The 144,179-nt window shown below is 45.0% G+C and overlaps 1 protein-coding gene across 2 annotated transcripts; it reads right to left on the bottom strand.

The window, feature by feature from the left end:
• Positions 1-76,436: 76,436 nt before the first annotated feature.
• INPP1 (inositol polyphosphate-1-phosphatase) lies at positions 76,437-131,681 on the bottom strand. Of its 2 annotated transcripts, XM_082260052.1 has the most exons (7): positions 131,281-131,680; positions 119,964-120,040; positions 97,553-97,786; positions 94,227-94,287; positions 83,775-83,975; positions 83,161-83,335; positions 76,437-77,111 (listed from the first exon to the last, which is right to left on the bottom strand). In XM_082260052.1, exons 3-7 carry the CDS (start codon positions 97,754-97,756, stop codon positions 76,544-76,546), a joined length of 1,209 nt encoding a protein of 402 aa, XP_082116178.1. In that variant the 5' UTR covers positions 97,757-97,786; positions 119,964-120,040; positions 131,281-131,680; the 3' UTR covers positions 76,437-76,543. The 2 variants fall into 2 exon arrangements, with proteins under 2 accessions (XP_082116178.1, XP_082116179.1); XM_082260053.1 differs by lacking the exon at positions 119,964-120,040 and having other exon boundaries at positions 131,281-131,681.
• Between the last annotated feature and the right edge of the window lie 12,498 nt (positions 131,682-144,179).

Raw genomic sequence — 144,179 nt, 5'->3', positions numbered from 1 at the left:
AGTGGCAGTGGTGGTGGGGATAGGGATGACATCAGTAGCAGTGGGAATAGGAATGACATCAGTGGCAGTGGTAGTGGGAATTGGGATGACATCAGTGGCAGTGGTAGTGGGGATTGGGATGACATCAGTGGCAGTGGTAGTGCGGACTGGGATGACATCCGCGGCAGTGGTGGTGGGGATAGGGGTGACATCAGTGGTGGTGGGGGATAGGGGTGACATCAGTGGCAGTGGTGGTGGAGATAGGGGTTACATCAGTGGTAGTGGGGATTGGGATGACATCAGTGGCAGTGGTGGTGGGGATAGGGGTGACATCAGTGGTGGTGGGGGATAGGGGTGACATCAGTGGCAGTGGTGGTGGAGATAGGGGTTACATCAGTGGCAGTGGTAGTGGGGATTGGGATGACATCAGTGGCAGTGGTGGGGATAGGGATGACATCAGTGGCGGTGGTGGTGGTGGAGATAGCGATAACATCAGTGGTGGTTGGGATAGGGATAACATCAGTGGCGGTGTTGAGGATAGGGATGACATCAGTGGGAATGATGAGGATAGGGGTGACCTCAGTGGGAGTGGTGGTAAGGATAGGAATAACATCAGTGGCAGTGGTGGTGGGGATAAAGATGACATCAGTAGCAGTGGTGGTGGGGATAGGAATGACAATGTCCACTGCCACTGATGTCATCCCTATCCTCATCACCACTGCCACTAATGTCATCCCTATCCCCACCACCACCGCTACTGATGTCATCTCTTTCCCCCCCATCACCACTGCCTCATGTGAGGGGGAGGGTAGATCAGACAGAGCAGGATGGTGGTGGGAGGGATGGGATCAGGCAGAAGGATGGCAGTGGGAGGGATGGGATCAGGCAGAGGTATGGCAGTGGTAGGGATGCGATCAGGCAGAGGTATGGCAGTGGGAGAGATGGGATACGGCAGAGGTATGGCAGTGGGAGAGATGGGATCAGGCAGAGGGATGGCGGTGGGAGAGATGGGATCAGGCAGAGGGATGGAGGTGAGAGAGATGGGATCAGGCAGAGGGATGGAGGTGAGAGAGATGGGATCAGGCAGAGGGATGGAGGTGGGAGAGATGGGATAAGGCAGAGGGATGGCGGTGGGAGAGATGGGATCAGGCAGAGGGATGGAGGTGGAAGAGATAGGATCAGGCAGAGGGATGGCGTGGGAGGGATGGGAACAGGCAGAGGGATGACGGTGGGAGAGATGGGATCAGGCAGAGGGATGGTGGTGGGAGAGATGGGATCAGGCAGAGGGATGGAGGTGGGAGAGATGGGATCAGGCAGAGGGATATCGGTGGGAGAGATGGGATCCGGCAGAGGTATGGCAGTTGGAGAGATGGGATCAGGCAGAGGGATGGCGGTGGGAGACATGGGATCAGGCAGAGGGATGGAGGTGAGAGAGATGGAATCAGGCAGAGGGATGGCGGTGGGAGAGATGGGATCCGGCAGAGGGATGGAGGTGGAAGAGATGGGATCAGGCAGAGGGATGGCGGTGGGAGAGATGGGATCCAGCAGAGGTATGGCAGTGGGAGAGATGGGATCAGGCAGAGGGATGGCCGTGGGAGAGATGGGATAAGGCAGAGGGATGGCGGTGGGAGAAATGGGATCAGGCAGAGGGATGGCCTTGGAAGAGATGGGATCAGGCAGAGGGATAGTGGTGGGAGGGATGGGATCAGGCAGAGGGATGGCGGTGGGAGAGATGGGATCAGGCAGAGGCATGGCAGTGGGAGGGATTGGATCAGGCAGAGGGATGGCCGTGGGAGGGATGGGATCAGGCAGAGGGATGGCCGTGGGAGGGATGGGATCAGGCAGAGGGATGGCCGTGGGAGAGATGGGATCAGGCAGAGGGATGGCCGTGGGAGGGATGGGATCAGGCAGAGGGATGGCCATGGGATGGATGGGATCCGACAGAGCGGGATGGCGGTGAGAGGGATGGGATCAGGCAGAGGGATGGCCGTGGGAGGGATGGGATCAGGCAGAGGGATGGCCGTGGGAGAGATGGGATCAGGCAGAAGGATGGCCGTGGGAGGGATGGGATCAGGCAGAGGGATGGCCGTGGGAGGGATGGGATCAGGCAGAGGTATGGCAGTGGAAGGGATGGGATCAGGCAGAGGGATGGCCGTGGGAGGGATGGGATCAGGCAGAGGTATGGCAGTGGGAGGGATGGGATCAGGCAGAGGGATGGCCGTGGGATGGATGGGATCAGGCAGAGGGATGACTGTGGGAGGGATGGGATCAGGCAGAGGGATGGCCGTGAGAGGGATGGGATCAGGCAGAGGGATGGCCGTGGGAGAGATGGGATCAGGCAGAGGGATGGCGGTGGGAGAGATGGGATCAGGACAGTGGCACTTACTTTGTCAGCAGCCCAGGCCCTGGTGTCTGCAGGTGCAGAGAAACTTTTCCCGACATGAGGCTGAAGGGATCTCCTCCAGCCCCTCCCCCCTTCACGGCTGCTGACACCTAATATCCTGCCCCCTGGCTCTGATAGCCTAGCCTGGCCCTGAACAGAATAGACACACCGGCCACGGTAAAGCCGGTTGAGTGGCGCCAGACCAGGGAGCAGCCCAGCTGGTGTGGGGAGTGAGACTGCCAGAAGGACATGCAGCCCTCTCCGCAGAGGCTGCCGCAGAGAGGATGGGAGAGCTACATCGACCCAAGCCGCTGTCTAGGGAGTCGGGAGCCAGAATGACAGACGGCCCCCGACAGCCTCAGCCCTCCGGGCACATGCCCGGTTTGCCCTATGGCCAGTCCGGGCCTGCACACATATATATATATATATATACATATATATATATATATATACAGTATATATATATATATATATATATATACACAGATAGATAGATAGATAGATAGATAGATAGATAGATAGATAGATAGATAGATAGATAGATAGATAGATAGATAGATAGCCTAACTGCATGAATGCTTGTCCCCTCCAGCTGTTTTAATAAAGTGGCCGGATGGGAAGTAGTTAAACGGTTCAGTATCTGGCAGGGGAGGAAACCTGATTGTTCTATGCTGCAGTTTAACGACTTCAGCCCCGGAAGGTTTTACCCCCTTAATGACAGGCCATTTTTTGCGATTCGGCACTGCGTTGCTTTAACTTACAATTGTGCGGTCATGCAACGCTGTACCCAAATACAATTGATGTCCTCTTTTTCCCACAAATGGAGCTTTCTTTTGGTGGTATTTGATCACCTCTGCAGTTTTTAGATTTTGCACTATAAACAAAAAAAAGCGTGGATCTACATGATTATGCGCAGCAGAGCCGCCCTGCCACAGTAAATGTGCTTGGGGCGGTCGGCAAGTGGTTAACAAGCAACCAGTAGAGACAGCGCTATCCGGATATAGGTGATATTAATAAAGCCTCCAAATGGTAAAGAGCCAGTGAAAAGCCTGAAAGTATTTATTGATCAAGCAGTTATTGGTATAAGGTAAAGGTAAAATATGATACCAGGCCGGCCTGGCCAGATGGAGCTGGGCCAATATCTGCTAAGTCCGGTGGACGAGATGGAAAAGGCCTCTGTGGCGTGGTGTCATACCATTGATTAAAGTGTCAGACATTCGGGAGCCAGGCCAAGCCTGTCAGCGCTCCTTTGTGACATCAACGTGACCAGAGACTGGAAAGTGGAAGTGCCAATACCCGGATGCAGGAAGCCGATTTGACCAGCTTGGTACGCAAAGGGGAGCGTTGCCTTGACGACGTGTTTTGCGCGCATACGCTATATCAAGTCACGGATGTTATTTAAAGACCATGAATGAGGTGGGCGGGGAGTAGACAGAGCCAATTAGCATCCCAAGCTTGACATTAACCCATCAACATCTATTCAAGGCTTAAGGCTCTGTGTAACAATATTACCATATGTTCTAAAAACCTCATATAAATTAAAAGAATAAAACCGTGCGTGTGTGTGTGTATATATATATATATATATATATATATATATATACAGTATATATGTGTGTCTAGAAGTAAAAATATGCAAATGTTGATGTAAACGTCGATGTTACTATTGAAATAATATACAAACCACTACATTTTTTTTTTAGAATTTTTTTTTTAAAAGATATTAAGACACTCTGTCATATCAATAAGCTGACGTCAAAAATGACGCTGTGTTCACACAATGGTATGCACTTCGAGGTCCTCATTGAGGCCACAAGGAGTAAAAGACCCAAATTTAAAGATACAGAAAGTCTCCCTCTTGCCCAAGAGGGAGAAACTTTCGTGGGCGGTCAAAGTGCCCTTGGACCGCTGTCAATGAAGTGGCATGTAAGAATCATTAGTGACTCTGACTCTGTTTGTCCTGACCAGCAGTCAGTCGTGAATGAGAGTGATTTGCCAGCATTCCCTGGTTGCAGCATAGCCTTTACTTTGTCAACAACCTTTTGGTGAAGCTTTCCCAGCATTTCAGTTCGATAATACTTCTCACTCTTCAGTGTGTAGCTTGGCTCAAGTATGGACATCAACCGCTTAAATCCTGAGTCAGACACCATTGTAAATGGCTGATTATCAGTGACCATCATCTCTGTGATTACTCTGTCCAGCAGTTGGGATCTTCCATCGGAATCTAGACAGTGACAGGGCCCAAAGGTTTCAAGTATTTTTTATTTTTTGCAGTTACTGATCCCATGCCTATGTTGTTTGTACATGTGTTGCACACTGCTGCTTTTCCTGGAGAAGGTTAAGACAAGAAATAGTCCCAGACCACACTTTTACTTTTTCTCTCCTCATCCATCTCCATTTCAATTTGAAAGACACAAAAAAGATTTAAAAAATGGCTTGCTGAAGTTGCTGGCACCCTGTTGTGGGTTGGTGGCTGGCGCCTGGCAGTGTTGGTGGCTTGCTTGCTGGCACCCTGTTGTGGGGTGGCTGGCTGCTGGCACCCTGTTGTGGGTTGGTGGCTGATACCTGGCAGTGTGGGTGGCTTGCTTGCTGGCACCCTGTTGTGGGGTGGCTGGCTGCTGTCCCCCTGTTGTGGGTCGGTGGCTGACACCTGGCAGTGTGGGTGGCTTGCTGAGTTGCTGGCACCCTTGTGGGTCAGTGGCTGACGCCTGGTAGGGTGGCTGGCTTGGTGTCACCCTGTTGTGGGTGGCTGGCTTGCAGGAACACTGTGGTGGGTAGCTGGCTTGGTGTCACCCTGTTGTGGGTGGCTGGCTTGCAGGAACACTGTGGTGGGTTGCTGGCTTGCTGGAACACTGTGGTGGGTGGCTAGCTTGGGGTCACCCTGTTGTTTGGGTGGCTGGCTTGGTGTCACTCACTCACCCTGGCCTGTTGTGGGTGGCTGGCTTGTTGTAACACTGTGTGGTCACTGGTCACGGTGGCGGGTGGCTGGCTTGGTGTCATCTGGGAGGCTGGTTTGCTCACTGGAACCCTGTTGTGGGGTGGGTGGCTGGATGCTGGCCTGGCACCCTGTTCTGGGTTGGATGGCTGGCACCCTGTGGTGGGTGGCTGAGGCGTCTCTCCAAGCCTCACCCACCAAGGGTTTGAGTTCTTATTGAAATATAGGGGGAGATCAGATGCCAGTGATGTATATGTATTCGAATCACTTAAAAGTCGATGGCCCTCTCGAATATAGTCCTCCTGTTTTGGACTACCAGGCTATCACCCTTTTCTGCCTGTTTAACTATAATGTCTTTATTGGCCATCAGGTCCTTAAGGGCCAGATGTTCCGATCTGGTTAAATTGCCGTGCACCTTGGCCCGTGGAGCTTCACACAATTTTACAATATCTCTATATACAGCTTGGTAATAGGTCTCTATATATGCTGCAGTTTAGTAACCTGTAACTGAACAGTAAAACAAGAGGCAGATAACGGATGAGCTCAACCCCTTGTCACTCTTCTCTCTCCTCCTAATAACATGCTACAATTTTAAATTATTTTAAAATTATTTTGCTATTTTCGATAGAATCAGGTACAAATAGATTGATTTTCCACATGCAAATATCCATGGATAGTATATTGCTTTATTTAAAGTGAATTTTTTTATTTTGGTGATGAAGGTTTAGATCCTATTTCAGTTTATTGTTGCTGTATTCCTGTTGTGGGGATTTCCCCTCACTTCCTGTATGGTCACCAGAACCGGAAGAAAACGGAATCACCTAATTGGGAACACAAGCAGCAAACACAGCTGGCAGAGGGTCTAATGGTGACCTTATGCCCTCGTTCACTCTGAACATGGCTTTGAAATAGTGCAAATTGCACGATTTCAAATCCACGACTTTGGGTGCAACTTGAAAGACATCTGTGCGGCTTTATGCACAGATGTCTATTGAAGTGGAACCTAAAATTAGCAATAGTGCAGGAACTACTTTTTCAAATTCGTGTGGTGACGCAAAGTCAGCATCGCACCAAATTGAACGGTGCCATTGCCGGCGATATGTGAACGAGAGCTACATGCTTAGATAAATTATTCACTTCTTTGCCAATCTATCTATTTCAATAGGAATTTGATCTATAGTCGACAATCCAATTGATCGATATACCACATGCAGGGATGTGGATCTCCATCAATACTAGAGATACGATTGTAACTTACAATCATAAATTATTGATTGCATCCCTGTTTCCACCATGTAATCTCATAATTGAATCGATCAAAATATGATTGTATTTATATAAAAATATCTTAATGCTGTCAAGTGATGCAAAAGAATCGATAATGTCTATCCTGGCGAATTTGACTGTTGATTGAATCTTATCTATACTGATTCTAAAACAATCAGAAGAGGAGTTATGGCTATTCGATCAGATTCAAATTTTATTGTTTTAACCAATTGCATGCCAGATAATGAAATCGAAACATGTCTGTTTACCATAGCTCTCTCTCACCCTGTCCTGAAAATATTTAAGCTCCATTCACACCTGATCATATCGATTTTCTGGCATTTTCAGGTGTTTCTTTAAGCTTTTTTTTTTTTTTTTTTTAGCTTTTTAAAGTATCTTAGAAGTGTATTACAAGCGTTTTATAGCTTCAGATGTTTTTTGTTTAGCCAATAGAAAGCACTAGGGGAAGGAGAGGGAGAGGAAATAAGGGGGAGAACTGCTATTTGAGCATTTTTACAAGTGTTTTATGAGCATTTTTCTGCTCAAGTCAGGCCTTTCTGTTGAAGTCTATAGGGCCAATAAAGCTTGTAATCTGTCAAAAAGAAGATGTACTTTTTTGAGCTTCAGGCCTTTTGCTTCAGGTGACAGAACGCTCAGATGTGAACAGGGGCATTGAAATGAATGGGATTTGGCTTGTTGGGCGTTTTGGAGCTTTAAAGCTGAGCGTTTTACAAGCTGAAAATTGCTCAGGTGTGAACAGGGCCCTAGAGTTTCACCTTAAATTCCACGGTTATAATTAATGACAACAACAATAATAATGACATTCTGAAAGATCCTGTCAGTATTTATTTTTAACAATGGAATTTTTCTAACTTACAGATCAGAAGCAGAGATGACATTCTTTCAGAGAACAAAGCTCTTTGGAAAAGTTTTCAAAATATTTAACTATTCTTCTTCCATTGAGGCTGAGGAGTGTCTATGTATTTGTTATGAAGGCTATTCAAGCTGCTCATGGTTGAATTCCATTCATACATAGTTACATACATAGTATTTGAGGTTGAATAAAGACGATAGACCATCCAGTTCAACCTGTGTAGGTGTGTATGGCCGTAATCATTTCACATACCCCTGAATGTTTTGATCCTTGAGATGTACTTCCAAGAGTCTTTTAAAAGTAGCCATACTCCCCGCAGTTACTACCATTAGTGGTAGAGAATTCCACAGTCTTGTAGCCCTTACTGTAAAGAACCGCCTGCGTAGCCTGAGGTTAAAACACTTCTCCTCTAATCGCATTGTATGGCCTCATGTCCTCATGCATTCCTTGCGACTTAATCGTTTTTTTTTTCTATGCTGATATTACTGTTGAGGTATTTGTAAATCACTATCATGTCCCCTCTTAGGCGTCTCCGCTCCAGGGAGAATAAATGAAGCGCTTGTAAGCGCTCTTCATAATTAAGGTCCTCCAATCCCTTAATTCGTTTAGTTGCCCTTCTCTGGACTCTCTCCAGCTCCAAAACATCCCTTCTGTGGACTGGCGACCAGAACTGGACAGAATACTCCAGATGCGGTCGAACCAGTGTTTTATAAAGTGGTAGGATTACAGTTTTATCTCTGGAATACATCCCCTTCCTTATGCATGCTAATATCCTGCCGGCTTTGGCAGCTGCAGCTTGACATTGCATGCTATTCTAAGTCTATCTTCTACTAAGACTCCCAGATCTTTCTCCATTTTTGATTACCCCCCTAAAGTGTATTGTGCTTTTATGTTTTTAGCCTCCAAGTGCAATACCTTACACTTCTCCACATTAAACCTCATTTTCCATGTAGTTGCCCACTCTTTTATTTTGTTCAGGTCATGTAAGATTTCTGCCTCACGATGTTATTGCCCTGCTTAATTTTGTGTCATCTGCAAAAACTGAGATCAAGCTACTGATCCCGTCCTCAATGCTATTTATGAATAAATTGAACAAAATTGGTCCAAGGACTGAGCCTTGGGGGACCCCACTTACCACCCCAGACCAGTCTGAGTATGTGTTATTTACTGTATTCCCACCCTTTGGACACGCTCCTTTAACCAGTTCCGTATCCAAGAGCAAACCTTGTGGTCGATGCCTGTAGACCTTTTTTTATAAATTAAGTATTTGTGGGGAACTGTATCAAACGCCTTAGCAAAATCCAGGTACACCACATCCACTGGTTTCCCCCTATCTAGCTCACAGCTCCCCTCCTCGCAGAATGTTAACAGATTGGTTTGACAAGAACGCCCTTTTGTAAAACTGATTACTGTTGGAGATACAACAACTTTAAAGCTTAGCCTATTAATTGCAGTTCACAAATAGGACACTAGATGTCGCTAATGCTCAGTGATATGCTATGCATTTTCTATGATGTGTTGTAATTTCCTGTACATTGTACTGTACTTGTTGATTACCTTTTCCTGTCTGTGTTTTTATTACCATGAGAAGGTGACATCTTTTGCTATCTGTGGTTATGTTCCAATAAAGAAGCCAGTTCCTGTTACTCCACAATGTTTGATCTGAATAGACTCCGCTGCACCCAGCGATCGCACTCTGCAACAATTACTGCTGATGATGTTGTTCTCTTTAGCAAGCTTGGATATAGTCCCTTATCATCACTTCCAGAAGTTTACATACTATTGACGTCAGGCTGACCGCCCTATAATTTCCCGGGATATGCCTCTGCCCTTTTTTGAATATCGGTATCACGTTAGCTTTCCTCTTGTCACCTGGTACAGTTCCTGTCAAAATACTATCAGCAAAGATCAGGAACAGTGGTCTAGATGTAACCTTACTTAGTTCTTTGAGTACTCTCGAATGTATGCCATCCGGGCCTGGTGATTTACTGGTGTTAATTTTATCCAGTCTTTCCCTGATTTTACCCTCTGCTAGCCATATCGGCAAGTCCAGTGAAGTCCAAACCAAAGGAGCAAGCAAAAGACCAAAGTCAATACCTATCCACTCAGCGCTTATGGTAAGAGGTAGTGCTGTGTATATTGACAATACTTACTAATATTAGGTTAACAGCTGCTGCTATATAAGTTATTAAACATAAAATCAGGTGTATAAATAAAAAAAAGTCCCACATATACACTAGCAGCGCTTCAGGGCTACTCTCCTTGAGCCCTATAATATACCAAAAAGGTCAAACTACAAGTTGATTTTGCAAGTGAATGTGCAAGTCAAAGTAGTCCTTTCACATATGTATATCTAAATCAAATAAAGTCCTAATAGTGTACAGTGGAATCCTCCTTAAAGACCTTGAAGAGTAGATGGCAAAGGACTACTTTGTTTGACTTGTGCATTCACGTGCAAAATCAACTTGTAGTTTGACCTTTTTGGTATATTATAGCGCTCAATGAGAGTAGCCCTGAAGCGCTGCTAGTGTATATGTGGGACTTTTTGTTTTATTTATACACCTGATTTTAAGTCCAGTGAAGTACTGCTAACCACACAGTCATGGTCAGTGTACCCCTCCTTTTCTTGTGTAAAGACTGGGGAGAAGAAAGCATTAAGCACGGTTGCCTTCTCAATGTCCTCTGTAACCATCCTCCCATCATCATTAATTATGTGTGCAACATACTTTGACCTCGTTTTTTTGCTGTTGATATATTTAAAGAATTTCTTAGGGTTCTTTTTACTATCCTCTGCTATATGTCTCTCGAAGTTGATTTTAGCCATTTTGATTTTGTATTTACATTTCTTATTTGATTCCTTGTATTGCTGGAAAGCCGATAATGTGCCCTCCGATTTATATTTCTTGGAGGCAATTTTTTTTTCCCTAATAAGTTTTGTTACATTACGGTTTAGCCAGCTAGGTTTGGCTTTGGCTCTTCTAAATTTGGAATGCACTGTGAGATGCTTTTGTTTAATATGTTCCTAAAGCATTCCCATTTTTCCTCCGTGGTCAGTGTTCCTAGGGTTTGGTCCCAGTTTATTTTCTCTATCATTGAGCACAGTTTGGGAAAGTTTGCCCTTCATAATTTAGGGTTTTTATGTTCTCTTCTTGCCTTGCTATATTGTGATTTACGCTAAATATGATCATCCTGTGATCGCTTGAACCCAAGTTGTCCCGGACTCCTACATCTGAGATTAGATCTGGGTCATTAGTAATTAATAGATCCAGCACTGCATTATTTTTAGTAGGGGAATCCACTAACAGACATGTGGTTATCCCGTAAGGTTTCCATGAAGAGATGGGCCTTTAGTGAGTGTGCAGTCCCCTCTTCCCAGTCAATGTTGGGATAATTGAAGTCCCCTAATATGATGACTGATCCAAGCTTTGCCGCATTACCTAACAGTGATATAAATTCCAACCGATCTCCTCCATTTGGTTGGGTGGTCTATAACAAACCCCCACAATTATTTTCCCCTTTACTTCTTCCCTATGGAGTTCTACCCACACGGATTCTAACTCCGTACTCATCCCTTCCATAATGTCACTCCTCTCTACCACTCCTTGTAATGATTACCTGTACTAGACACAGAACGAGGCGGCCATGTTGTTCGATTTGCTTATAGGACGCCATGAAAGTTTACAAAAGACCCTCACTCACACAGCCCCCTCCCTGAGCTAAATAATTCCTGGAATGCAGAGAGTTTCGACTTCAAACAAGCCGTTATCTGAAAAGATGTCTGGACGGATATCCTTTCTGATACTCAGGCTGGTCGTAAAGCCATAACCGGGCAAAGAAGGATAAAGGTTAATGGGTCGTAAAACAGACCCATTCAAGAGCTCTGTTAATTGAACACATTCACACACAAATTCATAACTTTAAACACAAACAAGATATGTCTCTAGAAAGTATATAGTTAAATGCAAAATAAAATACTGAACAGAACGAGATCATACATGACCACTTTAGCTCCTATGGAAGACAAGCTAGCTGTCAGATGCCTTACAGGTCAGAGGTTACTTTGAGATAGCCTGTGTTTGGTATCTATGGATATAAAATTCAATGCTGCACAATAATCTATCAGTTTCAAGAAGGCAACTGGTAGATATTGGAAGATATGAATTATGTTATAAGTCTGTCTATACGGGAGGTTCCATGGTATTGTCGTAAACCTTAGGGCACCCCACTGTGTTTATTGGTCAGGGACATCTGTAACACCCCCTGCGGTCTCAGAGAAAAGAGGAGAGAAGCAGATGGGGTTAGAGTTCTCATGGTAACATCAAGAAGGAACATCTATCAAGTTTGAGAACCGATCACAACTGGCTCAGCTTCTGAACTCTGGTAACACCAAGGACATTGAATGCAAGTATTCTTATTTCCCAATCCTATCTTATTTCTCTAAATTGCTGAATTGTGTTTCTATTTCTTTGAAACACTTTTTTCTGTAAATATTTTATTTGCACCAATTTTAACCTTTTTATTATTAAACCTTATTTTGAAAAGTGTTAATCTTGTCCCTAAGCTCTTAATGCAAACTAACAAAGAACCTGTCTCTTGAAGAGTGCTACTGTATAGAATAAATCCTCTGAACATTCCTGTCTGTGGTGACAGTGCGTGTTACAGATGATTATTCTAAAGTCATAATTGGTATTTCTAAAATTACGAGCGTCCGCTGGGCTCATAACGTAGCGGTGGTGGCAGTGAAAGGGTTAATTGCTTAATTAGCCCAGTGGCAGTCGCTCTCAGCCTGCTGGCATCTAGATTGTGGTCCCGCAAGCTGGAAAATCTTTGTGTTGGGTGCAGCTGAGAGTGGCATTGTTACGCAAGTGACGGCAGGGTGAGATTGCCTGGTCCTTGGTCACGAGTTAGTGAGAAGGGCAGGGATCTGATACCTGCCACTGTCACACTCCTCTCTACCACCCTTACATTATTCTTGGCATAGAGACATACCCCTCCCCCTCTTTTTCCTTCCGTGTCCTTCCAATACTCAGAATACCCTTGGATATTAGCCAGTCGTGTGAGGGGTTGATCCAAGTTTTTGCTATTCCTACAAGGTCTATCTCCTACTACTAACAGTCCCAACTCATCTATTTTATTAGCTAGGCTCTTGTAGTTTTTGTTGTAGTTTTGTGGAAGTTGATAGTAAATAGTGCTTAATTTTATTCTGTTTGGTCTGAAGTTTGTCCGCACAGACCCCCCAATGGTTGACGTTATGGACCTACTATCACTGCTGACCCCAATAATACCTTCTGTCCTTTGCTCCCTCCTAACTGACTCTACCTCTGAGCCCTCCCTTCCAACTCCTAGTTTAAAAGCCCCTCCAACTTTGTGGCCATCTTTCTCCCCAATAAAGCTGTACCGTCCCCATTAAGGTGCAGCTGGTAGCCGACTGAGAAGTCAGCCCTGTTCTCCAGGAACCCGAACCCCTCCTTCCTACATCAGTTCCTCAGCCACTTATTCAGTTCCCTAATCTCCTTCTGCCTCTCTGGTGTGGCTCGAGGTACAGGCAGTATTTCAGAGAAAACCACCTTGGAGGTCCTATTCCTCAATCTATTCCCTAAGTCCCTGAAATAATTTTTTAGGATCCTCCACCTTCCCCTTACTTGGTCATTGGTGCCTACATGCACCATGACTGCTGGGTCCTCCCCAGCCCCACCCAATAATCTGTCCACCCGATCCTCGATGTGCTGAACTCGAGCGCCTGGTAAACAACATACTGTTCGGCTACCACAATTGTTTTGACAAATTGCCCTCTCCGTCCTCTTGATAATTGAGTCGCCCACTACCACAAAATGTCTAACCTTTTCTGAGTCTCGGCCCCCCTCCTTCCTGGAGTTGCTGCTCCCCTGGCAGCTGGGGGAGGGCGCCTGCTCCAGCACTGCCACCCCTGAGCTGATATCCCCATCATCATACAACTTGGCATATTTGTTGGGGTATACCAACTACCAACTCAGGACTGGCCTCCCTAGCACTCTTCCCTCTTCCCCTCCTTCTAACTGTCACCCAACTGCCTACCTCTGGTGCCTGCATCTCCACTTCTCCTCCCTTCTCTATTCTGGCCCCTGCCAACACCTGCTGGGTAATGTCCAGGCTCCTTTCCAGGTTGTTGATCAGTTGCGGCTGGTGCTCAATATAGCAGAGGGGTGTATATAGCAGAGGGTGTATATAGCAGAGGGGTGTTGTATATAGAGGAGGGGTGTATATAGCAGAGGGGTGTATACAGAAGAGGGAGTATAAAGCAGAGGGGTGTATACAGAAGAAGGGTGTATATAGCAGAGGGGTGAATATAGCAGAGAAGTGTATATAGCAGAGGGTGTATATAGCAGAGGAGTGTATAAAGCAGAGGAGTGTATACAGCAGAGGGGTGTATATAGCACAGGGGCGTATATAGCAGAGGGTGTATATAGCAGAGGAGTGTATATAGAAGAGGGTGTATATAGCAGAGGGGTGTATATAGAGGAGTGTGTATATAGCAGAGGAGTGTATATAGCAGAGGGTGTATATAGCAGAGGAGTGTATACAGCAGAGGAGTGTATACAGCAGAGAAGTGTATACAGCAGAGGAGTGTATATAGCAGAGGAGTGTATATAGCAGAGGGTGTATATAGCAGAGGAGCGTATATAGCAAAAGAGTGTATACAGCAGAGGAGTGTATATAGCAGAGGGGTGTATATACGAGAGTCATGCAGTGTCTGCTCCCTCCTTCTCCTGCTCTCAGTGCTCCCAGTACCTCTGTGTAGAGTAGTTGTATGAGGCAGTCAGTGGGTCAGAAGGTGTCAGTGTGAGTTGCTCTCCTCCAGTGTTGGAAATGGCAGAGGTAGGTTTGCAGAGATTGGTGTGGCAGGCAGCAACGGCTATTTCACCCGACGGCGGGGGCTTCCCCTGCTTCTCCTCCTCTTTGGCCAATAGGATGGCTTCTCCTTTCGGCCAATCAGGAAAATGGTCTCCGGACCTGCTTCCTGATTGGCTTGGAGGAGAATCAGTGTGATAATAGCGAATATTCATTCGCTATTGTCACACAACTGGGTGGGCTCATGGCGCAGTGCTCTGCGCCCCGAGCCCACCCTTTATTGAAGCCTATTAGAGCCTCTGGCTCTAATCACGTGCTTCAAAAAAAAAAAAAAAAAAACCCCATTGGAATCCATGCGTCCAGGGGGCCGGACGCATGGATAGGGCGCCCCCAATGGATGGGCCACCCCTGTTAATGATGCTACGCAGTGTTGCCACCTTGTTTTCTAGATCAAGGATCTGAGCTTCCAGAGAAACAAGTCGCTCACATCTTGCACAGCAGTATTCGCCCTCGATTGGTTCATCAAGGAGCGCATACATGCAGCAAGAAGTGCACTGAGTGGCATCCCCAATCCTGTCAGACATTATTACCCTGTAATCAATGGGGATAGTTAGGATAATGACCTGCTATTCGTTACCTACACTATCTCTATCTCCCCTGGTACTAACCCTAGGGTACTCACCGGTTGCTAAGGTACTATCCATTCGCTAAGGTACTAACCAGTCACAATGTCACAAGGTATTCCCGGTCGCTAGGTCCTCCTGGTCACTAGGGTTACCCACCAATCGTTAAGGTACTCCCAGTCACAAGGTATTCCCAGTCCCAGTCGCTACAGTTGCTCCCAGTCGCTAAGGTTGCTCCCAGATGCTAACATTGCTCCTAATTACTAAGGTTCCACCCAGTCGCTAAGGTTACACCCGGTCGCTGAGGTTCCACCAGGTCGCAGGTACACCAAGTCATGCAGTTACTCCCAGTCGCAAGGTACTCCCAGACACACGGTTACTCCTAGTCGCACGGTACTCTCAGTCGTAAGTAACACCCGGTCGCAAGGTACTCCCAGTCGCAAGTACTCTTAGTAGGGATGCACCGAAATGAAATTCTTGGCCGAAGCCGAAGCCGAATAATAATGAAATGCTTGGCCGAAGGCCGAATACCGAACGCGGTGTTTCGCATTTTTTCCATTTATTTTGCCAATTTTTTGTCCTCTCTCTTGTCCTCTCGTGTCTCTCTCTCTCTCTCTCTTGTCCTCTCACTCTCTCTCTCTTGTCCTCTCATGTCTCTCTCTCTCTCTCTCTTGTCCTCTCATGTCTCTCTCTCTCCCTAAATGTTACTGTAGGGAATGGGATTCAGTGCACACTGCAGCCTTGTAGCATAGGGTTAATGTTAGTGACACTGTAGGGATTGGGAAGGATGCTGGGAATGGAAATCAGGAAGCATGCAGGCAGCCTTGTAAATTTTAATTGCAGATACAGGGCACTGGGCAGGTCAGGGTTAATATGGTAACATCAATTACTCAGTGACAGTCAGTCAGTGTCAGTGTGGACTCGATCAGATTATACAGTGACAGACAGTCTCTCATAGTGGTGGTAGTAGGAGGCTGGAGGTGGACTAGTAGGAGCCTGGAAAGGAGCACAGCCGCATACATACATTACTCACTCGTGCACTGCAGCCCGCCCCACACATTCAGTGAGTCTTACTCTCCTCCCTAGTTTTTTCAATGGCACATTCAGGAAGCCAATCACGCCGTGAGTAGCGGCACAGCGGAACCAATCAGGTGTGCAGGCACGCGTGATTGGTTCGCTGTGCAGCTAATCACGGCGTGATTGGCTCCCTGAATGTGCCATTGAAAAAACTAGGGAGGAGATTAAGACTCACTGAATGGGCGGGCTGCAGTGCACGAGTGAGTAATGTATGTATGCTCACCGCTGAAGTGTCCCGGCTTCACGGAAGTCTGTGAGTCCTCCTGTCCTCCTCCGAGTCCCTTCCCCCTGCCTATGTAAATATCGTGACCTCGGCGATATGAATATCGCCTACGGCCACAGAAAGATAGTCGATAGTGCTATTTTTTCTATTTTCGACCGAATAATGTTCGGCCGCCGAACATTCGGTGCATCCCTAACTCTTAGGTATTAAGGTATGAACGTATTCCCTGTCCAACTGTTTGAGTCTGATGTCAGTTTGTGTGCCCTTCTCCTGCCGACCCTTCAGTTATGCCTGTCCCCCCCCTGGATCATCCCACACAGCCTCCCTGTTTAGAGTGAGCATAGCAGATCAGCCCACTGCAGATCTATTAACAGCTCACCACTCTTTCTTCTAGTTCCCTGCCCCGCCGTCCCCCCGATCAGCCGTCCCCTATTCACGTCCCCCGCTGCCTCTGTCCTCCTGTCCCGTGAGGTCCTGTGAGGTCTGTCCTCCGCCTCCTCTGCCACCGCCGCCGCTACTTGCTGCTTTGTCACCGGTCCCAGTCACCCTCAGGCAGTGGCGTAGCGTGGGTTGTCAGCGCCCGAGGCAAGGTAAGTAATTTGCGCCCCCTACACAAATCTACTAGACCACTACACAGACCACTACACTGACATCTACACTAACCTAGCTGACCACTACAGAGACCTACCTTATTCCTACACTGACCTACCTGATTACTATACTGACACCTACACAGACCTACCTGACCACTACACAGACCTACCTGACCACTACACAGAAACCTACACTGACCTACCTTATTCCTGCACTAACCAACCTGATCACTACACTGACCTACCAAATTTCTATACTGACACCTGCACTGACCTACCTGACCACTACACAGACCTACCTGACCACTACACAAACCTACCTGACCACTACACCGACAACTTCACTGACTTCTACACTGACCCCTAGACTGGCCCCCCTACACTGATTCCCCCTACACTGACACTTACCCCTCTACACTGACCCCCCACATTGACCCCCCTACACTGACCCCCCTACACTGACACCTAAACTGACCCCCCTTTACTGACACCTTCACTGACCCCCCTACACTGACCCCCCTACATTGACCCCCCTACACTAACACCCCCCTTTACTGAACCCTTACACTGACACCCCTACATTGACCCCTTCACTGACACTTACACTGACCCCCTCCACTGACCTCCCTACACTGACCCCCCCCCCCACATTGACACCTACACTGACCCCTTCACTGACCCCCCCACATTGACACCTACACTGCCCCCCCCCCTTTATTGACACCTACACTGACACCTACACTGACCCCCCTACACTGACCCCCTCCTACACTGACAACTACAATGACCCCCCCTACACTGACCCCCCCCCCCCTGTGGGCATGGTACAGGAGAATGCAGGTCTGCGGGCATAGTACCAGAGAATGCAGGGCTGCGGACATGGTACAGGAGAATGCAGGGCTGCGGGCATGGTACAGGAGAATGCAGGGCTGCTGGCATGGTACAGGAGAATGCAGGGCTGCGGGCATTGTACAGGGGAATGCAGGGCTGCGGGCATTTTACAGGAGAATGCAGGGCTTCGGGCATTGTAAAGGAGAATGCAGGGCTGCGGGCATTTTACAGGAGAATGCAGGGCTGCAAGCATTGTGCAGGGGAATTCAGGGGTGCGGGCATTGTACAGGAGAATGCAGGGCTGCGGGCATACTACAGGAAATGCAGTGCTGCGGGGATGGTACAGGTGTACTATCCCCGCAGCACTTCATCTCTTGTAGTAGTAGTATGCCCGCAGCCCTGCATAATGGCAGGTAGTGCGGCTGTGGAGGAGTCTCACACTTGCCTGTTCCTGAGGCGCCATAGATGTTAAAATTGCGCCGCCCGTCGGCAACACGTCATTGCACATGCGCTGCCGCCACTCGGGAAAGCTCGTATACCTTTGGCTATTCCCAGGAATAGCCGAACGTGTACGGCCTTTCAGGAGCAGCGGTGGCGCATGCGCGGTGACATGTTGGCACCGGGCGGCGATATTTTTAAATTTAAATTGTCTCAGGAGCATGGTCGGCCTGGTGTTTCGTTAAAAAGCAACCTAAATCGGCCGCGTAGTGACACTGGTGGGGCCACAGTATGCGCCCCCCCCCCCGGATTTTGCGCCCGATGCGGCTGGCCGCCCCAGCACCCCTACGCTACGCCACTGGGACCTGGCTTCCTTGTTCGGCTTTCCCGCACGTGTCACCCATCACCTGCTGTAGCTCCTCCTTCACACACAGCTCCCTCGCTGCACACGCTGCTCCTGCTCCTCCTCCACACACCTTCGGGCTTCACACAGGCTTCACAGGCTTCACACAGACATTCAGAAGAGTTGAGCTAGCATTTTCATCTGCATGCATTGCTATGGTAAGTAATGGTGGCTAATTGTAGTAGCTGAGCACTGGATGGTTTTGTTGAATATGATCTTCATCATAGGTGTGCACCACAGCCTATTGCATTAAGCTGTGCACCCCAAAGCTCAAAAATACATGCGTGTGTGTCTATACTGTATATATATATATATATATATATATATATATATATATATATATATATATATATATATATATGGCCCTGGCACATTGATTTCCCTTCGGCACAGTGAAAGTGGCAGGGCCAGTAAGAGGGAAATCTTTGTCATCTCCACGCTGCTACTCAGAGCAATAATGCTAATGAACACTAGGTAAATAGGGTGTGCCCAGGCACAACTGGCACACCCTGTGCGCACACCTATGATCTTCACTTTTCAGCCACACTGGGTTCCTCACATCCTCTATACCTCTCATGCATGGACACATACTGCAGGCTATTCATGGCAGAAATCTCTACAAGGGACTCATTCACATAACTGCACCACAAAAAAACTGCATGTTTTCAGGTGTTAAGGCATGTTGCAATATGCAGCTTATTCTAAATGAGTATTAAATAAAGGTATTTAAGTCACAAAAAGCAATTACTGCATTTTTTACAGTGCAACACATCACAATGTCAGAAGCAGTCAGTAGGTGCTATCCAGACTGGGAGGGCTGGAGTTAATACTTTGCTTTGTCTTTTGGGTTTTTGTTGGGGCCCTGTCTAGGTCCAGCCCACTGACCCTGTGGGATTTAAAAGTGGGACAGTGGTCCAGTTAAGGGGAGCCGTTGTTAGCCCTGTAGGAGAGAGCCACAAGAGTAAGAGAAGCCAAGGAGTTCCAGTACAACCTTGGGTTGCGAAACCTGTAAGGGATGAAGACACACCAAGAGACCCATAGGAGTATGAGAATGGCGCCTGATGAGGCCTATAATAGAAACGTTTGACTTGGAGTTTGCCCTCAAGATACCAGTGCTGGAGATAAGCCTCTAAAGGACTATGATTGCTGGACTACACTTTTGCAGGTATGCCAGGACAGAACAAAAGCCTATAGTTATAGTCAGGGGAAATAGGAAAGTATCATGTCTTGTCTGTCATTCTATAAAATGTCTATTTCTGCATTTTGCCAAGTAAAGTACTGAAACATATTCCTTGCCTGGTTTGAAGTTATTAAAGAGGTGTAGTGCAAGTAACCAGCACACATACAGTTAACAAGTGGGTCTTAACACACTGGAGTACAAAGATGTCAGCATGGAATGAAGTAATGAAAAGACACATGTGGTTACCCAGAGTAATGGAAGTTTTACATCAGCCTGTCGATAATGTGTACCTGGGTACCTGTACTAGGTACCACGACCTCTAGCAGTGAGGGAGATGTTGTTGGCACTCCTTACACCAGAGGCCAGTCTCTCTTAGCTACGGGAGCGTATTGCCCCACAGAGGTTCAAATCCTGTACAGAGGTATGAAAGGTTCAAGAGTTAAATGCACATGTGGCGCCTGTGCACAGTGCAGGGTGGGGCCCAAACTGCTATTTGGGAGTAGTGCTGGAAAATGCTGGACAGGTGGATGTGGACATTGGCTCACCGTGTCCCTCCAAAATGCAAGTTACTGCGAAGATGTGTATTGTCACGGGGAACTGAGAATTAACTGGAGAACAGTTATGGAGCCAGGGTGCATGGTGTACGTTTATCTCTAGTGTAGAGATTTGCCTTAAGGTTGACTATTCCCCACAGCAAACTCAGCCTTGTCCCCAGGTACCCCATGTGTGCATGTAAAGTGCCCCAGTAATAAAGTGCCTAACGTAGCCCAGAAGAACCCACGCAGGGTAGGCATCACATGTGACCCAGTACTTGGCGCCCAACGAGTTAATGGGAAACAATGGAAATTGGAAGAGAGGGGGCTATGGGGACTTTAAGGGGTACCGTCTCAGACCAATAGTTAATAGAGTTAATGGGAAACATGGAGGATGTGACTAACAATAAACAGCTACTCCTACAGGTAAGTCAACCACAACGCATCTCAAAATAAACATTTTACCTCACATTACTGCCACTTGCATATGTAAATAAACACTAAACAATCAAAATGATAAAAAAAAAAAAAAACTTTTTGCATATAGCAAATACAAATGTGGTCAGGACTCTCCTGCTACCCTGGCCTGTAGCTTTCAGACATCCAGATGTGAAGCCTCGTTGGCAGTTTGGTGGGGAAACAATCGTAAAAAAGTCAGTTATAGAAAAAGTTATTAAAAAAAAACAGTTGGTGGGAAACTACAGTTGACATGAAAAAATTATTTATGGTAAAAGAGAATTTGCTGGGTAAAAAAACAACTGGTATACAAAACCGGCAAAAAAAAGTGATGGGATAAAAGCAGTTGGTGACAAAAAAAAGTTGATAATTTAAAAAAGCTGGTGGAAATAATAGAAAGGCGCTGTCTGGTGTCTGAGAGTCCCTGGCACCACATACTCAAAAAACAAATATATATACCAAGTTGGGAGGGGATTTTAAAGGTGTCAACACAAGTAGAGATGGGCCAAACACCCCCCGATTCGGTTTGTGCCAGAACTCTCGAACATCGCAAAATTTAGGAGCTGAATAACCAACCCCTTTGAAGTCTATGGGATCGGAACTGGAAAAATCAAAAGTGCCCATTTAAAGGGCTTAGATGCAAGTTATTGGGCATACAAAGGGTATGGGGGTCCGGGTACTGCTCTGGGGCACATGTATCAATGAGGAAAAAAATGTGTTAAAAACATAATTTTCAAATGAGTAGTGATATGCTGATGCTTAAAGTGAAACAATAAAAATTAAAAATTCCTTTAAATATAGTGCCTGAGGGGTCCCCTTAGTCCGCTTTTAAAGTGATGCTTCTGTACCGTGTATAGAACCTGCTGCACGAAAAATGACATTAATAAAGGCAATGACATATTGACATTTTCCCTGCAAATTTAGAGATTTTTTTGGATAAATTCTAGTGTCTGTTTCACAGATTTTGGATAGAAGTAACAGATGTAGAAAAATTGGGCTTTGGGTGTTGGTGGCGCCTTCACTTCGTAACCCTATAGAGGTGCTCTTGGTGAAAGCAAGAATTTGACTTGCTGTCATAAATGCAATTAAGCCCAGCAGCTCAATTGCATAGTGGGCAAGTTCTGGCCAGTGGTCTATTCTCATAACCCAGTAACACAGTGAATCGTCAACTGGACGACTCTCAATGCCTATTTTCACCCCTAGATAAACTTCCACCATATGATACAGATGCTGCCAATGAGATGTGGAAGCTGACAGCCCTGGGCGCCGAGGACCAAAAACATTCTTGAAATGCATCTCTGAGGCAGCCCCCTTCTCCACCGCTCCTCTCTTGACCAACAGAAGCCTCAAAACTAGCCTTTCCATGAGACTGTAACCTAGCAGAGTGTAGAAAGGCATTACATAAACTCCTCTTTAAGGTGTCCTCAAGATATTTCATCCACTGCTTTCTCTGTGAGGACGGGATGAGTTTTGAGACTTTCCCCCAGTAACGGTGGTCAAAGAGGGTTGCCAACCAGCAGTGATCCTTTTCTTTGATGCCACAAATTCTCGGGTCCTTTTACAGACTTTGAAGAATGAGGGAGCCCATGGACCACAAGTTTGCGAAGGCATGAGAAGCAGAGTCCTTGGGGTCACTGAGGATCACAGTATCTGGAACGGCCTCCTCCCAGCCACATACCACTCCTAAGGGTTCTGGGGACAGAAAACCATATCTTAAGGTTTGACATATGTCTTCCTCTGCTGCAATGCCTCCAAAACTGGCAGAAGCCTTCTCCTCTTGTGTGTTCTGTGGCATCACAAGAATGGTGTCTGCATAAAGTGGGTCTTTAGAGGAAAGGAAGTCCTCGTCTTCCTCCGGCTGCTCTGCCGCAAGTGCCCTGTTTATAATGCTATTGAGAGTCTGCTCCAACAGGAACACAACAGACATTGTGTCACTGATGCATGCATTGTCAAGGCTCACCATCCTTGTCACCTCCTGAAATGGTGACAGTACAGTGCATGCATCCTTTATCAGCAGCCATTGGTGTGGGGAAAAAAAGCAGAGCCAGCCTGAGCCAGTCATTGTGCCATACTCACAAAGATACACGTTGATGGCCCTCTGCTGCATGTGCAGCCACTGTAGCATTGCCAAAGTTGAGTTCCACCTGGTAGGCATGGTACAAATCAGGTGGGTTATAGGCAATTCCTGCTGAATTTCAGCCAACCAAGCACTAGCTGTGTATGACTGCCTGAAATGGCTACAGACTATTCTGGCCTGCTTTAGCAGATCTTACAACCCTGGGTACCTGTTCAAGAAACGCTGCACCACCAAATTGAGGACATGTGCCAGGCATGGCACGTGTCAACTTTCCCTGTCAAAGGGCGGAGAGGTTAGTGCCATTATCGCACACCACCATTCCTGGCTCCAGCTGGCGTGGCGTGAATCACCTCTGGGCCTGCCGCTGCAGAGCTGGAAGAATCTCTAGTCCAGTGTGGCTCATGTTCTGGAGATAGGCCAGCTAAAGCACTGCATGGCATCGTTTAGCCTGACTCATTGAATAGCCCCTTGAACGCTTAGGGGATACTGGTGGTTCATAGGACAATTCAGCAGAGGAGGGCATGGAGAAGGAGGCGGAGGGGGTGGACCTGACAAATCTTGCATCATCACCACTAGCTTTATGGAGACTCCTTCAGAGTTGTAAGCAGAGTTACCCAATTTGCTGTGAACAAAATATATCGTCCCTGATCATGCTTGCTGGACCATGTGTCAGCAGTAACGCCCAATGATGCTACAACATTGCATTCCACGTGATGGTACAGAGTTGGAATGGCCTTACCTGAAAAGAAATAGTGACTGGGAACCTGCCATTGTGGTACAGCGCATTCTACAAATTCACGGAAGGGGGCAGAATCCACCAGATGGAAAGGCAAGAGTTGAAAAGCCAAAAGTTTTGACAAGCTTGAGGCTTGTGGGTGGTATTGACTGTATTTTGTTTTTCCTGCAGCAGCTGGGTCAGAGAAGTTTGTCTACTATAGTCTACAGCTGGTGGTGTGCTGCTGGCAGACATGCTTCAAGGACCTGTGACATCCCTGTCAGTGGAGGCTGCTGAGAGGTCATGAGATATAGTGGTGGTAGACCTGAAAAGTGAGGAGTGAGGAGAAGCAGAATTGCGTCCCTTTTGTGTGGCTTTCAGGTGCTTTTGCTAACAGACTGAGTGGTGGGAGGTTTAATGCCTTGTCAAGCATGTGGTACCCAAATGGCCGGTGTTTTTGCCATGCTTGATCTGCTTCAGGCAGAGTTTGAAAACTGCAACAGTGCAATCAGCTTCACATGCTAAAAAAGGCCCAGACAGCTGAGCTGTAGGAAGTGGGCCAGGAGATAATAGCTCCACAATTTGATGGAATAGGGTGGCTGCTCTTTACTCTTCTATGATGGCTGCCTCGTTGGGGTTGTACTTTATCCTCACTTTCCTTTTCTATCCGGCACCCAAGTCATTTCAGTGACTTAATCATCATCATTCCCTCCATCCTCACTGGAGCCAACTTGGCAATACACTGTGGCTGGGGGAACATAACTGCCAATTTGTTGTTTACCAGTGCTCTCCCCTCTCTTTAGGCTCATGTTCCTATCTTCCTCAAACTCAGAACCAACATCACAATCAAATAATGGCTGTGCATCGTCATGGAGCATGTCAGGACCTGGGCTCAAACCTGGGACCTCTTCTGTGTCTGACATTGATTCTTCTCGCTGAGCTATCTGGGATGCTGGACAGCTCTCTGCCTGATCTATTGGACAATTCTGCCTGATCTAATGGCCAACCCTGCCTTGTGTCTTAAATTGCTATTAAACCATAAACTCCTTGCTCCTCCCATGAATTTCCTACATACGGGTTTAAGAACAGCTGGCAAGAAAAAGCAGTAAAATATTTGGTGGGAAAAATTAGTTGGTGGAAGAAAATTGGTTTAAGAAAAAACAGTTGGCTGAAAAGTTGATAAAGAAGAAAAAATATTTAAAGGAGAGAACAGTTTGTAAAAAAAAAAAACAGTTGATTTAAGAAACAGTTGGCAAAAAAACAGCTTTGTTTGTGGAATAAACAAATGTTGGTAAAAATACAGTTGATGTTAAAAAAAATGATCAACAGAAAGAACATTTAGCAGTGTCTGGGAAGGCTTGCCCATAGTGCAGATGGGGATTCCAGGCACATACGTCTGCCTCCCGATCTTGCCTGATCTGCTTCTCTGTTGCCGACCCTGGTCTGTGACCTGATTACTCTTCTCCCTGCCACTTATGCCTGATCTGACTGTCTGTTTCCGGCCCAGCTTGTCTGTCACTGCAGTTGCTTTACTCAGCCTGTTACAGCTCCTCAGTCCGGTATGTGCTCATCTGACTTCTGCTTCCTGCCAAGCATTTGCAGCATGTCATCAGCCAGCTCTTCACCTGCTTATGTCTCCTATTGATTCAACTTGGGAAAAACTTAGATTTCCATCAACAGGTTCTTCTTCCTCTGGAGAAGGGGAATCAACATAAATATCTCCATTAACTGGCTGACTTTCAGAAATCACTACTGTATCTTCTTCTGAAGGTTTCAATCCCACTTCAATTACAGGTACACTGAGCCCCTGACTGAATTTCCGTTCAGGAAGAGGGGCAGCAGGCCAATCAGCGACCAATGGAGACAGCTCACAAGAAGAATCTTTCTCCAAGTATGGCCACCACCAATTAAAGATAACTCCTTCATCCTCACTATCTTCCTCTCAGTGGCGGCTGGTCAATAACTGGCGCAGGGGCATAAAAAAAACTACTACTCATCCGGGGCACAGGAAGCTGGTAATGCTCATCTGGGTCATTACAGGGCTGGTGGTATATAATCCAGGTCATGGAGGAGCCAGTAGTACTTAGGTCATAATAAACAGGCAAAAAATTTGGGGGAGCATACCCATGTATTTCCAAAGCTGCTGCAGCTATGAACCAAAAGACATGTATATTAAAAAAGAATAGCGCGCAAATGCAAAGGAAATTACTACCAAATCTGAAAAGAGTCCATAAATAAAAATGGGGGTTTGGTCCCACCATATGGCCATATCATGCTCAAGCCCACTACTGCGTCAAAGTACCCCATTATCAGTGGGTCCTACACTATCCATGAAAAAGAGATGAATCCAGCCTTTCTAACCCATGGAGATAATACTCCTTGCTGGGAAAAATGTGCAAATGCACTACAGGGGACTCCTCCTATATCCACTTGATGGTGGACACTGATTGAGTACAGGTGTGTGTGGGGGGTGGGGAGGGCTGCTCAACCTCGATAGTCTGGTCAGACCGAATACATAATAAACAGGCAAAAAATTTGGGGGAGCATACCCATGTATTTCCAAAGCTGCTGCAGCTATGAACCAAAAGACATGTATATTAAAAAAGAATAGCGCGCAAATGCAAAGGAAATTACTACCAAATCTGAAAAGAGTCCATAAATAAAAATGGGGGTTTGGTCCCACCATATGGCCATATCGTGCTCAAGCCCACTACTGCGTCAAAGTACCCCATTATCAGTGGGTCCTACACTATCCATGAAAAAGAGATGAATCCAGCCTTTCTAACCCATGGAGATAATACTCCTTGCTGGGAAAAATGTGCAAATGCACTACAGGGGACTCCTCCTATATCCACTTGATGGTGGACACTGATTGAGTACAGGTGTGTGTGGGGTATGCTCCCCCAAATTTTTTGCCTGTTTATTATGTATTCGGTCTGACCAGACTATCGAGGTTGAGCAGCCCTCCCCACCCCCCACACACACCTGTACTCAATCAGTGTCCACCATCAAGTGGATATAGGAGGAGTCCCCTGTAGTGCATTTGCACATTTTTCCCAGCAAGGAGTATTATCTCCATGGGTTAGAAAGGCTGGATTCATCTCTTTTTCATGGATAGTGTAGGACCCACTGATAATGGGGTACTTTGACGCAGTAGTGGGCTTGAGCACGATATGGCCATATGGTGGGACCAAACCCCCATTTTTATTTATGGACTCTTTTCAGATTTGGTAGTAATTTCCTTTGCATTTGCGCGCTATTCTTTTTTAATATACATGTCTTTTGGTTCATAGCTGCAGCAGCTTTGGAAATACATGGGTATGCTCCCCCAAATTTTTTGCCTGTTTATTATGTATTCGGTCTGACCAGACTATCGAGGTTGAGCAGCCCTCCCCACCCCCCACACACACCTGTACTCAATCAGTGTCCACCATCAAGTGGATATAGGAGGAGTCCCCTGTAGTGCATTTGCACATTTTTCCCAGCAAGGAGTATTATCTCCATGGGTTAGAAAGGCTGGATTCATCTCTTTTTCATGGATAGTGTAGGACCCACTGATAATGGGGTACTTTGACGCAGTAGTGGGCTTGAGCACGATATGGCCATATGGTGGGACCAAACCCCCATTTTTATTTATGGACTCTTTTCAGATTTGGTAGTAATTTCCTTTGCATTTGCGTGCTATTCTTTTTTAATATACATGTCTTTTGGTTCATAGCTGCAGCAGCTTTGGAAATACATGGGTATGCTCCCCCAAATTTTTTGCCTGTTTATTATGTATTCGGTCTGACCAGACTATCGAGGTTGAGCAGCCCTCCCCACCCCCCACACACACCTGTACTCAATCAGTGTCCACCATCAAGTGGATATAGGAGGAGTCCCCTGTAGTGCATTTGCACATTTTTCCCAGCAAGGAGTATTATCTCCATGGGTTAGAAAGGCTGGATTCATCTCTTTTTCATGGATAGTGTAGGACCCACTGATAATGGGGTACTTTGACGCAGTAGTGGGCTTGAGCACGATATGGCCATATGGTGGGACCAAACCCCCATTTTTATTTATGGACTCTTTTCAGATTTGGTAGTAATTTTCCTTTGCATTTGCGCGCTATTCTTTTTTAATATACATGTCTTTTGGTTCATAGTTGCAGCAGCTTTGGAAATACATGGGTATGCTCCCCCAAATTTTTTGCCTGTTTATTATGTATTCGGTCTGACCAGACTATCGAGGTTGAGCAGCCCTCCCCACCCCCCACACACACCTGTACTCAATCAGTGTCCACCATCAAGTGGATATAGGAGGAGTCCCCTGTAGTGCATTTGCACATTTTTCCCAGCAAGGAGTATTATCTCCATGGGTTAGAAAGGCTGGATTCATCTCTTTTTCATGGATAGTGTAGGACCCACTGATAATGGGGTACTTTGACGCAGTAGTGGGCTTGAGCACGATATGGCCATATGGTGGGACCAAACCCCCATTTTTATTTATGGACTCTTTTCAGATTTGGTAGTAATTTCCTTTGCATTTGCGCGCTATTCTTTTTTAATATACATGTCTTTTGGTTCATAGCTGCAACAGCTTTGGAAATACATGGGTATGCTCCCCCAAATTTTTTGCCTGTTTATTATGTATTCGGTCTGACCAGACTATCGAGGTTGAGCAGCCCTCCCCACCCCCCACACACACCTGTACTCAATCAGTGTCCACCATCAAGTGGATATAGGAGGAGTCCCCTGTAGTGCATTTGCACATTTTTCCCAGCAAGGAGTATTATCTCCATGGGTTAGAAAGGCTGGATTCATCTCTTTTTCATGGATAGTGTAGGACCCACTGATAATGGGGTACTTTGACGCAGTAGTGGGCTTGAGCACGATATGGCCATATGGTGGGACCAAACCCCCATTTTTATTTATGGACTCTTTTCAAATTTGGTAGTAATTTCCTTTGCATTTGCGCGCTATTCTTTTTTAATATACATGTCTTTTGGTTCATAGCTGCAGCAGCTTTGGAAATACATGGGTATGCTCCCCCAAATTTTTTGCCTGTTTATTATGTATTCGGTCTGACCAGACTATCGAGGTTGAGCAGCCCTCCCCACCCCCCACACACACCTGTACTCAATCAGTGTCCACCATCAAGTGGATATAGGAGGAGTCCCCTGTAGTGCATTTGCACATTTTTCCCAGCAAGGAGTATTATCTCCATGGGTTAGAAAGGCTGGATTCATCTCTTTTTCATGGATAGTGTAGGACCCACTGATAATGGGGTACTTTGACGCAGTAGTGGGCTGGAGCACGATATGGCCATATGGTGGGACCAAACCCCCATTTTTATTTATGGACTCTTTTCAGATTTGGTAGTAATTTCCTTTGCATTTGCGCGCTATTCTTTTTTAATATACATGTTTTTTGGTTCATAGCTGCAGCAGCTTTGGAAATACATGGGTATGCTCCCCCAAATTTTTTGCCTGTTTATTATGTATTCGGTCTGACCAGACTATCGAGGTTGAGCAGCCCTCCCCACCCCCCACACACACCTGTACTCAATCAGTGTCCACCATCAAGTGGATATAGGAGGAGTCCCCTGTAGTGCATTTGCACATTTTTCCCAGCAAGGAGTATTATCTCCATGGGTTAGAAAGGCTGGATTCATCTCTTTTTCATGGATAGTGTAGGACCCACTGATAATGGGGTACTTTGACGCAGTAGTGGGCTTGAGCACGATATGGCCATATGGTGGGACCAAACCCCCATTTTTATTTATGGACTCTTTTCAGATTTGGTAGTAATTTCCTTTGCATTTGCGCGCTATTCTTTTTTAATATACAGTACTTAGGTCATAGCAGAGGTGGTAGTATATAATCAATCCATCGTAGAGCTGGTAGTACTAATCTGGGTCATGTCGGGGTTCATATTTACTGATCCAGGTCCTGGTAGAGCTGGTAATCAGTGGCGGCTGGTCAATAAGTGGCCTCCTACACCCCCCAGTGCTCTCCTACACCCACCCCAGGGCTCTCCCACACCCCCCAGTACTCTCCTACACCCCCAGGGCCCTCATACACCCCCCCAGGGCTCTCCTACACCCCCCAGGGCTCTCCTACACCCCCAGTGCTCTCCTACACCCCCCAGTGCTCTCCTACACCCACAGGGCTCTCCTACACCCCCCAGTGCTCTCCTACACCCCCCGGGCTCTCCTACACCCCCCGGGCTCTCCTACACCCCCGGGGCTCTGCTGTAGGGTCTATTGATGCTGGCTACTGGGAGATCTTTTATTGTTGTTTGGGTGGTGCTATTGTTGCTGGAGGGGGAGATATTTTGTGGCAAGTAGTCTATCTTTGCTGTGGGATCTATTTTTGCTCGGGTCTATTGTTCTGGGGGATCTATTGTTGCTTTAGGGGATCTATTATTGCTTCAAGGCACTGTACCTTCATTACGGAAGGCCCCTTTCACACTTGTGTGACCTCAAAGCAATTTTTTGCCGTGTTTTTTGCTGCAAAGCAATGCCTAATACATTTTTTTGTTTGCGCCACCCCCCCCCCCCCCTCCAAAATTTGGAGCACCAGCCACTACTGCTTCCTCTTCTTCCAACAACTAGAAGTCCGAGGATCCTGTGAAGGCCAAGGCCGCAACCTAGGGGCTCTGGGAGTATCTTCTTCTTCCGTCCACTCCGTAGATGTTCTAACTGCTTCAGTGATGGGCAAAAAATGGTTTCTATGCCATGCTTTAAGAGGTCCCACTTTACCCTCGGGATGAATTTGATAGACAGGCAATCCAGGCATCTTCTTGTGAACAATAAAGGGTGTGAGCGCCAGCGATCACCTAGTTTATGCTTCCCAGGCACCCCTAGGTTCCTCAAGAGTACTTTATCTCCTGGCTGTAGATCTTGCACTCTCACCTTCAAGTCAAAACTTTTCTTATTCTGTGTTCTCGGCTAGCAGAGGCCTCCATGGCTTTCTCGTGAGCTAACTTCAAATTCCGCCCAAGTCTATCAACATAGCTCTTGTAAGAAGCTTGTGAGGTATGATCTATTGAAGTCCCAAAAGATAAGTCTATGGGTAGACAGGCATCTCTTCCAAACATTAATAAGTAAGGTGAAAATCCTGTAGAGTCGTTAACGGTACTGTTGTAGGCATGTACCAACACTGGAACATATTCTCTCCACTTTTGCTTCTTGTCATGAGGCAACGTCCCCAACATGTTCAGTAAGGTCCGATTGAACCTCTCCGGCTGAGGGTCTCCCTGAGGATGATAGGGAGTGGTTCTAGACTTTTGTATATTCAGCAATCTACACAGTCTCTTAATCAGTTTGCTCTCAAAATTTAGACCTTGGTCGGAATGTAGCCGTTGGGGTAAGCCATAGTGAACAAAGAATTTTCTCGACTAAAACTTTGGCTACGGTGCTAGCTTTCTGGTCCCGAGTAGGAAAAGCCTGAGCATATCTGGTAAATGGTTGGTCATAACTAGAATGTTACTATGCCCACCCAAATCAGGTTCGAGACACAGGAAGTCAATACACACCAGCTCCATGGGACCGTGACTCTGTAGGTGACCCATGGCAGCAGCTCTGTGAGGCAATGTCTTCCTTTGGATGCATCGATAAGCCTCCACTTCTTTCCTCATAAATGGCCAATAGAATCTGTCTCTTACTTGCTGAAAAGTCCGGTCAGGTTCCAAATGACCATGGGAATCCTGTAGAGCTGCCAGACCAGTCAACCGGTATTTCTCTGGTAACAACAACTGACACACTCCATCCAAATCTTCCACAAAGTTCACTCGATAGACAACCCCATCCTTCAGCTTCATCCTCTCCCAGTCCCGATGGACTACTTTGGCTCCCACCACAGAACTCTCCATCAGGATTTTGGGGTTATTTTTCTTCAAGGCCCTATGTACTATTGCTCCCAGAGGATCATCTCCTTGAGCCCTTCTCACATTCTCTTTAGACAGCTGAGGAAGTTCTTCGCTCCTTATTAGAGTTAGATCACAATAACATCAGGGCACCCCTGAAGGAGAAACCCCTGATACCTCAGCTCCCATGGCTCCTTTCAGACGATAATCTATCCCTTGGCAGGTGGCCTGCACTCCTTCCGAGGCTAGCTGTAACCATTCTCGTTCTCTTCTGTCAGCAGGATGTGGGCGTCTAGACAATGCATCAGCATCCAAATTTCCTTTCCCAGGCCGGTACTTCAAACTGAACTGAAATTCTGAAAGTGCAGCTAACCACCTATGTCCGGTAGCATTCAACTTGGCTGTGGTTAGTAAGTAAGTCAATGGGTTATTGTCAGTCTTGACCACGAAGTATGCTCCGTAGAGATAATCCCTCAACTTATCTAACACAGCCCACTTGAGAGCCAGAAATTCCAGTTTGTGAATAAGGTAATTTTTCTCCGATGGGGACAAGCTTCGACTAATGTAAGCAATGGGGTGCAGTCTCCCTTCAGCTTCTTCATACAACACTCCCCCCAGTCCATCTCTACTTGCATCCACATGTAACTCATACGGCTTAGCATAGGCCAAGACAGGAGCTTCGGTGAGATTCTCCTTCAGCTTCCAGAAGGCCTGTTCACCTTTGGCATTCCACTGAGCTTGAATAGATTCTTTGGACCCCCTGGGTCCTTTCTTTAACATCTCAACCTTCTGGGGGGACAAACCCTCTTCCTCAGTTTCTTTCTTCAGCAACTCGTTCAAGGGTCTGGCTATCTGTGAAAAATTCTTCACAAAACTTCTGTAATAGGAGCAGAATCCCAAAAAGGATCTCAATTCAGTCACATTAGTAGGCCTTGGCCAAGTGGTGACAGCTTCCAATTTCTTCTGGTCAGTGGACACTCTGGCTGCAGACACCACATGACCGAAGTAAGTAACAGACGTCTGGTAAAACTGGCATTTTTTGAGGGATAACTTCAACCCTTCCTCATAGAGCCTTTGGAATACCTTCTCCAGACGGGCCTCATGTTCTTCTAAAGACTTTCCAAATACAATAATGTCGTCTAAGTACACAAGAACTTCAAGCAGATGCATGTCCCCCACAGTGTTCTCCATGAGCCGCTGAAAGGTGGCATGAGCTCTGGCCAGCCCTTGTGGCATGCGGTTGAACTCAAAGAACCCCAACAGGCTGATGAAGGCAGTCTTTTATCTATCATCTGGGTGCATTGGTATTTGATAGTACCCACTCTTCAGGTCTAGTACACTAAACCATTTAGCCCCAGACAGGTACTGCAAAGCATCTTCTATCCGAGGGGTGGTGTACTGATCAGGAATGGTTCTGCGATTCAGGGTGCAAAAGTCAATGCACATCCTGAGAGTCACCCGTATGACACCTGATCTCTTCAGCTCAGCTAATTGTTTGCGGAAATCCTCCAGATTGCTCAGCGGTATCCTCCAAGCTCTTTCTCTAAAAGGTTTGTCTTCACTGAGGCAAATTCGATGATGGGCACTCTTAGCACAAGCCACATCATAATAATTCTTAGAGAACAGCTTTTCCTATTGGGACAACTGTGTCTTCACCCGCTCCTCCCACTTGAAAGGGACAGCCGGGCGGCAAGGGGAGGTGTCTTCTGACCCTATTATCTTGTCCCCCTCTTCCTTTAATTCTGACGTAGTTAAAGCGCAGTTCCGGCCACAAAACGACATAGTCGATTTTGGGCCATCCGCTTGCTATACCTCACCTGAAAAAGAAATGAGTAGTTACGATTTTTTTTTTTTTTATTTACCTTGTAATTGCAGAAAAATATACTCACCTTTCTTCCACTTCCTCCCTCGGCAGCCGCGGCCCGCGCCGTCACTTCCGCTTTGCAATGATTCCAGGGAGCTGAACGTCATCGCTCCCAGGAATCAATGCGCCTGCACCGGCCCCGACGTCAGTTCTGGTGTAGGCGCGTCATACCTTGCTAAACAGCTTCTGGGCATGCCTCCCCTGGCCTGACTCCCGCTGTGAATGAAAACAGCGGGAGCGCGAGCGCCGCCTACAGGGGGAGGAGTCCAGTGACGCAGTAGAGGCACAGTGAGCGGAGTTAAAGTGGTTAAATTGAATCTCTCTCACCCAGTGTGATGAGCTCTGTATCCCACAGTCCACACCGTCAGTGTCCCGCTCTCCTCAGCAACACTTGCGGCCTCTCAGGGCGTCCCTCCTTTCGGTCAACCGCCAAGATCCTTCCGCACACTCTCTCTGTCTCCGGTGTCTGCCGCTAGGCCTCTGGCCTATCCTTCTCTGCGTTCCGCAGCAGCTCTGTGCTCGAGGCAAGAGAGCGAATCTTGGTCCCGCCCCCTTTATAAAGACACTCCCAACTGCCCCTGCAATTCTCACTGCTCCCTGGGAGAATAGTTCAATCACACAGACAATCCATGATCCTTACTCCTCCCAGAACTATATCTCCTATTATTCAGCAAGTCAGTATTTTGAAGAAACTTTAACAGAGCGAACAGTTTGAAAAGCTCCAGCCTTGCGACCAGGCTACATATATATATAATAATACAAAAAAGTCCATAAAGAGACGTGCTAGAAAACAAAAAATAAATCCATAATGCAATATTGATTGAATTTCATAAATCTTGTGGTGTGCTGTGTTTTTCTCCCCTGTTAAGGGGTAAAACAGCATTTACAGCACTTTGTGGCTGTACACAGTATCCAGATACAACGCTGCCTCGGCTTCTCCTACGATCTTCTGTCCCTCAATATTCCTCACATGCAGAAATAACAACAAATGGGCCCCATTGTGTAAATTTGTTTTACAATTTATTTCAATATTGGTTTAGAAATGCACTTACATTGTGTAGTAAATGTTACTGTGTTTAAAATCAGGAAGTCCAGGACGTGAATGCGCTCCACGGACTGAAACCGGAAGTGACGCACTGACGCTGGAAGCTCTGCCCTATGTGTTTACTCACATCTACGTCATCAGAAGGAATATTGTAAGCACAGCACAGTCATTTTATTGTACTGTATATTATGTGTTATGCATAGTTTGATAATCTTAGTTATTTATGAATATGTTCTGCAAACATACATAGATAAAAAGTTTTGGACGCATTTATTTGCCAATTTGCACGTTGGATCACTTCACCTAACACACTAATTGCAGGTAAAGTTAAAGAAATACATACCACAAGTAGCGCCATATCCACTCCTCTTAAAGAATTATTTGCTGACTCTACTTTGGTGGTAGTGTAAGTTGGGGCAGCAGCTTAGTAATCATTTTCACAAATTTGTCCATAGCGCGGAACCTTTCCCTTTTGTTTTGTTACTATTCGTTACTATTTAATTTGGAGATTTTCCAAATAACCATAAATCTGTTCAAATTTGTATTCGGACCGAAACCAAAAACCAGCTGTTCATTAAAAACTTGACAAATACACACATGATTTATAAATGCAGACAGGAACATGACACATTAACAATAAGTATATATTTGGATAAAATGTCATACTGATCGAATTAAGACCACGCATGAACACCCTATCACATATAGAATAGAAGATAGTGGTCAGATTTTCCCTGGGAGACAAGTTTATCTGACATAGTTTGTGTTTGGTGTCCCTGGATGCAAAATGACATGCTGAATGATAAACTATCAGTTTAAAGAATGTAACCAATAAATATTTTGAGATGTGAATAGTGGTATAAAACTGTCCAAAAAGGAAGGACCTGATATTGTCATAACCCCAGGACAGCCCATCGCCACTCTGTTTTAATTGGTCAGAGGAATCTGTCAACACCCCTTTTATCCCAGAGAAAAAAGGCAGACTCATGGTGACTCATGGTAACTCATGGAGTTCTCATGGTAACATCAAGAAGGAACATCTATCAAGTTTGGGAACCGATCACAACTGGCTCATCGATTGAACTCTGATAACACTCAGGCCATTGAATGCAAGAATTCTTTCTTCTCAATTCTACCTTATTTTTCTAATTGCTGAATTGTGTCTCTATTTCTTTGAACCACCTTTTTCTATAAATCTTTTATTTGCACCAACTTTAACCTTTTCCTTATTAAAACTTTATTTTCAAAAGTGTTACCCTTGTCCGAAGCTCTTGATGCAAGCTAACAAAGAACCTGTCTCTTAAAGAGTGCTACGTTATATAATAAATTCTATGAACATACCTGTCTGTGGTGACAGTGTGTGTTACAGACGATTATTCTAAAATCATATTTGGTATTTCTAAAATTAAGAACTTCCTCCCGCTCTGGAAACAACAGAGGTGGTGGCATTGAAAGGGTGAATTGCTTAATTAGCCCAGTGACAATCGCTCTCAGCCTGCTGGCATCTAGATTGTGGTCCGGCAGGCTGGAAAATCTTTGCGCAGGGTGCAGCTGAGAGTGTCATTGTTACGTAAATGACAGCGGGTGTGAAATTGGCTGGTCCTTTGTCACGAGTTAGTGAGAAGGGCAGGGTTCTGATACCCGCGTCCGTCACATACACCCCTCACATTTTTGTAAATTTTTTATTATATCTTTTCATGTGACAACACTGAATAAATTACACTTTGCTACAATGTAAAGTAGTGAGTGTACAGTTTGTATAACAGTGTAAATTTGCTGTCCCCTCAAAATAACTCAACACAGCCATTAATGTATAAACTGCTGGCAACAAAAGTGAGTACAAAAAGTGAGAAAATGTCCCTCCCCGATGTCATGTGACTCGTTAGTGTTACAAGGTCTCGGGTGTAAATGGGAAGCAGGTGAGTTACTTTTGTGAGATACTGTAATATTGACATCAGACATCATTACATTCATGATCTGGTAGAACAAAATGTAATCGTGCTTATGTATTGTGCAACTAATAACATAATTGCAGACGCTTTGACAAAACCACTTAAAAGAAACAGATTTATAGAACTGAGATCCGAAATGGGACTAATATAAGGAGAAGTTGCTGAGTGGGGGTGTTGGAATACATTGTTTATTTATTTTGTGCAACAACTACATCAGCCAGTAGATGGCAGTGTTTACAAGTTTTTAGCTACTCTATATTAAACTCTATGTCTTTTCTCTGTACAATAAAGTTCCTGTATCCTGTCTACAGTTAAGCAGCAATGCCCATGTGGACTGTGCACTGTCTGTTCTGTAGGGCTACATACAGAATTTCTAACAGGAGACATGTAGGCTCTTTATTGTTTATTAACCTGTTCTATTCCTCTTTACATTTACTTACCCCTTGCAATGGTGTTAGGACAAGCCTGCACCCCATGTGGGACACAGGAATATGCTTTCACCTCTACTTTGAGCAGCACCAAAAGCAATCGCAGTGGTCGCAGTGTCACAGTGTGAAAACATCTGGAAGTTATCATTTTGTACTTGCAGCTATCAGAGTTTTTAGGATGCCCAAACAATACATTTTCTGAAAGCATAAGACCAGTAGAACAAAAAGATGGTGCTCCCAATTTTTAAAGTCCCGCGATAGTTGTGCAAATGTTTATTAAACTATATTTTTGCAAAAAATACATTAAAATCATTATTAGCTCACAGAAACACAACATAACTTACAAAATTCCTGGAGTGACTATGAGCTTACAGAAAAATGTGGATTGAAGCTGCCATAAGAATTACTGACTTGGGTAGCGGAAAGCACTGCTGTGCCACCGTAATTCCTATAGCAGTGACAGTAAAAGGGTTAAACAATATCTTTGAGTCACGGGTGCATAATGCACAGAGTGCAGAGGTCAGGAGTAAGTAACACACACAATGCAGGGGCAACAGTAAGTAACTAAATTGTTGCAGGGGTCAGAAGTAGAGCACAGACCACAGGGGTCAGAAGTAGGAAAATATATATGGTAAATACCAGGACTTTAAGGGTGCCAGACATAAGAACCTACATTTTATTAAAGCAAGAAACATAACATAATAATATAAAAAATTTAAATTTTACACGGCAATCAATCTTTGCAGGCTTGTAAGCATCTGGTAACTACTTCGCCATGTTTCACCTTTGGTATATTCGGCTTTGTCAAGAAGAGTGTGTTACCTAGTAAAAAAAAGGTCATATCAGAGGAAAAAAATGATTAGTTACTAAATTTTGTGTAAAGGACAATTTTGTTAAAAGTAGATTTTTTCAACACCACAACTGATCTTCACACACATCCAAGAGTGTTAAAATTCCATAGAAGTGCAATCCTCAATAAAAGGGGAAGTTTTTATTAAATCCCAACCCAAGCACTTCAGAACAGTTCCGGGCAGCATATGGGGCACAACAGGAGAAGCAATAAAAACTCACCCACATATACTGTAATCTATAAACCAATAATAAAAGAATAAGGAACCGTGTGTGAAAAAAGGCCCACCGAACTCAATGTGGGCAAAAAAAGAGAAAAAATCTTTTTGAAAGTGTATACTCATTGGAAAACGTTATTTAACAAAGAACCATAGAGGGCGCCCTTGTAGTTTCATCAATAAGATTTAGATGGACAATAGTAATTCTAGATATAAAAAAAAAAAAATATATATATATATATATATATATATAAATATGTATATTAGAAATGTATAGCCATATTTTAATAATAAACAACCAAAACAGGAGATCTCTTTGAACTGTAAGATTATTAACCAGCTTTCCAGCCAATTCAATACCTCAGCTAATTTTTTTTTACAAATGAAATAACAGTATCTCAAGAGAAACAGAGGGGGTATTTTAATTAATTGTATAAATCTAGTGTAATAAAAGAACACCTCTCCACCCCCCCCCCCCAAAAGATAGATAGATAGATAGATAGATAGATAGATAGATAGATAGATAGATAGATAGATAGATAGATAGATAGATAGATAGATAGATAGAAGATCTGGAGCTGGCTGCATTTATGCCTCTCTCGCCCAAGGTGGCGTCTGACGTCATGGTGGGGCGTGGATGCTTCCACCCACCAGTGCACATGCCTGCCGAACACCTGCATCTGCTGCGACCAACTACGCATGCGCGGACAGCTGTATCTCATACTGCATAGGAGTAGCACAACAACCCACTGCAATAACCTAAATCTTTTGCTATATTTTGCCCTCTCCTTATCATAGGCCTTCTCTTGACATTGCCAGCCGTTAGCTTTTATATTCATCAGAAAGGGATGTTCAAAAAAATCTTAGCTTACACACTTTACTGTTTAAGTTGAAAGATAATAGCGATACGTCATATCACAGAAACATACTGTCTTGTGTCGCTTGGCATACTTTGCCAATCACAAATAGTGGACGGGCTTCAGGCGTCACACATTGCACATCACTATTAAGCCATCTTCCCCTAATATCCTCTCCTTTCCTTGGGGGTACCACTGTGTTGGAACCCAACTCTATAATGTCTCTCTCTCTCTCATATTCTCTAGAGCAGGGGTCTTCAAACCATGACCCTCCAGTTGTTCAGGGTCTACAATTCCCATCATGCCTAGTCATGTATGTGAATGTCAGAGTTTTACAATGCCTGATGGGATGTGTAGTTCTGCAACAGCTAGAGGGCCGTAGTTTGAGGATCCCTGCTCTAGGGTAATCAGTACTCACTCAGAGAGCTCTGACTTTCTCATAAGGCTTTGTACATCCACCTCACAACTCCCCTCATGTTGTTCCAGAAACAGGACTGTTGCAACTGCGCCTCCAAACTATGTACACTTCGCCGAGGTGTCACTAGAATTCCCAGGAGCATTAGTAGATAAAATACTTAGCCTGGCCTAGAAGGCCGTTTGTATCCTGCTCCCAGCTCAGTTGGACCACATTTCCAGTCCACTTAAACCATCTTTAGTGAGACAGGACAACTACAATCCTCCACTCCTGGATATTGGACTATCACAGTCAAGAACTTGGCTATGCTGACTCCATCCACTTACGTGTGGGGTGGTTGACTCCCATGCCCCAACTGCCTAATGTTCCTCCATCCTTGTTTTTTTACATCACTAAGGAGGGACTTCCCTAAAAGGGGAGCTATCACTTGCCAATACATTTTCCCTTTACCGCACTATAATGAGAACAGAACCATCTAGTGGCCAGCCAGCTAACTGCACCTGTTTACACGTATGTGTGCTTGACAGTGTAGATATTATCTATTGATATAAGGAATGATATAACCGTGTATAGCTGTATATTTAAAAATGCTGTAAGAACTGTCAGCGCTATATAAATCCGGTACAATAATATTAAATATACTCAAATTGGCATCCATTAATTGTAATGTTCACAATGCCATCTAGAGGTTAAAATAAAAATAAAAACTAGATTTAAATGTTAATGTGGTTGTAAACCTCAGATATGAAATATGAACTAAGTATATCCCTCTATAGCAGGGGTCCTCAAACTTTTTAAACAGGGGCCAGTTCACTGTCCCACAGACACTGTTGGGGGCCGGACTATAGTTTGAAAAAAATATGAACAAATTCCTATGCACATGTTTTATTTGTAGTGCACAAAAAAACAGGAAAAACAATACAATATTTAAAACCATGGGCTCAGGAACTAAAGTGCAAGCAGTGCCTGTATGAACCCCTCAGAGCTGAAGACCTGACCCCCCCATCTAGTGAATGACTACAAGTCCCAGCATGAACCCGTGAGATCTAAGGGGTCACATTCTTAAATCTCAGGGGCTCATGCTGGGACTTATAGCTGTTCACTAGTTGGGGGGCTGTCATGTCCTCAGCTCTGAGGGGTTCATGCTGGGACTAGTAGTCCTTCACTTTTGGGGGGGTCACATTCTTAGATTTCAGGGGCTCGTGTTGGGACTTGTAGTCCTTCACTAGTTAGGAGGGGGTGTCACGTCCTCAGCTCTGAGGGGTTCATGCTGGAACTTGCAGTCCTTCACTTGGTCATGGCTTGTGGGTCCTGCTCGGAGCTAGCCATGGCCTGTGGGTCCTGCTGGTCACTGGCCTGTAGGTTCTACTGGAAACTGGCCATGGCATATGGGTCCTGCTGGCCTGTAGGTTCTGCTGGGAGCTGGCCATGGCCAACTCCCAGCAGGACCAACAGGCCATGACCAGCTCCCAGCAGGACCCACAGGCCATGGCCAGCTCCCAGCAGGACCCACAGACCATGGCCAGCTCCCAGCAGGACCAACAGGCCAGGGCCAGCTCCCAGCAGGACCAACAGGCCATGGCCAGCTCCCAGCAGGACCAACAGGCCATGGCCAGCTCCCAGCAGGACCCACAGGCCATGGCCAGCTTCCAGCAGGACCCACAGGCCATGGCCAGCTTCCAGCAGGACCCACAGGCCATGGCCAGCTTCCAGCAGGACCCACAGGCCATGGCCAGCTCACAGCAGGACCCACAGGCCATGGCCAACAGGGACCAACAGGCCATGGCCAGCTCCCAGCAGGGACCAACAGGCCATGGCCAGCTCCCAGCAGGACCAACAGGTCATGGCCAGCTCCCAGCAGGACCAACAGGCCATGGCCAGCTCTCAGCAGGACCAACAGGCCATGGCCAGCTCCCAGCAGGACCCACAGGCCATGGCCAGCTGCCAGCAGGACCCACAGGCCATGGCCGGCAGGAGCCACAGGCCATGGTCGGCAGGACCCACAGGCCATGGTCAGCAGGACCCACAGGCCATGGCCGGCAGGACCCACAGGCCATGGCCGGCAGGACCCACAGGCCATGGCCGGCAGGACCCACGGGCCATGTCCGGCAGGACCCACGGGCCATGGCCGGCAGGACCCACAGGCCATGGCCGGCAGGACCCACAGGCCATGGCCAGATCCCAACAGGACCCATAGGCCATAGCCAGCACAGGACCTGACAGCCAGACAGTGTTGGGGGCTATTTCCTATTTTGAGGTTACTGGGTGGGCAGGGCACTGGGGCAGGGTAAATGGGGTGTATGTGGGGGGGTGGGAGATGGGATGTGGGGGTCAGCTGGGGGTGTCAGGGTGTCTCACCCTCACGATGCCGATGACAGCTCACAGGTCCTTGCTTGGCCTCCTGGGGGTGATGACCACTTCAAGCTGCAGCCAGTGCCCAGTCTGAGCCAGTCACATGCGTCCCCTGGCAGGCTGGCGCTCCCTGCCTCCAGGTCCAAAATAAGCTGCTCTCACTCTTTTTAAAAACCTCAGGCTGCACTGTTGCACCCATCCAGCACCCAGCCTAACATGCCATGTGCCGCGTCTCTGCCCGCCTTCAAAGTCTCCAGAAGTTGTAGTTTCCTGCTACGTGCCCCTGCTCAGTTCTCCCCACCCACCGCCACAAGGAACTTGAGCGTAGTCAGGACTAAAACTCCCAGAATGCAGCGTGGCAGTAACACAGCCAATTTCCTGCACACGCAAAAAAAAAAAAAAAAGTCAGCAGACAGCAGCCTTTTTGTAATGGTGGTTTATGTCCCTGCTATTAACAGGGTCTCCTCTTCCAGGGATGTGATTCTCTGCTCAGCCTTCTGTATTTGCTGTTTATGTGTTGCAAGTTCTTTCTGAAATTGTGTCAGCCCATGTGTGCTGGCTGCCTCTATGGTAGCTTTAATGGTGGGTTACAGGATGACAGCAACAACTTCTGCCATCTTCTGACACGCTGGATCAGAGAGTTCATAGCTAGCAGGGGTGAACTGGGGCTGAGCAGGTCCTGTGTGTTGCGAGAGTGAGACAGGAGCGCTCACCCCCTCCTCTCTTGCTGCACGTGCTGCCATGGCCATAGCTGTTTCAGTGAGAGGAGCTGCAGCGGTCTCCGTTCGCTCCTTGCTTGGGGTGGACTGGGCACGCTGGTGCTCTATGAATCGGTCCATGAGACTCACCTGAAGGGCAGGGTAATAGAGGCGAGGTCTGCTTCCCTCTGTGCGGGCTCCGGCGGCGGCTTTAAATAAAAATCAGCGGCGGGTGCAGCGGGAGCCGGGAGAGTCACTCCACCATCATGGGCGCCGGAAGTACAGCGGCAGTTTTGATTATAGGTTAGGCGGCCTCTGCGGGTCGGGTTAGGGACCCTGGCGGGCCGTAGTTTGAGGACCCCTGCTCTATAGTGTTAATTTTTCTCAATTAAGAACAATAAACCATTTGGTACCCCAACACCTGATATTCCTGATATGTACCTACTGAACATATAGGAGAAAATAACCCTGTTTTTTTTGTATTGCTTCCTGTATGTGAGATCCCTGGTGTTCCTGTCAGTCTCTCTGCTTTCCTAATGAAAACTGACCACACTAAGCAGTAGCATACACCGTAGTCAGTTCTCTAGCTGTGCTGGGAACTCAGTGTGCTCTCCTCCAATGATCAGACTTGTCCTGACACGCCCCTCGGTTCTCTCCATTTCCTCTCCCCGACACCGGCATTACAACTGTGGGCATCTGGCTGTGACAGCTTGTGGCTGCACAGCCAGGTGCGCACTGTCCATTCACAAGCAGTGCTGCGCCTCCCTAATGGTCAGGCAATTTTCTGGGACCTATGGCATGTCTCATAAGATTGCAGGGAGGAAGGGGGAGAGGAGAAATTCCACTCAGATCACCTAGCCAGTCTGTGGGGGCGGGTACCTGTCAAAACTAGGTACCCACTCCAACCCCCCCCCCCCCCAAAAAAAATGTACATGTCAAATGTGGCATAGGATGGCTGAGGAATGTTTAAAGTGGAACTTCTCCTTTTGGGTGGAGCTCTGCTTTAAGCGTCGGTTCTGTCTGCTGCCTCGTTCCTCTGCTATCACGTGAATTACTTGTGACAAATTTTCCTGACACAAAGAGAAAAAAGGTGACAGAGGAGGGATATCTAGCTGATTGACAGCCTCGGCTTTATTCCTGTGTGCTGTGTAAAGGGGTGTGTGTTCCTTCTCTCCAATCAGCTCTCAGAGCTCTCCTCAGTGAGCTCTGTGGAGTGTAATTTCAGCTCCCCGTCCCCTTTTTTATGAACATTCAGACACGCTTTATAAATTCTGGACTTTGAACGGATGTAGAGAAGAGAAGATGGCAGATAAACAGGTACAATTTATGTAGGAAGAGTTGTTTCATCTCTGTGTATCACATGAGGCCAACCACTTTACTGGGCATATGTAAGGGTTTACAACCACTTTAGGAAAAACCTATACTGAGGATGCATGGAATGTATGAAAGCTGTCACCTCTCCAAAAGTTCTAGATGACAATTTGATTCAATAGTCTTGTTACTTTCTGAATCAATGCTTGAGAATGCATGTGGATTATAATCTCTGCCCGATCTATATGATTGTTCTAGGCAGGTAATTTCAAAAATACCAAAGCCACACACACAGCCAGGTAACTAGCATTCTGAAGAAGGTCAGTGATTGCAGCCTTTATATTCCTTACAATACAGGTTTCTTTCAAAATAGCGGAATTATTTTCTTTCTTCACCCATTTGTATATGCATTCTATGTAATGCCTTGATTTGTGGTTTATTATGATGTAATATGCCACTTGATTCAGATAATATGTTGTTACTTCGAAAGTTTATATATAAAAGAAAATAAATAAAACAGCACATGACAACTATAGAATAAATAAATTTTTTCTAACAGTATAATTATATGTCAACTCTGATCAATAGGGTTGAGCGAACACAGACTGTATTATTCGTGTTCGTACCGAATAATTGGATTTTTGTTACCCGAACACGTACCCGAAAACTTTACTGTATATTCGGGTAAAAATCCGTGTTCGGTCGTTTTATTTCCAGGTTTTGCATGCTTTGGCGCGCTTTTCATGGCGGGCTTTCAACAGCCAATCAACAAGCTGGTGTGCCTAAGCCATCCCAGCCATGCCTACAAATGTATCAGTAGCTGTGATTGGCCGTCTGAAGCATGTGACCAAGTCTTTATAAGTTCGAGGCAGCGCCGCTGCGGCGTCATTCTGCTGTTTAGTTCAGGGAGAGAGCACACATCAACGTGCTGGCTGCTGATTAGGGACAGACAGGAAAAAAAAAAACATTTGTGTCCGGATAGAATTGAGGGACAGGTCGGAGTGTGTTAGGCAGGGCGAGTTGTAGGCATTTTAGGGAGAGAGTCTGCTGATTTTTAGGGTCAGTGTGTTCTACAAACTACAATCGACATTGCTGTGTGGGGTGGGGTTTGCAGTCAACCGATCTACGATCATCATCTTATCAATCCTTTTAGGGAGAGAGTCTGCTGATTTTTAGGGTCAGTGTGTTCTACAAACTACAATCGATATTGCTGTGTGGGGTGGGGTTTGCAGTCACCCGATCTACGATCTTATCAATCCTTTTAGGGACAGAGTCTGCTGATTTTTAGGGTCAGACAGTGTGTTCTAAACTACAATCGATATTGCTGTGTGGTGTGGGATAGGAGATAGGCAGGTGTCAGTGGTTCACATCCATTTTGCTGTGTGTGGGCTGCAGTGAACACAATCTTTTTGGGGTGCAGTGAACACAATCTTTTTGGGGTGCAGTGAACACAATTTTTTTGGGGTGCAGTGAACACAATCTTTTTAGGGTGCAGTGAACACAATCTTTTTTGCCCACTGAGGAGGAGGGAGAAAAGTATTTTTCTATCAGGCACTGTGTGCAGCATTTTTCCTTCAGCTGTGCTGTGCTGAGTGACTGATCATACACTGCTGTGTTCAGTTCACATGTGCTATTGTGGTTTCAAAAATCATACACTTTTTTTCTATTCCACTATTCAATATACAGCCTTGGGTTAAAAAAATTAAATTGTGGCCTGCAGCAGAGCTGAATGATATTTGGGGTTTTTGGGGTTCATCTCATACTTCTGAAGATTTGAGGGTGCTGCCTGTTCCAAACTCCTCCTGCTCCTCATCCAGCCTTTTAGGGGTACAAACAATAGTATTTGGGGCCTAGTGTGGTTTTGTACGTGTTTGATACATACACTTTTTGATCATATTTTCTATTCCGCTATTCAATAAAAACCTTTGGGGATCAGTTAAATTGCGGGATAGTCTGTGTTGGTACGTGTGAGATCCACCTTTCCAAGTTTTTGGGGTTCATCTCATACTTCTGAAGATTTGAGGGTGCTGCTTGTTCCATACTCCTCCTACTCCTCATCCAGCCTTTTAGGGGTACAAACAATAGTAATTGGGGCCTAGTCTAGTTTTGTACGTGTGAGATACATACACTTTTTTTGATCATATTTTCTATTCCGCTATTCAATTAAAACCTTTGGGGATCAGTTAAATTGCGGGATAGTCTGTGTTGGTACGTGTGAGATCCACCTTTCCAAGTTTTTGGGGTTCATCTCATACTTCTGAAGATTTGAGGGTGCTGCTTGTTCCATACTCCTCCTACTCCTCATCCAGCCTTTTAGGGGTACAAACAATAGTAATTGGCGCCTAGTGTGGTTTTGTACGTGTGAGATACATACACTTTTTTTGATCATATTTTCTATTCCGCTATTCAATAAAAACCTTTGGGGATCAGTTAAATTGCAGGATAGTCTGTGTTGGTACGTGTGAGATCCACCTTTCCAAGTTTTTGGGGTTCATCTCATACTTCTGAAGATTTGAGGGTGCTGCCTGTTCCATACTCCTCCTACTCCTCATCCAGCCTTTTAGGGGTACAAACAATAGTAATTGGGGCCTAGTGTGGTTTTGTACGTGTGAGATACATACACTTTTTTTGATCATATTTCCTATTCCGCTATTCAATAAAAACCTTTGGGGATCAATTAAATTGCGGGATAGTCTGTGTTGGTACGTGTGAGATCCACCTTTCCAAGTTTTTGGGGTTCATCTCATACTTCTGAAGATTTGAGGGTGCTGCCTGTTCCATACTCCTCCTACTCCTCATCCAGCCTTTTAGGGGTACAAACAATAGTAATTGGGGCCTAGTGTGGTTCTGTACGTGTGAGATACATACACTTTTTTGATCATATTTCCTATTCCGCTATTCAATAAAAACCTTTGGGGATCAATTAAATTGCGGGATAGTCTGTGTTGGTACATGTGAGATCCACCTTTCCAAGTTTTTGGGGTTCATCTCATACTTCTGAAGATTTGAGGGTGCTGCCTGTTCCATACTCCTCCTACTCCTCATCCTGCCTTTAGGGGTACAAACAATAGTAATTGGGGCCTAGTGTGGTTCTGTACGTGTGAGATACATACACTTTTTTTGATCATATTTTCTATTCCGCTATTCAATAAAAACCTTTGGGGATCAGTTAAATTGCGGGATAGTCTGTGTTGGTACGTGTGAGATCCACCTTTCCAAGTTTTTGGGGTTCATCTCATACTTCTGAAGATTTGAGGGTGCTGCCTGTTCCATACTCCTCCTACTCCTCATCCAGCCTTTTAGGGGTACAAACAATAGTAATTGGGGCCTAGTGTGGTTTTGTACGTGTGAGATACATACACTTTTTTTATCACATTTTCTATTCCGCTATTCAATAAAAACCTTTGGGGATCAGTTAAATTGCGGGATAGTCTGTGTTGGTACGTGTGAGAACCACCTTTCCAAGTTTTTGGGGTTCATCTCATACTTCTGAAGATTTGAGGGTGCTGCCTGTTCCATACTCCTCCTACTCCTCATCCAGCCTTTTAGGGGTACAAACAATAGTAATTGGGGCCTAGTGTGGTTTTGTACGTGTGAGATACATACACTTTTTTGATCATATTTTCTATTCCGCTATTCAATAAAAACCTTTGGGGATCAGTTAAATTGCGGGATAGTCTGTGTCGGTACGTGTGAGATCCACCTTTCCAAGTTTTTGGGGTTCATCTCATACTTCTGAAGATTTGAGGGTGCTGCCTGTTCCATACTCCTCCTACTCCTCATCCAGCCTTTTAGGGGTACAAACAATAGTAATTGGGGCCTAGTGTGGTTTTGTACGTGTGAGATACATACACTTTTTTTGGTCATATTTTCTATTCCGCTATTCAATAAAAACCTTTGGGGATCAGTTAAATTGCGGGATAGTCTGTGTTGGTACGTGTGAGATCCACCTTTCCAAGTTTTTGGGGTTCATCTCATACTTCTGAAGATTTGAGGGTGCTGCCTGTTCCATACTCCTCCTACTCCTCATCCAGCCTTTTAGGGGTACAAACAATAGTAATTGGGGCCTAGTGTGGTTTTGTACGTGTGAGATACATACACTTTTTTTGATCATATTTTCTATTCCGCTATTCAATAAAAAACCTTTGGGGATCAGTTAAATTGCGGGATAGTCTGTGTTGGTACGTGTGAGATCCACCTTTCCAAGTTTTTGGGGTTCATCTCATACTTCTGAAGATTTGAGGGTGCTGCCTGTTCCAAACTCCTCCTACTCCTCATCCTGCCTTTAGGGGTACAAACAATAGTAATTGGGGCCTAGTGTGGTTGTGTACGTGTGATATACATACACTTTTTTTGATCATATTTTCTATTCCGCTATTTAATCAAAACCTTTTGGTATAAACAATTAAATTGCGTGATAGTCTGTGTCGGTACGTGTGAGATACACCTTTCCAATTTTTTGGGCGCATCTCATACTGCCGAGGATTTGAGGGTGCTTCAGTCTGCCTCCTGCCTGTTCCGAACTCCTCCTACTCCTCATCCTGCCTTTAGGGTAGAAAAAATTGTAATCGGGGCCTAGTTTGTGTTTGTACGTGTGAGATACACCGTTTTGTAAAATTTGTCCTATTCCGCTATTCAATATACACCCTGTTTGAGTGTAAAAAATTAAATTGAGGGATAGTCTGTATCGGTACATGTGAAATACACCTTTTTAAATTTGTTTGGCGCATCTCCTTCTACCGCCGAGGATTGCAGGGCGCTTCAGTTTGCTTCCTGTTCCCAACTCCTCCTACTCCTCTTCCTCATCCTGCCTTTAGGGTACAAAAAATCGTAATCGGGGCCTAGTCTGTGTTTGTACGTGTGAGATACACCGTATTATAAAATTTTTCCTATTCCGCTATTCAATATACACCCTTTTGGAGTGTAAAAAATTAAATTACGGCATAGTCTGTATCGGTACGTGTGAGATACACCTTTTAAATTAGTTTGGCGCATCTCCTTCCCCCGCCAAGGATTGCAGGGCGCTTCAGTTTGCCTCCTGTTCCCAACTCCTCCTACTCCTCTTCCTCATCCTCCCTTTAGGGTACAAAAAAATTTAATCGGGCCTAGTCTGTGTTTGTACGTGTGAGATACACCGTTTTTTATCCTATTCCGCTATTCAATATACACCCTTTTGGGGTAAAAAACATTAAATTGCGGCATAGTTTGCATATTTGACTGCGAGATACACCCGTGCGATACTGTTGTTGTTTTGTTCCGCTATTCAATAAACACCTTTCTAGGGCAAGATCTTAAATTACAGAAATATGAGGAGACCGTCAAATAGGGGCCGTGGCCTGGGTCGTGGTGCTGCTGGTAGAGCTCCTGTTGCAAGGAGAGGACGCGGTCGATCTGTGTCAGCTACACGCACAAGTGAAACACCTTCCTCAAGTGTTAGTAGGCGACAGAACCTGCATCAGTATTTGGTAGGGCATCATACGCCTCTAGAAGTGATGAGGCCAGAACACAGAGAGGCGATAGTAGATTGGTTTGCTGCTGACAGTGCCTCCAGTTCCTTCACATTGTCTCCCACCCAGTCTACTGCAGAAAGGTCAGAGTTGGCACCTGCAGCCGATGTCCAACCGTCTTTCACCTCACCCCCTTGCAAATCAGGCAAGCAGTCTGAGCCCCAAGCCATACAGCAGTCTCTTGTTCTTTTTGAGGACTCTGTCAGCAGGGTTTCCCAGGGCCATCCACCTAGCCCTGCCCCAGAAGTGGAAGAGATTGAGTGCAGCGATGCCCAACCACTCATTTCTCAAGATGAGTACATGCAAGGACCATCGCAGCACGTCTCCGATGATGACGAAACGCAGGTGCCAACTGCTGCGGCGTTCAGCATTGTGGAGACCGACAAGGAGGGCAGGGGTGAAGACTGGGTGGAAGATGATGTGGAGGACGATGAGGTCCTCGACCCCACATGGAATGAACGTCATGCAGGTGACCTGAGTAGTTTGGAGGAAGAAGCGGTGGTCGCACAGAGCCACCAGCACAGCAGAAGAGGGAGCAGGGTGCAGAAGCGGAGCGCTCGTGCCCTAGACACTACGCCTGCTACTGCCCAACGCAGCAAGGGAACGAGCGCACCAAAGTCAGCTCAAAGGAGTTCTCTAGCGTGGAAGTTCTTTAGAAAATGTGCTGATGACAGGACACGAGTGGTTTGCACCCTGTGCAATCAGAGCCTGAAGCGAGGCATAAACCTTCTCAACCTGAGCACAACCTGCATGATCAGGCATCTAAGTGCAAAGCACAAGCTGCAGTGGAGTAGACACCTTCAAAACCAAGAAACGTCTCTGGCTCATCCTGCTTCCTCTTCTGCTGCAGTCTCGGCCTCTCCAGCCACATCTGTAGTGATACCGGCACCTGCCACCCTGCAAACAGAGGATCTGTCAGCAACACCACCACCTGGGTCACCAACCATCTCCACAATGTCCCGTGGAAGCGTTCAGCTTTCCATCTCCCAAACACTTGAGAGAAAGAGGAAGTACCCTCCTACCCACCCGCGATCCCTGGCCCTGAATGCCAGCATTTCAAAATTCTTTGCCTTTGAAATGCTGTCATTCAGTCAGGTGGAGACGCACAGTTTTAAAAACCTTATGTCGGTGGCTGTCCCACAGTACGTCGTGCCCAGCCGCCACTACTTTTCCAGGCAAGCCATCCCTTCCCTGCACAACCAAGTGGGGGAAAAAATCAGGTGTGCACTGCGCAACGCCATCTGTGCCAAGGTCCACCTAACTACCGATACGTGGACCAGTAAGCACGGTCAGGGGCGTTATATCTCCCTAATGGCACACTGGGTAAATGCAGTGGCGGATGGGCCTGAGGCGGATAGCAATTTGGTGCATGTCCTTCCACCACCGAGGATTGCAGGGCGCTTCAGTTTGCCTCCTGTTCCTAACTCCTCCTACTCCGCTTCCTCATCCTCTACCGCCTCCTCATCCGGACAGCGTAACACCTTCACCACCAACTTCAACACGGCCAGGGGTAAACGACAGCAGGCAGTTTTAAAACTTGCCTGTTTGGGGGACAAACCACACACCGCGCAGGAGTTGTGGAGGAGCATGGAACAGCAGACAAATGAGTGGTTGCTGCCAGCGAGCCTCAAGCCCGGCCTGGTGGTGTGCGATAACGGGCGAAATCTCATAGCAGCTCTGGGCCTAGCCGGTTTGACGCACATCCCTTGCCTGGCGCATGTGCTGAATTTGGTGGTGCAGAGGTTCCTTAAAAACTACCCCGATATGTCAGAGCTGCTGCAGAAAGTGCGGGCCGTCTGTGCGCACTTTCGGCGTTTTCACCCTGCTGCTGCTCGCCTGTCAGCGCTGCAGCGTAACTTCGGCCTTCCCGCTCACCGCCTCATATGTGACATGCCCACAAGGTGGAACTCCACCTTGCACATGCTGGAAAGACTGTGCGAGCAGCAGCAGGCCATAGTGGAGTTTCAGCTGCAGCACACACGCGTGAGTCGCTCTGCGGAACAGCACCACTTCACCACCAATAACTGGGCCTCCATGCGAGACCTGTGTGCCTTGTTGCGCTGTTTTGAGTACTCCATCAACATGGCCAGTGCCGATGACGCCGTTCTCAGCTTAACTATCCCACTTCTATGCCTCCTTAAAAAACAATTCGGGCGATGATGGAAGAGGATGTGGCACAGGATGAGGAGGAGGAGGTAACATTTCCAAGGCTTTCAGGGCAGTCATTCGCAAGGGGCTCCAAGGGTGGGTTCCTGCACACACAAATGACAGGGACACAATTGTCCAGCAGGGGCACAGTTCTGGAGGATGAGGAGGAGGAGCTGGAGGAGGAGATGGAAGCATGTTCACAGCAGGGTGGCACCCAGGCCAGCTCATGGCCATCACTGGTGCGTGGCTGGGGGGATACAGAGGACACGGACGATACACCTCCCACAGAGGACAGCCTTTCGTTGCCTCTGGGCAGCCTGGCACACATGAGCGATTACATGCTGCAGTGTCTCCACAACGACCGCCGAGTTGCCCACATTCTAACTTGTGCTGATTACTGGGTGGCCACGCTGCTGGATCCCCGTTACAAGGACAACGTACCGTCCTTAATTCACTCACTGGAGCGCGATCGCAAGATGCGCGAGTACAAGCGCACGCTGGTAGACGCGATGCTGCTGGCATTCCCACCTGACAGCGGGGCCACAGTGGAAGCACAAGGCAGAGGAGGAGGAGGAGGAAGAGGTCGCCAACGCAACCAGGGCACCGCCAGCACCTCAGAAGGCAGGGTTAGCATGGCTGAAATGTGGAAAAGCTTTGTCAGCACGCCACAACAAACAGCAGCACCAGCAGCTCATATGGAACGTCTTAGAAGGAGGCAGCATTTTACCAACATGGTGGAGCAGTATGTGTGCTCACGCCTACATGTAGTGAATGACGGGTCTGCCCCCTTCAACTTCTGGGTCTCCAAATTGGGCACATGGCCTGAGCTTGCCCTTTACGCCTTGGAGGTGCTGGCGTGCCCTGCAGCCAGTGTATTATCTGAACGGGTATTTAGCACGGCTGGGGGCGTTATCACAGACAAGAGCAGCAGCCTGTCCAGAGACAATGTGGACAAGCTCACGTTCATTAAAATGAACCAGGCATGGATCCCACGGGACTTTTCCGTACCTTGTGCAGAATAGCGATGGATACCGACCTTACCCACCCATTGTTCCATTTTTGCTCTTTCTCACTCTTTTGGGGTGTACCCTCATTTAAAATTTGTGAAAAGAAGCAGTGTTGGCTACCTCGTCCTCCTCAGGGCCAGATTAACGTAGGGGCTATTGGAGCTGCAGCTCCAGGCCCCTACCTTTATATAGGCCCTGGGTTGGCCATATTCACTGTTACCGCTCTTCTGTCACTTGTAAACACAGAAGTCTGGCTTCTATGCTCGCTTCCCCAGGCAGCTCCCTCAGAACCTCCCCACACAGCACGAAGGCCGGACAAGGAGGGACAGTTGCCGATGCATGGATGTGTTTATGGGCTTCAGAGACAGCATCCCATGTTGAATTTGGCATGCATGGCTGCACCCTTCCTCCTCTGAGTGCATGCCAAGGCATGGCCCTTAAGGCCCTTCAAAATCCTCAGCACCAAGCCCATGATGCTCTTAATCCGGCCCTGGTCCTCCTCCACCGCCGCTTCCACCAACACCGCCCATAGGTGTGCGCAGCTTATTGCATTAGGGTGTGCACCCCAAAGTTTAAATACACATGCATGTGTTTGCCTACATGTACATGGCCCCGATACATTACTCTCCCTGCTGGCAAAGTGAAATAGAGCAGAGCAGGTCCGAGGGAGATCTTTCCCATCTCCTCACTGGCAAACAGAGCGATAATGCTAATGTGCTCTAGGTGATTAGGGTGTGCCCAGGTACACCCGGCAAACCCTGTGCGCACGCCTATGACACCGCCACATCCACCACCACCTCAACCTCCCTCCTACTCCATATGGGCCTCGTCCTTCAGAGATGAAGAACATTGTTTTATTTTTCTGTTTTTTTTTTGTTGTTTTAAGTATTTCCCTATCCACATTTGTTTTCAGAACACTTGCCATGCTCTTAAATACATTTTGCTGCCATTTGCAGCACTCTAGCCCTTTCCTTTGGTGTTTTAGAGCCATTTTAGTGCCTGAAAGTTCGGGTCCCCATTGACTTCAATGGGGTTCGATGTCCGGGAAAAGTTCGGCAAAAGTCCGGGGCACGGACCCGGACTTTTTTTTAAAGTTTGGCCGAACCCGCCGAACACGGACTTCCAGGTGTCCGCTCAACTCTACTGATCAAGACTTTTTTAAATCAATGACAAGGTTTCCATAAATGAAATACTCTATATTATCAAAAGTATTGGGACACCTGCCTTTACACGCAGATGAACTTTAATGGCATCCCAGTCTTCGTCCATAGGGTTCAATATTGATTTGGCCCACTCTTTGCAGCTATAACAGCTTCAACTCTTCTGGGAAGGCTGTCCACAAGGTTTAGAAGTGGGTCTATGGGAATGTTTGACCATTCTTCCAGAAGCGCATTCATGAGGTCAGGCACTGATGTGGACGAGAAGGCCTGGCTCGCAGTCTCTACTCTAATTCATCCCAAAGGTGGTCTATCGGGTTAAGGTCAGTACTCTGTGCAGGCCAGTCAAGTTCCTCCACCCCAAACTCGCTCATCCATGTCTTTATGGACCTTGCTTTGTGCACTGGTCCAAATCATTTGGTGGAGGGGAGATTATGGCGTGGGGTTGTTTTTCAGGGATTGGGCTTGGCCCCTTAGTTCAAGTTATAGGAACTCTTAAGGCGTCAGCATACCAAGACATTTTGGACAATTTCATGCTCCCAACTTTGTGGGAACAGTTTGGGGATGGCCCTTCCTGTTCCAACATGACTGCACACCAGTGCACATGCAAGGTCCACAAAGACATAAATGAGCGAATTTGCGGTGGAAGAACTTGACTGGCCTGCACAGAGTCCTGACCTCAACCTGACAGAACACCTTTGGGATAAATTAGAGCAGAGACTGCTGCCCTGTTCAAAATTTAATTTTTGTTCTATGGCTCAGGTCCTTCACATCACAGCCCCCTTTACATTAGTGTCCTCAGTCCCCTCTTTCAAATCACAGACCCCCCCCCCCTTTCACATCAGAGCCCCCCTACTCACATCAAAATCCCCCCCCCAACATCACATTCCTCCACATCACAGCTCCCCCTCCCCCACCTCACATCACAACCCCCTTTACAATCACAGCCCCCCTCCTCACTTTACAGCCCATATCACTACTCCCTCTTTCACATCAAAGCCTCCCTATATCACAGCTCCCCCTCTCACATCACAGCCCCATCCCCTTTAACATCACAGCCCCCTTTACATTAATGGCTTCAGTCCCCTCTTTCAAATCACAGACCCCCCTCCCCATTTTCACATCAGAGCCCCCTCTCCTCACATCACAGCCCTCCTTTCCTATTCCCCTCTTGCACATCAAAGCCCCCCCTTCCCCATCACAGATCCTCTTCTAACACCACAGCCCCCCCCCCCCCTATATAATAATGCTCCACCAAAGACAGTGCTCCCTCACAATCACAGCTCTTCCCCCTTCACTGCCCTACCTTAACACAACACAGCAAAGGGTGGAAGGTACAGCAGGCAGGATTCCTCTTCTGTATATGTATTTTCCTGCCGCCGCCGCCGCTGCTGCCGGACAGGACTGTCACTCGCTCCATGACCGGACCGCAGTCCGCCATTTAATGACATATTTGTTCATGTCTAATCTTTACAACCACTTTAACTTATAACCAGTAAAGGCTTTTAAAGCTTGCCTATGGATATGTTTTTCAATTATTTTTATTTTTTTTATTTTTTATTTTTTCAAGATATTTTTTTATTGGAATTTTAGCTTAGAAAATACAATTATACAACATACAGAAAAGAAAATGTGTTAATCATAGCCTATACAGAAAACTCATCGAGCTCCACTCCCGTGTACGCCACATTGAGCTCAAATAATGAATAAAGATAACGTACCTGTAAAGGTGTACAAAATAAGTGCTGCGCTATATATAATGATATAAAGTGACTTATACCAAAAACAGTAATGAAATAGCTTGAACCAATCCAATAAAAATTATATCCATGTATAAATAGATTTGTGAAAAATTAAAAATCAATAAGGGACAATTGACAAAAAAATTGTCCATTAAAGTGAAAACCAGAAGTGTATTAAGCTTTGAAATTGATAGAAGAAACCTTGATGATCAACCAAGAAATCACCCTGGTGTGTGTAGCCGCCACCATTGTAGAGAGTTAAGTGCGCTTACCAGATAACGTGAACTCCAATGCTATTAGTACTAAGTCAAGCAGGAGAATGAGCTCTCCCAAACTCAATGCTGTATGACAAACCAATCCAATTCCACATCAATAAGGTGAAACATCTCTTGCACTCCAATAGGTCGAATGATCATAAAAAAAAAAAGGAAATGTCCACATAGTATAAAACCATTTACATCATATTTATTAAAAGGAATGAAACACTTACATCCCATAGGACAAAAACAGGCATGTCATCATGTACGTAGCTCAATACAGTTGGTTGTAGGTATATGGAATGCAGTGATATGGACGAGGCTCAACCCGACATGTTTTGTCTAACAAGACAGCATATATCATTATATATAGCGCAGCACTTATTTTGTACATTTTTTATATTGCACAACGGTTTGTCAAGTTGAGGTGCTTGTGGCTGCTTGACAAAGGTGTTGATAGCGCAGTATATTATTATAGAATATACCTGTAAAGGTATTATCAGATAATAATGACCAATGGAGGTGATACATAGGGTCTCATACACAATAAGACTGAACCCCACAGAAATGGATGTGAAGCCATTACCCACACATAATAACAGCAGAGTATGTTATAGGCAAAAGAATAAACTCCAAATAAATAAACACGGGAAGGACTGGGGAAGCCTATGAGGAGTATCCCCAATAAATCTGAACAACTTCTGGATTACCAGATGAGTGAAAAGCTGCTAGGAAGAAGGAGACTCAAGTAAAGACTGCAGTGTCTGTACCAAACCAGGGAGAGCAAATCTTTTCAAGCATATTAAAGTAGCCCCTGTTCTTATATACAGCTTTATTAAACCAGAAGAACTAAGTTGGTCATGATTTCTACCTATCCAAAGTAGGTTGGAGCCTAGGCTTTCCGCTGAAGGACAACTGCTTTTCTATCATAAAAGAGCAGGAGATCAAGCAAAGGTTTGGTGTTCCTTCCAACTGCTGAGGGTTATACAAGAGCTGGCTGGTACTGCTGGTGGGTACTGCTGGCAGTGACAGCTGGCTCCTCTGAGACTAGTTGGTCTATGTGTGGTACTCACTGGTCCACCTGGCCAAAACCAAGCAGACCCTGTTCTCTAGGAGGACTGCCCACTCCAAGTACTAGGTGGGGCTCCCCTGAAGGGAAACCCCATGAGAGAGGGCAAACTAAGCCAGAAGGCCATATCCACCCCTTCCCAAGACTTTTAGGGTAAGCCCGAGGATCCACTCCCTACTAATCACTGTGAGTAAAGTGCAAACGTGCAAAGTGACAAACACACAAAGACATAATACACACACAAAAAGTGCGGAAGGGAAAGTGGAGAAGTGCTAAAGTGCCAAAGTGCAATACCTTGGAGGTGGACCAGTCGCACACCCTGTGTACTTTTTTGTGTTCTCACTTTTTGTGTGTGCACTTTTTTTTTGCACCGGTTGTTAGTCTAAGTGTGGTTCACACACCACGGCCTTTAAAAAAAAAAAAAAACTAGTTGGTCTATGTGTTCCATCAAAGTGGATTTACAGGCTTTAACAGCCTGTAGAATGACTGTAGAATGACTGTAGTGTCAGGAGGATCTGCCGATGTTGCAGGTGGTGGAGGTAGCGGGTGTCGATGAGATGTGATCTGTGAAGAAGGCTGATGACTGCAAAAGCAGGGCTTCAGCTCATGTTGCAAGATTGTGGGCACACGTGTGGAGTGGGACTCGCTGTGTGGCTTGGCAGGCTGTGCCCTAGTCACTTTTGGATAATTTAATGTACCGTAGTTTGTCGCAATTCCATTGGCGTGCGCAATTTTAAAGCATGACATGGTAGGTATCTATTCACTTGGTGTACCATCATCTTTCATATTTTACAAAAAAAGTGGGTAATATATTGTATTTGCATTTGATACACTGCTGCGCAATATTGCCCAACACAAAAAAATTGCAAAAATATACATTTTATTCTCCAGTCTCTGCTTAAAAAAATATACCATGTATATAATAAATATATAATGTATGAGGTTCTAAGTAATTTTCTAGCAATAAAATGCATTTTTTTTAACATGTATCAGACTTGACCCAGACTGGAGGTGGTTAAAATTGAATAATATAACCAGATTTACTTTTGTTGTGTTTCAGAAGTTGTGGTGAACAGCCCCTACCACTGAGTAGTGTTAATGCTAAGCCAATATCACATTTTAGGCAATTCGCCAGGATAAGAATCTTTATTTTAGACCTGTGTCTATAATTTACAGAATCTCATTGGATTTAAAGTCTAAAAAGTATGCCTGGCCTTCACCATTCACCCATCCAAGAAGATTTGGAGGTGGATTTCCCTATCTGATGCTTCAAGATAGGTGCTATGAGTTTGCTCCACTAGTGAAAGTTGAAATGCGGACACATTACTGAAGTGAAGTAAAAAAAGAAAAGAAGAAATATGATCATTTATAAAAAGCAATAGTCAGGACAAGTACCATTCTGCCGGAACTGTAAGACAGATACAGATCAGGCCAGGAGGCAGCTAGGTAGAGAGGAAACACAAGCATGCAGTAGTCAAAGAATCAGCAAAATCTAGACCAGTTTCATAACCGCAACAGAAATAGCAATTACAGCTGAGCAATAATGGGATTTTTGTACTTACCATAAAATCAGTTTCTTGGAGCTTATTATAGTGGTTTTAAAGGTTGAAGGTTTTTTTTGTTACCTTCATGCATTCATGCATGAAGGTTAAAAACCTTCAGTATGCAGCTCCCCCTGCAGCCCCCCTAATACTTACCGAAGCCCAACCATGATCTGGCAATATACACAAGAGTGGTTGCTCTCCGGGGTTGCTCCCACTGCTGTCAATCACAGCCAGTGAGGAGGGAGTGGGGGCTGGGCCCGAGCCCTGTTCTGTGTGTATTATGGACATACAGAGTAGGGCTCGGGAGCAAGCATCCACAAGTGCCCCCATAGCAAACAATGAGGAGGAGACAGGAGCACTGACAGGGGACCCGGGAAGAGGAGGATTGGGGCTGCTCAAAACGATTGCACAGAGCAAGTAAGTATAAGATGTTTTTTTTTTTTTTTTATTTAACCTTTAATATCAGTTTAAGGGACACTGATTTAACTCATTCAGAGACAGTTGAGTAAATACCGATGCCTACAGGAGGATTTTTATCACTAGCAGATAAAAAAAAAGCAGCCAGCCAAGTAAATCCCCTCCCACTACATGCTTCAGCTTTGTACAAAAGCAGAACTAGGAGTACCAAATTGTAGATCACAAACACAGAGGGGGGAGCCTTGTCTGTTAATGAATTCCAAGAAATGTTTTTTTAACAGTAAGTACAAAGATCCAACTTTCTTTCTTGTTCATTAAGGGACACAGGATTGAGTTTTTTTCCGAGACAATTGAAACATTCAGAACCATGCCAAATGAGAAGTGAGCAATAGTAACAAAACACTAACAGAACAATGTAACAAAATGATGGAACTGCCAAAGAGTTGCCTGAAGGACTTTGTCAGTGGCGTCACTAAGGGGGGGGGGCAGAGGGGACCATGGCCCCCACAACATTATGCTGTGCCCCCCCATGTATCCCCCCCCCAACAAGATCCAGGCTACCTCCTGCTCTGGGATGGCGGGCCGGTAAGCCCAGATTGCGGGTTCCCAACCCTCTATCCCCGAGCATTATTGTGAAGAACAGAGCCACACTGGAGGAAGCAGAGCCGATGCTTCCAGCATTGTTTCAGCTCCTATCACAGGCTGAGTGATATCAAATGCACTCCACCTGTGACAGGAGTGATACAGGAAGCATTGGCTCTGCTTTCTACTGCACCCGCATGCCTACTCCAGCGCCGCTCCTGTCACACTTGGTGTCTCAGAGAAGCCAGCTGTCCCAGCCAGCAGTACCCACCAGCAGTAGCAGCCAGCAGTACCCACCAGTAGTACCAGCCAGCAGTACCCACCACCAGTAGCAGCCACCAGTACCAGCCAGCAGTACCAACCAGCAGTACCCACCAGCAGTGCCAGCCAGCAGTTCAAGCCAGCACTACTCACCAGCAGTACCCACCAGCAGTACCAGCCAGCAGTACCAGGCAGCAGTACCAGTCGGCAGTACCAGCCAGCAGTACCCACCAGCAGTACCCATCAGCAGTACCAGCCAGCAGTACCCACTAGCACAACCAGCCCTGGAAGATAGCCAGCAGCAGCCACCAGCTATACCCGCCTGGGGGACAGCAGCAGCCAGCAAAATCTACAGGAATCCTGAGGAAGAAGTGAAGATTGAGGTCAGTTGAGGTGCAGGTAAACCACAGTGCATCTGGGTGAAAGCAGTCTTAGACCCCTTTCACACGATCAGTCTGATTGGGTCTGCATGTCTGTTTTTCAGGTGGACCCAATCGGACCCTCCATTCACCTCTATAGAGTGGCAGATTTAAACGAACTTGTGCCTGCTTACACCCGCCTATCTTCAATCCGATTCACTTAAAAAAACAGAAGGGGATCCATCTCTTTCTGTCTGGGCGGATCGGAGGGCCCATAGAGTAGTGCAGGCTGTGCCTGCTCTGCATATGCTTAGTGGACACGTACCTGTCATCTGCCTGCTCCGCTCATTGTGGCCTGTGACCGGTTACCAAGTGGCTAAAGTGACCCTCACTCCTCAAAAGGTTGAGCAACACTGCTGTGGGGGCATGAGTCCCCGATGGAGAGGTGCGCTGTAGCAGCCTTCCCCTTTAGTCTTGCCACGGTGTGTGGCAGAGGGAAGGAGTCCCGGATGGAGAGTTGTGCTGTACTGTAGCGCATCAGGAGACCCGGGGGGGAATCATAAAGATCTCCCATGAAGTTGATAAAAGTGCTAAGACCGCTGCCACTGTCGCGGCTGGCCTTAACACTTTCATCACTGTGGTTAGCAGGTCTCACTATTCTTCCCTACCTCCTCTAGGCTGAGAGGATGGCAGCAATACTTGGCTTTATTACTGCATAAACTGGCACCAATACTGGGCTTTATTACTGCGTTAACTGGCACCATGATTTGTCTCCGGCCGCTCTCCGTAGTTGTAGTCTGGCTGCTCTTTGCCCGGACTCGGAGCTGTCAGTGAGTTTGGTTGGTCGGTGTGCGGATTGTGTGTGTGGCCGGTCATGGCCTCTAGCGGCTCTATCCAGATCCCCCTGGCGCCTGCCTCTTCTCCTGACCCATGACGGGATGCTCCTGCCCGGCTCCAGCATGCGGGTGATTGTAGACTCTCCGGGGAATAGGGATCTGGTCCGGAGCCGCCTGCTCAGAGGAACTTCCCTGAAGAGCACCATTATCGGGGTGACCCCCAACACCCGGGACCCGGCCTCCAACACCGAGGAGCTCCCCATCCTACACAGGTCAGTGTGACTTACTTCTGGGACCCCTGACATGGTGCCCACCCCCAGTCCCAACGGCTGTCCGTGGGGCACATGCGCAGTAGCGCAATCCCACGGACACAGGGAAAGCGGACGCAGAGACACTTGCATATTATTAATATAGATATCCTACATACACCCCAGTCGGGCGGCTGGCCAAAACTCCTGAAGCGGCGGGTGTGCGTGGGCACGCGCTCGCACGCGAGAGCCGCTCGGTCAGCTCTGCGCGTGTCTCTGTTGCTAGGGCAACAGGGACACTTTGCGCAGAGCTGGCTACGTCACGCCGCTCTCGCGTTGTTAGAAAAAAAAGAGATAAGCGAGAGCCACTCAGTCAGCCATATGTTCTAGCGCCCGTTAATTTAACGGGCTTAATGTCTAGTTACTGCATAAACTGGCACCAATACTAAGGTTGATTACTGCGTAAACTGCCACCATTACTAGGGGTTATTACTGCATAAACTGCCACCAATATTAGGGGCTATTACTGCATAAACTGGCACCAATACTAGGAGCTCTTAATGCGTAAACTGGCACCAATACTAGGGGATATTACTGCGTAAACTGGCACCAATACTAAGGGTTATTACTGTGTAAATGGGCACCATTACTAGGGGTTATTACTGCATAAACTGGCACCAATACTAGGGGCTATTACTGCGTAAACCAGCACCAATACTAGGGGCTATCACTGCATAAACTGGCACCAATACTAGGGGCTATTACGGCGCAAACTGCGACCAATACTAGGGGTTATTACTGCATAAACTGGCACCACGACAAGGGGCTATTACTACATAAACTAGCACCAATACTAGGGGTTATTACTGTGTAAACTGGCACCAATACTAGGGGCTATTACTGCATAAACTGGCACCAATACTGGGGGGTTATTACTGTGTAAACTGGCACCAAGACTAGGGGTTATTACTGCGTAAACTGGCACCTATACTAGAGGCTATTACTGCGTAAATTGGCACCAATACAAGGGGTTACTACTGTATAAACTGGCACCATTTTAGGGATTATTACTGCATAAACTGGCACCAATACTAGGGGCTATTATTGCATAAACTGTTTATTGAAATATCTTTAACCACTTTAGCCCTGGAGGATTTGGCTGCTCAATGGCCAGGCCCTATTTTGCGATTTGGCACTGCGTGAATTTAACGGACAATTGCACGGTCGTGCGATGCTGTACCCAAACAAAATAGACGTCCTTCTTTTCCCACAAACAGAGCTTTCTTTTGGTGGTATTTGATCCCCTGTGCTATTTTTATTTTTTGCGCTATAAACAAAAAAATTTTGAAAAAATAACAATATTTTTCACATTCTTTTATATGAAATTCTCAAAAAAAATGTAAAAATCCAAATTTTTTAACATTTTAGGCCAATTTGTTTTCTGCTACATATTTTTGGTAAAAAAAAAAAAATCACAATAAGCGTATTTTGATTGGTTTGCGCAAAAGTTATTGCATTTACTAACTACGGGAAAGATTTATGTAATTTTTATTGTTTTTTTTTTTTACTAGTAATGGCGGCGATCTGCGATTTTTTTTTTTTTGCGGGGACTGCGACATTGGGGCGGACAGATCGGACCCCTAACTGACATTTTTGACACTTTTGGGGGTACCAGTGACATTACTACAGTAATCAGTGCTAACAATATGCACTGTTACTGTAATAATGACACTGGCAGGTAGAGGGGTTAACTGTACTGGTGATCAAGGGGTTAAATGTGTCCCTAGAGGCGTGATTCTAACTGTCAGGGGGCGTGGCTTGTGAAGTAATCACAGACACATGCAATCCTGTATAGCAGGGTCACATAGCCTCTGTGATCACTTCAGGGAGAATGACAGACGGCTGTGTTATATCAGCCGTCTGTCCTTCTCTCTCTGCTGCGGGAGATCGCAAGTGGCCGGCGGCCATCGGAGCCGTCGGTCACACGCGCTGGATCCTCAGCTAACGAGCGGGGATGGGAGCGCGCTTGCTCCCTAGAGTCTCCTGAGTGAGCGACGTAGTACTAAGTCACTTTGCCCAGGAGCGCCTGACTGCCGCAGTAAATGTGCGGTGGGCAGGGTGGAAGTGGTTAAACTATACAGAAAATCTTTTAAAAGTTTTCCTCTTTTTTTCAGGTATGAAGCAATACCTAAGTAAGAAAGGAAAACTCTTGAAAGCTTGTCTTTTAAGTGTTAAGTTAGTACAATAAAAAGTTATCATTGCATACTGCATTACTCTGGTATTTTGTAACCTTATTTATATATACACTAATTTTATTTTTTTTAGAGGTATGATATAGTGATGAAAATTATGAGTGCCCCCTCAAATTTGACTGTGGTATCTCATGTGCCCCCCTATATACTGTTTCTAGAGTCGCTTGTTAGGATTAAGTTCTCCTGCTGGTGTTGCCCTGGGCTGATTGCTGCAGTTCCTGTGTCCACCAACAGGTGTCTCCCAGAAGCTTCTCTGACACTTACACCTGTGTTCAGCTGCCAGATGGCTATTTAACCACTTAAGCCCTGGAGGATTTGGCTGCTCAAAGACCAGGTCCTATTTTGCGATTCGGCACTGGGTGACTTTAACGGACAATTGCGCGGTCGTGCAACGCTGTACCCAAATGAAATTGACATCCCCTTAAATAGAGCTTTCTTTTGGTGGTATTTGATCACCTGTGCGATTTTTACTTTTTGCGCTATAAACAAAAAAAGAGCGACAATTTCGAAAAAATAACAATATTTTTCAAATTTTTTATATGAAATTCCCCCCAAAAAAATGTAAAAATCAAAATTTTTTAACATTTTAGGCCAATTTGTTTTCTGCTACATATTTTTGGTGAAAAAAAATCGTAATAGGCGTATTTTGATTGGTTTGCGCAAAAGTTATTGCGTTTACTAACTACGGGAAAGATTTATGTCATTTTTATTGTTTTTTTTTTAACTAGTAATGTCGGTGATCTGATATTTTTTTTGCGGGACTGCGACTTTGCGGCGGACAGATCGGACCCTTGACTGACATTTTTGGGGGTACCAGTGACATTACTACAGTAATCAGTGCTATACATATGCACTGTTACTGTAAAAATGACACTGGCAGGGAAGGGGTTAACTTTATTAGAGATCCAGGGGTTAAGTGTGTCCCTAGAGGCGTGCTTCTAACTGTCAAAGGGCGTGGCTTTTGATGTAACCACAAAGACATATGATCCTTAATAGCAGGATCATATGATCTCTGCAGTTACACCAGGGAGAATGATAGGCGGCTGTGTTTGCATTAGCGTCCCATAACTTAAACCATCCACAGCATAGCCACATAATCTGACCTGCAAATAATCTGTGACTTCTCTGCTCATGGCCAGAAGAAGGAGGGAAACTCCAAAGCTCAGCAAGATGAGTAATCCTGCACAACATCTGAATGCTGGACCTCTTCAAAATGGCGGCGGCTCCACACTACACATTGCAAGCAGCTCTTCACAGCACTGTAATGCAGCTCCATCCATCCATCCGCTTTACAAAGTGGGCAATCCAGACAGTGAGGGCTCTTCTGGCTCATCATCTCCTGTTTCTCCATCCTCCAAAAGTCCTGCCAAATCTAAACAGAGGGTTAACTCCCCAGCAAAACCGTGGAATGGCATGAACAGTAACATCCTACAGCATACAAGCTTCAGCAATAGCCAGATGCCACACTCTCAGGATCCCTTTGAATCCTTCCCCACTGGAGGTCAACCTGCTTCAGAGACCACTTTGAAGAACATGCTGTATTCACTTAAAGCATCAATGCATGCGGACATGATGTCCTGTATGAACCAAATCAGACAGGAAGTGTCTAACATGGGTAATAGAATCCACACAGTTGAGGAATCACTGGGGAACCACGCTTTGTCCTTCAATGCCATGGTGGACGCTCACAACCACCACTCGGATGATATTGCCTGGCTGAAGGACAAGGTGGCGGACTTGGAGGACAGGTCCAGGCGCAACAATGTCAAGTTGCAGGGCATCCCAGAAACGATTCAAGCTCCTGACCCAATGCAATATGCGACTCGTCTGTTTACCACCCTAGTTCCCTCACTGTCTGTTGCAGAACTCGCCATAGATAGAATTCATCGCTTACCAAAACCTGCGTTTTTAGCAGCAGAAATCCGTAGAGACATCCTACTGCGAATACACTTTTTTCAGACGAAAGAAAAAATTATATCAGCTTCTCGCCAAACCAACGACCTGTCGGGAGAATTCGCAGGCCTGCAAATCTTGCCGGACTTATCACGACACACCCTACAAAAGAGACGCAACCTGGCAACTATAACTAAAGCTCTAAGGAATCATAAAATTCCCCGCTTCCCTGATCATCACCTACAATGGGAATTCTTCCACAGTCACAGCGCTTGAAGAAGGCATTGCCCTGCTCCAAAAATGGGGAATCCTCCTCCCTGCGGAAGATCTCCACCACAGGGGCCCAGGCCCATCTCATGTATCCGAGGAATGGCATGTCATATCCAGGAAACGGTCAGGAAAACAAGGTAAAAATACCCATGCGGATGGTTTTCCAACCACACATCACCATCACGGTCCCCAGGCCAATGGATCTTCTTAAGTCCGTATGGCCCCTCACCCAGAACAGTTATTAACTGTTTCAGTTAATCATGGACCTATACTATGGTCCCTTTTTTTATTGGTTCCTTGTTAGTTTTTGTTTTGTTCCTCCAATGCACAACCTGTACACAATAGCCTTATTGCTACTCTTCTCTCTCAAAAAATTATCCTAATCACTGAACGGATTAGCAACTTCACTTGCGTCATATCGCCCCTGAATGAAGCCAGCTACCCACCGTAATGCCTTTCAAGTGCCTCTCAATCAACATTAATGGGCTTAATCACCCAGTTAAAAGATTCGCAATGTGGAAAGAGGCGAAAGACTCCAACGCTGACATCCTCTCAGCTCAGGAGACACACTTCCAAACTGCAAATCATCCAAAGTGCTCTCACTGGGACTTTCCCAACATTTTCTTAGCAACATCCCCAGCCAAGAAGAAAGGAATCCTCTTCGCCATAAAAAATACCATCAACTTTCAATTGAAAGAACAGTGTGCAGACCCAGAAGGCCGTTACCTGATAGTTACAGGGGACTTTAATAACATGCCAGTGACCTTTGTTTCAATTTATGCACCAAGCACGCATCAACTCAGATTCCTACAGAGACTTCTCAAAATCGTTGCCAAAAAGAAATATGGAAACCTTGTCATATGTGGAGACTTTAACCTCACGGTTAATCCAGATATAGATACCTCCGCCTCCTCTTTGGGCCGCAATATTTCTCTGCTCGACCTACTGAACTGTGAACATCTCTACGATGCCTGGAGGTGTCTTCATGCTTCAGAAAGAGACTTTACCTTCTACTCTGCACATCATAAATCTTATTCTAGAATTGACCTCTTTCTGGTGGACTGGCACCTCCTGGGAAGAACTTCCTCGGCAGAGATTAAAAACATTACTTGGTTCGATCATGCGGTAATCGAATGGACTGTTGATGAGGGAATTCCAAGACCAACGGGGCAAATTTGGAGATGCAACATCAGAAATCTACAGTCTGAACAGGTTGGTAAGTGTGTATCCCAACACCTGCAGGAATTCTTTGGCCTGAATAAGAACTCTAGTCCATGGTCCTTATGGGGTGCCCATAAGGCCATCATAAGGGGCATATGCATACAACAAAAATCCAAAATGAAAAAATTGTATAACCAAAAACTCTTCAACTTATTGTTCCAAATCAACACCCTTGAACAAAAACACAGGGCGGTACCCGACCCATCCCTAGGTAATACCCTGCATGATCTGAGATATGACCTATGTCAACTCCTTCTGACACAACATGACAAGATTTTCCGTAAACTTAAAACGACACACTATGCTCATGCTAACAAGCCAGGGAAAACACTAGCAAACAGAATCAGAGCCAAACAGACCAAATCCAAAATTTCCCAAATGACTAACCCTCATACAAAAACACTATATTCTCCCATCCTCAAGATATAGCAAATTAATTTTCAAATTACTATCACTCTTTATACAACCTTGACCAAGACAACACCACCCAAACCCCGACCATATCTGAAATATCTGCTTTCCTGGACAAACTCGAACTACCATCCCTTACTGAACAACAAGTGTCTACACTTAACGCTCCATTCACACAAGATGAAATTAAGAAGGTCATAAATTCACTTCCCAACGGGAAATACCCAGGACCTGACGGGTTCCCGAGCAAATATTATAAACTATATAGTGATATTCTAACTCCACACCTATTGGATGTTTATAATAGAGCTACAGCCGAGACCAGTTTTCCTGCAGAGATGTTGGGAGCATACATCGTTACCATACCAAAGCAAGGGAAGGATCCATCTCTTCCGGGTAATTATCGCCCTATATCTCTGTTGAATACAGACAAAGATTTTTGCCAAAATGCTTGCAGGGTGTCTACAAGAGATGGTTCCTTTCTTGATAGGGAAAGACCAAATGGGATTCATATCGGGCCGCCAAACGTCAGACGCCACTAGATGTATAGTTGATGTGTTATACATGGCCGAAAAAAGTCAAACGCCCTCTCTCCTCCTTTCCCTGGATGCAGAGAAGGTGTTTGACAGAGTCAACTGGAACTACATGTCAGCTGCCCTACACAAATTTGGTCTTCAAGGCACTATATTCTCTGCCATTATGGCCCTTTATTCACAACCCTCTGCCAGGGTCTTTGCGTCAGGAGCACTGTCCAAACCGTTCACTATATCCAATGGCACAAGACAGGGGTGCCCCTTGTCCCCAACAGTCTTCAATTTCATTATTGAACCCCTTGCGGCAACCGTACGCTCTGACAGACATGTTCATGGTTTCAACACTGGCGACTATGAACATAACATAAATTTGTTCACTGACGATATAATATTAATGCTGACGAAACCCAAAATCTCTCTACCCACTGCATACCAAATTTTGACGGAATTTAGTAAAATTTCATTCTACAAAATTAATACCACAAAATCGACGATCCTTGACCTTGGAATACCCCCAGAAGCTAAACAGACTCTAACCAACGCCTGCCCCTTCCCCTGGACAGCAGATAAGATCTCATACTTAGGGATTTTTATCACCTCCAAATCCAAAGACCTCGTCAAGAACAATTTAGGCCCCCTTAGACAAAAGCTGACAACTGAACTAGAAAGGATAGCTTCCCTGAACCTATCATGGGGGGCCAGAATCTCGGCGATTAAGATGAACATTTTACCGCAAATTCTCTACCAATTCAGAGCCCTACCAGTCCCCTTTACCAAGGCACAATTACATACGCTAGTAATCGCATTGAGGAAATTCCTGTGGATGGGTAAAAAAGCAAGGGTTGCATATAATATACTAACAAACCACAAATATCTAGGAGGGGCGGGCCTACCCGATATCCCCACCTACTACTGGGCCACCAGACTAGATCAGCTTAAACACTGGAACCCCCATGACGAAGCACCCCTCTGGTCACAAATCGAAAATCATCTAGTACCTACCGCTAACCTTAATCTAATGCTCCTGAGAGATCTTTGGATCCCATGGAACCTAGCTAAACTCCCACTTACAGTTAAAGCCTTCCTACAAGCCTGGAGAACAGTTAATAAATTGGAACCAAGGGTGATACCTCCCAACATCGACAAACTACCTTTATCCATCCTTGAGACTATTTACACCAACCTAAACATCTCCAAATTGATAGACCTGGGTTTAACTCAAATCTCGCAACTCCGGTCGCCTTTAGGCCCCAAGTGTAAAGAAGACATAATGACAGAATTTAATCTACCGCCCGACACATCGTTGACTGTTTCAAAAATACTCCTCCTTCTAGGAAAGCACTCTTTAACCTCTACCCATGTTAATATACCTACATGGAACTTCCTGATAACAAACCCCCCAGTTAACAAAGGTATATCTACCTTCTATAATATCCTATCAGGGGAGGCCTCTTCCCAAAAGACGGTTAATATGTTCAAATGGGAGAAAGACCTGAAAATAACTTTCACTTTTAAACAGTGGTATACAGCATTACGTTCTATATACCAATTCTCTAAATGCACTAACCATTGGGAAACTACAGTTAAAATTGTTAATAGATGGTATTATACTCCCTACAGGCTGGCCAAGATGGCACCATCGATATCCTCTTTATGTTGGAGAGAATGTGGCAATACTGGTACCCTATATCACATTCTGTGGGGAGGTACTGCACTCATGAGCTTTTGGCATACTATCTTCCGGTGTATTTCCTCCTGCACAGGAGTACTTTCACCCCCAAATCCAGAATTAGCTATATTGAATATCAACATCGATCTTTACCCTCATAACTATAGACAAATGGTAACCCACATATTGCTAGCAGCCAAGACCCTGATTCTCCGTAAGTGGAGATCTAATGCTGCTCCTAATTTGTCTGAGGTGATTGCGCTCGTGAATGATAACTATCTCTTAGAGAAATCTCTGGCAATTAACTCCCTGACATAAAAGATTCCAAAAGTCCTGGGAATGCTGGCCCTATCTGAAACAAACAGTAAGACTCTCTTGACATAATTGTAACTTCCTTTTGAACCGAGCGAGGGGGAGGGAGCTCCCTCAAACCGGACCTGGTGACATTGTTCCTTAGGGTTTCCTGGACCGGGATGGATGGATCTCTTGCTCCCGTATTACATCCTCACACGGATATTTACATTACTATTATTTACATTATTATTACTATACTACATTGTGCCATCTTCCTACTTTTTTGTCATACCGTTGTATGCCTGTGAAGTTTTGAATACTTCCTGATATTTCTGATAATTCTGATTGTCTGACTATTTTTGTACCATTCAGTTGTTACTCTTATTATATGGCTGTGTACGTGCATTGGAACCTGTTGAATATTCCAAATTTCTGTTTTATTTGTTTCATATATATTCTCTTATGTTAAACTCAATAAAAATGTTTTGAATGAAAAACAATTTACGTACTTGGAAAGCCTGAAGGTGGCGATTGGTTTTCGGGGTCCTGTACGCGGCTAGACTGCAAAGAAGTCTCACACATGGGGTATCCCCATACTCAGGAGAAGCAGCAGAATGTATTTTGGGGTGTCATTTCACATATACCCATGGCATGTGTGAGCAATATATCATTTAGTGACAACTTTGTGTAAAAAAAAAACAAAAAAAATAATAATATTAATAATTTTCCCGGAACTTGTGGCAAAATATAAAATATTCCATGGACACACCACACCATGCCTCTCAGCAAATAGCTCGGAGTGTCTACTTTGCAAAATGGGGTCATTTGGGGGGGTTTTGTGCTATCTTGAAATTTTAGGGCCTCTGAAACTGTGACAGGTAGTGCGGAGGTGAAATGCACAATTTACGCCATTAGAAAACCTGAAAGTGGTGGTTGGTTTTCGGGGTCCCGTACACAGCTAGGCTCCCAAAAAGTCTTGCACATGTGGTATCCCTGTACTCAGGAGAAGCAGCAAAATGTATTCCACATATACCCATGTCATGTGTTAGCTATTTATGTTTTAGTGACAACTTTGTGTTAAAAAAATGTAATTTTCCCAAAACTTGTGGCAAAATATAAAATATTCCATGGACTCACCATGTCTCTCAGCAAATAGCTTGGGGTGTCTACTTTCCAAAATGGGGTTATTTGGGGGGGGGGTTTTGTGCTATCCTGACATTTCAGGGCCTCTGAAACCATGATAGGCAGTGAGAAAGTGCAATGAAAAATTTACGCCCTTTGAAATTCTGATGGTGGTGATTGGTTTTCGGGGTCCCGTACTCAGCTAGGCTCCCAAAAAGTCTCACACATGTGGTATCCCTGTACTCAGGAGAAGCAGCAGAATATATCTTGGGGTGTAATTAAACATATGCCCTTGGCATGCGTGAGCAATATATGATTTCAATGACAACTTTGTGTAAAAAAAAAAAAACATTTTTTTTTTTTGTAATTTTTCAAACACCTGTGACAAAAAAATGAAATTTTCAATGAGCTCAACATGCCTCTCAGGAAATTCCTTAGGATGTCTACTTTCCAAAAAGTCATAATTTGGGGGGGGTTTGTACTGCCCTGCCATTTTAGCACTTCGTGAAATGAGATAGGCAGTCAGAAAGTAAAAGCTGCATAAATTCCAGTATACCACCATAGTTTGTAGACGCTATAACTTTTGCGCAAACCAATAAAAATAAGCTCATTGAGATTTTTTTGTCAAAGACATGTAGCTAAATACATTTTGGCCAAAATATATTACATAAATTGAGTATATTGGATATTTTTTGATAGACAAAGTTGAAAATGTCATTTTTTTCTCAAAATTTCAGATCTTTTTTATTAATATCGCAAAAAATAAAAAGCGCAGAGGTGATCAAATATCACCAAAATAAATTCCGTTTGGGTACAGCATTGCATGACCACGCAATTGAGTTAAATTCGCGCAGTCCCGAGTTGAAAAAAGTGGTCTGGTCATTAAGCAGGAAAATCCTCCGGTCTTAGAGTGGTCAAATCACATTGCTAATTGCATATTGTACTTGTTTATAGCCTAAATACTGCAATTTGCACTTAAAACTGTAATTTTGTAACTTTTGGAAATGCCAGTAAAAACGTGGCTGTGCCAGCAAGTTCTGGGTGTCGTGTCAGTAAATTTTAATCTGGTAAATTAACAAAACTGGTTGCGGGCTGTACCAGCCTTTAAGATAATTTATGCATTTGCAGTGCACTCCTACCCACATCTTCACTTCATCACTACCTGTTTTACCAGCTAGGAAGCCTTCTTATCCTTTAAAAAATAAGTTCACTTTCTGGAAAAAATAATAAATGCACATTTTTTTTTTGCAGGTAGAAAAATGTGCATTTATTATTATTTTTTGTTTGTTTTGAAGCCTGTAAAGTATTGTGCCAGTGATTAGCAGATCGATGGTGCCATGCAGGTCTCCTGCAGATCTGCCAGTGTATCTGCTTCCCCATATATCCGGTACAGGTAAGCAGATACAATCTGACAGGAAGCATGAATGAACTACCATGGAGCTCCACAGTGCCATTGAAGTTCATTAAATACTACAAGCCGACAGCCCCAAAGACTGCAGGATCTTGTAGTTTACAATGCACATAGTCCTATCAATTCTTGACGTGGCTGGGCGGGGGCGAAGCCCCGCTCGGTCACATTTTTTTTTTAAATTTGACAGCTAGCAGGGAGGGAGAGGAACCCGCTATCGGTCACAGCGGGGATTGGGGAGGTGTGGGAGCCAGTCCTTTCGTAACATGTTACACCCTGAATATAGTTGTTACACCCTGAATATAGTTGTAACATGTATAATGTTAGGAAAGGTGAACTTATTCTTTAAACAGAATGAGTTTAGTCTACTTAAAAAAAAAAACTTAAAATGGACCCGAAACTTCTACATACAGTATACTTTATATAGGAATAACATTTTGTATGTGACAAAAGTCAATAAAATGGCCATAGCTACACAGATTTTCCTGCATTAAAAAAGTGACAGAATCTCTTTAATAAGAAAAACAGGAATAAACGGCAATTCACTGCATAAGTCAAAATTGTTTTTGATAAACTAGAACAAATTTCTTCTGTCTTGTAGCATTTGCTCTTACTTTAATGCTTCTTCACCATATTGCACAGAATTCATAATGTCCATATGAACCTACAGTGGAAGTTACATAGTGACTTTACTGTGATTAATTTTACATATGCATCCATTCTTTGCACTCTTTAAGGGCCATTTCACACCATAAATTGCAGAGGAACACTGCGTTCCTGGGCAATTCATATACGATCCAGGTGTAGTGCGATTTCAGATCATTCATTCAAAATGGCTAAGATCGTGCCAGACTGCAGCAAAAGTAGTACATGCACCACTTTACAAAACTCAGAGCAACCAGATCGCATGGTACAGAAGACCTAAGTTTGCGCCCTGCATTTGCGGTGCTGTCAGCATTGCACCGACACCTGCAACAGATTGCAAGTGCAGTGCATTCGTAACGCGGTGCAGGAAAGCGCACAAAGAATGCAGGTTTCCTGCACCATGTTCTGATGTGAACTGGCCCAAAACACCACAAAAAGCTAAAGGGGACATCCGAAAAAAAATAAATAAATTGCACAATCCAGTATAGTCTTTAATTGTGTAGCACTCACTACTTAAAAGCGGAGTTCCGGCCACATGCACTTTTTTGAGCTAAAAATACCCCCCTAACCTAACACTAACCCCACATTATAGTACATTACATTTACTGAAAAAAGATAAATACTTACCTTTAAAATTGATTGCAGAGCGTGGCCATCTGAAGCTGTGGTGTCCCCCGCTGTGTTCCTCTTCCTGGTTCTGGGCTACCCAGAATGCCGATCGCAATCTCGCGCATGCGATGTAGATTGCGATCGGCACTCAGAGTAGCTGCCGGCCGTTCCCATTCCATTGCATCTTGGGATTGAAGACGCTCATCTCCCAGGACGCAATGCAAAGGAGGAAGTGATGTCGGAGGCTGTGGCCGCACAAGGAGGAAGAGGAAGGAAGGTAAGTTTATTTTCATTAAAAACAAGGTAAGTGAAACAAAAAAAAAATATTAATTATCCAATTCTTTACAGGTTTTTGTACTCTAACTGATGCTGCAAAGTTTATTTTTAGGCTGGAACTCCGCTTTAAACAGGTTTGAAAAAGTTACAATCAGCAAAGAAATATTTGGGGAGATTTACCAAAACTGGAGAGTGCAAGATCAGGTGCAGCTGTGCATGGTAGCCAATCTGCTTCTAACTTCAGCTTTTTCAATTAATCTTTGACAAAAAAACCTGAAAGATGATTGGTTTCTATGAAGAGCTGCACCAGATTTTGCACTCTCCAGCTTTAGGCTGTGTTCACACTATTTTGAATTGGATGCGGTGAAACCGCATCCAATTCGCATTACAGGAGAGTGTGACCGGCTCTCAATGGAGCCGGTTCACACATCTGCAGGGTGTCCACAGAGCGCACTGCAGAAGAGTCCTGTGCGTCTTTGGCTATGATTCAGGTCTAAATTCAGCCAAACATTCGGACTGAAATCGGACCTGAAACGGTGAACGGAGATTCACCAGACTCCCTTCTGCGAGCCGCGCAACATACAGTGTGAACCCAGCCTAAGTAAAGCCTAGTACACACGTTCAGATTATCGGATGAATATTCATCTATTTTTTGTTGCATGCTGGTCTCAAGACAACTTCAGAAGTGATGTAATGTGTTTAATTGTTTTGTATGTATTCTGTCATTTCAAAGCATGTGTAGTCTTGCTCTTATTTTTTTTTTGGGCGAAAACTGTACTAATTAAAACGAAAATCGGATGTTTTGTTCACTTTGATAAACATTTTAAAGCCTTCAGTTTTTGTCTACCGAAAAGTCGGAATCGGCTGTCGAAAGCACTATATTAACAATCAAAAAATCGTTAGATCGTTCATCGTACGAAATTTTACTTCCAATTTTCTTATCGTCTGTACAGGCCTTAAAGGAGTTGTAAAATGCACACACATTCTATGCATTATGATAAAAAGCCTTCGGTGTGCAGCAGCCCCCCTAATATATACCTGAGCCCATCTCTATCCAGCGATGTGCAAGAATCCCTCGGCGCCTGGGACGCTCCCTCTTGATTGGCTAAGACACAGCAGTGGCGCAATTGGCTCCCGGGGCTGTCAATCAAAGTCAGTTAGCCAATCAGGAGAGAGAGGGGGGCGGGACCGAACAGCAGATCCATGTCTGAATGGATACACGGAGCTGAAGCTTGGCTCGGGTGCCCCCATAGCAAGCTATAGCAAGGGGGGGGGGGCAGGAGCAGCAAAGAGGAGCTCGAGAAGAGGAGGATCTGGGCTGCCCTGTGCAAAACCAAGAACATTTTAGTTCATGTGGGGTGATCCCTTGAGTGCCACATCCCAAACTTGAACTACAAAAGCAACGAAGTTCTCCTTGGGTGGGACTTTTTAGGCACTATTATATCAAAAGGCACACAAATGGTAAATTTTGAAACTTTATTAAAGTACTCTTTAATAAAGTTTCAAAATTTACCATTTGTGTGCCTTTTGATATAATAGTGCCTAAAATGTCCCACCCAAGGGGAACTTCATTGCTTTTGTTGTGCAAAACCAATTGCACAGAGGAGGTAACTATAACATTTGTTTGTTATTTAAAAAAAATAAAAATCCAGGAGACTTTACAATCACTTTAAATCAGCCCCATAATGTCAGTGTCTCAACACTCCACTGCCACTTTTGTGAGATAGCTTGGTCTTTTAAAGTCAGTTGAAAAATAACAGACCTACTTGTCAGATCACAAGAAAATAAGAGAAAAAAATAAAAACTTTAAGGCTGGGTTCACACTTATGCAAATTAGATGCAGGTTTCCCCACATCCAATTTGCATAACAGGAGAGTGTGCCCGGCTCTCAATGGAGCTTGTTCCCACATCTCCGTGGCGGCTGTGTAATGGATTGCGCAGGGGTCCTGTGCATCTTCAGCTCCGTTTCAGGTCCAAATTCAGGGTAAAATTCGGGCTGGATTTGTCCCTGATACGGAGAAGAGACACACCGGACCCCCTGCTGTCAGCTGCATCAGTATTAGGTGTGGACCCAGCCTTATAAAATGCAGTCATTACATCTAAGAATTGGTAAGCTGCAATATGACATTTTTCATCTGAGGTTCCATCCTGCCTTAAAATTATGTTTTATTTAGCAAAGCATCACTAAAATCACTAAGCTAATTAAACATTGCCTATGCTGAAAGTTCTCTACTATAGTAAATCAACACCACAGTGTGCAGATCCTACAAATGCAAAAATGGAAAAATAAGTTCTTTTTAGAGTCAGGTGATATAAAAATATTTATTGCATATATATCCAACTACAACTTAATTCTCTTCTACCATGGAGGTTTCAGAACATTAAATAAAGCACAGAGAAAAAACCCCCAAAAAACTTGAAAGATGGAAACCACAAACCGTCATATATCCAGAGAAGTTTATATACGATAAAATACATATGGTGTAGAGAAAATAAAAATGTTGCTATCACATATTATTTGTATAGAAATAGCTGTATTTATGAAGTAGGGCAATACTTGAGACAAGGAAAAACAGTAACAGCAGGCTTTCTTCTTTCAACAGGGTTTTCCCATTTATTAGGGATGCCTTTCCTCTCTCTAAGAGCAGAATACATTTAAACAGAAATTTGCAAGGTGCACTGAGCAGAGAAAAAGCAAACACGCTGCCTTAACCCACAGACATATGACTAATGTTAACTCCAGCTCTGCCTGTAGCTTATAGTCGCTGGACCCAAAACTAAAAAAAAAAAAAAAAAAGGGTTGAGATGATATTGGGGAGGATGAGTTATTCAGCTAAGCTTCCCTTGTGGCCTTTAATTTGCTCTAGTATTTGAAGTGGAAATATATTCCAGCATTCACATGGATAGATAAAAAGAAACCAAAGTTTTGAAATATATTTCCTGGAAAAAACCTTGAAATTTAAACATAAAAGTAATAACTTCAGTCCTTCCACTATTCCCTATGTAACATATTCCTATAATGAGATTTAGGTATGGGTCCACTTTAATATGTAACTCCAACTGATATACTTTGTAGGTTTTGGATACAGTGGGTTAACGTAAAAAGCAGGTCAGGCCATTGTCCTTGTTAGGAACTTTTGCCCTCACTTTTTGTCTTGGTTGTTGCTTTAACAGAGACCGGTACTAAAGCGGAAAATCAATCGCCCCCCCAGTTCCCTGGGCCTATTGGTCTAAATGCTTCAACGCATTACGGATTTTTACGCATCTGTGTGGATTGTCCCACAGACAACAATGCACCAGTGTTAGATCTGTAGGGAAAAAAAACATACATGGCTTCAAATGAGCTAAATCAGGTGCTGAAAGTGCTTAAAAATCTTGCTAACGTTAGAAGTTAAATGGAGTTTCTGTCCATGAGCAAAATAGTCCTCTGTGTTAAGGTCAGTTATATTTTATTACATATAATAATAAAAACAATATTATAGCAGTACAATGAATGAATATACTTTGTAATATATAGTAAAATATAGCCTAAAATATAATATAGAGAAAAGTCATATTATTGATGCAATTCATTTTGGAATTGCAAATGCTGTACAAAGAGGTCTAAAAAGCGTTCCAGGTGTTCTTCTGATCTGTAAGCCACAAGTCCTCCTTTATTAGCCCACTTGTCTGCTCCTGTCGCTTGTTGTATTTCTGAATTGTACAAGAGATCTGGCCTGTCAAGTAGTTTTTTCTTCTGCTTTACAATCTTTAAACACTCCGAAAGATCCAACATTCCTCCTCCCATTGATTTCAGGATAGCATGGGGAGCACAGCTGTCCCACTTAAAGGTTGTGTCCTCAGAAAACACATAAAAATCTACAAGGCCTTGAATCACGCAAAGACTTTTGTAGCCTGCTCCAGCAGCAAAATGCAGATTTTCTCCACACACAGCAGTGAGAGACCCAAGAATGTTTCCACTTTCTGCTGAGCTTGTTACCACACCATATGAATTCTTACATACACCATGATCTGACACGCCACATTCTAATTTTTTGGTAGTTTCTCCATTGATGGCAGAACATTGTACAGAGCAGATGTTGGTATTCTTGTAGGACAAACCCCAATACCATTGGCTTTTCCACCTAGAAACAGAGATAAAAACAATGTCCAATTATCATGCCAATGGGAGGTATAGTAGGAATCATTAAATCATGGAATTATTCAATGGTATGACTATGACCACATTTTAGTGTCTTTGTAGCAAACTTTAAATATAGCATTAGCTTTCCTTTCGGAGTTGGAGGATTAATTGTTTTCTGACTGCATAAGTCTGTACAGTCGGAACGTGGAGGAAAAGAGTTCTGCCACCTCCAGCATTGACCCTGTGTTTGCCGTTCACTATTGTCAATTGTAAACACAAAAGCCCAGCAGCTCCACAGAACCCTCACTACCCAATCTCTCCCCTCCATCTTCCCCCCAGCACTCTGCAGCACTCTAGCTCTAGTGCTAGCTGTAGAAAAACTCAGAGGTGAATGTCGGCTTCTGCTGACATGTGCGGGTGGGAAGGGAGCTCACTGCCCAGCTTCAGAGATCACACTAGGAGGGATGCAACCTCCAGTAGCTGATTCTGAAGTATGCGTATGGGGAGGTGAGCTGGGGGGTTAGTATGGGATGTCAGGAAGGTGTTAAGGTATCAGGGGTGCAAATTGTTAATTTAGCAGTATGCCAATGAAGTAAGGTTACAGGGAGGCAAAGTGTTAAAGTGGCAGTGAAGCACAGAGGGGGGATGAGTGTGCAGAAGTGTGGTAGGCTCTAGTGCTGTGTGTCTGCAGCTGGCATCATTTGCTGCCTCTTCTCATTACACTGCCCAGTGGCTGCTGAAGTGATGGAGCATTGAATATGGGCTTGTTCACACAATGTACCTTCATACTATCTGTACTGCTCTCTCTGCACACACTACCTGCTGTAATACAGTTTGCATTCCTCTCCGTCATAACCCTGCAACACACTTCAGAACCCTGAACTCTGTACAGAGAGCACTCCTGAACCTTGCACTCTTTACATAGTGCTCTCCTGAACCCTGCACCCTGTACGTAGCGCACTACTGACCTATGTACTCTGTACATAGCACAATTCTACACCCTGCACTCTGTATGTAGTGCACCCCTGAACACTGAATTCTGTATATAGCACACTTCTGAACTCTGTACGTAATGCTCTTCTGAACTCTGCATGTAGCACATTCCTGAACTCTGTATTTTGTATGTAGCACACTCCTGAACCCTGCACTCTTTACCCAGTGCACTCCTAAACTCTGCACTCTGTACGTAGCACACTCTTGAACTCTATATGTAGCACACACCTGAACCTTGCACGCTGTACGTAATGCTCTCCTGAAGTCTGCACTCTGTATGTGGCACACTCTTGAACACTGTAGCCCACTTCAGAAGCCTGCACTCTGTACTTAATGCACTCCTGTACTCTGTACATAGTGGGTTCCCAAACTCTGCACTCTGTGTGCAACACATTCCTAGGCTGTGCACTCTATGTCTAATGCACTCCGGAACTCAGCACTTTGTACATAGCACATCCTGAACTCTGCTCTCTGTATGTAATGAACTCCTGAACTCTGCACTCTGTACATAATGCACTCTTTGCATATTGCGCTCCTGAATGCTATACATAGCAATATGTATATGCGCTATGTAATGAACTCCTGAACTCTTTACTCTGTATGTAATGCTCTTCTGAACTCTGCACTCTATACATAAAGCACTTTCAAGCTCTACACTCTGTATGTAATGCTCTTTTGAACTCTGCACTATGCATGTAGCGCACTCATAAACCGTGCATGCTGTATGTAGCACACTCCTAAACCCTGCATGCCGTATGTAGCACACTCCAGAAGCCTGAACTCTGCACTCTGTACATAATGCACTCCTATACTCAGTAAATTGTGGATTTCCAAACTGCACTCTGTGTGTAACACACTCCTAGGCTCTGCACTCATATGTAATGCACTCTGGAACTCAGCACTTTGTACATAGCACACTTCTGAACTCTGCACTCTGTATGTAATGAACTCCTGAACTCTGCACTCTGTACAGAATGCACTCCTGAACTTTGCGCTCTTTGTATATTGCGCTTCTAAACGCTATAACTCTGCACATAGCACATTGCTAAACTCTCTACTCTGTGCATAACATATCCCTGAACTCAGCACTCTGTATGTAACACTCCTGAGCTCAGCATCTCTTTTGACGCGGTGCACTCTCCCCCTGTGAAGGAGGCGAGGGTTAATTTCCTGCATCTATCCCCTGAGAAAAAAAAAAAACACTGAATCTACCTATAAATGCTAAAGGGGTTTTTATTCCTGCTATAGGTGGACCTACCATTTAAGGACCCATTCACTCTGGAGCATTGCCTTAGTACACAAGTGTCTGTGTGGTGCATTACAATGTACATGTGTTGCAGTGCGCCATGTTAGTGTGTTGGGTGCCATTACAAATGAACTGGTATATATGTTATAACAACACACTAGTATGAACAGACCTCAAGTCTAACGGAAACAAAGATTCAGTAATCGGGATGATTATTATTATCCACTTCAGCTCCGCAAGATTTTATCCCCTTCATGACCAGGCCATTATTTGCTATTCAGCACTTCGTTATTTTAACTGGTGATTGCATACAGCATTGCATGACTGCGCAAACAAAATTTAGATTTCATTTTTTTCCCACAAATAGGGCTTTCTTTTGGTGGTATTTGCTCACCATTGGGTTTTCAAATTTTTTGCACTATAAACAAAAAAAGAGCATACCTTTAAAAGAAAAAAAAAAAAAAAAATATTTTCAACTCGGTTTTAAAACATATCCAATAAAATGTAAAAAAAAAAAAAAAAAAAAAAAATCAAAATTTCTTCATAAATGTAGACCAACATGTATTCTTCTACATGTCTTTGGTAAAAAAAAAAAAAAAAAAAAGATCCCATTAAGATATCTTTTTATGTGATAACACTGAAGAAAGGACACTTTGCTACAATATAAATTAGTGAGTGCACAGCTTGTATAACAGTGTACATTTACTGTCCCCTCAAAATAACTCAACACAACCATTAATGTCTAAACCGCTGGCAACAAAAGTGAGTACACCCCTAAGTGAAAGTGTCCAAATTGGGCCCAATTAGCCATTTTCCCTCCCCGGTGTCATGTGACTCTTTAGCATTACAAGGCCTCAGGTGTAAATGAGGAACAAGTGTTGTAAATTTGGTGTTATTGCTCTCACTCTCTCATACTGGTCACTGGAAGCTCAACATGGCACCTCATGGCAAAGAACTCTCTGAGGATCTGAAAAAAAGAATTGTTGCTCTACATAAAGATGGCATAGGCTATAAGAAGATTGTCAAGACCATAAAATGAAGCTGCAGCACGGTGGCCAAGACCATACAGCAGTTTACCAGGACAGGATCTACTCAGAACAGGCCTTGCCATGGTTGACCAAAGAAGTTGAATGCACGTGCTCAGCGTCATATCCAAAGGTTGTCTTTGGGAAATAGACATATGAGTGCTGCCAGCATTACTGCAGAAGTTGAAGGGGTGGGGGATCAGCCTGTTAATGCTCAGACCATACGCCGCACACTGCATCAAATTGGTCTGTATGGCTGTCGTCTCAGAAGGAAGCCTCTTCTAAAGATGATGTACAAGAAAGCCCACAAACAGTTTGCTGAGGACAAGCAGACTAAGGACATGGATTACTGGAACCATGTTCTGTAGTCTAATGAGACCAATATAAACTTATTTAGTTCATATGGTGTCAAGTGTGTGTGGCGGCAACCAGGTGAGGAGTACAAAGACAAGTGTGTCTTGCCTACAGTCAAGCATGGTGGTGGGAGTGTCATGGGCTGGATGAGTGCTGCTGGCGGCGGGGAGCTACAGTTCATTGAGGAAACCATGAATGCCAACATGTACTATGACATATTGAAGCAGAGCATGATCCCCTCGAGACTGGGCCGCAGGGCAGTATTTCAACATGATAATGACCCCAAACACACCTCCAAGACAACCACTGCCTTGCTAAAGAAGCTGGGGGTAAAGGTGATGGACTGGCCAAGCATGTCTCCAGACCAAAACCCTATTGAGCATTTGTGGGGCATCCTCATATGGAAGGTGAAGGAGTTCAAGGTCTCCAACATCCACCAGCTCCGTGATGTCGTCATGGGAGGAGTGGAAGAGGACTCCAGTGGCAACCTGTGAAGCTCTGGTGAACTCCATGTCCAGGAGGGTTAAGGCAGTGCTGGAAAATAATGGTGGCCACACAAAATATTGACACTTTAGGCCCAATTTCACCATTATTTGCTAGAGGTGTACTCACTTCTGTTGCCAGCGGTTTAGACATTAATGGCTGTGTGTTGACTTATTTTGAGGGTACAGCAAATTTACACTGTTATACAAGCTGTACACTCACTACTTTACATTGTAGCAAAGTGTCATTTCTTCAGTGTTGTCACATGAAAATATATAATAAAATATTTACAAAAATGTGAGGGGTTTACTCACTTGTGAGATACTGTATATTTGGGTACAGTGTCGCACGACCGCACAATTGTCAGTTAAAAAAAAGGCCTGGTCATGAAGAGGGTAAAGCTCTTGGAGGTCAAGTGGTTAAAGCAGCCATGACGCTAAAGAAGACAATTAAATCCAATACCCCTGTAAAAAAATAAAGACTCTCCTAAAGTGCTACTGCATCATGTAATCATGCGGTGCAGGGATCTCCAAACTACGGACCTCCAGCTGTTGTGGAACTACACGTCTCATGAGGCATTATAAAACTCTGACATTCGCAGACATGACTTGGCATGATGGGAATAGTAGTTCCTGAACAACTGGAGGGCCATAGTTTGGAGACTCCTGATGTAGTGAAGGGTGGGAGGAACCACAACATGTGACCAGGTATCCAACACAGCTGGAGGTGCCAGATACCAGTGGGACTGAGCTCTTCAAGAGAGAGAAGATTTGATTACCACACAATTGATAAGTAGTAGGCTGGATTCACACTATGAACTGCATTTGAAGCACACATGGCAACCCACCCGTGTAAGTGTAAAGGGGTTCATATAGGGCACCTTTCTATTTTACACTAAACTGCATGAAATAGATGCAAAACAGGCCCATAGGAAATAATAGGGTCTCTACTTTCAAGGGTCTCTACTTATTCAATTTTTGCTGCAAAAAAAAAAAAAAAACAACGAGAAATGGTCTAGACATTCTATTTTATGGGGTGTTTTATTAATTGTTTACTCTAGCAATAGGTTGCTTTAGTAAGCTTTTCAAAGTCTTACAGATTTCTGTTGCTGCAGCCACCGTGGAACAATTCATCCTAAAGGTTTACAGCAAAAGACTGAAGACCTTTAGGTCTTCTGTCTCAGAAGCTCAACCCCCCTTCCCAGAGCAACAGCTCAGGGTTTACATTAGAAATTAAAAGGTTGGAAAGCTGTGAAGTCACTGCTGGGAAGAGGATACAGGGTGAACTGAACTGCCGAGAAAACAACTTCATTGCTTCTAGTGTGAACTTTGAGGGTGAATTGCTCCCCAGGGTTTGCAGCTGCAGAGGTCGATTTGAGCTTGTTTTAATGTATTTAATATTTGTTAAGAATTTGTAACCTTTTTGAATGTCCACAGCCTGGCCAAAGGCTTACTTTAAGATAAAATAGATCAAATTAGTAAATCTGTGGAACTCCCACGTCTAAGAGCCGGTTCACACTGAGGCGACACGACTCCTTACTACTTCGGGGGCGACTTGTGCATTACCATGCACCACGACTTCGTAGCGACTTGCAGGGACTTCAAATAATGGAAGTCTATGCAAGTCGCTCCGAGGTCGCCCCGAAGTAGTACAGGACCCTTTTTCTAAGTCGGAGCAACTTGTGTCGCTCCTATTAGAACGGGTCCTGTAGCGGTCAATGGACTGCGAGGGAGCGCGACTTGTCAGGCTGACAAGTCGCCTCACAAGTCGCGCTAGTGTGGACCGGCTCTAAACATTATGCTATCATTAGGCAGTACTTGATCAATCAACCAGAAAGCAGTTTGTACAAAGTTAACAATACTGTAAACAGATTTTCTTTTTTTCCCTAATAAATCTAAATGATTAGAAAAATAAAAATGGCTCATTGAAAATAAATACTGCATTCTCACCTGTTTGTTTCAGGATCTTTATTTGCAAATGGTTGATTAACAACACCCATAATCGGAAGTCCTGTATCAATAAGATATACTCCTATTAGAACAGTAACACACTGGAGACCCTTAGGGTATATCCCTTTACTTGGCATAACATCTGCTGACCCTCTTATATACTGGTAGGTTGAGTCTGTGATTGGAAAGGAATACAGAAAAAAAATAAAATTAATAAAAAAGAAGACAAAAAACAAATATGCTTATAATATCATATCAATTTCACATCCATTTTTTTATATAATATATGTCCCATACACACAATTCAAGGTACCGGAAACTGTACAGTCACAAAGATGTAGGATTACAGGAAACTTGTTTAGGATCTAGCCTTGGGTAGCACATAACTGAAATCTGGTCCTAAACACAATAGAGACAAAGTGCAAGACAAATCCTTTTTTTTTCCCCTGTGCATGATTAATAATGGATAATGAAAATGCTTCACTCTGTTCACTAAGCTTCTTAAACATTTAATTTGATGCGTAAACATTATTTTCTACATTAGTGAATCAAATCCTATATAAAAACAGGCTAACACCACAATAAAGATATTAAAATCTATATTGATTACTCACCTATGGGATCCACCCACACAGCAAGGTCTGTCAGTGGAATGTGTACATTAATAGCATCTAAAGTCTTATCGGTTACAACAAGATCCTGATGAACAGCCTGGGCCAATTTCTTGGCTGCAGGCTCATTATTGTCCAGCACTTTCTGCAAGAGTCTGGCAGTTTCTTCCTCTGTTGGACAAACTTTTACTATAATTTTCTCTCCTGTAAATAGGCAGAATGTTCATATAATTATTTATACAAATGACAGCATTAATGTAAATCAGTATTTCTTCCCATTCTGGGTGTTAAATGTAAAATGTTTTAAGTCTTCTAAAAATTTAAATAAAAACCTTTTGGTCATCAGCTTACCCCTTTTGACACTGTTGCAACCATAGTTCACTTTATTATTAGGTAGGTTAGTATTTCTCAACCTTTTTTCACAGACACGGTGCTCTGCTCCTAATTTGACAACCGTGTGAGTGCATTTTCCTGAACTCACACTCTCAGTGTCTGCGTTCAGGGACGTCCACCTGTACCTGCACCCACATCCCACGTAGATGTCACAGTGGCTGTGTCCATGCAGATTCTGCATCACAACTGACATGAATGAAGTATGAAGTGGTAGGGCTGTCAGCCAGCAGTCTGTAGTGGCAGGGAGGTCAGTAAGCAGTACATAATGACAGGGCAGTCATTGAGCAGTAGGCTGAGCAGGGTGGTCAGTGAGCAGTATGTATTGGCAGGGCAGTTAGTGAGCAGTTTGTAGCGGCAGGGTGGTCAATGAGCAGTACGTAGCAGCAGGGCAGCCATTGAGCAGTATGTAGCAGCAGGGCAGCCATTGAGCAGTACGTAGCAGCAGGGCAGCCATTGAGCAGTACGTAGCAGCAGGGCAGCCATTGAGCAGTACGTAGCAGCAGGGCAGCCATTGAGCAGTACGTAGCAGCAGGGCAGCCATTGAGCAGTACGTAGCAGCAGGGCAGCCATTGAGCAGTATGTAGCAGCAGGGCAGCCATTGAGCAGTATGTAGCAGCAGGGCAGCCATTTAGCAGTATGTTGCAGCAGGACAGCCATTGAGCAGATTGTAGCAGCAGGGCAGCCATTGAGCAGATTGTAGCAGCAGGGCAGGCAGTAAAAAGTATATAGTGGCAGTCAGCTGTTTAGAGTGGCAGGACAGTCAGTGAGCTGTATGTTGCAGCAGGACAGTATGTAGTGGCTGGGGAGTCAGTGAGCAGTATTTTGCAGCAGGACAGTATGTAGTGGCTGGGAAGTCAGCATTATGTAGTGGCAGAGCAGTCAGTTAGCTGGCAGACAGAATTCCTGCTGGGGTTGCTCCCTATTAGCCCTTTACTCCAGGGCTAGAGATGGAAGACTTCAATTTTTGCTCTTTTCCCCATTTGCAACTACTGGATCCTGTGTGAAGAGGGAAGTAGGTGGCCACACCCCTGGCCCCACCCACCACCTCTGACTGGCTAACCAAGAAAAAGCTGCTTAGCACCAAGGAAGTCTTGCCCCATGATACTTTGCAGGGGCACACAGGAGAAGGAGAAAGCAAGCCTTCTGAACTCCAGGGAGAGAACTACAGGCAACTCCCTCGCACCTCAGCTTGTACCTCGTTATTGGCAACCATGGAGGCCAGCGAGGGGAACTGAAAGACACTGCACAGGCACCGCAACGTGCTCCTCAGCAACCAATGATGTCATTGGCTCAGAAGATGCAGGCGGCAGCACTGCACAGGGACAGGGCTTGTATTAGGCAGGATTGGATCAAGCTACTTGATCCACCTGCCTTTGTTTGCACAGTTTTTATTGGTTTGATTTTGTTTGTGCACAAAGTTTATTAAAAGATTTGATCTATTTTTCACTTTTACTTTTTAGAAACCATTTTAGAAAAAATGTTCAATACATTGTGCACCTATGACGCGGACATCTCAGAGCATTATGGGTTCTATCAACAAACTCTCCTAATTAAACTTGATATGATCTTGTATGGACATCAAGGGTAGAAGTGGGTGAGTTATTCTTCTTGACTAAGGCTAAGTTCACACTAGCTGCAGGTGCGGCTCAAAGCAGGGGTCCGGTGCGTCCCTGTTCTCCGTTTTAGGTGTGAATCAGGTCTGAATGTTTGCCTGAATTCAGACCTGAAACGGAGCCAAAGACGCACAGAACCCGTTTCCAGTGTGGACTGCAGTCGCCCCCCCGAAACCCGCATCCAATTCGCATAAGTGTGAACCCAGCCTTATTCAGTTTTGTGTGTTCTTGTAAGAACTTATTAAGATGGGAATTACTTTGGAGAGATTTCCCCACATTAGCTGTTGCATCTCCAGTACAGGAATCGAAAAAAAACGTAGTGATTGTAAAGTCTCGTTTTTTTTTCTTTTACTTAAAAATAACAAACATGTTACCTTCTCTGTGCACAGAGCAGCCTGGACCCTCCTCTTCTGGGGTCCCTTTTCGGGTGCTCCTGGCCCCTCCCTCCTGTTGAGTGGCCCCACAGCAAGCAGCTTGCTATGGGGGCACCCTAGCCAAGTCACAGCTCCCTGTGTCCATTCAGACACAGAGCTGCGGCCCGGACCCGCCCCCTTGCTCTCCTCATTGGCTGACTGACTTTGATTGACAGCAGTGGGAGCCAATGGCGCCGTGCTGCTGTCTCAGCCAAAAAGGAAGGGAGTCTTGGGCAGTCGAGACACTGCTGCAACATCGCTAGATCTAGATGGGGCTCAGGTAAGTATTAGGGGGGCTTCTGCACACAGAGGGTTTTCTATCTAGAATTTATTAGGATAAAAAACCTTTTGCCTTTATAATCACTTTAATTTAAGCCCTTCCCTGTTAAAAAACAGGTTTACATAAAGATTTAAAATACTGACCTTTGTCAGTGTGCCAAGCCTATAATAATTCCAGCAGCTTTTGAAACTGAGGCTCAATTTACACCTGGGTGATTTAGGATCGCGGCAGAATTGCTTTGTTTCAGCCGGCGACCTCAAAACACCATTCGGGTGCCATTATTTCCAACAGTTTTGCTGCGATTTATCACGGCAAAATGCATTGTGCGAAGCTTACTGTCCAAAAGAAGCTCCTGCTCCTCTTTAGGCAACAAGCTTCATGTGATGTGATTTGCAGCGATAAATCGCACGACAATCGTGGGAAAACTGCACTGCGTTTTAGGTGCCATTGAAAAAAATGGCACTTGAATCTGCATTTTGCCATTGTAGGGAGTTTTGGGATCACAGGCGACGATGGCAGCGATTCTGCCGCAATCTCAAAATGCCTAGGTATAAATAAAGCCTTACATTTATAAAACTGACTCTAAGTGCACCCATAAACGTGTAATACATCTCCAAGATAAACATATAACGCAGATTAGACCAAATATATGTTTTAGGCTGGCTTTAGACAAAACACGGCCAAGGGAAAATTTTTATTTTGTGTCCCTCTACTGTAGGAACACATCTTTGTTAGAAAATTGTTTTGGGTTAGCCAGTTTCTCTGGCTTTTCTGCACTTGTAATAGGAATTCCCTAACTGTAATTTTACTGTAAATATACTGCATAAACAGGCATATGAGCTGTGATTTTACCACCCATAAAGCTGCAACGACTTACAGGGGTATACATATGCCCTGGCTGCAATAACAAAAAGTTATCCCCCCTGATGAGTATGGGGGGGGGGGGGGGACACCTGCAAAACACAACCCATTCTAGTGGATGAGGCCACATTGCAACTGCGGTGGTCCAGGCTTTTAGGGGTTAAAACAGGTAATGAGAAGCATCATAATGCCTCCTCACTGCCCTCTGCATGTCCTCTGAAAAGCAATCCTCTGCGGATCACCAGAGTAAACAAGCTCTTACTTTCCACCAGAGCAAAGTCCAAATAAGACAAAGACAAATATTCCTCAAGTAATTCATTAAATGAGAAACTTGCTAAAGGCAATTCCCCGTCAGAGCTTAGAATGTAGTTTAAGTAGAAGCATACCAATTAGAACTGGTAGTGGTGTTTATATGCCTTTTAACACACAGGAATAGACCTAATGAAAACACAGGCAGGTTGGAAGTTAACTGTGGGAACGTCCATTTCCTTAAAGGATAAGTTCACCTTTGTAAAAAAAAAAAAAAAAAAGTAATAAATGCACATCTTTTTGCAGGTAAAAAACTGCTTTTTTTTTTTTTTTAACTAGGAGCCTGCAAAGCATCGCACCCACCTTTAGCAGATCGTGGGTTCAATGCAAGGCTCTTGCAGACAGTCAGTGTAGGCTGTCTGCGCATACCTTGTATGGCCAGGCAGTTACGCAAGTACAGAAAGCATCAATGAACTACCTAGCATGCTTAACAGCCTCCAGGTAGTTCATTGAGAACTACAAACCAATAGCCGCAAAGGATGTCCGTACTTGTAGTTCTTCCATTCATAGAACTCTGTGAAAGAATGATGCAGCTGGGTGAACGGAGCCCCTCACATTTGCGTTTTTTTTTAATTGTGACGAGTGCAGGGAGAGAATCCCCCCGCCTCGCTGTCACAACAAGGGAATCAGGGGTTGCTGGGGCTGTTGCAACAGTAACAGGTTACACATTACACCCTGAATATGGATGTAACATGAGCAGCACCCTCTAGTGTGTGCTAGAAGTTAGTGTAGGCAAAATAAAGTTTGGCTCAGGGCTAGGCCTGAGCCATAGAATCTGAGTCAGGGTTCATTAAGGTTCAGGGCTGGGTGACTCATAACAGCTCTCTGGTGCCTCTCCTTGGAGAATATTCTAGAACTAGAGGGCAGGGGTTAGGAGGAGCCGCCATATTTATCCCCAGTAAGGGGCTGGCAGAGAATACTTCATAAATGGACATGGGCATCTTCGGGTGGAAGATGGAGATGCAGTGTTGAGGAGGCTGTCCATAGCCTCTGGGGGATACCCTCTAGTCTGGAGGGGTTGGGGGGTGTCCTACCTCAAGCCAGTGCTCGGGTGCTGGAAGGATCCTGCCCATAGCACAAAGGGAGGAGGCTTTCCTGGAGGCATGGGAGCAAGAGAGCACAAGAGTGAGTAGTGCAACACCGTGGGGACTTACAAAGGGGAGAGACTGCCACATGTAGTCAGTCTCCCTTGAAGACAGCGGTGTGCTTAATCCTTCAGTCCTTTTCCCTGAGAGCTCCTGAGAGTCAGCCGGTTTGGCTGGTGAAGAGAGTTAGCTGGGTGGACTGGTCAAATCAAAGCAGGCATCCCATAACTTCCCATCCCTATCCAAGTTATTAACCCTCAATAACCAGAAAAAAAAAAATCCCCCGAATTGTTCTCTGACTTTGGGTGCTTTTGAAGATTTGGTGTGCCTGGCTCTGCAGGAGTGTGGGATCCCTGTTCATTTGCAGCTTCTCTTGGGGTGTGCTACACATGTAACATGCTACAAAAGGTGAACTTATCCTTTAAAGCAGGGGTGGGGAACCTCTGGCTCAAGGGCCGTATGTGGCCCGCAAAATCATTTGGTCCGGCCCCCAGACTGCCGCTGAGTCTGTGTCTCTCAGCTGAGCTGTCAGAATGGAGACGATATTTCCTGTATAGTTCGGGCTCCGTCCTGACAGTCTGAGTCACAGGCAGAGTGATTTCAAATGCACCCCACCTGTGACCAATACAGGAAGCATTGCATCTATCTCCCTCCAGCGCGGCTCCTGAGTCTCATGGCAGCATTTCCCACCAGCAGTACCCACAGCAGCACCAGCCAGCAATGCCAGCCTGAGCCAGCAGTACCAGCCAGCATTTCCCACCAGCAGTACCAGTCAGCATTTCCCACCAGCAGTACTAGCCAGCTGTATCCACTAGCAGTTTCAGCCAGCAGTACCCACCAGCAGTTCTTTTCAAAACTTACCCCCACAAAGAGTCGACTGCGCACCAGACTGACCGACGTAAACCTGGAAAACCAGTTGGGAGTAGCAGCATCATCAATACCAGCTAACATCACACACCTCACCAAAGAGAAGCAGTTCCTGCCATCACATTAGGGGTGAATTAATTAAATGTTTGACCAAATAACAGGCAAATTTTTAAGTTGATAATTTTGTACGGCCCCCGAATGATGTTATAAATATCCAAATGGCCCTTGGCAGAAAAAAGGTTCCCCACCCCTGCTTTAAAGATAGAGACTTGATCAAGTTTGCTAAGATGTTGGTATTTCCACCCTCACTGGCTGAGAGGGCTGATTGGGAGCTGGTCGGCTGCTGGTTTTCCAGCATACACATTCAACAGAAGCTGGCTGTTTGCCGGCTTCTGTAGGACCAGATGCCATACACACAGGCCAAATGTTGGACATTGTTTTTTTTAACCAGCCGATTTCTCCCGGCATGCAGCCTGTGTAGGGGGCTTAAATCTTGCACTTTTCGTATGCAGCAGCTTACTCATCAATAACTTTTCCTACTTCTTTTTTAACACCTCAGTTAGTAATTTATTTAAAAAAAAAAAAAAAAACTGAATTTTCAGGTTTCACCGATTTTTTTTTACTTTTTATTCTATGTACAGGAATCCCAAATATGTGTAGGTTTTGAAATACGGTATTTGCCAGCTCTGTATGATTAATACATGGTGCATATAATCAAGATTTCCAGATAATAGGCATTTTCTGAGTACAACTGTAACTCACCATAGATCAGGTACAGAGAGCCTTGACCTGCTTATAAACCCTAATAGTACCAGCTGGGATTTGGAAGCTGAGAACTGAGCACTTTTGGGTTCAGTCTCAGCAGGAGGCGGTCCAAAATGGATGTTTTAGATCTTCTGCAACCTTCTCTGCACACCCCTCAGCCTTCCTGGACACCCTGTCACTAGCCTTCCATCCCTATGAAAAAGCAAAGTGGGTCTAGAAACCAGGAGGAAGGGGGGAGCACCAAACCGGTCAGAAAACCAAGTGCTGGTATCCTGTATAACAGGCAGGGCTTTTTTCTCAGAGAATAGGTGCAGATACTTCCCCCTTCCGAGACACCCTTGGTCTCTGCCCCTACCCACCCTGGTACTACACCTAGCCACCTCTCACAAGTATAATTTCTTTTGGTGCAAGTAATTTGTATAGAATTTGTTAATTATAACAAGAAAAGCAGTAAGGTAAATACCTCCAGCAATTACAGACTGAATAAACACAACAATAGATCCCCCACCAACAATAGTTGCCGCCACCAAAACAATAGATCCACTTCAGCAACAATAGACCCCCTCCTAGCAGCCAACATCAATAGATCCTTCAGCAGCCAGCAACAATAGACCCGTCACTAAACAGTAGAATTCCGCCCAGTAACAATAGACCCATTCCTCAACAGTAGATCCCCCAGGAAGAATAGACCACCAGCAACAGTAGACCCCTCAGCAACAATAGTTCTCCCACCAGCAACAGACCCTCTCAACTATAGACCCCTTCCAGCAACAATTAACCCCCCAGCAGCTACCATCAATAGATGCTCTAGCATATCCCAGCAACCCTTTCCATTACATACATGCAGAAGTGCCAGAACTGTGTTCCCCCGCATTCCCGCTCTCTGCTCTACCCCCTCCTTGCTCACTGCCCTCCATCTAGTGCTGCTGTGCCTCAGCGCTCTGCTGAGATAGTGACAGCAGTAGAGGCAGGGAGAAAGAATCTAATCCTAAAAGGAGGGACCGTGGCAGTCTGGAAGGGACAGTGATTTGGTTCGGATCTGGACCGTGGTCCATTTAGTGAAGCCTACTGTGACGGTACTCACCGTCACTGGGAGTTAAAGACAGATACTTAATGGTTTGGATTGCTTCAAGTGGGACTGTAATATTTGTCAGCCATGTATCTCAAGAAATATGTGAGGACTTTTCTTGTTTGATTCTGAACATGTTTATTGAAAGAGCTAATCACATTGGCTTCTGTTCCATGTCCTTCAATGTCAGAGACAGGCTTTCCCTATAGTTTGTGTATTGAGATAATGTGCATTTCGAGGAAGAAACGTCTGCTAGTTAATTGGCTCAGGTAAATTGAATCATTGTCCTCTGTTAGCTGCTGAGTGGAAATAGTATACTGTTTGTGTTGGTTGTTCTTTAGATATGTTAATTCTATCTCTGTATACAATTTCATCTGCATATGATAATGTAATCAGGCAACCCGTGACCTGTGTTTGGTAATCTGATCAGGAGGGAGGGGGGTCCATGCTGTATAAAAATTCTGTGTGACTGTTCAATAAAGAGAGATTACAGTACAAGCTAAGTTGTTGGCTAGCTTTCTATGGGGGCGGCTTGGATTTGATATCTATGTTCATGACTGGGAGGAAGCTGTATACCACAAGTACAGTGTGGGTTGAGGTTCTGTTACACCTATGATACACCAGGGAATACTAACCCAATAAACCTATATATACTGTAAGTGAATGGTGGAATTGAATACAACTAAGCAAACCTACCTAAAAGAATAAACTATGTAGAGATAGTGAGATAAATAGGTAAGAGCAGGACCAGTCTGAGGAGCTAGGAATACACCAAAATAGGGAGAAGGTACAGGGAAGCAGATGGGAGCAGGATCAGGAAAAGAATTACAGGTCATAAAGAGTAGAGCAGATGGGGGGCACAGGCAAAACACTGAGATCCTATGGAATACTAAAAGGAGGTAATAAATACCCTCAGATCAGCCAGCATCAGGTGAAGATTAATTGCTGGAATCTCCTGGAGAACTGGGAGACACCCTCTGGTGAACACCAGTACAAAACTCTTTAGATCAAGGAACCACAATGCTACCAGCAGATGATCTAGTTCCTGATAAAAACAAAATTTCTGCAGGCAGCTTGCAGAAGTATTTTGGTGCTTATACAGTTGCCTGGATCACTTTTATATTCCGGCTGTAAGCAGCAGGGTTAACAGCAAAAAAAACTCCCCGCAGCAAATGTGTTTGTTTTTATCCTTTGACTGTCAAGCTGCAATGCAAATACAGTTGTAGCAGTGAAGGGGTTCAATATACAGATTGATTGATCATTTACAATTCAGAGTGGTGACTGATGAAGTTTCTGGATGCCCCCACACCACTCCCCCAGAAAGATTTCCAGAGCGTGGAGCTGCACAGAAATTATGACTTTAAAGAAGTACAGCCAAAGCTCATTTTGCTGTACTTCTCCTGTGGATCAAAAGAGTGAAGTTCACTTCTGTGATCAGTCCAGGCCGGGCAAGATTGAGACAATGAAGTCAGGATCCACCCACATGCCTGCACCGGCAATTGTCTCAGCCTCTCAGACAACCACTGAGAGCCTGAGCCATCTGCTCCCGCCCCCTCCACAGCCCGGAGCCTAAGTAAACGCGGAGATGGAGGGTGGGGGGGAGGTGGCAGAGCAGACAGTGGTGAATGGCAGTCACCAGCTCTCTGCTCATGGAGCCCTGAGCACCGAGCAGCCGGCAGTGTTGGATCGCTTGGTTCTCAGTCTAAAGGGCCATACACACTATAAGATTTTCTGAAGACTTTTTCCTTCAGATTTACCTTTTCTATGTAGTGAAAGGGCCTGCCAGATTGCTTACAAATTGAAAGTGTTTAGGTTTGACCTCATATTATCTGGTTTTGGGAAATCTAAAGGAAAAAGTCTTCAGAAAATCTTATATATAGTGTGTATGGCCCATAAAGCTGGATACACACTATACAACTTTTGTTGGTAGATTTCCTTTAGATTTACCTTCAACTATGTAGTGCAAGGGCCTGCCTGATTGCATACAAATTGAAAAGGTTTATTTCTGACCTCATATTAAATGGTTTTGGTAAGTCTAAAGGAAAAAAATCTGAAGAAAATTGTATAGTTTGTATCCAGCTTTAGAGCCGGCGTGGGAAATTCACCTAGGTAAGTATGATTCTGAAAAAAATAAAAAAATAAAACCTATACTTTTCTTTTCATAATTGTTCTCCCGACACAGGAGAAATGTGCTGGGAGGATGTAAATTTCCAAGGAGGGTTGGGAGGGATAAAAGTTGAACCTTGAAGAAAGTAAATCCTATGTTTATATTTGCTTCTTACAATTAAATCACAGGAATGCACTTAATTCTGCAGTCCTGTGATCTAGATTTAGCCAACAGCGGGCTAAAGCCCGCTGTTGCCTGACATCATGAAGCCGGTCATGGCTCTGCAAGGATCCTGACTTTATTGTCAGGACCACCCACATGCCTGATCAGCAGTTGGCTCAGCTTCTCAGCACACTGCCACCCCCTCCACAGCCCAGTGCCATGATGAACGCTGGAGGGGCAGAGCAGAAAATGGTGACGGACAGTCATCGTGAAGACTGAGAACTGAGCAAACATCGGTCATGAGATAACTCTGTTTTTGACCTTAGAGCTGGCAGATACAGCTGCAGCGTCGGATCGATGCTGCAGCCACATGTGCAAGTATGAATGTTTGTCTTTTTTTCAAACTTGCACTTCTTTAAATAATCATTATAAGGCATTCTGAATGTTTCTTATTTTGTAAAAATAAGTCTTGTTTTGAAAGGACAAATAATTGCAGCGCAACAAAAAAAAAAATAATATTTTTCTACTTACCAAGTTCATTAGTAAATTCATTAGATTCTTCTCCTTTTACATTTTTCTCAAAACCTGGAAACTAAAACACTAATAGTCAGCATGACATACAAAATAAGTTTCAAAACATCCTATACACTATGCAAATACACACAAGATAATAATTAGTCAATACAGATGTTTTAGCTCCTGAAACCTTAACCACCAAACTACAACTGTATGAATCGCATGTAACATAAATGCTGGTGCTCAGGCATGAGTAATATATAAAAGGTATATTAGCTAAGCATGTCCATATACTCCATTTAAATTGTCCATATCAAGTAAGGTGAGTGGGTCCTAGGTAATCAATACAGGAAAAGCACTAGGGCAGAGCTTTTCCTCAGGAGTGAAGCCGACTCGGCAGTAAATAAAGAAAGGAGAACAGGAGAGCGCCTCTAAGTGCAATATTTTATTGATCGTGAATGTGAAAGCCAGTTGACAACTCACATGAAGTAAGACAAGAATTAGCTCATTTAAGGTGATGCTTCAGCAGTGGGGGGATCCACATGTCCAAACGAAGGGATTGGGAGCCGCTGTCTGGAGTGTGATGTCCAGCGAGGAAGAGGTGGTTCCAGTGCTCACTGTGCGGACCAGTGACCTCGCACGCCAGCCGGCGTTGCGTTCCACACTGCAGTACGCACAGTGAGCACTGGAACCACCTTTTCCTTGTTGGACATCACACGCCTGGCTGCGACTCCCAATCCCTCTGGTTGGACATGTGATGAGCTCACTATAGATGAGCTCATTCTTGTCTTACATCATGTGAGTTGTCAATTGGCTTTCACATTCATGTTCAATCAAATATTACACTTCTCCTGTTCTCCTTTCTTTATGAATTGCATATGGCTGTGGGGTGTTTGCAGCGTGGCCCTATTCAGGTGAATTGCCCGCCAAGCATGAGAGGGGGGTCATTTTTGATGCGCTGCGGCATATGTATACTCCTGTCCGCTGTGTTTTCAGCTTAAGGAGAAGCAGTTGGAGCGTGGTTCAACCACGTTTTTACTGCCCAAAAACCACAAGTGTAAACGAGACATTAACGTGAACATGAATCCAAAAAGTGAATATTTGCTATCTTAAAAGGAGCTTCTACAAAATGTTACTTGTGTCTAACCAGTACCCCTAAAAATGTTATATTTTGTCTTGATTTACTGATGGACAGATAGAGCTCTCTTTTGGTGGTATTTTGGTGGTATTTAAGGAGTTTATTTTTTGCTAAACAAAATAAAAAAAAAAGTTTTCTTTGTTTCTGTTAAAAATTTAGTAAATTTGTAATTTTTCTCCTTTACGGATGTGCGCTAATGAGGCTGCACTGGTAAGCTGCGCTGATGGGCACTGATGAGGTAGCACCGATGAGGAGGCACTAATATGCAGCACTGATGGGCACTGATAGGCGGTGTAGTGGTGTGCCCCTTTATCCAGATGCAAGTCCCTTTAACTCAATTCCCTACAATCCTCTGGGCTCCCAGCATCCCCTGAGTTCCTGGACATGCCCAGGGAGTATAAATGCCAGCTCCGCCTAGCTTCCTGTGCTCAGAGAGATCCTGCCTGATGGGACAGCAGTGACTGGGCAAGTGAGCTGTCCCCAGGTGCTGGGTCCTCATCTGATCAGTCTGGTGTGTGGGCCACCAGCAGTGAGCAAAAGAGCATGCAGCATCTATCCAAGCCCCAGTCACTGGAGAGGACTCTGTTACAGTCCATGTGGAGAAGCTGTCCAAGCAGTGGACTTATCTGCGGCTTATCTACGGCTTATCTACGGCCCCCAGAGCCTCCTGACCGAAGTCAGCATCAGCAGTGCCAGTGTGAAGTCTGTGCCAGCAGGAAATCCCCTTAGCTTTCAGTCTGCTGAATGAATGATCATCATCTTTGAACATGTGAGAAATCTTCAGCTCTCTATCCTATCAGTAAACTGAACTCAGAGCACTCTGCTGTCATCTAGTGGCCATTAGTAGAATTGCAATATACTTGTTTTCATATGTTTTATGACTGTTGCCCCCTTCCTCATATTGCTGTTTTGTACTGCAAACCCCTGTCCACATGATCTCCTGTGTAATCTACATTGGTTTTCATTGTTAAGTAAAGTAGAAATTGCACATTACCACTGGTCTGATCATTTGGCTGTTACCGTTACATAACACTGGCACTGATGGGCAGCCTTTATGGGCACAGATAAGCAGCAGTGGGGGGCAATGAAAAGCATCAATGATTGGCATTGATGGGGCATAACTGGGGGACACTGGCCGGCATCGCTAATGGGGCTGCACTGATAATCAATGCAATGATTAACAGCGCAGCCCCCCCCCCCCCCCGTCAGTAGAGCCGCCGATCGGCTGTCCTATACTCAGGCCCTGTCAGCACGAGTAGAGGCATGCCGATAACCGGCACTTCTTATTGATGTGATTGAACACAGCTGATCACGTGTTAAAGAGTCTATGTCGTAGGCTCTTTACCATGATCGGAGATGTGGTGTGTCTGGGCGACACATCGCACCACCAATCCCCGCGCGGCACGCCCCCAGGGGCGCGCGCAGTGGCTTGTTCTGAAGGACATCATATGACATCCAGTCAGGACAATGGAGCCCTCCCGGCCGTAATTCAGCTATAGGCTGGGCGGGAAGATGTTAAAAACTACAGGACTCTTTCTGCTTGTTTTCCCCTTACTCCCACTACAGGTATAACAGTATTTTTCAAGAAATGGTGCGTAGCTACTGTACAGCACTAAGGCTGCATTCACACCTAAGCAGATCAATTTTCAGGTGTTTTTGAGCGTTTTTAGACGTATATTAGAAGCATTTTACAGCTTCAGGTGTTTTTGTTCAGCCAATTGAAAGAGTTTGGGGGAGGAGAGAGGGAGAAGGTTAAGGGGTGGATATATGCGGTTTCAGAAAAAACGCTCATAAAACGCTCATGTGGCACTTTTTTAGTTATTTCCATTGAAGTCTACAGGGCCTAATCTGCCAAAAATAAGCTCATGTACTTTTTTGAGAAACAAGTGTTTTGCTACAGGTGACAGACGCTCAGATGTAAACAGGGACTATTAAAATGAATGGGATTTGTCTCGTTGAGCTTTTTAGAGCTTCCAGCAGAAAATCACTCAGGTGTGAATGGGGCCTAAGAGAAACCAGGAAGGTATGCAAAGTCCTATACAGATTAGTGGTGATACCTCAGATACCTGGAGCTACTGTTGAGTAGAAGGCACATGCTGGGAGTACTTTGGAGAGAGCACCACAAGTCTAGAGAGGCCAGGATCTGGGAATAAGAAAATTTGTTATTAATTCCTAGACAAGCATATAATGGACTGTCCCTTACCTTTTTTCCAAGATCATATTTTATGACTTCCTGGACCAATACATCAGCTAGAGTTTTAAAATCTGTGAGAAACTTTTTATTCTTCTCATCCTCTTTTTTTTCTTCAATCAATAGCTGAAAAAGGGTTTCCTCTTCACGGCAGGCACGAGCAATACACGCAGCTTTCTCAGACGCAAGTAACAATTCATGAAGGATTTCAGACATTTTGGGAGTGTTTTGTGGCTTGTGGTGTTGCTAGAAGAAAAAAATAAATGATGTAAAAACAATAGAACAAGTTTACCTTCTTTTCACCTGAATCAGACAGAAAGTGTTCTTAAACCCGGTTAGAGTAGTTGGCCTTAACAATTAAACAGAAATCTACAACTGTACAAGATTTGCTCCACAAAACAATGACTGCAGAAGACTGACCTTTTCCTCTAAAAATACTGTAACTCAGTCAGAAAAGTAAGCTGGCTATTAGCCAAGCCAAGATCTGGCACGTCCTCAAGCAGTCTCTGGCTGCCAAAACCTGCTACCGGGCAGGGGAAACTCAGTAATCGGGTTCTAGAATTCAGTCTCTCCCTGCTAATCTGATTTAATCGAATGCATAAGAGCACATTTAAACGTATTCTTAAAATTCAACTTAAAAATGAATGAAGACACAGCGGAATTCTAAAGCGTATCCAATTCCCCAGAATGTTTTACTTACATTGGTGGCCTTAGAAAGGAGGCGTGTATTGTAATTACTGTATTCACATTCGTGGATGCATTTATCTTTATTGGAGCGTTCCAATTTATGATAAATGAGAAGATCTGCTCAGAGTAATATATCTGCTTCCGCATTCATCCTTAGCTAAGAATAACACCCCACCTACAGGGCAAGCTAATTTTAGGAAACAGCTTTAGGGAATCCACAATACGTGTCAGTTAAAAATGGACTGCAGGCAAACGGCTAAATACACATTGGAAGTATACACGTGAACTAACCAGTCTGTAAAAAAGATCTAGCTACTTAAAGTGGTTCTAAAGACAAAACTTTTTTACCTTTATGTATTCCCTGCATTAACGTAAAAAAAAAACAAAAAAAAAAAACATATTAAACTTTTCTATCCACCCCCACCTCCCTAAATACGGATACATCTCTTCTCCCACCTCTTCCTTTTTACACAGGGACTCTGACAGCTGCAGAAGCCATTGGTTACTGCTACTGTCAATCAAATACTGTGAAGAGGAAGTGGGTCTGGGCCAAGCTGTTCTGTGTGTGCCTATGGAGCGTGGCTCTATAGGCACACACAGCTCGGAAGTGAGCATGAACTGTCACAGAGCAGGCAAGTATAACATGCAGATTTTAATAAAAAATAAATAAAAAATACCTTTAGTAACACTTTTTAACTCAAAAACAGAGAAAACACTGCACTAGAATAAAAGGAGCTTCCAGCACTCAGAGTAAAGATACACACTCCAAATGAATATACAAAAAATATAGTGCAGCGCTAAAGTAAAAAAATAAACACAATTAACATAAAAATCAATACATTCATAAAATATACATACAAATACATACAGTAGAAGTCAATATACAGTAAGTGGAAGAACAATATACATGGAAAAAATCGACAGCAGAGTCTTAGATCATTAATTCATATGAAGAAACACCTCCACCGATGGAAAGGGTGACGAATAATGTAGATAAAGGGAGACCAAGATGTTCCTACTTCACCCCCAAAGTGAGTATCAAAATCTGCTTACCAGAATTCAGTGACCACTAAGTTATAGGTGGTCTAAATCAAGCACAGAGAAGTAGGTCTCCCTCAAACCATGTACACTGGATTTACTCCAGTGTAGAAGACTTGATCCACTCTCAAAAAACAAAAAAGTCAAAAAGTGCTACCATAGTGCAGTATCCAAATAATGCTTTATTGAGAAGATTAAAGATTGCATTTACAAGATCCAATTATGCATGTCATCGTAAAACCATGTAAGTGAACATCTGAAGTGTGCGGCGTTCCTGCGGGATTCCCTCTGGGCTCGGGTAGGAATTGCAGGATGACGTCATCATCGTAAGCCTCACCCTAATGAGGCAGTTTTCAAATTTCTTTAGTTCCTGCTGACCATTAGCCAAGAGGTTTAATCTTTCGGCCCGAGCCTTTGTTTTACCATAAGTCAGTAAGGGCTCATCATGATATATTGTGTCTTCTACGATTCTGTTATACCTGAAGGGTTTCACATGTACTGTCACTTTAAGGCTGGCTCCACCCAGGAGTGATGACAAGGGTCAAGGGGCAGAGTGGCCATCTTGGAGACACATGTACAGATGTATTGATATGCAGAGCTGTCCTGTAATGCTGTACAGAGAGTCCTGAATAAACAACCGTTGTTCCAGACCAGAGTCCTGTGTCTCTCACAACACGGAGAATATAACAGTGGCGACGAGGATGGGATTTACAAGGTTACTATGCGTGTGAGAAAGGAAAGGAAAAAAAAACTCTGGATTGTCAGCTGAATACACCCACAGAGCCCAGCAGGAAAATGTCATTGATCGGGACATTAAGTGAATTTTATGGAGAACAGACATCGTGGAGCTCCTGGATTGAAAGATTAGAACAATATTTCTGTGCAAATGCCATCCCAGACGGCAGGCAAGTAGCAGTATTTCTGACAGTGGTTGGTGCTAGGACATATGACACTCTTAGGGATCTCCTTTTCCCTGAAAAACCAGCAACTAAGACTTTGGCAGAGCTCCTGACACTGTTAGGAAATCACTTCCAGCCTAAACCACTAGAGATTGCAGAAAGATTCAGGTTCTATCAGCGGCAGCAGCAGCCGGGTGAAGATATTAAGGCTTATGTGCTCGCCCTTCGCAGACTAGCCTCAACCTGTTCTTTTGGGGAGTATTTACCAACTGCACTGAGGGATAAGTTTGTCATGGGACTGAATAGTGAGTCTAGCCAAAAGAGACTGTTAACAGAGAAAGACCTTACCCTTACAAAGGCAATTGAGATAGCTTCAGTGATGGAAATGGCTGTGAAAGATACAGAGGCATTGAACCCCCAGAGCAGATTGAACCCCCAGGTTAAAGAGGAAGTTTCAGAACAGCAGTCAAGCAAACTGCAGCTAACGGTAAATATAGACCCTCACCAAACCGGGAGTCAGCTTGCTACCGTTGTGGGAATACAGACCATGATCACAAAGTCTGCCGGTTTAAGGATCAGCTCTGTCATAATTGTGGAAAGGCAGGCCATCTGAAACGAGTCTACCGTAGTAAGAAGGTGCGAAATAAACAACCTCTGAACACCAGGACAAAGGCATACATGGTGGGAAGATATACATCGTCATCTGAATCAGAGGATGAGGAAGTGCTCCACAGATTGGACATACATCATATGCATTCAGCACCCTCAGCAATGACTGTAGAGGTAACCGTGGAAGGAAAGAAACTCAAGATGGATGTAGACACAGGAGCAGCAGTTTCAGTTATCACCCAGAAACAATGGAGAAAACTTCTGATCCGAACAACTGTCCGTCCAACACCAATTAAACTGCAGACATACTCAAAGCAGATACTCCACCCACTGGGTTACGTGAAAGTACAGGTAGCCTACAAGGGTCAGACAAAGAGAATGCCATTGTATATCCTAGAACATGGGGGACCCCCTCTCTTTGGGAGAGACTGGATTGCTCACTTTGGCATGCCAGACATCGCCATTAACCCCTGCAACACTGTGACCATCACATCAAGAGATAACGAGGGATGGGTGGAATCCCTGAAACAGCGATTCCCGCAAGTCTTTGATCACCATTTGGGAAAAATAAAGCATGACTGTGTGAGACTCAGGCTGAAACCCAATGCCCAGCCTAGGTTCTTCAAAGCTCGGACGGTACCTTTCGCACTCCGAGCAGGTGTGGAAGCTGAACTAAGCCGGCTGGAGGAACAAGGTGTCATCTCAAAGGTAGAGCACAGCGAGTGGGCATCACCAGTTGTACCAGTAAAGAAAGCGAATGGGGACTTACGCATTTGTGGCGATTTCCGCATGGCACTAAATTCTCAACTGGAGATAGACCAGTATCCCCTACCCAGAGTAGATGACATTTTTGCCTCTCTTGCAGCAGGTCAAAAGTTCACCAAGCTTGATCTCAGGCAAGCTTATTTACAGTTTGAGGTCCACCCTTCGTCCCGTAAGTTTCTAACCATCAACACTCACAAGGGACTGTATGAATACAATCGGATGGTGTTTGGTGTAGCCTCCGCCCCAGCCATTTGGCAACGCAAAATGGATGAGATTTTGGCAGACATTCCTTTCACACAGTGCCTGTTAGATGACATGCTCATCACGGGCCTGACGGACCAGGAACACAAGCGTAACGTGGAGCTTGTGTTGGCCAGACTCCAAGAGCAGGGTCTAAAAGTGAACTTAGCGAAATGCCAATTCATGGTACCTAAATTGGAGTTTTGTGGCCACCTTGTGGATGCAGAGGGTATACACACCACGGAAGCCAAAGTTGATGCTTTAGTAAAAGCTCCAGCCCCAACCAACGTCCAACAGCTGCGATCATACCTGGGCTTGCTGAACTATTACCACAAATTTCTGCCGGATCTAGCACACACTTTGTTTCCGTTGAACAAGCTTTTGGAGAAACACTCCAGATGGAACTGGTCGGCTGCATGCCAACGTGCTTTTGAAGTTTCTAAGCGAAAGCGGTTGGCGTCACGCATGCTCGTGCACTATGACCTCCAAACTCCTCTCACCTTGGCTTGTGATGCCTCACCCTATGGTCTAGGGGCTGTACTATTTTACGTTTTACCAGATGGGTCAGAGAAACCTGTGGCATTCGCCTCCAGGTCCTTGACAAAAGCAGAAAGCAATTACTCTCACATTGACAAAGAGGCTCTGGCGCTCATATGGGCAATTAAGAAGTTTCATCTTTACCTGTATGGTAGGGAATTCACCATACTGACTGATCATAAACCACTCCTTCAGATCTTTAGCTCTGACAAAGGCATCTCCCAGACGACTGCGGCCCGTCTTCAACGCTATGCCCTATTCTTGGGAGCATATAGCTACAAAATCCAGTATCGCAGCCATGATGCCAATGCTAATGTGGACGCCATGTCCCGGCTGACAAGGACATTAACAGACTTCTCCACCTGTCAAGAGTTGTCGTTACACCAGCCTGTCCTTTCTGTCTTCCGGGGAAGTAGCAGCCCATACAGCCAAGGATACCTTCCTTCAGACAATACTCTCCTGGGTACGGTACGGTTGGCCTGCAACTGTCACACAGGATTATGAACCTTACTTCCGTAGGCGTCTGGAATTAACTGTGGCTGGCAACTGTGTTTTATGGGGAGACCGAGTGATCGTTCCACAGACCCTCCGGAGACACATTCTGGACTTGCTACATACTGGTCATCCCGGGGGCACACGTATGAAACAAAAAGGACCGAGGCTATGTGTGGTGGCCGAACCTCGACTCCGATATCACGACATATGTGAATGCATGTGCTGGATGTGCACAAACTGCAAGAGGCCCTCCTCGAGGGTGCGTCCAGCCCTGGACTTGGCCCACGGTCCCCTGGTTTCGCCTACACTTGGACTTTGCAGGCCCGATCAGAGGACACACCTTTTTGATCATTATTGATGCCCATTCAAAGTGGCCTGAGGTCATTCCTGTTACCCAGCCAACGACTAAGGCGACGATTTCCATACTGTTACATCTCGCTGCTACGTTTGGATACCCCAGAGAAATTGTCACAGACAACGGTGCACAATTCACAAGCCAGGAGTTTCAGAGTTTCCTGACTGCCCACAACAAACACAAGTTGACCGCACCTTACCACCCGGCTACAAATGGTCAAGCAGAAAGGTTTGTACAGACCTTCAAACGCTATTTCAAAGCTACTGTGGCTACAAGTAAACAACAGTCCCTGTCACCCCAGCAGCTGGACTCCTTCCTTTCTGCTTACAGAACCACACCACATGCAACTACTTGGAAAACTCCAGCTGAACTTCTTTTGGGTCGGCAGCCATGGACTGTTTTGGATATGCTCCGCCCTCAAACGGTCCAGGAACATGTACGGCAGTCCCAAGACAAGAGGGTCGAACACGACGAGATTCCCCGGTTTACAGCCCAGCAAAAAAGGTATGGGCTCGATCTTATGGCGCTTCCAACACTCGTTGGCTTCCTGCTATAGTCGCAGAGACTGGGACCCAAAATGTATCGGGTCTGCCTGGAAGATGGTTCCATTTGCAGAAGGCATGCGGACCAATTGCGTCCTCGTTCTCAGCTGCCCGAATCCCTGACATCGGCTGAACCTCCAGTGTCTCAAGGATCTGCTCCTACCGGATCAGGAGGCATTGAGACTGATGCTTGGGGAGACTATGAACTTTTGAACTCAGCTCCAACAGAGCCCTCCAGCCCTGGTCCAGAGGTCTGTTCACCCTCTGAGCTAGGGGATCCCCTCTTGGCCCCGCCGGTGTCCATTCCGGCTAGCCCTGCTTCCTCCGGCCCCGAGGCCCTGGGTGTCCGTCCTCAGCGACACTGTCGCCCTCCTGACCGGTTTCAAATGCAAGAGCGGTTACGAGACTTTCGACGGGCCCACCGAAAGTGATCCGCTGCCATGTTCTCCCCGTAGCGTCCCTGGAAGTTGTTCTCACATCCGGACGCGGAAGAAGCCGTGTAAATCTCCTGAGTTTGAGGACTGTATTGGACAATTATTAGTTACTGTTTTATGCCTGTTCTCGTTTTGTTGTGGTTTTTTTTTTTTTTTGTTGTTTTTTTTTTTTTAGGGATGGATGGAAGGTGTTATACCTGAAGGGTTTCACATGTACTGTCACTTTAAGGCTGGCTCCACCCAGGAGTGATGACAAGGGTCAAGGGGCAGAGTGGCCATCTTGGAGACACATGTAGAGATGTATTGATATGCAGAGCTGTCCTGTAATGCTGTACAGAGAGTCCTGAATAAACAACCGTTGTTCCAGACCAGAGTCCTGTGTCTCTCACAACACGGAGAATATAACAGATTCATTGGCGGACATTTGCTAAATTTGGGTTTTCTTCTCCAGAAAAGAATAGTCTATTCAGCAAAAGTCCAGTAATGAATCTCAGAAGACACAATATATCATGATGAGCCCTTACGGTCTTATGCTAAAACAAAGGCTCGGGCCAAAAGATTAACCCTCTTGGCCAATGGTCAGCAGGAACTGAAGAAATTTGATACCCGCTTCATTAGGGTGAGGCTTACGACGATGACGTCATCACGCAATTTCTACCCAATTGGTCAGTTCTTTGAGCCTGGAGTTTTGTTTTTTGAGAGTGGTTCGAGTCTTCTGAGTGAATCCAGTGTACATGGTTTAAAGGAGACCTACTTCCCTGTGCCTGATTAGACCACCTATAGCTTAGTGGCCATTGAACACACTTAGTAAGTACTGGTGTGTGTAATTCTTGGCCGTGTTGACTAATTTCTGACACAGATCAGCCCCCTGCTACAGCCTTTCAGCTTGTGAGACTTTCTACAAAGCTATAACTATATAGGTCTAAACACAAAGGGAAAGGACAGTGAGGAAATGCTTCCTCCTGCCTGCAGCAGATTGATGACATGATCTAAGCCTAGGCAAAGTCACTGATGGAACCTCAAGGATTGCTATTAAGAACAGAACGGCTTTTATTACAATGATTCTGTTGCTGTTTATTATCATGTCAGGAATATAATGGTGTAGACTTGCAAAGTTACTGAAATGCCCCACTTTAATGTCCAACACACAAGCACATCAGTGCATTTCACCATGAGTCATTTGTTCTAGGCTATTTTTCTCATTACGATTTTTGCATGTATATATTTGCATTGCATGGTCAGAGTGTAACCCGCTGCATATCTTTCCAACAAGTGGAAATATACATGACATGCAAATATACTTACCAAACAAATGTGTTGGGAACAGCGAGTGCTTTGCAAAAATTTAGATATGTAAAATGTATGCAATGACGTCGTTCAGCCACACAAGCATACTTTTACTAGGCAACTCTTAAAACAAGAATGCATGAAGGCATATGGGATATTATGAAAATGATGAGAAAAATAATCCGTATAGCTTGCACGTCCCAATCTGCAGTGCTTATAGTTTAAAGCACATGTGTCATACAAACACAAGGCCTACCTGGCCGAATCCGGCCTGCCTGGCCATTTCATGTGGCCCTCGCACCTTTCCTGCAGCTGTGCAGTTATGGAGAGGTTCGTCTCTCTCGCCCCCCTCTCATCTCAGCAGTCGGCAGCAGAAAGGACGGCAGCGCTCCTTCTACAGATCCTACACCTCTCTGTGCAGCCGCAGCAACCCCTTGTCTCCTCCTTCCCTAGTTTCAGTATTCAGCAGCTGACTCCAGCCCTCCTCTGATCCTCCTCCAGACCCTGCACTGTTTCCCAGATTGACCTCAGCTTCTTCCTAGCCTCAGAACAAGGTAAGGGGGGTGCACTGTGATGTAGGGTTTGGGACTCTTAACTTCTAATGGAGGGGGGCTCTTGACATCTGATGCAAGGGGGTGGGGTGCTCTGGGCATCTATTCTTACAGATACAAACGTCCCTTTGAGGACAACCATAATGCTGATGTGGCCTGCGATTAAATTGAGTTTGACACCCCTGATTTAAAAGGCAATAAATAAGCACAGAGATAAAAGAAATATAAGACCCCATCAGAACAGCTCCAGTGGTGGTTCACACTAGCACGATTCCAGACATTGCATGTGATTCGCACAGTATTGCAGTGCCGATCACATGCCATGTCTGTGCGATGCAAATTCAGCCATACATATTGTATGGCTGAATAGGTATAGCATTCGCACCAAAATGGTGCAGGACCCTTTTTTTGGTCTATACTGGAATCGGATCACATGGGTGTGATCCGATTCCTGCACAGTTTGACAGTTCGAACTGCGATATGTGAACCAATCTAGGGGTGTCAATAACTTTCTATTGACACCCTCAGCAGTTGGCATAGGGCAGTGTGAACTGCCTGATGGTTCCATGCGATGCGGAAACTGGCACTGGAATTGCGCTGGTTCCCGCATCGTGCTAGTGTGAACTGGCACTCATGTATAGGCATAAATTATCCTGGGCTGTTTAAGACGATAGCACCAGTTACAGGAACTCCTAACATTTGTGATTACTGCTGCCTATAGATAGAAATATTGATACAGGGTAGTTAGTTGCTACTCTCAGGAGGAATTAATTGCAACATACAAACCTAATTCCCAAAAAGTTGGGGCGCTGTGTAAAAATCAACATAAAAACAGAATACAATGATTTGCAAATCGCATAAACCCGTATTTTATTCACAATAGAAAATAAAAAATATATCAAATGTTTAATTCCCTTGCCGACCACCCCATAGCAGATTTACTGCTACAGGGCGGCTGCGCTGTGCAAAATCACACATACATACATACACACACATATATATATATATATATATATACACACACATACATACACATACACACACATACATACATACACACACATACATACACACACGCGATTACGGGTTTTGAGCGTGGGTCTACGCCACCTGCGGCTTACGCCCGCTGTGATTTTACACAGCAGGAGCTAATCAGCGGGTCCCGCGGACCCAAGACCCAATGGTCATTCCGTTCACTGACAGAATGCCAGTCTGCCTGAGTAAACAAGGCGGAATGTCATTCTGTCAGTACAGAACACATGGATCCTGTTTCTGTAAAGCAGAAACACCGAACCATGTCTTCCATTAGTAAAAGCGCCTCCCCCAATACGTTGAAACATTAGCCAGGCACACAGTTAACCCTTTGATCACCCCAATGTTAACCCCTTTCCAGCCATTGTCATTAGTACAGTGACCGTGCATATTTTTAGCCCTGATCACTGTAATAATGTTACTGGTCCCGAAAAAAGGGTCAGTTAGGTGTCCAATTTGTCCATAGCAATATCGCAGTCCTGCTATAAGTTGCTCATCATCACCAGTATAAAAAAAAAAAATATATCATATAGTTTGTAGACACTATAACTTTTGTGAAAACCATACGATACATGCTTATTGGGATTTTTTTAACAAAAAAAAAAAAAAAATATATAGTATGTAGCCGAATACATATTGGCCTAAATTGATGAAAAAAAATTAGATTTTTAAAAAATTTTTTTTTTTTTTTATTAGATATGTGTTTTAGAGCAGAAATGAAAAAATATTGTTTGGTTTTTCTTCAAAATTGTCGGTCGTTCTTGTTTCTAGCACAAAAAATAAAACTGGTGCACACAGAATTTGGTGCAGCTTAGCACAGTAACCAATCAGCTTCTAACTTCAGCTTGTTTTATTGATCTTTGATAATAAAACCTAGAAGCTGCCTGGTTACTATGCACATCAGCACCAAATTCTGTGTTCACCAGTTTTAGTAAATCTACCCCAGAGTGTCTCAGAAGTAAAGATGGGCAGAGGTTTACCAATCTGTGAAACGCTGCATCCAATAATGGTGGAACAATTTAGGAATAGGGTTTCTCAACGTAAAATTGCAAAGACTTTAATTATATGATCATCTACAGTACATAATATCATCCAAAGACTAAAAAGGGGAGAGGGACCTGTTATCAGCACTAAGTTCAAAAGCATGCATGGTATAGCGGTGCAAAAGTGCATATGGAATAGGCAGCTTGCACATTTGGAAAGGCACCATCAATGCTTAAAGTCCAACTCTGGGCATTTTTTTCCCCATTCAGTGGGGCTGTGCTTGTACTACATTGGTAACTGCTCAATTTGTCTGAGGGTGAACACAGAGCCCATACTCACCCAATCCTTTGAAAAACAGTACTCCCCACTTCCAGCTGTGGACTGTTCCTAACGTATTCATGTTCAGAGCTGGCCTATGGGCATGATGACGTCAGGAATAGTCCACAGCACAAGACTGCGAGGGGGCTAGGAGCTGGGAGCTGCAGGGGCTGGTCTTGCGCTGGGAGGATTGGGGGATTAGGGGATTAGGTGAGTAGATCTCAGCTCTCCAAACACCTAGATAAAGGCGAGCAGTTAACCTATGCAGTGCGGGCACACCCTTACTACATGGCAAAAAAAAAAAAAAAATTAAGCTTTAGAATTATATTCAGGTTCTAGATATATCCAGATGACGTAATTTTCAGGAAAGGTCTTGCATTATTTCAAAACAATGCTAACCGCATACTGCATCTATGACAACAGCATTTCTTTGTAGTAGAAGAGTCTGGGTGCCTAACTGGCCTGCCTGCATTCCAGACCTTTCACCAGTTGAAAATATTAGGCGCATCTTGAAATGAAAAATACGGCAAAGACAACCCAGAACTGTTTAGCAGTTAGAATCCTATATCAGCTAAGAATGGGACATTCCTCTCAGAAAACTCCAGCAACTGGTCTCCTCGGTTTCCAAACATTTACAGACTGATGTTAAGGCTACATTCACACCTGAGCGTAGCGTTTTTCGCGCGTTTTTTACCGCGATTTTACCGCGATTTTTGCGGCGTTTTTTACCGCGATTTTACCGCGATTTTTACCGCGATTTTTGTGCAGGCGTTTTTAGATTGAATGGAGATCAATGGAAAACGCCTGTAATCTGCCCAAAAAGAAGCTCATGTACTTTTTTGAGCGTTGGGCGTTTTGTAAACAGCGTCAAAACGCTCAGATGTGAACAGGGGCCATTGAAATGAATAGGATTTGTCTTGTTGGGCGTTTTAAGAGCTGATCCTAGAGCAGAAAAACGCCCCAAAAACGCCCCAAAACGCCTAGATGTGAACGGAGCCTAAAAGAAGAGGGGATGCTACACTATAGTAAACATGGCCCTGTCCCAACTTTTTTGAGACATGTTGCTGCCATCAATTTAAAAATTATCTTATTTTTTCTTAAAATTAAACACTTTTCTCATTTTAATTATATGATATGTTTTCTGTTTTCTATTGCGAAAAAAAAAATATGGGTTTATGGAATTTGAAAATCATTGCACTCTGATTTTATGTAGATTTTACACAGCCTCTTAACATTTTTGGAATTGGGACTGTACTTACTTTTTTATACAACAAATACTAATGAAAACCTGAAAGTAGAAACACAGTTATAGTTTTTTGATTAAATAAATGATTTTGCTATTTGATTTCTCAGTAAGCAGCCATAATTAAAGCCTAAATGTAGCCAAAAAAGGTTTTAAAAAAGTCTGTTCAAGGGACATTATTTACAGTCAGTGCGGTATGTTCCATTTGCTGATGGCTTTGTTATTACTATTAATGGCGGTATTCCCCATCCGGGGGGTTTCATCTTCTCTGTGCTGGAGTGTTTTCTGCCTTAACATCTACCCCTGGCACAATATTACGTACATTGGCCTTATAACAAACGCTCTACTTTGATGGATCGTTCGGTCTTTTTTTTGCCTCTATACTGTCTGATTTTTGGCAGATACTACAAGTCCAGTGAGCCTTCAGGCTATATGGAGATACTTGGCTACCTATAGCTATAATTGCTCATGACCCCTGGAAGCACACTCCTGTAAGAGAAGACCCCCTCATTATTTGCTATACCTTTCAAGGTTAATCTTACCTATATTGCTTTCTAACATTACTTGGCTCATATCCAGAAACTCACACACCAGTAGCTCCAGACGAAGCTTGCTACGCAAGCGAAACATGTAGGGCAACCTGGCTACATGCAACGTCTACCTACCAGCTACTGTACAATGGAACTCAGGGACGATTGAACAAACTTTCTGTCATCGTCTATGAAACCTGCCAGATGTGATGTACCATTTACTTTTGCAATATGGAATGTAGTTATATCATGTACCATATGTGTGATCTTTTCATATATGTCCATTAACCACTTCCATACCGCGTCATGTAAAATGACGTCGGCAAAGTGGTTGTGAGGATCTGGGCCACCGTCATATGACGTCGCCCGGATCTCCCCTCTACTGCGCGCCCCCGGGGGCGCGCAGCGATCGGGGGTGAGGCTCGTCCCTCGGACATAGCCCATCCCTGATCAAGGTAAACAGCCAATAGAAATTGGCTGTTTACCACGTGATCGGCTGTGTCAATCACAGCCGATCACATGAGCGGCTCCAGCACGAGCCGCTCGTTCTCTCTGCAATGCGCGCCCCCGGGGGCGCGCAGAGCAGCGATCGGGGACGAGGCTCGTCCCTCGGACAGAGTCGATCCCCGATCTAGGTAAAGAGCCAATGAAATTGGCTCTTTACCACGTGACCGGCTGTGTCCAATCACAGCCGGTCACAAATGTCAACAGAGAACACGGTAACTAGCTGTCACCGTGTTCTCCTCCTCACACACTGATCCTGTGTGAGGAAGAGATTGTGGTAACAGCTAGTTACCAAGTACAGTGCACCCCAAACACACTGATTGCCCCCCCCCCCCAATAAAGAGCACCTGTCACTAGCCCATCAAAGTACCCGAGTACCTGTCACCAGCCCATCAGGTACTCAGATGACAGGTACTCGGGTACTCTGATGGGCTGGTGACAGGTACTCGGGTACTCTGATGGGCTGGTGACAGGTACTCGGGTACTCTGATGACAGGTACTCGGGTACTCTGATGACAGGTACTCGGGTACTCTGATGACAGGTACTCGGGTACTTTGAGTACCTGTCAACGGAGTACCCGTCATCAGAGTACCTGAGTACCTGTCACCTACCCATCAGAGTACCCGAGTACCTTCCACCTGCTCATCAGAGTACCTGATGCCTGAAGTACCCGAGTACTTGCCGCCTGCTCATCAGTACCCATCAGTACTCATCAGTACCTATCACGTATCAGTACTGATCATCAGTACCCATCAGTACAGTATCACCTATCAGTATCAGTACTACTCATCACCTGCCTGTCACCTGCCCATCAGAGTATCCGAGTACCTGTCACCTGCCTATCGGAGTACTCGAGTACCTGCCACTTGCTCATCAGTACCAGAGTACCTGTCACCTGCCCAACAAAGTACCCGAGTACCTATCACCCTTCATACAGCCACCATGTCCAAGTCCAAAAAGGTTTATATACGTCCTCCATTTAAACCTAAATACTGGTGTTATGGCAGCAGATAGCTGCCATAACCCTGGTATTTTTTTAAACGGTGGACGGTTGGCTTTCCGATAAGGGTGGTCCCAGCGGCAGATTCGCCGTGGGATCACCCTTCCGGGATGGCGGAAGAGGCGCACCCCCTCTCGCCACGTTCCGGTCCTTTTCCCCGCTTACCGGACCCGCCGGCAGCGGGGAAAACGATCTGGTCCCAGATCCTCACAGACAGGATGTCGAGTGAGGGCAAGCTTGCCCTCACTTGACTCTATGGTCTTGGAGGACCGGAGCTACGGAAAATGTTGTTGCCTAGCAACCGGTTTAACCGGTTGCCGACTGCGCACAGTATATTTACTGCGGCAGTCGGCCCCGGCCAGGCAGAGTGACGTAGGTCTACGTCGCTCGCCTGTCACTCCTTCTAGAGCCAATAGCGGGCGGGCGCGCGCCCGCCTCGGCTCGTTCACGGAGGAGTGCGGGAGTGTGACTGGCGGACCCGATGTCCGCCGGTCACACTACGATCGCCGGTACAGCGGGAGAAAGACAGAGCGGCTTATGTAAACAAGCCGCCTGTCTGTTCTCCCTGTGTAAAAGTGAAGATCAGACAGTTCTACTATGTAGAACTGTTGATCTTTGTTTTTACACTAGTAGACCTGTCCCTGCACAGTTAGAATCACGCCCCTAGGACACACTTAACCCCTCCCTGTCCAATACTGTTAACCCCTTCCCTGCCAGTGTCATTTTTGCAGTAACAGTGCATATATATAGCACTGATTACTGCAGTAATGTCACTGGTACCCCCAAAAGTGTCAAAAATGTCAGTCAAGGGTCCGATCTGTCCGCCGCAATGTCGCAGTACCGCAAAAAAAAAAAAAAAAATCGCAGATCGCCGCCATTACTCGTTAAAAAAAAAAAAACACCAAAAATGACAAAAATCTTTCCCTTTGTTAGTAAACGCGATAACTTTTGCGCAAACCAATCAAAATACGCTTTTTGCGATTTTTTTTACCAAACATAGGTAGCATAAAACAAATTGGCCGAAAATTTTAAAAAATTTTGATTTTTACATTTTTTTTGGGGGAATTTCATATAAAAAAAAGTGAAAAATATTGTTGTTTTTGCAAAAATTACGCTCTTTTTTTGTTTATAGCGCGTGATCAAAACATCGCACAGGTGATCAAATACCACCAAAAGAAAGCTCTGTTTGTGGGAAAAAAAGGACGCGAAATTCGTTTAGGTACAGCGTCGCACGACCGCGCAATTGTCCGTTAAAGTCACGCAGTAAAAAAATCGCAAAAAAACCCTGGTCTTTTAGCAGGAAAATCCTCCGGTGGTAAAAGGTTAAAGGTCCTTTTTCTTTTTTTCATTTTATATAATAAATTTTTTTTTTTTTTTTTTTTAACGGTGTAAAAATAAAAAATAATAAATAAAATAAATAGTAAAAAAAAAAAATTAAAGCGCCCTGTCCCCGTGAGCTCGCGCGCAGAAGCGAACGCATACAGAAACCCCGCCCACATATGTAAACGGTGTTCAAACCACACATGTGAGGTATCGCCGCGATCGTTAGAGCAAGGGGAATAATTTGAGCCCTAGACCTCCTCTGTAACTCAAAGATGGCAACCTGTAGAAATTTTTAAATTGTCGCCTATGGGGATTTTTAAGTACCAAAGGTTGACGCCATTCCGTGAGCGTGCGCAATTTTGAAACATGACATGTTGGGTATCTATTTACTCGGCGTAACATTATCTTTCACATTATGGAAAAAAATTGGGCTAAATTTACTGGTTTCTTATTTATTAATTAAAAAAAGTGAATTTTTTCCAAAAAAATTGCGCTTGGAAGACCGCTGCGCAAATACGGTGTGATAAAAAAATATTGCAATAATCTCCATTTTATTCTCTAGGGTCTCTGCTAAAAAAATATATAATGTTTGGGGGTTCTAAGCAGTTTTCTAGCAAAACAACTGATTTTAGCTTGTAAACACCAAATGTCAAAAATAGGCCTAGGCAAGTGGCTAGGATGCATGATGGTGCGCCTTGGATGTTGGGCCCCTCTAGATGGCTAGGCTGTGAAAAAGTCTCACACATGTGGTATTGCCATACTCAGGAGGAGTGGCAGAATGTATTTTGGGGTGTCATTTTTGCTGTGTACATGCTATGTGTTAGGAATATCCTATAAATTGACAACTTTGTGTAAAAAAAAAAAAAAAAGTTTTCATTTTTTTCCCACATTTTCCAAAAACCTGTGGAAAAAAAATGATATTTTCAAACGACCCATAATGCCTCATAGAATATACGTTGGAGTGTTTGCTTTCCAAAATGGGGTCATTTTGTGGACTTTTCCATTGTATTGGTGCTCTAGGGCCTTGAAAAGTGTGATGGGTAGTAAGAAAGTTTTATGTGTATTTATGCTCCTAGAACGCCTGAAGGTGCTTCTTGGACGTGGAGTCTTTTTGTGGCCAGGCTGTGTAAAAGTCTCACACATGTGGTATCGCCATACTCGGAAGGAGTAGCAGAATGTATTTTTGGGTGTAATTTTTGCTGTGTACATGCTATGTGTTAGAAATAGCTTATAAATTGACAACTTTGTGGGAAAAAAAAAGAAAAAAAATATTTTTTCTTCATTTTCCCAAGAATTGTGGGAAAAAATTACAACTTCAAAAAACCCACCATGCCTCCTACTAAATACCTTGGACTGTCTACTTTACAAAAAGGGGTCATTTGGGCGGTATTTGTGCTGTCCTGACATTTCAGGGCCTCAAGAAAGTTGATAGGCAGTCAGTACATCTGGTGTGATCAATTTTCAGTAATTGGTACCATAGCTTCTAGACTCAATAACTTTCACACAGACTAAATAATATACACTAATTTGGGTTAATTTTACCAGAGACATGTAGCAGTATACATTTTGGCCCAAATGTATGAAGAAAAATTAATTTTTTGCAAAATTTTATAATTGAAGCTAAAAAAAAAAGTGTTTTTTTTTTCAAAATTCTTGCTCTTTTTTTGCATATATCACGAAAAAAAAAAAAACCCCAGTTGTGATCAAATACCACCAAAAGAAAGCTCTATTTGTGTGAAAAAAATGATAAAAATTTTGTTTAGTTACAGTGTAGCATGACTGAGCAATTGTCATTCAAAGTGTGAGAGTGCTGAAAGCTGAAAATTGGTCTGGGCAGGAAGGGTGTCTAACTGCTCTGTATGGAAGTGGTTAAGGCACTGTGCTTCTACCATATACGACTACTGTTCCCCCCCCCCCCCCCTTTTTTTCTTGTTATGGTTAAACCATTTTTTAATTAGTGATCAATAAAATATATTTTTTAATTATTAGTGCCTATAAAGTCCAAAATTCTTGCTTCCTTTCAATATTTCTCGGCTTGGAAAACTTCCATCCTACCCCCTCACCCACCACAGGCTTTATTAGCACAGGATTAAAAACACAGTGTTTTTAAAAACATACTAAATATCAGGATATATAATAAAAGCCATTGTTTTTATCATGTATGAAAATTGCCAACAGATAAATATAAGGTTTGGGTCAAAGAAAATATGCTGTACGCCAATATATACTTTGACTAGTGCCTAAATCATTTGTTACACAGTAGATAGTACAGTATGTATGATGCTTTATCTCAGCCTTACTCAACCTTTTCAACACTGAAGAACCCTTGAAATAACTTTCTGGTCTTGGGGAACCCCTGATAAAAATGACTATATCTACAACTCATTATACATTAGTGTGATGGTCATTGGGAAGACTGCTCCTTATACTTGTGGACACGGGGAAGATTTACCCCCCTTATTAGCTAAAAAGATCAATGGTGTCATTGTGAACTTATCTGAGAGGCAGAAACTGCTCATTGCTCAAGGAACCCCTAGCAACCCCTGGAGGAACCCCTAGCAACCCCTGGAGGAACCCCTAGCAACCCCTGGAGGAACCCTGGTTGAGAAACCCTGCTTTATCTGTTACCCAAAATTGTAAAATGTGTCTAAACAGTTAATTTGAATTTGGAATACATCTATGCCTATGGGCTGGGAACATATAACAAGACATGATTCATAACACATGGTAGGAATAATCCAAGAATAACTCAGCAAGCCTTCAATTTTCAGAAAAACACAAGACCACGTCAACAAATCTGGATGCAAGAACCACATGGAAAATGTCAGAATAAATACAGAACATCCAAGCTGCTTTATTGGTAGAATAGTCCCACTATAATTACAGTATATATATGTTTAGTAAGAGATTTTGTTCACATGTCTATTTTAGGCTAAATTATAAGGCTGCTTACATATGTAACAAATCATTTTTGAGTCAATGCTTGTTTTGCAAGAATAACCTACAGTATCCAAACTTGTCAGGGCGGCACAGTGGTGGAGTGGTTAGCACTTTCACCTAGCAGCAAGAGGGTCGCTGGTTCGAATACCAACCACGACACTACCTGCCTGGAGTTTGCATGTTCTCCCTGTGCCTGCGTGGGTTTCCTCCGGGTACCCCGGTTTCCTCCCACACTCCAAAGACATGCTGGTAAGTTAATTGGATCCTGTATAAAATTGGCCCTACTATGTATGTATGAATGTGAGTTAGGGACCTTAGATTGTAAGCTCCTTGAGGGCAGGGACGGATGTGAATGTGCAATGTATATGTAAAGCGCTGCGTAAATTGACAGCGCTATATAAGAACCTGAAATAAATAAAATAAGAAAAAAACTGGTCCTGGTGCAAGTTCCCTGGCTTTCGTGCTCATCCACTAGCTTTTTCTAGGCCCCTTTTGCATGGCAGGTTTGTTGCGGCTGCCGGATTCCTGCGGCAAGAAACTGCAAATTCTTGCTGTAGGAATGACCAGGTTAGCAGATCGCATGGGACCGCACACAGAGCTATTAGCTGCAGTTTGGGATAGATGTTGGAGCCTGGATGCAGCTGACTGACACTGTATTGCTGGGGGGTCGGGGGCAATGTGGATCAGCACAGCAGCTTATAGACACCTTGGGAAACCTGTGACTGAGTAATATACAGGCAGGAAGTTGTGGGGGACAGGGGAAGGAGGTTGTCAACGCATAACGAAGTGCATAACAAAGAGGTCTTAAGGTTTTGCACAATGAATGATCACTGTATTTTCTGTAATAGGATTATCCCCTAAAAACTTCAGCTCCATTTAGTGTCCATAATGCAGAGTTTTATTATTTTTGATTGAGGTACAATGCATTCATAAAATATTTAGATCCCCTTCACTTTTTTTTTTATTACAGTTGTTTAAAATCATTTTTTTTCTCATTGATCTACACTTAGTACCCCATAATGACAAAGTGAAAACATCATTTTGAAAAGGTTTGCAAATGTATGAGAAAAGGAAAAACTTAAATATCATATTGGTAGAAGTATTCAGACCCTTTGTAACAACACTTAAAATTTAGCGAAGGTGCCTCCCATTACTCTTGATCGTTGCTGAGATGTTTGTACACCTTGATTGAAGTCTACCTGTGGTAAATTAAATGGATTGGACATGATTTGTAAAGGCTGACACCTCTCTTCAAAAGACCTCACAGCTGACAATTCATACTGTATCAGAGCAAAAGCCATGAGGTCAAAAAACTGTGTGCCAAGATCAGATACAGGATTGTGGCAAAGCACAGATCTGGGGAAGGCTAAAAAAAAAAAAAATTGGTTCCAAGAGCACAGTGGCCTCCATAATTCTCAAATAGAAGAAGTTTGGTACAACCAGGACTCTTCCAATAGATGGTTGCATGGCCAAACTGAGCAATCGGGCTAGAAGGGCCTTAGTAAGAGAGGGGACCAAGAACCAGATGGTCACTTTGACTGAGCTCCAGGCATCCTGTGTGGAAATGGGACAAAAATCCAGGACAACCATCACTACAGCCCTCCACTGATCTGGGCATAATGGCTAGACGGAAGCCTCTCCTCAGTGCAAAACGAATGAAAGCAAAAAAAAAAAAAAAAAACAGCTGAACGAATGTCAGACTGTGAGGAACAAGATTCTCTGGTTTGTTGAAACCAAGATTGAACTGTCTGGACTCAATTATAAAATGTTATGTCTGGAAGAAACCAGGCACCACTCATCACCTACCCAATACCATCCCAAAAGTTAAGCATTGTGGTGGCAGCATCTTGCTGTAGGGGTGTTTTTCAGCAGCAGGTACTGGGAGACTGGATGGAGCAAAGTACAGAGATATCCTCAACGAAAACCTGTTCCACAGTGCTCGGGACCTCAGACTGGTCTAAAGGTTCACCTTCCAACATGACAACGAGCACACAGCCATGACAACACAAGTGGCTTAGCGACAACTCTGTAAATGTCCTACAGTGGCCCAGCCAGAGCCCGGAGTTATTTATGGAGAGACCTGAAAATGGCTATCCACCAATGACCCGTCCAACCTGACTAAAGCCTAGTACACACGCAACGATTATCGGCCGACCGATCGTCGTTCTTTTGTCCAGATGGGTGTTTTGTTGGTTGGAATGTGCCTAGACTGCACACTAATTTTCTCGCCCGACAAAATTCTACTTCAGAAGTGATGTCATGTGTTGGTTTGCTTTCTTTGTGTTCTTTCTTCTCTGAGCATGCCCAGTCTTGCTCATTAGATTTTTCCCTGTCGAAATCTGTACTGACTGCACGAAAATCGGCCGTGTTTTGACGGCGGACAAAAATTTTATAGCCTGCACACCAGGTTTTTTTCGGCCGAAAAGTCGGAGTCGGTTGTCGGAAGCATCATACTAACAAGCCGAAAATCGGCAGATCGGTCGTCGGACGAAAATTCCCTGCCGATTTTCGACGCGTGTGTACGAGGCTTAAGCTTGGGAGGATTTGCAAAGAAGAATGTCAGAAAATCCCCCAATCCAGGTGTGCAAAGCTTGTTGCATCATATTCAAAGAGACCTGCAAAATTGCTGCAAAAGGTGCCTTTAACAAAGTACAGTACAGAGTAAAGGGTCTGAATTTTTAAAGCAGAACGTCATACAAAAGAAGAAGTTCCGCTTTAAGGCCTTCTCATCTTTCAGAAATGGCACTTTTTGGGGGGGGGGGGGGGTGGAGAGCGGGTACCTGGTTTTAACAAGAACTCGCTCCCACTTCCGCTCGGATCGCCTTGGCGTAACACAGAACATAGGAGTCAGTAGTGTATGGTGCAGAGTGTAGAGGTCAGAAGTGTGTAACCAGAACCTAAAGACATTGCCCTCCAGCAAGTATCCTTTGGCAATCTTCTCCAGGCCCTCAGCTGCTGAGGCCCAGACTGCAGTCTCTTCTCTCAGTGTTTTTTCACCTACGGGAAAAAGCCCCAGGAAGACTGGAACCCTCTCTAACAATGAAAGAACACTCTGCGCAGGCTTCCTAAACATTAATCACCTCCCTGGCCACTTTCTGGACACCTCCTTCCAGGGATTGGCTAAGGAATGATAAATATTCACAGTGATCATTTGAATTTCATTACCCTATACTCCGGAAACATCTTTCAGTGGCAGATGGGAGGAATCAAACAGACCAAAACAATCAATTACTGCTCCACTCACTACAGTGAAGCGAAAGTATACAGTTTACCCAATAACTAATATCTTAGATTTAATGAAGTAGTGTTACTGTAATTTCAAAAATCATTATATCTTACACTTCAAGCTTAATATTATATTAAGAAAGAAACATTGACACATATGTCATTATATAATGTATTTAACACAGGTAATTATTTTAAAATTCAGATTTATTAAAGTTAACAAAAGCCAATCCATCCACTGAATATTCAAATTATAAACAGAAGTCCTGGGATTTCCTAAATTTAAAATTAATTAACCACCTGCTGACTGCACACAGAAAATATACTGTGAGCAGGCAGCAGGTATAGACACCATCACGTACATGCCTTCTTCTGAGTTTGGGGCGTCCCCCCCCCCCCCCCCCCCCCTGCTGACCCGTGCTGTGATTGGACACTGCACGAGTTTGGCAGCAGATTTCTCTGATCAGCTGTGTCCAATCACACACAGAGTTCTGCATTTACAAACACACAGAACTGTGTGTACTGTACATAGGAACAGTGATCTGGCTGTTTCTTCTCCCTGAAATGCAGGTAGAGAAAAACAGCCAGATCAGAAAGTAAAAGCAGCACACATTACACATTGTTAGACACACAGCTAACCCATTGATTGCCCCCAGATGTTAACCCCTTCCAAGCTCATTAGTACAGTGTCAGTGTACAGTATTATCACGGTTACCATCAGGAAATCCACCCTTATAAAAATGCCCTGAAGGCATGCATGAACCGAGAATGTGGCTGCAAAGAGGCTGCAGAAGATCAGCAGGAATGGGATGCAACAAAGGATTTAATTGATGTTAAATGATGGTAAATATTGTAATGAAAGCAGGTGCATATTGTACACTAACCTCTGCCTGGAAGTCTAGTAGTTATTATAAAGTAGGGCAATGACCACAGCTGCCAAACAAGTATCTTCTGTGCAGTTCTATAAAAAAAAGTCAAAGAAAATATTTGTGTGGTGTTCTTAATAGGCATGTTTGTCTTACACAGAAACATAGATCATGGCCAAGTAACATAGGATAGGCTTGTTTCATAACTCATAACCTTTATTAAAAATAGTGGTTATATTGTGGATGTTGGATTAAACCCAGGCTTTAATATTAATAACAGCAAAGAACATTCACACCATAACTTTCCACTATAAAATGAAAAAACGAACGATGGATCCAGCCTAATGGCTCGTACACACGATCAGAAAATTGTCCAAAAAAATACCGCTTTTGACGCAATCGTACGATAATCTGATCGTTAGTACTCAGCTTTCGAGAGCCGATCACGACAGTTCATCTGATATTATCTCATCAGCCAAGCATGAAAGTTTATCCCGTACGATACCAGATCGTACGATTTTTCTTTGATCAGTACAGATGTCAATCAAAAATACAATACAAATACACTACAACACATGACATTGCTTCCGAATTTTGATTCTGTTGTACGAGAATTTTCATAACTTTAGTAAACTCTTTATTTTCGATATGAGATTAGCATGCAAAAAAAAAAAAAAAGACGACGATCAATCGTCAGATAATGTGAATAGTATAACCCTGACCTTAAAGAAGTCACGTGTGACGTAACGCGTAGGAGGAGCCAGTGACGTCAGACTCAGCTGTTCCACGGCGATCAGAGCTGGGGAGCGGGTGAGCAGGACTCTACCGCAGTAGATGCAAACAAGACTACACAGATTGCGCACGGCTTGCACTAAACACCGCCTGTCCCTACCTCCCAAATGTGAGTTTATCTATATATGTTTATGATGAATAAACGTTTTTAAATGAATAGGCACTGTTGCTTATTTTCAATACACAGCACTGATGTATGAATAGCGCACCACCATTATCCTTATATATGTAGCACCCTCCTAGATAGGTGCTAGGAAGGAGAGTAGTTTGCTTTGCCTGCTTAACAGGGGAGTAGCAGGTAAAATATAGCCTGCTCTATCTGCTTAACAGGGGAGCCTAATCAGTAGTTATGCCTGTTGCATGTGTCCATGTGTGATTCATCTGGGCTGAGGGAGTGTCCCCACTGTATCCAATATGGGAGCATGTTGGACAGTGGAGGAAACCCAACCAGTGACACACCAGCTTTGTAACTATCCCAGTGGGTTGGCACAAACAGTGGTGCATCCTGGGATATGTTATAAAAGCCAAGGGAACATGTGACAGGGGGTGCCTTTGGGCGGGAAGCCAGGTCCCAGGAGGAGGGTGACGGCTGTCTCTCCTCCTGTTGCTGAGGATGGTGGTCACAGGCGGTCGGCCTTGTGGACCAGGAGTGAGATGCTGAGCCAGGAGGTCCAAGAGACTAACACGTGGAGATGGAGGCAGAGAAACCTTGGGAAAAACAGCGTGCACGAGTACCGGGAAGCTTGCCAGGGGTCTGCCCAGGAAGGGGACCACTGCAGTGGAGTGTCAGTGGACAGGAGTTCAGCACACACAGCAAGTGAGAAAGGGGGTGCCAAGTTAGACCCTTAAGAGGAACTTAACAGGATCATACTTTCTAACTTCACTTCTGTGGCAAAGTGAAGCAGCAGCCTTGCCGCACACACTACAGTCAGTGGTCTTCAGAATCGTGCATAGTTCATAGTTGGAGTATCCCACTCATCCCTTCTCCTATCCCAGTTCTAAATAAAACACAAAAACCAAATCCCCTGGACTGATTATTGTCTGAGCCAAGCATCTAAAGTTATACGTTTCCACAGACTGTTGCTATGGGTAACCCAGGGGAATCCAGAAAGTGCAATTCTCAGCAGTCCTCTAGGGGGCAGTGCTACATATACAATCGTCAGATAATCTCATAAAGTGTATCAGGCATAAGGCCCCTGTCACACGGGCTTTTCGATCCGGTCCGCCTGTCAGTTTTTCAGGCAGACCTGAACGGATGCTCCATGTACCTCTATGGAGCAGCGGATGTCATCTCCACTGACACCTGCTGCTCTCTGATCCAATCCTGTCCATGAAAAGACCCTTTTCAATCCATCTGGAGGATCGGATGAAAGACTGGGACAGACGGTCCGTTTTCTCCCATAGAGGAGAGCGGGGATCTGACAGCTCCATTTCTGCAAAGTAAGCAGGGATTGGCCGATCGATCCCCGCTGAGAAAAAACGGAGTCCGCCGTGCTCACCGCTCATGTGAAAGGACCCTAAGGCTGACTATACACTACACAAACTGATTGGACAATCACCTTTAGATCTAGCGTCAACTATGGAGTACAAGATCCTACCTGGTGACTATTTTTAAAGTAGATTTCCAGACAAAACGTTTGCATGGGATAGAAAGGGGAAACTTTTTACTAATGAAGGTGTCTACTTCCTGATCACCTATCAATGTCACATGAAGAAATGAAAACTCCCAAAGAGATATTAATAAAAACAGAAGCTGTAACGCTTCCCTACTCTACCTAAACAATCACCCTGTATCCAATAAGGCAGACCCTCAAACTACAGAGAAATCAGTGGGTTTGGCTAATCTAACAGATACATGGGTGTTGCCAGCATTACAATGTTTTGCTTTGCTGGAGTTTCAAGGGATAGTTGGTATTCACTTCAAGTCCCAACATGACTTGCACAGTTTTAATGGGCTTGGTTTGCTAAAGAGATCATTGCTGTTCATTTAGTAAAGTCAATGTTCACTGCTGGCCTAAATGAATCCATAGATTACCCCAACCACACTAAACAGCACGGATGGATGAATTTCCTGTTGCTCACTATTGTATTCCGACAGCCTGCACCCCCGGCTGTCTAACTACCAAAACATTGACCAACTAATTCCACCTGGCTTCTTTGACTTAGCAGTCGAAATTTGTCGAGCTGCGTGATGTCAGCAGGGCCACCCATGTCACCAATGTTGTCGGATTCAAAGAAATCAGCTGGGATTTGAGCTGTGTATGGCCAGCTCAAAGCATTATTAAAGGCAATTTTTTTAAAATAAAATAAACATTTTATGCTCACTTTCTCTGTGCAATGGTATTACACAGAGTGGCTCCGAATCTGTTCTTCTGAAGTCCCCCCCCCCCCCCCCCCCCCCGCGATTTTAGCTCTTACTCCTGTGTCTAATCCACATAGCAAACTGCTTGGTATGGGGGCAGACATGTGGGCTCCCTCCTGAGATGGGCTGTGTGTGCCCCTGCCCTCTGCTGACAGGATTTGACGGACAGCAGCAGGAGCCAATGGCTTTCACTGCTGCTCGATCCTCCTGTGCCCTGCATAGAAAGGAACATGTACTGTAGTACTTTACTCATGCAAAGGGATGTCCACATGGGATTCACAGGTGCTCCTTGCCATGGGATGCACGGGTGCTAAGTGCCATTGGATGCACGGGTGGGATTGCCACCTCAACCCTTTAAAACCAAACACATTAAACAGGTCTGTGGCTGATTAAGGTGGTAATTAAACTCACTTAGTGTCTTATCTGCATTAAATTAAACCCAGAACCTGTGTAATTAATATGTTTTAGGTTTTAAAGAGATGAGGTGGCAACCCTATGCGCAGGTGCTCCGCGCCATGGGAAGCGCAGGTGCTCCGCGCCATGGGAAGCGCAGGTGCTCCGCGCCATGGGAAGCGCAGGTGCTCCGCGCCATGGGAAGCGCAGGTGCTCCGCGCCATGGGAAGCGCAGGTGCTCCGCGCCATGGGATGCGCAGGTGCTCCGTGCATCTGTGTGCAGGCAGTCCTATTCAGTGTCTGTGCATCCACTTTGTTCCAATAGACATGAATGGGATGGCCTGCACGCAGATGCACAGAACACTTGTGTATGCCATGCAGGAAAAGACAACCTTCACACAGGTGTATGGATAAGTATGCTCATGTGAATGAAACCTTACTGACTAAGCTTTGTGAACATTCACTTTGCTAAGTGAACTGTCCCCAATCCTTTAGCAAATCAATTGTACTTAAATGTGAATACCATTCTCAAATCAAAGGCTTCACAATGCACTGACTGCAGAAAAGTATGCTGTGAGGAGGAAGTAGGGGACAGGACTAAGGTGCGCTGTGTAGGTCCATGGAGTGCGGCTCCATAGAAACCCACAACACAAACAGCTTGCTATGTGGGCACACTGAGAAGAGGAGTCAAGATCGCCAGTGGGGGGACCCCAGAAGAGGAGGTTCGGAGCTGCTCTGTGCAATACCATTGCAACTTCAAAGTAGTCCCTGCACTATTTTGGTCTGTTTTGAGGCCCATAGACCTCAAGGTTACACAGGCATTGCTTCAAGTCCAGTCAAAATTGCGCCAAAAAATTGTTGTAAAATTGTGCGACTTTTAGGTCGCACAAGTGTAAAAGGGGCCTTAAACAAAGTTACCTGCCTGCTCACAGTCTACTACTGAATGTACAGTGATAATATGAGGAAATGCTCTAGCGGTCCCTGAATTCTTCCTGCATTCCAAACACCGCAAATGATGGTGCGGAAGTGACGTAATGGGCCCCGCTTAGAAAGGAAGGTGTATTGTAGTACATTACTTCATATAGTGCTGCTTTTTATACAATCAATTTATTCAATATCTAGGGGGAATGTCAATCCAGAAGAAACGCAACGTAGGATCATATCTTTTTATTAACTAAGGTGTAATACCTTACCTTATACCTTGCTCCTTCATCGTCCCCTCTTCACTATGAAACTGGTCCTACAAAGCCTCTCTATGGTGCTCCACCTGGCGCATGCAGACTGAAGTCATCAAGTACAATACTGTTTTCTATCCCCTTCTTACCTGTTCTGTAGTGTTGTCCTCATTTCAGATACTCACCTACCCAGTGAATACAGTGTTATCCCCCTATGAACGCTCTGCTGCCACACACCACCATCCTCCTATGATGTCATAGTCAGAGATGTATAGTAACTAAGAAGAACTACTTCACTACTGTACTTAAGTACTGAAAGGCGGTATCTGTACTCTCCTGGAGTAGAATTTTTTCTCCTACTTCCACTTTTACTTCACTACATTTTTTCAATGATTTCAATACTTCTACTCCGATATTTTTTTTTTGTGCTGCATAGTTACTCGTTACAATTATAAAAATTACCACTGCCAGAACAGTAGATGGCAGGTGTCATGAAGCTCAAAACATGTGTATTATCAGCGCATACTAAAATAAATGCTACTGTATGTATAAATAAAAGCAGCATTTGAAATAATAAAAAACAATATGATGTTCAAACTTTTGACTTCTTTCTTTAATAACTACATAACACAGTACTTGTACTTTTACTTTCAGTACTTGAGTAGCAATTTTTTTTTTCAAAACTACTGGTACTTTTACTTTCAGTACTTGAGTAGCAAAATTAAAAAAAAAAAACTACTTGCAATACTTAAGTACAAAAAATGTTGAATACTTTAGTACTTCTACTCAAGTCACTTTTTGATCGAGCACTTCCACTTCTACTCAAGTCACTTTTACTTAAGTATGGGTTTCGAGTACTTTATACAACTCTGGTCATCGGGAATCCGCCTTTCTTCTCCAGGTCCAGGCAGGCCCCTGATGACATTTGCAGCTCCACTCTCCAGCAGCTCTGTACCTCTTTTCCTGCAGCCTCCTGGGATATGTGATGAAGATAATCCAGGAGGCTCTGGCTGCAGAACATGTCATTCTGACCTAGACATGAATGGCAGCATGGGGTCGAGGCATTTAAAAAAAAGTTAAAATGAAAAATAAATCAGTGTTTTAAAGTGGCTGTTACCCCAGCATTTCATATTCCTGATATGTGGCTGCTGTACCATGTACTTGTATGAGAAAGTATCCTGTTCTCTTTGTATTGCTTCCTTTGTGTGAAATCCCTGGTGTTCCTGCCAGTCCCTCTGATTTCCTATTAAAAACACTGACCACACTAAGCCCCCTGCTGTGGTCAGTTCTCTAGCTATGCTGGGAACTCAGCCTGCTCTCCTCCAATGATCAGACTTGTCCTGACACGCCCCCTATGCATAGCCTTTCACTGGGAAGCTCAGTGCACTGTTGCTTCTCCTCCTCCTCCCCCCAGCTACTTTGCAGCAGAGAACAGAAGGAGCAGAGGGAATGTGATCACTTATGAAAAGGGGGAAAAAGCTATTTATAATGGTTTTTTTTATTTTTTTTATACCTATACACAAATGTTTTGCCTTTTGTTTCAATTTTAAGCTCGGTTCCCACTGATGCAAGATCGATGTGGGTTTCCCGGCATCCAATTTGCATTACAGGAGAGTGGGACCGGTTCTCAATGAAGGCAGCTCACACAGCTCCATGTTGGCCATGGTCCAGGTTGCAGAAAGGTCCTGTGCATCTTTTGATCTGTTTCAGGTCCAAATTCAGGCAAAAATTTGTACCCGATTCGCCCCTGAAACCAAGAACAAGGACACACCGGACCCCTGCTGTGAGCGGCTCCGCAGTGTGTGTCCCCAGCCTTAAACTGAATGGGCTGTTTTACACGGTGATCATTTACAATCACTTTAACATCTGCACGCCGGCCAAACGCACATACGTATCAGCGTGTGGACCTACACGCCGAGCGGCCACAAATATGCAGCCCTGCATAAACCACTTACCATGCTGAGAGGGCGCCCCCAGCACGGTAGCCAGGGCAGCCATCAGGGGGGTACAGCCCATACAGATGTAGGGGGCCCGGGTGTCCCGAGGGGCCCAGTCCGAAAAAATGCCCCTGGCTTCAAGTTGGCACCTCCTCTTTTGTTCCTTTCCTACACTGTTCCCGCTGGTGCTACCCGCTGGACTGGCTCCTGACTCCCATCCTGCTGCTAGCCACCGCTGTCAAAATTATTGGATGCTAGGACCGCCTGGCGTCTTAGCAGCCAATCATATGCATTCACAGGCTCCGCAGAGGAGGAGGATGTAACCTGGTGGTCAGGCCCGGGGGGGGGGGGGGGGGGGCCAGGCCTAAAGCTGTGTAAGGGGCCCGAAAAATTCTGATGGCTGCTCTAACGGTAGCCGGCGGTTACTGCAAAGCTCCTGATGCATACTAGTGATCAGGAGCTTTCCGATCATATAGCCACTGTGCCAGCCAATCACAGCAAGCACATTAACCCAAATATACAAATATAAAATCCGTGCAGTGCAGCAGGTACTGTATATATTAACCACTTTACGACCGCTCACAGTAATATTACTGCGGCAAAGTGGCTCGTTATCGTCTGACGACGTAGTACTACGTCGTCAGACACTCCCCCTTCTGGGCGGCGCTTGCGTGCCGCCGGAGGCTCGCTCCCGCTGTTTTCATTCACAGCGGGAGTCGGGCCAGGGGAGGAGCAGCGGCAATCGCCGCTGCTCTTACCCGATCGTCGGGGATCGAGTCTGGAGATCCGCCAGCTGTGTGTAAACACAGCGGGCGGATCTCCATAGTGACAGGGAGTGACAGATCGGACTGTTCAGCATAGCTGGACATCCGATCTGTCCATGACTCACTCAGTCACCTCCCCCCTACACGTCAGTAAGCACCAGGCATACATTAACCCCTCCCTCTCCAATAAAATTAACCCCTTCCCTGCCAGTGTCATTTTTACAGTAACAGTGCATATATATAGCACTGATTACTGCAGTAATGTCACTGGTACCCCCAAAAGTGTCAAAAATGTCAGTCAAGGGTCCGATCTGTCCGCCGCAATGTCGCAGTCCCGCAAAAAAAAAATCGCAGATCGCCGCCATTACGCGTTAAAAAAAAAAAAACACCAAAAATGACAGAAATCTTTCCCTTTGTTAGTAAACGCAATAACTTTTGCGCAAACCAATCAAAATACGCTTATTGCGATTTTTTTTACCAAACATAGGTAGCAGAAAACAAATTGGCCAAAAATATTTAAAAAAATTGGTTTTTACATCTTTTTTGGGGGGAATTTCATATAAAAAAAATGTTAAAAATATTGTTATTTTTTCAAAATAAAACACTCTTTTTTTGTTTATAGCGCAAAAAGTAAAAAAAAAAAAAAAAAAATCGCACAGGTGATCAAATACCACCAAAAGAAAGCTCTGTTTGTGGGGAAAAAAGGACGTAAATTTAGTTTGGGTACGGCGTTGCACGACCGTGCAATTGTCAGTTGAAGTCGCACAGCGCCGAATCACAAAAAGTGGCCTGGACGGAAGACAGCAAAATCCTCCGGTGGTAAAGTGGTTAATGAATAAACAAAAAAACTTGATAAAAAAAAATTACCCAAATGCCCGCCTCCACCACCCGGTGTTTAGAACCATTTAAGAGCCGGGAGGAAGGGATTAATTTTGCGGAGGGTTTGCAGGGAGAAAAAGACCAATTTTAGAGGGGAGGTCTACTTTTACTAAACCAGATTCAGCTAAATGTTGCTCTTCACATGGATAGCTATAGGTATCGAGCAAAATTGAAAGTAATGTAGCACTATTCCCAAGGGAGCTGCTGAGTGGGGGTCCCCCCTGGGTTACCGCTAGCAACAACAGTACCTTTAGGCATGGTTTTTCAAGTGTGAGCTCCTCAGAAAAGGACCAGTCCAGTTTCTTTGTTTTTTTGGGGTTTATTTGAGAACTTGGATGTAAGAAGGGAGAAGTGGGATACTCCAACAACTGAACTATGCACAATTAGGCAGGGACACTGAAAAATGCTGCTTGACGCTGATTAACGCTTCACTGACGCTGGTTAACACTGACTGACGCTGATTACGGCTAGGCCGCTTACTAGAACTTCACCTCTAACTGTGGAAAAGTCTCTTTAAGCTCCCCAAGGTACTCCTTCCTGAGGTAGCTGACTTTAATGCAAACTGTATTGCTGAACACTTCAGGGCCCTTCCTGGCGCCCTCTTCACTCCCCAAACTTCAGGGCTTTAACGCTTGGCACCCCCTTTACTGTACACTCCCAGTTAGCTGGCTCCTAGATCCCCCTTGACCTTTCTGGAGTGGTACCCTCTCTTAGGCAGACCCCTGGGAAGATCTTGAGTACTCACGTTTTTCCAGAAGATCTCTGCCCAGCAGCTCCACTCGGTCAGCAACTCTGGATCCCTTGCAGCCCAGCTCAACCTCCGGTACCTAGGCCGACTGCCCAGACCACCGTCACACTTTGACAGGAAGAGAGACAGCCGTCACCTCCTCCTGGGACTGATGCTCCCTCCAAAAGACACTCTGACACAAGCTCCCCACAGATTTATTTCAAATCCCAGGGTGCACTGCGGCAATCACTGCCCACTGGGACAGTCATAAACCTTGATGTGCAATTGGCCAGGTTTCCTCCACTGTCCAACAAAGTCCCTCATTGGATACAGTGCGGACACTCTCTAGACTCAATAGACCACACCTGGAAGCATGTGACAGATTAATTAACTGATCAGGCCCCCCTGATAAGCAGACCTGGGCCACATATATGCTTTACCTAGTACCTACCTAGGAGGGTGCTACAGTATTAAATACAGAAAGGCCCCGTTCACACTGGGGCGATCCGACTTCCCCAGGCGACCACACAGGTAGCGGGGCGCGCTAGCCGCACCGCGACCTCGGAGCGGCCGGCACGGACTTTATAACATTGAAGTCTATGCAGGTCGCTCCGGGTCGCCCCAAAGAAGCTCCGGACCCTTTTTCTAATTCAGAGCGACTTGTGTCGCTCCTATTAGAATGGGTCCTGTGCTAATCTATGGCAGGCGACCTATGGGGCGACCCGGTCGCCTCACAGGTCGCCCCAGTGTAAACGGGGGCAAACACAGTTTTGTTTACCAAAACACAGAGAAAAAAAAAAAAGCTATAAATAAGATGTCAGAAATATAAGTATGGGTGCCGGGTCACACTTGTGCGATGCGGGAAGGCTGCAAATTCGCAGCCTGTTCCCGCATCGCATCCGCACATCTGGCAGTTCACACTGCCATATGCGATACGCAGGGGGTATCAATGAAATGTTAACGACACCCCCAGTTTGATCGCATATCGCAGTGCGATCTGACAGTTCGCACAGGATCGGATCGCACAAGTGTGAACCACTATGCGATCCGATCCTGATGCTGCTGAAAAAAAGGGTCATGTGAGACTTTTGTGTGGGTGCAGTGCGAATTTAGCCATAAAAAGTGTATGGCTGAATTCACACTGCACATCCATTCGCATGTAATGAAGAAGCAGTGCGCTCCGATATTACATGCGATCGCCGCACACGCTATAGTGTGAACCAGCACTGAAGGAACTACTGCGCTTATAAAAAGATATTAAACCGGTTGCTGGCACTATATTACAACAAATATATTGTTAAAACCACTAAAAACAAACAGTTTATGTTTTTAATAAATAAGATGTCATTTTTACATGATGCTTCAAAAGCTAAGGATGGCTATGAGACACAATCCGAATACTAGAAGAGAAGTCTATCAGCTCATTTTAAATACAATATATATATATATATATATACACACACACACACACACACACACACACACACACACCTGTCATAGTCCACAAGTAACCTTAAGCCCCGGTTCACACTACTGCGTGTGCGGGGTTCGCATGTCATGTCGGAGCGCACTGCTCCGACATGACATGCGATCAGCTGTGCGGTGCGAGTTTAGCCATACAATTTTTATGGCTAAATTTGCATTGCACCCGCAGCAAACACGCACAGGAGGCATTTTTGCTGCCGCATCAGGATCGGATTGCACAGCGGTTCACACTTGTGCGATCCGATCCTGTGCGAACTGCACGATCGCACTGCGATATGCGATCAAACTGGGGGTGTCGTTAAGATTACATTGACACCCCCAGCGGATCGCATATGGCAGTGTGAACTGCCGGGGGTGCGTGTGCGATGCGGGAACAGGCTGCGAATTCGCAGCCTTCCCGCATCGCATCAGTGTGAACCGAGCCTCAGTGCCGGTTCACACATATGCGATGAGGGAACCCTGCAAATTCACTGCAGGTTCCCGCATCGCACTCGTCTCGCAGATAGTTCACACTGCCATATGCGAATGTGAATGACACCCCCCAGATTAGATCATATATTGCAGTGCAAACTGTCAGTTCGGACATAAATCGAATCACATAGGTGTGAACACCCATGCGATCCGATTATGGTGCGGACTAAAAAAAGGATCCTGTGCGATTTTGGTCGGAATGCGATGCAAATTCAGCCACACAATCTGTATGGCTGAATCCCCATCGCCTGTGATTTGCATAGGAGTGCGGTGCGAATCACATGCGATGTCCGACATGGCATATGTGTGAATTGGCACTCATGCCCCCCCAGTATGAGGATTGTCAGTACCTTACAGAATGAGCTGGGTGTTCTCCCTCGATCAGCTTCCTGTGCACTATGACAGATTTCCTCCTAATGAAATTCCAGCCTGAGAAGTACAAAGATCCTCCCCCTTCCAAGTTCAATTAGTAGTTGCTGAAGTGCACACACAGCACAGAATACATGGATGGCAGGCACAGAAAATACTACAGGATCATCATGGCCAGGGCAGGGAGAAGGACGGTGAGCAGTGCAGGCAGGCTGGAGAAAATGGCTGTGCTCGGTATAACACACCATCCAGCACAGAGCAGATTTCAGGGAAGGGAAGTATGAATCCTGATCCTCAGCGATCACCGCAGGAAAAGCAGCCAGACAGCGATCTCAGCTCCTTCCTCTTGTTATGACATTTCAGATGGAAACAATCACGCCTCCTGCTAGCTCTGCGCTGGCCATTGGTGGAGAGGATCATGTGGGTGGCGCTGTTTTTTGCCTCTTGTAGTAGCAGAGGTGTAGCCTTGTGGTTTCCTCCTTCACATTAGAATAAAGTGTGTCATCCGAAATCACTAACATTTCCACTTCTGAAACAGAGACAGGAAACAGCAAATGTCAAAGATCACATATTGTCTAACAGCATAGATCTCACCCCAATCCCTGACACCTCCTATGAGTGTTCACATTGGTAATTCCATTACCAATGTTGCTTTGATAAATCTGTTTAAAGCCGCAGCTTTTGTTAAAGTAGAACCCGAGCCTAGGCTGGGATAACACTTTTGCGAACCACAGCGATTCCTATGCGGGTTTCTACATCGCATCTGACTCGCGGGCAGTTCCCACTGCTCTCTGCGAACCCCTGCGGGTGTCAATGTAAAGTTAATGACACCCCCAAATGGGTTTGCCGAACACATTGCAAATTGTGAAAATCGGACAGGAATCAGATCACATCAGTGGCGGCTGGTGATTAATTTACTTGGGGGGCGGCCCACAGCCCCCCCAGCCAGCTAACCACATAACCACCTCATTGCTCGCTCGATCGATCGCCTGTCAGGCCCCCCCACCAGCCCCTGCACTTACTCCATGGAGTTGGCGTCTTCACCCCTGCTTCTCCTCGCGAGTCCTGGCAGTCCATTCTCCTCCCGGCCAATCAGGACTTCCGGGCAATCGGGTCTTAGGACTCAGCACCCGCTTCCTGATTGGCCGTGGGGAGAAACAGGGAGACATTAGCGACTATTAATTCGCTAATGTCACACAATTGGGTGGGCTTTGGGCGCAGTGCTCTGCGCCCCAGCCCACCTTTTTTGAAGCCAATTAGAGCCTCCCCCTCTGCTTCTAAAAATAAACAAAAAAAAAAGACCCATTGGAATCCATGCGTCCGGAGCCCTGCATGTAGATTAGGGGCCAGGCACATGGATTAAGGGGGCGGCGCCCCTGTGCCCTGTGTGAACGGGCCGCCACTGGATCACCTGGGTCTGAACACCCCTGCGATCTGATTCCAGTGCAGACCAAAAAAAAGGGTCCTGCACCATTTTGGTCTGGATGCAACGCGATTTCAGCCATACAAACTAAATGGCTGAATTTGCATCACGCAGACATCTCATGTGATCGGCACAGCAATGCGGTGTGAATTACATGCAATGTCTGGCATCCCATAAGTGTAAGCCCAGCCTTAAACCTAACTAATTTACCCCCCTTCATGAGCAGGCAACTTTTTGCAATACGGCACTGCGTTATTTTAACTGAAAATTGCGACGTTCTACCCTAATAAACTTTATGTAATTTTTTCCCACAAATAGAGCTTTCTCTTAGTTTTATTTTTTGTGCTATAAACAAAAATGGCCGACAATTTTAAATATTTTTTATTTTCTGCTTTAAAACATATCCAATAAAAAAAAAAATTGAAAAAAAATAGAATTTCTTCAGAAATTTAGACCAATATGTATTCTGCTACATGTTTTTGGTGTAGCACTGCCCCCTAGAGGGCTGCTGGATATTACACTTTAAGGATTCCCCTGGGTTACCCGTAGCAACTGCAAGCAGAAACCTTAGTACTTTAAAGAGGTTGTAAACCGAAATTTTATTTATTTTATTTTTTTTTAAAACCCTGCAAGACAAAGGCATAATGAGCTAGTATGCATCGCATACTAGCTCATTATGAAATACTTACCTTAGAACGAACCCCCGCCGTGCCGCCCGCTTACCTGTATGACAGGCGACATGTTAAGTCGCCCGTCTTCCGGGATCGCGGCATCCGGCCATTTGATTGGCCGGAGCCGCGGTGACGTCACTCCCGCGCGCGGGAGCCAACGGTCACGGCATGGGGCTCTGAAGGAGCGGCCGTTCCTTCAGAGCGCATGCGCCAGTGACGTCACTGGCTGCATGTAAGGTAAATATCTCCTAAACGGTACATGTTTAGGAGATATTTACAGTACCTATAGGTAAGGCTTACCTATAGGTACAAGTTGCAGAGGAGGGTTTACTTCCTCTTGAAGTTCTTGGCTCAGTCAAAGATCAGTCCAGGGAATGTTGTTTTTATGGTTTTATTGTAATTAGGATGGGAGAAGGGATGAGTGGGATACTCCAACTTTTAACTATTCACAATGCTGAGGACTCTAAACATGAGAATGCCGCTGCTTCATCCTGCCACTTGAATGAAGATGAGGTAAGTGCTTCCATCACATTTCTCTTCAGGTCATTCCCCTAGTACCCCCTTTCTCTCTGAGCTAGCTGACACCCGTCCACTGACTGCACTAGGGGAGGGGAGTGGTCCCCTTCCTGGGCAGACCCCTGGGAAAGATCCTCTGTACTCACTATACTGTTCTTCCAGATTCTCCAATGCCCCAACTCCCGTAGTCAGCTCTTCTGGACCTCTGGGTTCAGCCTCACCACCGGAACACCAGGCTGACCGCCTGTGACCACCATCAACCGCTGCAGAAGAAGAGGCAGCCACCACCCTCCTTCTGGGACCTGGCTTCCCGCCCAAAGACCTCTACATCATGTGCCCATGGCTTTTTATACCCGGTCCCATAATGCTCCACTCTCTGTGCCAACCCACTGGGACAGTACCAAAAGCCTGTGTACCATTGGTCAGGTTTCCTCCAGCATCTAACGTGCCTCCCCATTGGATCTGCTGGGGACACTCCCTGAGACCAGATGAATCACACACTAGGCACACTGAGTAGACCTAACTACCAATCTTGCTCCCTGATAAGCACACAGGCAGAGTGCTCATAGGTTTTGCCTGTTGCTCTCCTGATAGGCAGACAGAGCCAAAACTACTCTTTCTACCTAGCACCTGACTAGGAGGGTGCTACATTGGTAAAAAAAAAAAAAAAATCCCAATTAGTGTAAATTTATTGTTTTATGCGAATGTTATGGCATCTACAAACTATGGGATATATGCTCAAATTTTTATTTATTTTTTTAATACTAGTAATGGCAACTTAATATTGCAACGGACAAATCAGACACTAAGCCTAGATTCACGCTGAGGCCGTTTTGAAATCGTGCAAGTTCAGCTGAACTCACACAATTTCAAGCCGGCATTTCAGTCCGACTTCGGGGGGGGATTTCACAGACATTTGTGCGAGTTCCTGCACAGATGTCTATTGAAATTGCTCCCCGAAGTCACCAAAACTAGTACAGAAACTACTTTTGGGAATCGGTGCAGAGCGCAAAGTTGGCGTTGCACCGATTCGGACAGTGCAATTGCTAGCAATTCTCTCCAATTTCAAATCGCATGTCAAATCGGACCAATGTGAACGTGGGCTAACTGACACTTTTGACACTTTGCGGGAACCAGTGATGCTAATACAGTGATCAGTGCTAAAAATCCACACGGTCACTGTACTAATAACCCTGGCTGGGAAGGGGTTAAACATCTAGGGCAATCAAATGGTTAACTGTGTGCGTAGCTAGTGTTTACTATTTGTGCTGCTTTTACTAGGGGGAGATATGGATTTGAGTTCCTACTTTGCAGAAAGACAGAACCCATCCCTTCCCGCTGTCAGAACAGAACTCTGCCTTGTTTACATAGGCAGGGCTCTGTTCTGAGTCTCTGCCCAACGATAGGCGGGTGCCAGAGGACACTGAGTGTTTGGCACCTGCAGATCGGCTTCTGCTGTGAATGTTCACAGCAGAAGTGGCACGGTGGCAGCGTGCATGTGCTACCTGCAGGCGGAATTGCAGGATCATGTATATTTATGTGATCTAGCGCACAGCTGCCAACCTGTAGCAGTAAAACTGCTATAGGGCGGTCATCAAGTGGTTGGATAAGTTCACATTTTTAAAGAAAAATAATAAATGTACGTTTTTTGCATTTGCTTTTTTTTTTTTTTTTTTTTAAGCCTGGAAAGCAATGCATCCACAATCTTTAGATCGCAGGTGCCATGCAGGATTCCTACAGACTGTCAGTGTAAGCTGTCTACTTGTACACTATATGGACAGGCAGTTTCACACTGACAAGAAGAAACAATGAGCTACCACAATGCTCTACAGCGCCCTGGTGGGTTATTGAGAACTACAAACTGACACAGCCACAAAGGCTGTCGGTTCTTGTAGTTTTTACATTCACAGAGCTCTGTGAATGAATAATTGAATGAATGACACATCTGGGCAGGCCGAGCCCCTCTTGGCCACGTATTTTTAAAAATTGTAACAGTGAGAGGGGGGAGAGGATTCCCTGCTCGCTGTCACAACAGGGGATCGGGAGGTGCAGAGCTCGGGGTTTTATCAAAATACTGCTACCTATCGGATTCTGCAACCAGAAGTGACGTTCGGACGGGAACAACTTACTGCGCATGTGCCATGCATTCCAACATGGCCACCAATAGGTTTCCTAATATGACAGAACAAAAGGGAAACCCCCAAGTGGGACTTTTAAGGTCTAACACAATAAGCCACTGCTGTTTAAGCAATGAAAAAAAAAAAAAAAAAAATATATATATATATATATAATTTATATTATATATGATATAAAAAATCTAATTTTTTTATACAAAGATAAAAAAAGACACAGAGAAAACATTGATTACATAGACACAAAAACATGGGTGGCTAGCCTTAAAATGACCAACATCATGTAGGTAAAGCCTAGTACACACGCAACGAATTTCCGCCGACCGGTCGTCCATCTTTTGTCCAGAGTGGTGTTTTGTTGGTTGGAATGTGCCTAGCCTGCACACAAATTTTCCTGCACCACAAAATTCTATTTCAGAAGTGATGTCATGTGTTGGTTTGCTTTCTTTGTGTTCTTTCTTCTCTGAGCATGCCCAGTCTTGCTCATAAGATTTTTCCCTGTCGAAATCTGTACTGACTGCACGAAAATCGGACGTGTTTTGACGGAGGACAAAAATTTTATAGCCTGCACACCAGATTTTTTTCGGCCGAAAAGTCGGAGTCGGTTGTCGGAAGCAAAATCGGCAGATCGGTCATCGGACGAAAATTCCAGGCCGAATTTCGACTCGTGTGTACGGGCCTTAACTGAGTACATTCAGACAATTGGACAAGTGAACCATAGGTTGTTACACCCGACGCGTTTCTGGATTAATGTCCGTTTTCAGGGGTGTTGTATATACTTAATGGAGTGCAGAATGCATAGAAGTAATGAGTCAATTACAAATAGCCATTACAATACAATCACATGTGTGCTGTCCGGTCTCTGGTGGGTCAAAAGTTGAAAAATCATGATCCCAATGTAGACCCTCCAAGGAAGAGGGGGAGGGGAAAGGGAACTTGCAGAGAGAGTCAGCGAGACCACCAAACTGGGTGGGAAAGGTGTAGGGCCCAAGACCACTTGTTTAATTTGTAAAATATCCTAAACTGCCACAAAGTAAGTAACAAACCAATAGCTCCAAAGTGCCTTGCAGAGAAAACATAAGAGTGCCACTCAGTTAGGATATATACATGACCCGGACCGGAAGCGCCGCTGCGATATAAGACAATCAGACAGTAATACCACAGTATGCTCACAACGCGCACCTCAGCGTGATGACAGATAGGCCCCTCCCCAACGCATTACGCCACAGGGTAATGTGGCTTCCTCAGGGGGATATCCCTTACATGGAATATAAAGGAATTATCGTGGTAAAAAAAAAAAAAAAAAGCACTTGTAAATTTAACTAATCCATTTTTTTTTTCCTTTAAGTGGTCGTTGCAGGGGGGTGTGTCCTATGTCTGCATATTTTTGCTAATAGGTGTCCCTCATTCTCATCTAAAAAAATTAGGAGGTATGGCGTCAGAACTTACTATTAAGTCACGCTCCTTATGCTCCTTTTGGCCCATCAATACAATTTGCTGTATCACTGGCCAATACACATTTTCAGGAGGCTGAATGGGATGGGCAAATTATAGGAAAAATAAAAAGTGCTGAAGCTTTGCCTGTTAGGATGGCCCAGTATTTATTCTCTGCAGGAGATATGTGGAGGCCCCTCTAAGTGCCTGCAGAAGGTTGTTTTTTTTGAGACAGTATATTTTCGACAAAATTACTACTTTCATAGTAGCAAATTTTCTGGGCTAGAATTAGCAGTTCATTCATAGACTGCACATAGTGCCTGCAATTACTTTTTAAATATCAGGAAGCCTGTAAAGGATCCCTACAAAAACAGCACATATGTTTTCCATTACTTGGGGTTTAGAAAATAGGGGAACAGAAACTTATGATTTCAATTAAAATAGAAGCCATCCCAACTTATAAAGAAATTGGCAACCCACATATACATCCGCTGCATACTCCTTCCCAAATTGGAAACAGACTGTAATTGAGAAAATACATACAATAATGTGCATTGGCATGCATTTTAGACTTATTTAATGCCATTTTTGAAAGAATATTAGAAAGGGGGCTAAATTAGCCCCTCTTTCTTATGGGATGGTGGAAGGGATAGCTGGGAGTATAAGGTTAAAGTAAGGTTTAGGTAATGAGGCCCATGTATTTCCTCAGGCTAGTTTTCCCGCCAGAAAGGGTTACTAGGCAGGTTAGTGGGGTCTCTAGGTGGCTTAGGTAGTTGTTAGGCAGTTTAACATATTGCAGAGGGCTCTCAGCGAATGAGCCCCTTCTCCCCGCCCGCTCGCCTCAGCCTATGAGGTGGAGGTTACCTCAGGAGAAGGCTTATTTAAGCTGCTGCCCGTCTCAGGGGGCTCAATCTTCAGAAATCTTTCTACCTGTTTTCAGCGCTCCTGTGTTTCCTGCTTTTTGGTGGTCTCCTGAAGCGATGTCCCTCATCCGGCAGTTAATTGAAAGGGCGGGTGAGCAGGGCGGCGAGGAGTGGATCCGCAGATGTCTCCAGCTTCCCCGGTCATCTGAAGCGGTGGAACCGGCGGGACCTGCATCGTTGGCGGCGACGGTGGAAGGAGATGGAAGATCGGCTGCAGGGTCGGAGTTCGCGTCGGGTCAAGCTGATGTGATTCCGCCGGATGTCGACGCCGGTCACCGGATGGGTGACGTAGGCGGTGAACCCGAACAGCGGAGTAGTTCCGGGGCAGTCGGCCCGGACAGACGGAAGAGAACACCGAGGAGGAGATACTCGCCGGCGGCTCCGAAGCGCCCGGCCGGGCGGAGCGTGGACAGCGGGGACCGTCGCGGACGCCCGGAGGAGGTCGTATCGAGCAGGAGGAGCGGGTCGGCGGGCTCAAGGCCGACCGGATCGCAGGGAGCCGGACGTCAAGCTGGAGGGAGGCAGCCTGCTGCTGCGCAGGGCGCGCTCCTCCAGGTCAGCAATCCACCAAGCAGCCATCAGCATGTCTCTCAGGAGGAGACATACCAGCCTGAGGATCCGAATACCCCAGGGGACCAGCCGGTACTGGGCGGTGAGTGGCCGGGTTCTTCAGACCCGGATGCCTTTTTCTCCATGTTTAGAAGTTTCTGTCAGAATTTTCAGTCTCCAAAGCCAGCAGAGGTGGTGCCTGATCTTTCTGAGGTCTGGGCGCCCCCTAGTGTCCATAGTAAGGGTAGCATGTTTGACACTGCGAGGGTTCAGAATCTCCCTGAATCGGTTTTGAAGGAAGCTATGCCCTGTGCCATTTCACCCCTGGGAATGCACTTGCCTGACTTTTTGAAAGAAAAGATATGGCAAGGTGCTTATATTGATTTATTGTCATTACTTCCTTCAGCTAGAGAGTTTATGACAAAAGGGGATAAGAGAGAGGAGGAAGCTGATAGAAAACGTTTTGTGCCAAAGTCGATTTTTAATTGGCTTCAGGCGTTTTGTATCTATGCCTCTATCTTATGCGAGAAATTCCCCAGTAGAAGTGTGGGTTTATTCCACCACATTGAGATTATCCTTGAAGCTTATAAAGGATTTGGGGGGGTTGCTTGGTACAATTATGACATAGCCTTTAGACAGAAGATGGCGGTCCATCCCGGTTTGTCCTGGGGTTCTAAGGATGTTGGGCTGTGGTTGGACTTATTTCTTCCCCAGCGGTCCTTTCAGCCCCGCTTCGCACCTGGTGCCCAGGTGCCCCAGCCAGCAGCCCCCTCGGGTTACAAGCGTGGGATCTGCTTTGCCTTTAATGATGCGCAATGCAGATGGCCGGGTACGTGCAAATACCGGCACGAATGTGCGTTTTGCGCCGGGGCTCACCCGGTGGCCAAATGTTTCAAGCGTATGTTGGGGGCCCAGCAGGGAGGTGTTCCTAAGGGCCCAAACACCAGTGAGGCTGGCAGAGCTGCTGCCTTGGCTGCAAACATACCCCGACCGGTGGAAGGCGGATCTGTTAACTGAGGGTTTTCGGTTTGGTTTTCGCCTTCCACTGTTTTCAGGGCAAGGATGTACAGTTGTTCCAAATCTAAAATCTGTGGAGGGTATGTCACATGTGGTGTTGCAAAAGATAAATAAAGAAATTCTTGAAGGAAGGTTTGTGGGCCCATTTTCTTCACCTCCTTTTGAAAATTTTAGAGTGTCCCCGATTGGTATTGTCCCCAAAAAAGAGCCGAATTCTTTTCGTTTGATCCATCACCTGTCGTATCCGCGGGGTGATTCTTTAAATGAACAGATAGATATGGACTATGCATCAGTGCATTATTCTACATTTGAAGATGCTCTGTGTATAGTTAAGGGGTTAGGTAGGGGGGCATTGCTGGCAAAGGCGGACATTAAATCCGCTTTTCGGTTATTGCCCCTACACCCTTCCTGTTTCAGTTCACTGGGTATCTTTTTTGATGGAAAATATTACTTTGACAGGTGCCTTCCTATGGGGTGTTCACTTTCCTGCTATTATTTCGAGTGTTTTGCTACATTTTTGGAGTGGGTGGTGAAGCAGGTATCTGGGAAGTCCCAGATAATTCATTATCTGGACGATTTTTTATTTATGGGGAAAGTGGACACCCTTGATTGTGCATTTATTCAAAAGACTTTTTTCATGCTTTGCGAGGCCTTTGGCATCCCTTTAGCTGGGGAGAAGACGGTGGGGCCTTGTACTTGTATCGAGTTTTTAGGTATTACCGTGGATTCGCAATTGATGGAGTTCAGACTGCCACCTGACAAGATTCGTCGGCTGCGAGGTATGTTGTACCTGGTAATGAGAAAAAAGAAAGTGTGTCTCAGAGAGATGCAATCCCTACTGGGCTTGTTGGCCTTTGCCTCCAGAGTCATACCTGTGGGGAAGGCTTTTTCCAGGAGGCTGTATCTCTCTGTATCTGGTTTGAAGTCTCCCTCAGCTCATGTTAGGGTTACTCATGATATGAGGGAGGACTTATTGGTGTGGCTGCAGTTTCTGGCCAACTTTAATGGGAGAGCTGTCTGGCAGGATGATTTTATTTTGGATTCTGATTTCCTGCTTTTCACCGACGCTGCGGGTTCAGTGGGTTTCGCAGCAATTTGGCGAACGCACTGGTGCGCGGAGCGGTGGTGTGAGCGGTGGAAACGTACAAAATTGATTAAGAACATTGTACTGCTGGAATTGTTTCCCATTATTGTGGCTTTGGAGGTGTGGGGTGAGAATTTTAGGAACCGGCGATTGTTGGTTAGTACGGATAACAAGGGAGTTCTGTACGCCATCAATTGCTTGTCTTCTAGGTCTCCGCCGGTCATTGCTTTGCTCAGGTACATGGTTTTTAAATGTCTGACTTTAAATGTGTGGATTAAGGCGACTTATGTTCCTGGGAAAAGCAATGACCTGGCGGATTCGTTATCTCGTTTCCAGGTGCAGAAGTTCTTTCAGCTCCTCCCAGAAGCAGATACGGTGGGCGTGCCGTGCCCGACTCACCTGTGGGAGTTAGTTTAGAATTGGTGATGGACAATGTGCAGCACTCAGTGGCGCACAGCACTTGGTCGGGCTATCGATCGGCGTTTGCTGTGTGGCTGTCTTTCCTGGACTCTTTGCACAGCCCTCGGGAGTCCTTCTCAGAGGAGTTGGTCCTATTTTTTCTAAACTCGCTTTTTGCAAAAGGTTACTCCTGGACGCATGTCAATAAGATGTTGGCAGGGGTTTCCTTTTTTGTCAAACTACAGGGCCATCCGGCCTGCTCATACTTTTTCTCGGTGCAGCAGGCCCTGAAAGGTTACAGGAGGAGAATGGCTCATAGTGATTTGAGGCGCCCTATTACAGTTGAAATTTTGTCAGGATTATGCGAAGTTGTATCCAGCGTATGTTATTCGGCGTTCGAAGCAATACTGTTCAGAGCGGTTTTTTCGTTGCTATTTTTTGCGGCGTTGCGGATCTCTGAGCTCATCCCGGTGCGCTCAATTGCGGGATCAGGTCTTGAGCTAGCTAACGTTTACTGTTCTTCGGAAAGATTGAGCATTTTTTTAGTCAAATCTAAGACGGATCAAACCGGGGTGGGGCACTGGTGCCACCTGAACAGGTTTCGGGGTTCACAGGTTTGTCCTGTGCAGATGGTCTCTGCTTATTTACAGGTCAGATCGGGTAGTAATGTTTATTTTTTGATTCATGAAAATGGTAAGACATTGACTAAATATCAATTTGATTTTGTTTTTAAGAAATGTTTACAATCACTTGGTATGGGTCGGTTGCGGTTCTCGTCACATTCTTTTAGGATTGGGGCCGCAACCGAGGCTTCTAGGGCAGGTTTGGGGGTTGGGTCTATCAAGCGTATAGGGAGATGGAAGTCCAATTGTTATACATCTTATGTGCGACCTAACCTCATCTCTGCTCCTTTCAGGTGATCCCTTGCAGGTGTGGATTGTGGGGCACTCATATGTTTTTTGGGCACAACAGAGAGCAAGGCAACGGATATACTCGGAGCTCCTTGGCCTGGATCTGGAAAGTTTTCAAGTTGTTTGGTTCGGTAGGAGGGGAATGCGGTGGGAGGAGTTGTTCCCCTTTTTAGATGATCTCTTTGTGTCCCGCCCCCCTCCTGATATTATTGTGGTGCACTTGGGAGGTAACGATGTGGGTAAAGTTAGAACCCTGGATTTAATTTTCCGTATCCGTGATGACCTGCACAGCCTGAAAGTGAGATTTCCGGGAATGGTTGTTATGTTTTCGGAGATCGTTCACAGGCTGGTTTGGTCATCCGGTCGTTTGCGTTTATTAGGAAAAGTCAAGAAGCGTGTTAATCGGGCTCTTGAGAAATTTCTAGCACAGGTTGGGGTATTAACGTATAGGCACTCGGACCTGGAGGGTGGAATTAATGGTTTATATCGGGAGGATGGGGTTCACCTCTCGGGTATTGGCCTGGATATATTCAATGCCAACCTCGGTTCGTTAATTGAAATGGCCGCGCTGCGGGGGTTTGGTGACAGGCAATGAGGCATTGCCTGTCCTGTGGATGTTGATTAATTTGATCTGCTGTAAATGACAACCCGAGTTGTTTATGACTGGGTTGGTCTGTATTTTATATTTATTTAAAAGAAAATGGTTATGTTTATATTTAATACCAGTTAATAAAGTAAGCCGCGGCCTTTTTTATCCAAATTGGTGTCTGAGTGCCTTATTATTATTATTAAAAAAAAAAAAAAAAAAAGGGTATATGGTTCAGATATACTTGCTAAGGTTGGTTGTTAAAAAAAAAAAAAAAAAAAAAAGGTAAGCATTACTCCTTCCTACCATCCCATTGTATCTACCTAAAATGCAGAATACAAGATTTTTCCAATGCACAGCAACATAACACTTTGGTTTGACCAGGTCCAACTGAAAACAATATATTTTCTCTTGTCCATGGACCTGGAAATGGCAGCAAAGGTGTGCGACAACCCATTTTTTAAGGGCTTTAAAGCACCTTTTTTGTCAACCCAAAGCACCACAATACACAGAGTATTCACATCTGCGCACAATGCAGATTTTACTTACTGTGTGTGTGCATTGGAGAGACATTCAGAATCCACACTGCTTTTTCAATACCGTAACACGCATTGCAGTAACACTTGTTTAAGAGCGCATTACTACAATGGAATTACACACCTCTTTAGGCTCGGTTCACATTTATGCGATGCGGGAAGGCTGCGAATTCGCAGCCTGTTCCCGCATCGCACACGCACCCCCGGCAGTTCACACTGCCATATGCGATACGCTGGGGGTGTCAATGTAAACTTAACGACACCCCCAGTTTGATCGCATATCGCAGTGCGATCGTGCAGTTTCGCACAAGAGCGGATCGCACAAGTGTGAACCGCTGTGCGATCCGATCCTGATTCGGCTGCAAAAATGCCTCCTGTGCGTGTTTGCGATGCGAATTTAGCCATACAAACTGTATGGCTAAACTCGCACCGCACAGCTGATCGCATGTAATGTCGGAGCAGTGCGCTCCGATATTACATGCGAACCCGGCACTCGCACAAATGTGAACCGGGGCTTACAGAGTACCTGGAGTCATCTGCATAAGTCTCTGACCACAATTCATTTGGAATCATAGATAAAAATAAAAGTAAGGTGCTGGTATACATACTGTATATAATAAAGTAATTTATCTCATCCTCCCCATTAGCATCCGCGTGCTAAATGAAAAAAGAAAAAAAAAAAAAAAAAAAACTGTTATA

Source organism: Pelophylax lessonae (assembly GCF_965119305.1).
Source record: "Pelophylax lessonae genome assembly, chromosome: 6".
Lineage (NCBI taxonomy): Eukaryota > Metazoa > Chordata > Amphibia > Anura > Ranidae > Pelophylax > Pelophylax lessonae.
Note: the sequence above shows the minus strand (reverse complement) of the source record. Positions and strands in the feature narration are given on the sequence as shown.

Coding starts and splice junctions, on each gene's coding strand:
- INPP1 (XM_082260053.1), bottom strand. CDS start 97,756: ATGTCTGAAATCCTTCATGAATTGTTACTTGCGTCTGAGAAAGCTGCG. Junction 83,976..94,226: donor TGAATTTACTAATGAACTTG/GTAAGTAGAAAA, acceptor GCCTATTTACAG/GAGAGAAAATTATAGTAAAA. Junction 83,336..83,774: donor TGTGTGGGTGGATCCCATAG/GTGAGTAATCAA, acceptor TTCCAATCACAG/ACTCAACCTACCAGTATATA.